At 36.2% G+C, this 144,179-nt stretch overlaps 1 protein-coding gene across 1 annotated transcript; it reads right to left on the bottom strand.

Moving 5' to 3' along the window:
- Positions 1 to 24,249: 24,249 nt before the first annotated feature.
- On the bottom strand, positions 24,250 to 129,128 carry LOC149807243 (E3 ubiquitin-protein ligase HECTD3-like). Its single transcript, XM_089963979.1, has 17 exons — positions 128,747 to 129,128; positions 110,664 to 110,815; positions 108,986 to 109,217; positions 106,803 to 106,918; positions 103,440 to 103,553; positions 97,558 to 97,646; positions 93,579 to 93,738; positions 74,276 to 74,357; positions 73,630 to 73,706; positions 60,206 to 60,533; positions 58,577 to 58,699; positions 56,756 to 56,845; positions 50,353 to 50,556; positions 46,290 to 46,419; positions 39,223 to 39,373; positions 28,868 to 28,936; positions 24,250 to 26,720 (listed from the first exon to the last, which is right to left on the bottom strand). The coding sequence occupies exons 1-17, from the start codon at positions 129,029 to 129,031 to the stop codon at positions 26,636 to 26,638; spliced, it is 2,487 nt and encodes an 828-aa protein (XP_089820105.1). The 5' UTR covers positions 129,032 to 129,128; the 3' UTR covers positions 24,250 to 26,635.
- Positions 129,129 to 144,179: the final 15,051 nt, after the last annotated feature.

Here is a 144,179-nt window from a genome sequence, read left to right as displayed (position 1 = left end):
AAATTATAAAATCTGATTTTCATGATTTTAAGTATAATTTACCTGAAATCTGAACGAGAATCAGTATAAAAAATAAATGATGTTATGATATATGTATTTGTTCCTTGACTTTGCCAAGGATGAAACTATTATTATTATTATGTAATGTTTTAATATATTCTGTTTTCGATGACACTTTTATTATTATTTTAAGTATCATTTTACCCCATCAATGTGATGAAATTGTTCGATAATATGAAAAATTATGGGTAATATACCCATCAATTTGATGAAATTATTTGATAAACTGAAATAATATTAATAACGATAAAATCAATAATAAAATTATTGAACATAAAATTGTTAATAAAATTGACTAATAATCGGAAACATTATGGGTAGAATACCCATGAATTTGATGAAATTGTTTGATAATCTGAAAACGTTTGGGTAAGATACCCATAAATTTGATGAAATCTAACCGATGATCATTAAAATAAAAATTATTTTATAATATATTTATATTTTTTGACAAAGTCAAGGACGAAATTATTATTATGCAATGTTTATTTCATTTTTTGTTTTTTAAGGAGATTTTTATTCTTTTTGAGTATTATTTTAACCCATCAATTATTAAATCTGACAGATTTTTATTATTTTGAGTAACATTTTGCCTGAAATCTGAACGAAAATCACTATAAAAAAGATCCTTTAATATATATTTTATTTCCACTGATTATGAACCAGGATTGAAAATCAATCACTAACGTGAAGATATATGATCTTATATACAGATTGAAATTCAACAGTTCATTTCGTAAATCAAGTAAACGTCCGGATTGGTATGTACCCTTGATAATAGCGGATTATGACATTGCAAATAGACCAGATTAATGGGTTCTTGTACAATCAAATATCCAGGAGGTACTTGGGATGTAAATTTGTAAAAGATATATCCTTGTTGGGCTTGTCTGGATTTTTCAAGATCTACTTGATAGCTGTCATCAGTTGCATCAAATACAAAATTGACTGCGATCGTTGATGTTATATTAACAACACCTGGTGAAATATGATGGCCGTCACCGTGCATATCATTGTTATGTTTGAGAATACCTGCCGGTGGGGCTAATTTTATCCATGCTTCAAGTAATTTGGGAAAGTTTTCATTGATAAGGTCGTTGACTGATTATTTAGTTCGTCGATTTTAAATTCTGGCATTATAAATTTCAGCAAATATGCTTCGGTTATTTTATAATGATCGAGAAATATTTTTTAGTGTAGTATTGAGTTTAATACCGCTTGGGGTTACTCCGCGTAATTTTTCATCCAAGACCACCTCTTCAACAATAAGCCAGTTGACATATTCAAGATCTGATGTAACTTGATTTAGATGTTGTATTGTTTCGATGATTTGTTGCTCTGCATCGTGATTATAGTATTGCGTTATATTAGAAAATACATTTCGTATGTCACCAAGTACATGCGTTTTTTAAAGTTTAAAATCGTTAGAAAAAATCTGAAAAGCTGTCTTCCTCGATAACTAGAAGAAAGGTTTCGTCTTCAAAATCATATATTGTTCTTGCTAAATTAGGAAGTTATTTTATCATCAGATGTAGTAAAATAATTTTCAGGAAAAAATGGATCTCCTCTTCTTCTTCCTATCAAAATACATGGGTATTCTTTTCGATATTCTGGAAGTTTTATAAATATTTTCTTATATGTGAGGAAATTATGTAACTTTGGTTCTGGCGGTCCATGATAAACAGGTGGAATTTCTGGTCATCCTAACACACTTCGGATCGATGATTGATATATATCTACAGCATAATCTAGAGAGTTTATTTCTATCGCAGCTGATAATGTTGGTTCGTGAATGGTGAAGGCAATTTTGGATTCTTTAATCGTAATCGATTGACTTCTGCGCTGGAATTCATCGTTGATTTATTCAATCTGATAATTACCCGTGGGAATTCCAATAACTTGCTAATCGGGAGTTCCATCGGGTTTATTTTTATACAAAAATACCAAAGAACTATTTGCTGGTAATCCACCGAATGAATTTGATCTAATATTTGGCCAACTATGATATACTCGTCATTGTGCTAGTGCTATTTCTTTCGCTGAAATTACAGTTGGAAAGTTGACGATAAATTCAGGATTGGTTGAACTTGCTGATATCATCGTTGATTTTAACGGGGAGTTATATTAGCGATCATCTGCTGTAGTAACTCGTTCGGTGTTGAAATTATTTATAACCCCTTATTTTAAATCAGGATTTTAAATCCCAATTTTCTAAATCGGACGTAGATTCTGACACAGTCATAGCCTCGTGATAAATCTTAAGCATTTATGTGAACTCAGAATCTGACAATATTCCATCACTAAGACCTGATGATATCAACGAAGATTATTTGGAGTATGCTAGCATCGCTGCATGCTACTTTAGTTTACAATCATCTAGTTTTGTATTTGCAAACGTAGATATTTTTTTGCGATGATATTAGGAATACCGGCAATTGTTGTTTCAGCTGAAACACAGATTGTTATAATTGCTGGTGATGTGTCATTGTTATTGATAGGAATACGCCTGTTCCAGAGATAACAATTATGTCAACGACAACTACACGTCTTTGATATTTTTTATTTTTAATGTATATTCGTCAACGATATTGTTTAGTTTTGTTTGCCATTTGCGTGATTGATTCTATCTACAATGCTGAACGTCGATTATGGAGCTCATTATATTTTAAGCAGGTGGTAGTTTATCGACTAATTCAAGACACCAATAATGCAACACGGGTTTGCCTTCTTCTTCAGGTTCAAGCAAGAATGTTCCCTCATCGTTTGGATCCAACATAACTAACACACATCGAGTAAACTCGTTAATTGGATAACACCGTAGTGTTGAGATGGACATCATACATGTTTTAGTACCAAGTACTGATAATCTGTATAACCCGGTAACCTTAGAGCGATGTTTAATGGATTTATTAAGTGGTGACCATAATGTTGATCTAGATGCTACCGTATATACTACACTGTCGGTAATTGTTTTTATGTCAGCGAGTTTAATGTCGATGACTGGTGGACTTCCACAAAAATGCGTTATTGGCTCTATTTATGTTTCTACGAAAATTTAAAAACGTTTGCACATGATTAGAATATTCAGATCTAAATGTGGTCATTTCATCGTTGATTGTCATTAACGAGTACATCATCCGAATGTTACTATCATCGACATATTTCTTCATTGCAGCGTCATTGCTTGATTCTGGTCCTCCAAGATCAGTACAAAATTTTAATTATTAGTCATATTGAGAGAACCAGTCATTGTATCACCTGCGGTTAAATAAACGATCATTGATCCCAGTTCTGATTGTGTTGTTGTTGTTGTCTACATATCTTTTTGTACCACATCATCATCTGATTTTGTTCTCTCACATTAATAATTGTAATTTTACTCATATTGAAATCGCCATGCATAATATCCCCAATTCTTTTGATGCGTCCAGCAATTTCTTCCAAAGACTGAGAGAAATGATTCCTCTGATTTTTTTAAAATTTTACCGTTTTTATTAAACACCACTAAGTTACCTTCGGTCGTTTCTGGAACCCGCAGAACAATATTTGTCAACGGCATATTACTTTTCTTTAATCGTCCTTCTTTATCCGAAAAACAACGACTTCATTTTGGTTCACATTTTCAAGACTCAAAAAATATTAGCAAGTTCATCCTTCACCTCGTAAAGGGTTGCATATTTAGATAAATCGCCTTGATGAGCCTTACTTAGGCGAGAAGAGCTTCCATAAATATATACCACTGTATATTAAGATCTGTTTAAAATGTTGGCCAACGTGGTATACTCGTGCACGACTTGATGAGGCGGTAGTAGGGATTTTGACACAGCATCGAGTACAGTAATTACTTCACGTCCACATATTGACTGATGTGTTTTTGTCTGTGTTGGTAATATTGAATACCAGACTGGAGTGTTTATCGTGCATATATATTTAAAAATTCGTTTTGTGGAGCCAGTCTATACGAATCAAAATAAAAAATTTCACGTGGATCAATCGTGTATGCAACATACTGAGAACCTGGACCAGAACTTTTATCAAGATGAACGATACCAGTTTCAATACTGTTTGGTTGTTTCGGTAATTGATCACGCATAAAAACACCTCTGAAAGTGTTATATTTAATTTTTTTAGCAGCATCAAGTTAATCAAAATTTGAAATAGGAAGAATCAGCGAAGTGTTCCTGGAATTCCCAGACCTTTTCCGTACCAAATGATGGGTTCCTGCTAATCTTAGATCCCTTCCCTTCTTTTTTGAAGTCTTTATTCCTTTTCCTGTTGCTTTTTTTAATGCCATTCCAGCAGCAGTTCTAATGGCACCAAGTGCAGCTGATTTTGGAACAGCTGGAGCCTCAGCGGCTATTAACGCTGGTATAGGTGCAAGAAGTGGAAATATACCGCCAGTCTTGACTGAATCGTTAATGGCGCTCGCAGAAAGATTAAGATTAGCGCATGTTTTTGATTGTTTGGCGTCATTGAATTGCCTGAGTTGACGTTCTGATAATGATAATTTTTAGCACCTGTGATCTTTTTTAGTGATATTTTTATTCCACAGTTCTTTGCTGATTTTGATTGAAGCTTTTTAATCCGACCAGGAGTCAGACGGAAACTAACATGATGATATACATTATAAATATCACGAGGAATTTAATCACATGTTTTCTACTGGGACATTAATAACCCTCATTCGTTCACCAGTACTTTCAGGTAGCATTGTTTTATCTGAGAGTATAACAGTGGTTGCTCTGTAATTAACACCACCACCTGTGTTTACGCGAACTCGGAAATGTATATTAACGACAGATTGTCTAATCAAATACAGATGTTCCTATGAAAAGTAATAAATCGGATACATTGTTGCAAAATCCAGCTGTGATATTTGTAGACCGGAATCAACATTTTGATCACGTCCCATGAATGTCATCAAACGATGATATACCAATGCATCATGATTATTCTCAAAATTTAATAAAACTTCTTCAGATGGCTCTTGATGTCCCTTTATTCTTAGGGAAGCTTCACTAACTTCATTGGACTGTGTTCTTGAGAATTTAGTCGTGTAACATTTTGAAAGGCAATAAATATTTGTCTTGGTGCAGAAACTTCTTGCTGTGACGCTATATGCCATATAAATAAACCGTCAACTACGCTTTGAACACTATATGTTGTCATCGTCAACCATTATCATAATGATTTACCACCTGAATCCATAAAAGACAGTGATTCTTGTACTTCAGCAAGCGATGGAGTCATTACCGGCATCCACAACGAAAATTACATAATATCACTTTACCAGCATCAGCATCACCATCGCGCCAGATAGCATCATTATCATCACCCTTTGGTACAAGTACACTTATATACTTGGCTCCGAAAATGACCTTTCTGACTTCTCTGCAAAATCCAAATATATGTGATAATGGAATTACACACAAAAATATTTTACGATCACCTTTCAGTATTAATCGACACGTTGCGAATCCTAAGTTGCTATATGTGTTAGTTTCTTTCAATATCGGGTCTGTCTATTCCAGCTGGTTGGGGATCAGTCGATGTATTTCGTGTCACTTGTACCTTAAGATGTGGTCTGGCAAACATCATTGACGGACCAGCTGATCTTGTATAATCATCTAAATATCTTGCTAGACCCAATATCGTTGCGGCAACGTCAACATTATCTTGAATCGATTGAATCTCTTTTCCAGCAATCAATCAATCATATATATCACTTCTGAATAACGCCATGATGCCATTATTAACAAAACCAACTGTGACATCAGCTCGGTATGCTGTATTTGTGACGACGTCTGTTACAAGTTCTCCTTCTATTTTAATAAATGCTTCAGCGGGTAAGAAATATCTGCTCTTATCCTGAATTTGCGGATCAAGTGGACCACGTTGATTTGGATGTCTTGCGTCATAAGAATAATACTGATAATGGCGCACACATTCAGCTTTGAGAACCGGTGCGTCCATGTCATTCAGGGATGGGATAAACGTTTAAACATTTTATTATGATTGCTAATGTCTAACACGAAGACCACTTCATGCTATCAGACTTGTATTTATATTTTGTTTTCTTTTTGTTATAGTGGTACACCAGCCGACTCTACTAGTATTTGATTTGCAGCTTGATTGATTATTTTACTAACATTTGCAGGAAAATTTGTCTCTAATGTTATTTCTCTCTGTTGACAGAAGTTGTGGTTGAGCTTCGGGTTGTGGTTAAAGAGGTTGCAGGGGTTGAACTGCTTGAAAACGGCCAGCAATATTAACAGGCAATGTTTCAAGAGCTTTTTGAACTGCCTCAGTTGCTATAAGAAATTTCTTTGTTGGTTCGACAATTGGTTTAAATATATGTTCTGCACCTTCTGCAAATTCCACCTGAGACACCTGATGTGTTTGTAATTTTTGTCTGACAGAATCACGGACTGTAATATATTTTTTAATTGTTTCTAATCGCTCTCGAGCTAATCTAGCTGTGCGAGATTCCATTATTGATATAATAATGATTTAATTACTCAAACATTCCAGCAGCAGGGAGGGTGCGACCACAAATGAGTGTCCGACAACAACAAAAACACGAATACAAATTTGAAAACACGAACGACAAAGGTAAAGTAACAAAAATGAGCTAACCATATTAGAGAAACTCTCGGTTTTGGTTAGATGCTTCGGTTTGACGTTATTACGCTTGTATTATTCAATGTTGTTGTTGTATGAAGTTTTATTTTTCATAAATGGACTTTCAAGCAAGTGGTCTGTTCACCCTCCCTGCTGCTGCGATAGATAACATTGACATGATCAAATATGTCAGTCTTGTAGGTCAAATTTCATCTCACATCTCAACATTTAGAATCAAATAATATTGACACATAAAATGGACAATGTTGGTACATGCAAAACACCATTCACAATACCATTAAGATATTACAATATAGTTAACCGCATCATGTTTCTCGGACTATGTTTTATGCTTTTACATAATTATTATTATTATTATTATTATTATTATTATTATTATTATTGGAAAAGGAATTTAGTTCTTAATAGGGCCTAATATTTTTTTATATAATAACAAAATATTAATAAAACAGTTTATCTCTATTTATTCATAAAGATCCGATATAGTTATCAGTGGAAATAGAGGTATCTTTAAGATCCAGTGCTATATATTAGTATGTATTCAAATGTCATTTATCACTATAAATTTTTACGTTAAAGATAAAAACAATTATGTATGGTAACACTTTACGGTAAGACATCATCTTATGTCATGTTGTTCATATCATTAAACATAAACGGAATGTATTTAATGACATAAACATGGATTAAGATAAAATATATATATATATATATATGTGTGTGTGTGTGTGTGTGTGTGTACTGCCGCAACTCTGTGGTCTTAAATTAAGTAACAGAGAAGAGAAACTAACCAAACAAGTTTAGGATACAAATAATAATAAATAAATGTATTTCTCTAACTTACACATTAAAAATTTAAGAGGAACTAATAAAAGTTTGCAGTAGATCCCAAATAATCCTACAAGTTCTAGCACATGTTGAAAAGCATAGTATTCCGAATGAAATCTAATTATTGAAGGTGCCGATTCACCAATGGTCTTGAATAGGCTGAGGTGCAAACAATCTTGATGTATCCCATTGATATAATCCAGAATATTTGTTTGTGTTTTTCTTGTTTTATATATTTTTTGTTATCGTTTTTTGTTTAACGTCATTTCTCAGCGCAAGAGCGGCCAGCATAACTGGTGGAGGAAGAACTCGTGAAAACCCCGTTAAGTACTATTGACCCACGGTAACCTATTTTCAGCTTTCTCACTAATCCAGATTGTCTTTGAAATTCGCAATAATAACAAAATAGTGATTTAGTCTAAAACATCAGTAAGCACGTTGTATTTCCAATCAATGATTTTTAAATGTATTACTCCTTTGAAATGATATCTGAGCACAACTGAAAATGATTCCAGAGACTGATCTTAAGTTAGGAATTAAAGATATTGTCAACAGCCTTATATCAAAGCCTAAGACATAATAACATGACCAGGATGTAGGTCAGACGTTCAGTATATCACTAAACAACGTTTTACAAAATGATAAAAGTCAGGTAGGTCACAACTACTCTATCCTCATTCACGAACAAAGGTTCACAAACAAAGGATAATCACACAAATCAATGATATATATACAGAACAGCAGTACCCATCTTAAAACCTGTCTTGTCTCAAGGATTGCATGTTTTGAAAAGATGCCTATTTGACGCCCGCAAAATAATTTCTTCTAAACGTCCTTATCGACAAATGAAATCCAAATGAATTTTTCATGAGAGCAGGAAAAATTGTTTTGCATCAAACAGAAAAAGCCGGTTTGGGCCGCCAAGACATCCCTAAACATTCGCTTCATGCTTCTGACGAAGGCATTATTTCCGCAACGACGCAACAAGGACAAGGCGGAAAAAGACATCGAAAACTCTTCAGACATCATAGACACGCTCACAAAAAAGGAAAAGAAAACCAAGTGACAGAGAATTGTGTTCTTCTAATTACTAGCCTAAAAAGACAAAGGCCTATCTTGCCTTGGCATCCGTCCGTCTACGGGAGACGATGGCGTAGCTCCAAAGTAATCTTTTGTCTATCCTTCTTTCTAGCTCTCTTTTCAGCTTGTTTTATTCTTCTCTCTTCCTCTGCGTTTTGAACTCCTGCCTGACAGCTAGGCGCCAGCTGGAACGGTTGTTTGCACAGCTCTCCCAGTCGTTGACATTGATGTTTGCCGTCTTCATATCCTTCTTGCAAACATCTTTGTAGCGCAGATGTGGTCGTCCAGATGGTCGTGCACCTTCTGCTAACTCCCCATATAACAGGTCCTTGGGAATGCAACCTGGGTCCATTCTTTTGACATGGCCAAGCCAGCGAAGGCGCCTCTCGCTGAGAATGGAGAACATGCTGTTCATGTTGGCGCGTTCTAGAACCTCTGTGTTGGGTACTTTGTCCTGCCACTGGATGTGCAGAATGCGCCACAGACATCTCAGGTGGAAACTGTTGAGTTTCCTCTAGTGTCTTGCATAGGTGGTCCATGTTTCGCTGCTGTAGAGAAGTGAGCTGAGTACGCAGGCTTGGTAGACACGCAGTTTGGTCTTCTCTGTGAGGTTGGGGTTGTTCCAGACTCTCTGGTTAAGTCTGGCCATCACTGCTGCTGCCTTGGCAATCCTGCCGTTCACCTCAGAATCAATGGAGAGTGAGCTAGAGATGTTAGACCCGAGGTATGTGAAGTTCTCGACAACTTCCAAGTTGTACCCATCGATGGTGACAGAGGGAGGGGAATCTGCGTCCTGCGCCATGACGTTCGTTTTCTTCAAACTGATGGTCAGTCCAAATTCCTTACAAGCATGGGAGAGGCGGCATACCAGCTGCTGCAGTCCATCTTCCGTGTGTGATGTCAAGGCTGCATCGTCGGCGAAGAGCAATTCACGGATGAGTACCTCTGTGGCTTTAGTCTTAGCACGGAGACGGGCGATGTTGAACAACTTGCCGTCAGCCCTGGTATGGATGTACACTCCCTCGCTGCAGTCCTTGCATGCGTACTGGAGAAGCATGGAGAAGAAGATGGCAAAGAGCGTCGGCGCAAGGACACAGCCTTGTTTGACTCCGCTGATGACTGGGAATGCTTCAGATGTTGCGCCATTGAAGCACACTGTGCTGTGCATGTTCTCGTGGAACGACATGATGACAGCAAGCAGACGTGGGGGGCAGCCGATCTTCTGCAGGAGTCTGAAGAGTCCACTCCGACTAACCAGGTCAAACGCCTTCGTCAGGTCTATGAAGGCAATGTAGAGGGGCATCTGCTGCTCGCGACACTTCTCCTGCAGCTGACGTAGTGAGAAGATCATGTCTACAGTTGACCTGCCGGCTCGAAATCCACACTGGGACTCTGGGTAGACGCGGGAGGCTAGGATTTGCAAACGCGCCAAGGCAACACGGGCGAAAGCCTTTCCAACGATGCTGAGAAGGGAGATGCCCCGATAGTTGTTGCAGTCGCTACGGTCTCCTTTGTTTTTGTACAAAGTGACGATGTTGGCGTCACGCATGTCCTGTGGGATGTATCCCTGTTCCCAGCAAAGGCAGAGGAGTGTGTGTAGGGGCTGGAGCAGTGCTGGTTTTCCGTTCTTGAGGACTTCAGGAGGAATGCCGTCGCTTCCAGGAGCCTTCCCACAGTCAAGGCAATCGATGGCTTTTCCGAGCTCTTCCAGGGTGGGCTGTGTGTCTAGCTCCTCCATGACAGGCAGGTCTTGAATGGCGTCCAGGGCAGTTCCAGTGACATTGTTTTGGGTTGTATATAGCTCGAGATAGTGCTCAACCCATCGCTGCAGTTGTTTCCCCTGGTCTGTGATGACTTCGCCCGTCTTGGACTTGAGGGGGGCGGTCTTGTAGCTGTGGGGGCCTGTCGCCTTTTTGATACCCTCATACCTTCCTCTTGTATTCCCGGTGTCAGCAGCTGTCTGTATACTGTTGCAAAGGTTCAGCCAGTAGGTGTTGGCACAGCGGCGGGCAGTCTTCTGGGCGTTGTTCCTTGCAATCCTGGGGGCTTGCAGTTTTCTGGGGCTAGGTGCAGCCTTGTATGCCAGGAGGGCTTTCCTCTTTGCCTCAGTCACGGGCTCAATCTCCTCCCAGTTTGCCTCATACCAGTCGACATTCTTTCGCTCCCTCTTCCCATAAGCTGTGATGGCTGAATTGTACACAGAGTCACGGATATGGGACCACTTGGAGTCAATGGTGTCATCAGGTGTCACTTTGGTGAGAGCTTCCTTCAGTTTGCTGATGAACTGCTGTGTTTTCTCTGGTTGCTTGCACAGCAGGTGTTGATGCGTGGGTGACCCTTCTTCTTGGCGTGGTGCAGCTTCTTGGGTAATATTCGCACCTTGCTGGCCACGAGGGAATGGTCCGTGTCACAATCGGCACTGTGGTAGCTGCGGGTGAGGAGGACACTGGCCAGTTCTGCACGCCTGGTGATGACGAGGTCTAGCTGGTGCCAGTGGCGTGAACGTGGGTGTCTCCACGACACCTGGTGGATCTCCTTGCATTTGAAGAAAGTGTTGGTCACACATAGGCTGTGGGAGCAGCACATCTTCAGCAGTCGCTGACCATTCTCGTTGATCTTGCCCCTTCCGTAAAAGCCGAGACAGGTGGACCAGGCTTCATGGTCAGCTCCCACTCTAGCATTGAAGTCTCCTAGTAAGAAAAGGCTTTCATTGTTGGGGATACTGGATATTGCCTGATCCAGAGCCTCATAAAACTTGTCTTTCTCCTCGTAGGTGGAGCAGAGGGTTGGGGCGTACACGCTGAAGATGTTGACTGGGCCTAAGGATGTTGACAGCCGGAGGGCAAGGATTCTCTCAGTACCTGATGATGGAGGTTCAATTAAGGCGATTAGAGTGTTCTTTACGGCAAAGCCTACACCATGCTGTCTAGGTTCATCCGAGGGCTTCCCCTGCCAAAAGAACGTGTAATTGGCTTCCCTGATGGTGCCGCTGTCAGCCAGTCGGGTCTCCTGGAGGCAGGCAATGTCAATGTTCAGTCGGGAGAGTTCTCTGTCAATGACGGCAGTCTTCCGTGCATCGTCGATCTGCTGTAGGTCAGCGGCCAATCCAGGACACATGGTCCTGATGTTCCAGGTTGCAAAACGAAGAGTTGGAGTCTTCTTATTTCTTCTTTTAGTCTTTCCTGGTGCGGAGTTTTGTGGCCCACTTGTCGAGATGGTTCTCTAAGCTCCACGCACCCAGTGAAGCAGGTAGGCCATGGCGGGTAGCACCTTACTGACTGGGGGCTGCCCAGCTTGAGGCGGGCGGTAGCTGTCCAGTGAGACCTGGTGATCTCTCCCACCTCAGAAGTAACCCCTGGCGCCAAGCTCTACGCCAATCGAGCTTTGACTTAGAACCGGTAAACTGCTACTTCTCGTGTTGTACCGACGCCGTACGACGACGCTGGAGTGTCCTCTCCAGTGGAGCTATGAAGCCTGGGCAGGGTGGTATGGAGAATCAGCTGTTGTCCATGCAGCAGATCCCCCCCTCTCCACCCAGCTGGTGTGCCCAAGGGAACGACGAATGCCGATACAGCTTGGCACCAACAGCGTCGCAGGAGTTGCCGGAATGACATTGAAGTCAATGTCAGACCGCCTTAGGGACTCCATCTCCGGATTTTCTGTCGGGGTTTACTCCCTTAGCCTTTCCAATGAGTGGGTATAGCCACAAGGCAGCAGAGGTTTGGAATCGGAGTTTTCCTTCTCCTAGATGAGCTACATCCAAGGTTTACGAGTCCCATCTACCCGAAGCAACTGGTTTTAAGGCGCCAGTGGGCCGCCTTCACCCCTTCTCCTGTTAGTAGAAAACATGGTCTGCCGGGCTTCAAATCTAAGCCACTCGCGAAGGCCAGGAGCTGGATTTTAGTTGACAGAGGCAGTCAGAGACGCAAGCCGCATGGGGCATTTTTTGGAGGATTGGGGCGCTTGTCTTCCACTCCCACCCCGGGCAATGTCAACCTTAGACCACAAAAAGACAAAAGTAATGCGCGAAGATTCTTGTTATGCTCTAATTGAGAATTCGATCTATTTTGCCATGTCACCTACGATGATGATAATGCAAGAATCCCATTTTTCATCCTGTGGCGTCGTTGACTACCGCAGCCACAAATCAATCGACAATTAGAAGAATACATCTGAATAGCAGTCACATGTTCTTGAAAGTCAAAGTTCTCAAAGTAGACAACACCAATCCAGGTGCCTATGCTATAGTAGCTACAATCAACAATTTCGTGCCTTCATAGTTCAGAGAAGAGGATTTGTACTCGAATGCTAAGCTATTCGGTAGCAGCATGGAAGCATTACCTTACATACATTACCTGGAAAATCACTTGACGTATCGAAAGCAAGCAAAGAACACACCTGGATGTCACTGTGGCAAGGAAACCTGAAATTTTGGATGTATTCAGGGACACAGACTTGACAAAAGGTGACGATTCTCATAATGTTGGATTAACGATCGTCGAAAGAAATCAAACAAGCTCGAAGTTTAGAACTGATGGATTGCTTGCATTTAGAATTTGGTCATGTGGTTGCAAGACAGTGTTTGTTGAATGAAGTGTACGTACGTCTGGTACTGAATAGCAGTAGTACTTGTTCCATTTTATGGCCAATCCGAACGATTACTAAACCATCATCGAGGAAGCCACACAGGGCTATGTTGAAGTTTTACCTAAAATGGGAAACGACGCTCGTCAAACTTTAAGCAGAACTAATCAATTATTCACTATGACGAGTGGCAGTTAAAACCTTCGGCATTGCATCTGGACTTTGATCCAAGAGCGAAGATACTGTTTTCCAAGGACAGCTACTCAAACGTTTGTTTATTGGCATCTTTAGCAATAAGAACCTCAACGGAGTCATGGATCAAAATCATTTCGTGTTCCAACACTATAATGTACCCAAGATAGAAGTTACTCGAGATGACCAAACATTGTGTATCGGGCCCTTTGAACATAACTTTGTCCAGAAAAATTGTTTGAGATAGTACTTAACACTGTTGGATGCCACATGACAGTTAGGTACCAACATTCTAGACTAAGGCAGAGTCGAAGGACATTTCCAACCTATAAAATCATGCCAACATCGTGCAGAACTTCATTTTTCAGTAGCTCTGGCTAACATAATCAATGTCGTTTTGTACACAGAATCTCACAATACCCTGGAAATAAAATGCTCGAGAGAAGTAATCCTAGACTATTAGAACAGATGGAACACGAAGAACCTATGAGATAGCGGATGTGGATATTTTTGATCAAGAACAAAAAGATAAAAATACAGCCACGATGCTAGAACAAAAACAACATTTAGTCTGCTGTTTATTAGAGCCTTGGCTGAAAAATTTATCCAACCAGAGAACATTGTCATGGGTGTCAAATCGATCATCCTAGTCAGAAATAACACGACAAATATATTATGATGAATCAAGAAGATATATTGAAAGGGTATATAGAGAAGGCGTGGATTCGTATTTATGAACTGAAGATTCTGAGAAAATTGTATAAAGATTTGCGTTACCATTGTTTACATCCATTGCTTTTTTTGGAGATCAAAGACATCGAAGCTCTATTACATATACTGCTAGTTGTTTATGGATTTACTTTAGAACTTTTCAAGAAAAAGGTCAGGTGTGAATTAATGACTTATCTTTAACAGTGAAAACAATAAAGAAAAAATGGATACCTGGGAACTTCATCACATTCCGATCCATAGTTCGCATACAGCTACCTGGAATCTCCTCGTAGGTGCTAAAGATGAACTTCCTCGTCGGAAACCTAAAGATGCTCAAGTTTATGTCATCAACACAGATGACAGTCATCGTCCAGGAACCCATTATGCAACCGCTTACTTTTCCATTGATAACAGTGTAGAATATTTTGATTCATACGGACTGACATCGCTGGAAGATGGCATCATTGACTTTATGAGAAGAAATGCTGTATCGACTCCATTCATAATGTGCAATTACAAAGATTAGATTATATGGTGCATGGACAATATTGTGTGTATTTTATTAATAGAGGTGGTCATTCATTTCCGTTTGATTTATTGACTTGTTTTGATCGTAAGTACTCTAGAATTGACGATAAAACAGAACATGCTTCTATGAACATTATGGACATCTCTTTTCTTTAGCTCAGAAACGAAAAGTGTATCGAAAACAAAATGACAGTGCTTTAGCGCACGGAGTTTTGTTTGATTTCACAACGTTGTCAACCTTGTAAATTCAGCATGTTACTGGTTTTGGTAATTGTATACATCTTTGAGTTAGTGATGCGTCTTCTTATTATTAGACATTTCGATTTTGAAAAAGATAATGTTGTCTTGTTTTCTTATACATTAAATTTATTTATAAATATGCTCATTTGCCTTCTTTATCGATCTTTGCAAAAGAGCAATGTTTTCTTTCACGTCCGCGTACAAATTAGAGGTGTGTTTCTTCAAATCCGCGTACAAAACATAAGCTTTCGTTTGTTATGATAGTTTGTGTGATGCTTGTGTGATTCATACCTCTTGTTTCACACTATACCCTTTTCGTTGGATAGTAGATTTAAGTTTTATTTGCACTAAACAATGCGTTTTTAATAGCATGCATGAGGTGTTCGATAGTAATCAAAACGTTGGTAAACAAAAAGTGGTGATCAATAGTAAGGGTGTGTGTTGGATTGTAACCAAAAAGCGGGTGCTGGATAGTATATGAAAAAGCGTGTGTGTATGTTCGTTTGATTTTATCCTTCTTACATCATATCCTTTTCGCTGAATCGTATCCAGATTGGAAACTGTCTAAATGGTAAACTACCGGGGACTTGTGCTAGCTTATGCGAATGAAATATAAATTTAAAGAAATGATTCAGTGCAGGACCGTTTTATTTTTGACTGTATGAAATTGTACCAAAATAATTAATAAAAGGAAAATACTATTAAGCCTTGCATGTGATTACTTTCATAACCTAAGTCTTGTCATACAGCAGGAAATGGATAGCCTACAGTGTCAGCATTCTATAAGTTAGCATTAAATACTTGGTGTGGCGGGAGATAGCTGCTTATATTTAGTATGGCGCAATATTACTTTTGCATTAAACATAAACCATTAGCAGTGAATCAAGTTTGACTGAATTGAATTTATTCTGATTATTATACTATATCTGTGATTTCGGTCTATTTTAATCATAAAGAAATAAAAATTCATTGACTTTTATGTTTTTTTTTTATAACTATCTATTAGTTTCTTGTTGTGATATAGTAACTACCTGAAAACAATAATTTGATTGATTTGTATGTGTGAACGTTGGTGGAGAGTGGTATCTATGGACGCTATTATTATTGACAGCTATCTACCGATCTTCGAATTTTGCTCCTCTTTCTACTCATCGGCAAATAGTCGTGTGAAGTAATTCTGACTAATCATTGCTTATCCGGGACGCCGAATACATCGGCTCGTGCTGAAGAGATACTCTACAATCAGTGACACAATCTGAGGGTTATCATACAATGTAATTAGCATTACTTGTCCATTTACACTCAACAAGTAGCAAATATATAGTCATGTATTGTATTATGTCATTTCCGTCAACCATCACAGCCTTTTAAGTGGCAACCAAATATGCTAAGCAAGTGTGAAAAGTAAATAAGTACCAATGAATGCTGACAAATGAAAATACGCTGACTAGCATAAACATGAAGAATACAATATTACAAGTTCAAAATATATCATACTCGTATTTGTCCAATCAAGATGACACCAGGAACACTATCAAAGCATTCATTGGGACTCCTGTTCTAATCAATAAAAATAAATATACTAAGGTCTGGACTCTTAAAATCTTATAATGACAAGTTAATCGTTCTTAATAGTTTCAGTATCTTCTGTCAAATGAAACTAAACAGAAATAGGTTTATGGCACTCCTTTTGTTCGTGTGTATGCCATTGTTAAAGAGGCTAAGATTTATGCAGTTTTGTATATCTGGAAAGGGCCCTTAGATCTCTGCACTTTTCTTATTAAGGGAACGGAGTATCATGTAAGTTGACTCCAAACTGATTTCTTTTGGCATTGGCTTTCCTTTGAGAGTGGCTGCGTGATGCAGTTGTTGAGGCTTGCCTGTAGGAAAGTCATGGTGATTCCAATATAGCTTGCATTCTCTGATGGGTCATCGTTTTGACATACAGTAGCTTTTGCAAGCGTAGAAGTGATATTCTGAATGTTCATAACCAAGTGTCTCTTATAAGAGTAACATCATTGTATAATCTCATTTCTGTTAATAGATCAGTTACAGCTACTCCATATACCGATGCACCGTGTTCTGTCTTAACTTTATGTTCGGTAACTCTATCCATGCTTTCCTCACAGTATGGCAGATTGACTTTACAGAGTTTACAAAATCTTTAAATTGTTCAGTAAAGTTCGACGCATACACACTTTTACATTTATTCACATCAAATACGTAATTTTTTGTTCTCAGGATTGATGCGACGTAGTTTAATGCTATCATCTTTAGAAGTAGTTCAAGCATCTTGACCTTTTCAGAAACGTTGGATCATACATTTTTATGTTTTGAAATGAATAAATGTACACTTTTATTCTCTGAATGGTATACTTTAACATAACTAAATTTGACCAAACTTTTATCCTATCCAAACATGTAAAAAAATAGACCAGTCTTTTATCCCATCCAAGCGTATAAGCATACATACATTTGTTCTCCTGTTAAACATAAGAACTATTCGTATAACCTCTCTGACAATTGTTGAACGTAATACAGTGTAGATTCCTCCCATTATTTATTTAAGATATAAAAGGGATACTCGAGTTCACTCTGCATATTGATTTGCATATGCCCTGCAGAAGCGTAAACTAAAATGACATCGGTATCTTTTTCGCTTTATTCAGATTTGGCGATTTTATCGTCTCCATTTATTTTAGTAAAGTTTTAAATAGCATAATAAATGCAAAATGAAACACGCCAGTCCATCCATTTGCATGATATCTTATGAGTTACGTAGCTCAACTCGATATAACGCAAAGTTTTACTGTTTTCTAAAGCAAATTTTGAAAATCAGTTGGTACTGTTTAAATACACAGTTAATGACGAAACAATGCCTATAGCATCCACATTGATTAATCAACCACTCTGTCCGGGGTGTGAATTTTGAGAACTCCATCGAGACCAAATTTGCAGTGGAAGCATCTTAGGAAGTAGTCTATAACAAACACAGTCCGGTTTGCTGCATTTATTTAACAATTGATATCGGGTTCTAATTTCAGTACCCATAATGCCACAATTGGAGTGCATCTGGAAATGAACGGGCACTAACACAGGGTCACTCAGACCTACTATTCGGGGTTTATTCAACGTTCCTTAAAAATACTGACATATACCACGTATATTCCATCTCACTACCAATTATTCGTACCTTTATAATATTCTTTGCGCTTTTGAAAAGAAATTTCTAAATGTAATCATATCCATGTCTCCGCTACACCAAGTCGAATGTTTCGCAGAGTATGTGTATCAACTTCATTAATCACAACAAAAATATTACAGTCATCTCTGATCACTTTAGGTATTTGTGTATAACGCTGAGTAACATAAATCACATCTGTATTTTTATGCCTGCCTCGTGAAAATATTCTAGCTGTATTTGATTGTTTGTTCAATTTCACATCATCATACACTACTAAAGTATTAATAAATCCATCAAGATCATCTACAGGTGGAGCTTCATCAATATCGGTGATAAAATCAATAATATTGTCGCCATTTTCATCCAATAATTTGGCATTTTCATTAAATCTTTTAGCACCTCGTAGCATCGTTAATCATATACAGAAGGTGCCACTAAATATAATTTATCCCACTTGAGCCATGTCATTATCAGATTAAGCAACAATTTCGTCTTACCAGACCTAGATGGACCAATGATAATTGATCTGATAGAATTTGGTAGCGCTGGATGATGTTTTACGGGCTCTTGCTTTCGTGTCACTGTGAAATCAATGATATCCATGTTGTAGAAATATAATAAAGAATATGAATTTATATTGTGTTGGATATAAAACATTCACACCAACTAGTGGATAAACAACATTAATAACAAAAAATAAAAAGCATACACTTACTGTTAAGTGTGTAAAATGTAGAACAAGCAAACAAAACTTTATCTCTGGATACAAAGTGTTTGGTGTGGTGGTGATACCGCTGCTTCACTGGAAAATTACCATGAGCTCCAAGGGCTAAGTATCCAGGACAAAAAACTTCATGGATATAATTATCATGGTCCCGGAACCCCGACTTGATATCGGAATTGACGAGCTAGATCAGCCAAAACCTGGAGAGTATCCAATAAATGATATTGATCAAGCATGTCACGTTCATGATGTAGCGTACAAAAACAAAGATTTACAACAACGACATATTGCTGTTGTAAAGTTGATTCACTCGTTAAATTCCATAAAAATAAATCTCTCTGAGAAAAACTTACTATCTTCCTGGTAAAATATGCTACGAAAAGTAAAGTAGTATTAAGGGCTGGTAATTAATTAACCAATTATTATTATTATTATTATTATTATAATAATGGAATCAATTTACTATAGCCCAAGAGGACATTGGAAAGGTTGAGCAGCGATTAGTAAACTTGCTGTTGCAGCAAACGCTACACGTTCCGTTGCTGAAAACTGGCTAGCACGACAGGCAATATCATAAATTTATTTACCTCCACCTAAACAAATTCAGTACGCACAATTTGATATCAGCAATCCAAAAGAAGTTCATCAAGCAGGTATTTTATTTTTACCACACGATACTGTTAAAATTAGTAGACGTCAATCAATCGCACATACAAATGCACATTGCCTGTCGTTGATGTTGCAAATAGATATAAAGAAGCAGAACCACTATCAACTAAAACAGTAGCTGAAGTTGTAACTGCTCTTGAACGAATTTATCAACGAGGATCCGGGCCACACAGTGGTCTACGATTGCAGCATCTACTACAGGTTTATCCTGGCAAGGAATTTCTTGGTGCAGTATCATCTCTGATGGAAAAAAATAACGTCGAAATTAGACGAGGACATACTGCAATTCATCGTGATCAAGCATTTGTTGAATGATTAAATCGAACACTTACTTCACGCATTATTTCACACTGAATTTCATTCGGTTGTAGATGATTAATTGTTTAAGCTCTCTTAATTCTGACTCAAGCACTCTATGATCATCAGTTATTTCTTCGTAATAATCAACAAAATGTTTCAGCCATCCATGCGAAGACAATCCAACAAAAGGTGGCGGTTGACCATGATCGCCACACATTATTACAGCAGTATTTTTTTGTCAGCAACCAATCTAGAATTATTTTTAACATATCCAAGGATACCATGCATATTTCATCCCAGATAATAATCTTGGGAATGTATTTCTCACCCATTCATTCAAGAATCCATGTATCTCTCTTCAAACTCTGACGAAATAATTCAACTGTACGTGTTGTCTTTCCTGTTCCTCTGGTCCATTTAAATAAACAGTCTTATGTCTGAACACAGGATCATATACTGATGGTGCAGATCACAATCCTGGTATCTGATTATTTTTGTAATAAATATCCTTAATTTCAACATCAGCAGATTCCGAATAACTAAGTATCTTTTCTGGTTTTATTCTCCATTCGCCCCATGATGCATCAGCGCCAATAAGTAGTTGTTCAGGCAATAATGTATTTTTTATTAATATAAAATGAATCTGTGTCGACTCTAACTGAAGCATCATAAAATCTGTTCACCATCGATAATAAATGTGTCGAAACGTACGCGAGCATTGAAGATCTTAAAATCAGTAAACGCTGTGACTCACCATCAGTGTAACTCACACTTGTACCTAATTTAGTTTCGTCCGATAAATTAGCATTACTTCGATCTATGAACATATTGTTCTTGGTTGTATCATCAAGTATTAAATCTAACTCAGCAGCGTCTGTAATTAATCTATTACAATGACGTTAATGATCATATGGTCCTCATTGGGTAAATTTACCAATAATTTTTCTGCTAAGATCTTTTGCAATTTTGTTCTCAAAATCAGTTATCAGAATATTTCTTTTGCTGTGGTAACCAAGCTTTATTCTGTGGACGATATGATATAATTGCTTCACTTACAACAGTATCAATATTTTTACATCACGCATGTATCATAATAAAACTACTGTTGCACACATTTGTTCTGAAAAGTGCTTGCCAAACGAGACATAACAAATCATAAGGAGATCTTAGTCAAACTTAAATGATTTAATTTGTGCAAATCCAATCAATTCAAACTCTGGTAATGGTCTGTTTATCGATACTCTAGTCATCTCGCGTGTTGGATGTCCAAATCGCTCAAAATATTTCAAACACTCTCCCATTCCAAGCAAACTTCGAGGATAACATGCAATCATATCAGCCCAGATAACACCCTTATAATCATATATTATATTCCACAATCCACCGTGTCTGTATTCCACACAACTGCATTTTATTTCTTCAAGAAAATCCAATTATGTTCGTTTCCATTAATATTACTTCTGAGCAAAATGAGCAGCAACCAATGGAACAGTAAAACAATTACTCATTAATTGTTCAGTATCTTTTTGCGTATATTTTGATGAATATCACAGCATAATATTTTTTATTTCTTCATGGAGGGTTTCTGTATAATAAATATCTCCACTAGACCATACAAAGTGATCACAGTTTCCATTATCTGAACTTTGCAACTACCACATGGATACAAAATCCTTTTTACTAATATTTCTGATGAAATCAAACATATCACCGTTATAGAACTTATCAGTTCGATTTCGTGGAAATATTATTATAACATTAGTACATGCATGGACATTACGATAAATTATATTTATCAGGGCTCCTTTCGACAAATATTTTGGCTTGTATAACACGTTATTGTTTTCATTATTATTGGGAATTTTAGCATTGTTCCTAGTTCAGCAACATCATTTATTGTAGCTCCTTTATCCTTGACCGATTCAGCCCATTGGTTTATTTTTTCAGGTCATAGATCCGTTAGTTTATTTCCATGTATCACATTTGTAAAATGTTCCATTACTCATTTGGCAACACAGTTTATTTTCGAAACTTTCATTGGTGCTAGATTATGAACACTGGGTTTATCATTCAGTGGATAATCAAAGTATCGTCTTCCGCAGTATCTACCACTACAATAAATTTTACTCTGGAAAACTATGTTCGATCATCGAGATAATTGATACATTTTTCTGCACATCGATCATTCATTGTAGCATCGATTACATCTTTGGTGTTGTGCATAATTCTAAATACTGACCACACATGAGATTCACCATTGTCGCAAAATTCTTTCTTGGAGTCATGAATACTTTTAATCAGAGTTTTCGTCAGATCAGAGCTTTCCTCGATAAGTCAGGGGTTCTTCTGTCAAGATCAAATCTGCGCTTTAGAAGGTTCAATTGTAGATAACCTCTCAAATTTTCCATGTTATAATTAAGGCAAATAATTAAATTAAATATAATTATATATAATGATTGAAGCAAAGAATAAATGTAGTTGGCTAATGATAGGCTCTACAACTCCGTGTAACAAAGCCTGCATAATGAATTATGTTGACTACACTTACAAAGTGTATGAAGTGGGTGTTTAGCACCAAAACCGTGTTTGAAGTGTGGTTTTGGGGTTAGAGGAGAAATGCAGTTGTGTGTGCAACGTGATGGTAAAAAATAGAGCTGAAAAGATATTATGATAAAAATATAACACCAACAATAATTACAAAGGTCACAAAAAAAGCTGAGGACTATCTCGCCCTATTTTCAAAATAATTATTTAGACAAATAATATTATATAAAATGAAGCGAAAAAGTTTGTAAAACATCCTATCATCAAGAATTATGAAGCATCTTGTGATGGTATCATCAGGAACTGTTGACTAAAAAACCAGTCTGAATTGTCATCAATACTGGTTATCTTAGATTTTTTGCTGGGGAATTTTTTTTATCTCTCTCATAAATTTGTCAATGAATGTTTCCATGGACTAATCATGAAGCATCTTGTGATGGTATCACCAGGAACTGTGGACTAAAAAACCAGTCGGAATTGTCATCAATACTGGTTAACTTAAGATTTTCTGCTGGGGAAGAAAAATTATCTCTCTCATAAATTTGCCAATGAATGTCTCCATGGACTAATCAAAGATGGTCTTGTGATTAATGAAATTAATGGTCAAAAACTTAATAATTCCTCAAGTTATTTACGAGCTATTACACAGTCAGAATTACAAATTTGGTGGTACAGTAGTCCCCCTCTTGAATAGTGCCCCTGACCAGCGGCCACCCGCTCCTTATGGCTAGAATCTGTTGGCACCAACGAGTTTGTGTTCAAAAGTACCCCTCGCGAATGGCCACCCAGCTAACGCGACCAGCATATTAGTGCAATAATATAAAATTTACCCCTCACAAGCGGCCGCATTTTATCTGAATATGTATCCAGAACCAGTATTTTATTCATAACGTGTGTTAAGTAATCCGATTTCTGTTTCTCGATGTCAGGTTTTCGTTACTGAAAGAAGTGTTGAGTAAAGTACATGTACCACTAACGTTAATATTATATCATTTATGCCTCAAGAGAAGCCAAATTTATTCCATAAAAACCAAGAAAGACTCAAATTTTAATCCATACAAAAGGGTAAGTACATGTAATCCAATTAGCCCTACTGCTGTGTTATCATAAGATGTCCGGTTTAGTCACTCTGATAATTGTTAATATTACAATTATTGAACAGTAGTAACAACTGAAAAGTGGCAGTATTGATGTACAATACCCAAGTCAGCAGGAAAATGGTTTGATAGCCTTTATGGCTTCCCTGTGTAAGATGTTGAGCTTGTTCACTTTGATAATTAGTGGCAATACTACTGACAATAATTGTCAAAATTGCAAATCACAACGGCCGCGATGTCAAATCTATGTAATGTTAATGGTACATATCGAAGTCGTTTTGGCTTCTCTCACTTGGTGTAAATAAATATATAAAAACAATAGGTTATCAGACTGCGACTAATGAATCACGTGACAAGATCACTTCCTTTAAAAACACATGGCAATTTGTTTAGATGCATACAAAATTGTTTTATCAGTATTGTAGTTGGCAACATGAATAACTTACTGCAAAAAGAACATGTCATCAAGGAATTTTTTTTTTATCAGTTTAGAAGAGGAAGTGAAAATAATTCAACTGATGGGGGCTGGGTGTCGAGGATCCTTGCAGAAAACTAATGCCGGGAAGACTCAGATAAATAATATTGTGAAAGATAATGAAACAATTTTGTAGAAGTGGGAAGGTGAAATGGATGGAGAAAGGAAGATTGTTTGAGCCAGGAGACGTTTGTATCCTGATTTGAATGACAAGAAAAAGCAACAATTTTGGCAGTTGAATTGGGATATGACTTTACCACAAGTAATGGATGGTTGCACAGATTTCAAGTGCAACACAATATTAAGTGTTTTGTCCTTAGTGGAGAATCAGCTGATGTTAATAATTAAGTTGTCTTGTCAAAGATTGGAACAAAAGACTAAACGATATATGCAAGGGATATGACAGCAAGGATATTTTTAATTGTGACAAGACAGGTTTGTTTTTTAGACTTTACCAACAAAGTGACAGATGATGTGATCTGTAACATAATTATAAAGTTTTAAAACTGTATCAATGGTTATTCATAGCATTCTTTTGAAAATGATGACACAGTTTGTTTTACATTTATTTCACAACGTACATGTGATTTTTAATGAAAATATTAAATGTTTCAGAATTAAATGTACTTGTGACTTTCTTCATATGTATTTACTATTCACATTTGTCATCCCCCTCTAGAAAGGCCACCCTCATTATAAGGCCACTTCCCTGATGCATTGGGGTGGCCTTATAAGAGGGGGACTACTGTACTGGTAAATATAAACTAACTGCAAAAGGGCAGTTAAATCTGCAGATACAGAGACTGGTGAAGATATAATATTTCAATCAATGAATGCAGCAGGAAAATATTTTGATATTTCAATATGTTCTGCACAAAATGTCACAGATAATATTGCTAGATCAGTGTTTTCAAAGAAATATAAACAAAAAACTAACATTTCAGTATTGCATATCACAAGAATTATGACGGAAGATGACTGTCAAGGATATGTAGAGCAGTTGAAGAGTATCCTCGCTTGTCTTGTACAATATTCTCTTAGAAATTTATTTTTTTTTTTTTTTCGTTTCCTCCTTTGGTACAACAAACCAAATCAGCATTACAAACAACTAATAAATAATTAAAACTTCAGCCCTGAAGTCAAATAAGAAACACTCCTATCATAAGTCAGAGTAATTTATCGTTTTATGACTACATTGATGACATGATCCTTGACAGCTTCCTGATATAGTCAGGGGGAATAACTGTCAGATAAGGGTTGAGCAAGTAATCATATAAATATTTTTTATTTATTTATAATTGTTTTTTTGTTGTTTAAGAAACATTATCCTTATTTTCTGAATCTGTCAGGTTTCTAGCTGTTTTCAACAATACTAAGAAAAACAAATGGCAAATAATCCACGCCAATTGCGTGAGCTACTTTTAGAACTCTCTGTTATACATATATATATATATATATATATATATATATATATATATATATATATATATATATATATATATGATGATTTCTGGATATGAAAATAAATCCACACTGCAGCTAGTATAATGATCTTTAGCAATCCAGCATAGGTAACTTTATAATAATTTATAAAACATATATCTGTAAAATGTGTCCATAGTGCAGTGCTAGCGTGTTGGAATCTCATACTCGAGGCCTGGCATTCTAATCCCATGACTGACAAATCTGTCGATGGTGGCCAATAATCCCAATACTTCATTAATAGGTGGAGAAACAAAAAAGATTAATAGCGCATGCATTAGACAATTAAGATCGATTATGTCTGCAAGTAACTCTGTTACTTGCGAAACTGAAAATGAAAGTGCTGTCATCAGCGAAAATGACAGTAGTGAAAATATCACTAGTGACAAAATCACGAAAGGGGATTGTGAAAGTTATGGCAACTGCGAGTGTTTCAGCTTTGTCTATTAATGGACAGTGACAAAGTTACTAGTGATTATAAATGCGTTATCATTCAGTTTATTCTCATTCAGTACAATAATTATTAATTTTAGTATCATTTACCCCAACAAATTTGATAATCAGTGAAGAATAAGATCTTCTTTTTTATTCTGATAATATTTATTCTGATTCTGAAAATAATATTTTTTTATTCTGATACTAATATCTGTTACATAATTTTCTGTTTTTAGTAGAATTTTTTAGTACCATCAATAAATTATAAAATCAGTCCTTTAAATGTTACTTAAGCACTATTTATCCTATCAGATTATAAACAACATAAACCATAATCTGCAGGCATAATATGCTACAGCAGATGATGATATTTGCTGTTTCCAGTTTGACTCAACTTATAAGTGGATACAGACAGTATAGATCTCACTCATCTGAACTTGTCAAATATACTGATAATATAAACCTATATTTTAAGTTTGAACAAATCTCAATAAAGATATTGATTCCATAATGGTAACAAGCAAATGCTGACAGATTGCAGATGACTGACAAAAGATGATGGACACAACCATGTACAGCCAGATGAGCTAAAAAATGAATATGTATTACAGACCTTGAACTGATATGATGGATAAAAGATGGATAACTGGCAACCAACAAGACTGCTACTGCTGTGTTTATGTAATACTTACAAAGGTTGACAAAAATGGTCATGCAAAGCTTTCAAAAGATTCAACATTATTGCAGTATGTGCATAACAAGGTTAACAGATTTCAGAGTTTATTTTTTATATAGCACTGAAATATAAGTAAGTGAATGACATCAATATAAAATGCAAATCTCTAGCTGCTCTTCAAAGATTAGTCTTCCCATAGATTCATGTCTGTATCATTATCCATGCAATTGTAGGCAGCATAGCGTATCTTCTCCTCTGCAACTTTGGCACTGGGAATAAAAATAAGCACAAACATAACAATAATGATAGCAATGGAATATTCTGATGTGAAGCTCTCGTGAAGAAAAAAAACACAGGTTGAATCTAGGATTTAGCAATCTGAGAGACTAATCCACTCCTTAAAAATGAAAAAGGGATCCCAGTCTGGTCATAGCTGGGCCTCATAATAGGGTATCAAAAAAGTAACTAAAACCAACAGAGGAACAAGAGAACATATACAGCTTTCTTCAATATCTCTGAATCAACACTGTTGCAATGCAGTCCTGAAAAAATGCATTTTACCCAAAACAAATCTGATGAAAAGTATACATGTTATGACTGTTTCATTATAAAGTTAGGACACAGTTTATGACCATAAAATATTTTTAAAAATTTACCCATACCTAGTCAGATGAAGTTATGATGTATGCACACAAAAAATACATGCAATGTGATGACAACGGACCTACCATTTCATTTTCTGGAGGAGATAAGTGAGGGGAGCGACTATCTATTATATTTGTGGAAACAAGAGACCCTAAAAAGTTGGGGTTTTGTGGCTTAATGGCCTTTTTCAGCACATGATAGGCTATATATGGTGGCCAGTATAATGGGTGGAGGAAGAACCCAGGAAAACTCCAAGAATAACCACTGATCCACTTAGCCTGAGACTTGAACCAATGTGGACAGAGGAGATTTGGCAGTGATTGGTGGAGATGAGTGCCTTAGACCACTTGTCCACTGAAAGACATCACCCCTTGATGGGAGTGATATTCCACTGTTTAAACTGAATTCCAGGAATTCAAAATAAGTCATTTCTTCTTTTTATCTTCTGAGAGCTGAAACTATCTTTGAAATTTTTGGAGTAATAAGAGTTTCAAATTAGTTGCTGTGGTTGCTGTGGTGGCCATATTAGAAGTAAAATCTGCAACATTTTCATTAGGATACACTAAACTCCATTAGAAGACATTTGTTGAAAACCCCAGGCAATATATGATCATCCATGCAGAAAAATAAGTTGTAGGTTGTTCAGTCAGTTCATTGTAGCAGTCATACTGGACATCTGAGGAGCTACATTTTCATTTAGGACCAACTAAATATTGTAAGAAATTTTGTGGTGAAAACCTTATGACAATATGACCATCAATTCTAGAGTAGCAATAACAAGATTTTCAAGACAGTTGCCACTGTGGCCATATTGGCTCTTAGGCTGGCACCTTATTTAACTGATGACCAACCTGACAACTAAAAAAGTTCTTGTGAGAACTAGATGACATGACTTTCTGTTTAAGAGAAATACTGACAAGATTTTCAAAATGGCTGCCATGGTTACCATACTAAATGTCAGATCAACATCATAGGACATCTTCTGGTCAAAATACCATAAGAATGTACTTTCCATTTAGGAGAGGCAGCAACAACAGCATGTTGGCTACTGTTGTGGCCAAAAAGGACCAACTAGACGTCACAAGCCATTTAGTGAAAACCCCATGTTGAAAAGACTATCCAAGAGGTCCTCGGTCAAAATTAGTACTTCCAGGTCAGTACCCATGAATGTAATCCCAATTTATTCTATAATGTGTTTTTCTCTCTTTATCTGATGATCATTCTTGGCTCAGATATAGGCATTCTTGGTATTGATTTAAAAGAAAATATCAATAGCAAGATTTTTAAGATGGCCACTGTGGCAGCACCATTTTTATTTAGGACCAACTTAGACCATGGGATGAATGTATAAAGTTTCATGACAATCCTCATCAAACAACAATACTATCCTAATGGAAAAATGGATGATGGGTAAAGGATGACTGAAAACAGGCCTTCCCATAAGATCTTCTGATCTATCACAGGACCAGCTAATGCTAACAAATAATATTCTTGAGATCACATTAAGAATGCACTAAATCTAATTTTTAGTCAATTCCCTTTTCTCCTTCACTGGAATAGGAATAAGTAAACAATTGTTCTTTATTATAATATTTGTCACTTTAATTTTGAAAAAATGTGGAGAGACTGAAAGTCTGGTGACTCAGTTTTATACTATTTTATTGTATTGACACCATTTTTCAGTACATGATAGCTTACACATTTATACAGACATGTATGATAAAACGTTTACAGTATAAACTCTAAATAGCAACAGATTTCAGTTCCTTACCTTGAGAAATTGGGTAAATATAAAATATTAGCACATGCTGAAGACTCTGGCAAGCGGTCTATCATATCACTGCAATAGAAAAAATTTGTGGACTATTACTCTTTGTCTTTGCTTTGCTTAAAGTCTCCAAAAAAAATACTGCAAATTTTCTGAAACTTTGTGAGTGTATGGCTGAGCAGAGCAAAGTGACAATCTATACACCACAAGAACTAAGTATATATTGTTAGTAACCATGGTAGCAAAACATCTGCTAACTGTAAACTTGTCATTCTTACATCTAATTATAAGAAAGCTTTTCAAAGACCTTACTGATGCAAACCAACCTGGGGGAGTAGGAAGGAGGTAAAAATCTCAGATATACAGACATCAGATCACCCCTTGAGAGAAACATGAATTTATATCATACAACGATAATCTCTTAAGTTGTTTGTTTATGTCTGTACAGCAAGATGAACCATATACAGCCCTTAGGATATTGATTTCTGTACATCTGTAGAGCAGGATGAACCATATACAGCCCTTAGGATATTGATTTCTGTACATCTGTAGAGCAGGATGAACCAATATACAGCAGATACTGATACATTCAAGCTATCATAGGCAAGGTCAGAATTGATCAGGCCTTATGAAATTATCAACTCAACAATAATACATTCAAGCTATCATAGACAAGGTCAGAATTGATCAGGCCTTATGAAGTCATCAACTCAACAATAATACATTCAAGCTATCACAGGCGAGGTCAGAATTGATCAGGCCTTATGAAATTATCAACTCAACAATAATACATTCAAGCTATTATAGGCAAGGTCAGAATTGATCAGGCCTTATGAAATTATCAACTCAACAATAATGCACTCAAGCTATCATAGGCAAGGTCAGAACTGATCAGGCCTTATGAAATTATCAACTCAACAATAATACATTCAAGCTATCATAGGCAAGGTCAGAAGGGATCAGACCTTATGAAATTATGAACTCAAAAATGATACACTCAAGCTATCATATGCGAGGTCAGAAATGATCAGACCTTATGATATTTTAAACTCAATAATGATACACTCAAGCTATCATAGGCAAGGTCAGAAGGGATCAGACCATTTGAAATTTTGAACTCAACAATAATACACTCAAGCTATCATAGGCAAGGTTGGAATTGATCAGACCTTGTGAAATTATGAACTCAATAATGATACACTCAAGCTATCATAGGCGAGGTCAGAAGGGATAAGACCATACGAAATTTTGAACTCAACAATAATACATTCAAGCTATCATAGGCAAGGTTGGAATAGATAAGACCTTATGAAATTATGAACTCAATAATGATATACTCAAGTTATCATAAGCAAGGTCAGAACTGATCAGACCTTGTGAAATTATGAACTCAATAATGATACACTCAAGCTATTATAGGCAAGGTCAGAATTGACCAGACCTTATGTAATTATGAAATCAATATTGATACATTCAAGCTATCACAGACAAGGTCAGAAGGCATCAGACCTTAGGAAATTATGAACTCAATATTGATACACTCAAGCTATCATAGGCAAGGTCAGAATGGATCAGACCTTGTGAAATTATGAACTCAATACTGATACATTCAAGCTATCATAGACAAGGTCAGAATTGATCAGGCCTTATGAAATTATTAACTCAATAATGATACACTCAAGCTATCATAGGCAAGGTCAGAAGGGATCAGGTCTTATGAAATTATTAACTCAATACTGATTCATTCAAGCTATCATAGACAAGGTCAGAATTGATCAGGCCTTATGAAATTATTAACTCAATAATGATACACTCAAGCTATCATAGGCAAGGTCAGAAGGGATCAGGTCTTATGAAATTATGAACTCAATAATGGTACACTCAGGCTATCATAGGCAAGGTCAGAATTGTTCAGACCTTATGAAATTATGAAATCAATATTGATACACTCGTGCTATCATAGGCAAGGTCAGAATTGATCGGTCCATATGAAATTATTAACTTAATAATGATACACTCAAGCTATGATAAACATGGTCAGAATGGATCAGACTTTATGAAATGAAGAACCCAACATAAGATATTCCCTATATATGCCTAAATATATTTAATTTGATGAAAAATCAACTGAAGCCCCAAATAACATTAAAGTGAGTTAGAAGATATACATGTATTTCATAATAATTAATGACAAAAGAAAGAAACCAATTCTTCTTTTAGAGTAAATTATGTTTCTTTGATAATGCTTACCTGATCATAATGCCTTAGAATATCCACTACCTTACAAATCCTGCTGTGGTTATTTTAGGAACATAAGTGCAAAGAGTTATCTGCATGGCAAGGTGAAAGTGGGATAAGCACACTCTTCCAGAGATGTACATGTCTGGGAATGGTGGTGGTGGTGGTGGTAGTTTACTGTAATGGTAAGTGTCTCTGAAGAAATATTTCACTCAAAAAATTAGTATCAATCCTAGATATATTAAACTATCATAATATATTAGGCAAATAGATAAATGCAGGAGGGAACTTCATCTTTCTTACCCTGGAAATGTCTCTGTCTCTTGTCTCCTAATGTATGTGAAGCAGTCTTGAGTCTTGTGTGAGATATAAGACCGTGTTAGCACATGGTATATGCATGATGCAGGAGAAAAATGTTTACTCACAAAAATCCAAAGGAAGTTGAGTACCTGCAACATTATGAAGCTGCTGAACAACCCTGGAAGGTAGGTTTTTGTGCTGCTGATAATGGCCCCATCAAGTCAAATTCTGCCCTTTGGGATGAAATGTCTTTGAGACCAAGGATAGAAAATGTCATCTCTCACCTCCATCTCATGCCTTGAATGCTCTCAGTTAGGGAGAAGTTGCACTCAGATACTACGATGGTGGCAAATACCTTAACTATACTGAGCTGGTATGTGCCATGCATTATTTGGTTTTGGGTTCCTTATAAGCAAAGACATAACCCATCATATCCATAACAACAGAGCTTGAGTAGAAATACTGTCCCTTTCTTTTTGAAGTGGTAAGAACAAGTGAGATCTCCATCTTCTGATCAGTTCAATTTGTTTTAGGTAACACTTCAGAGCCCTTACTGGGTCATGTACACTCCACTGGAGTGAAGAGCATTAGCAACAAAGAGGTGTCATGACAAAGAACTGACTCCCCACTGGGAAAAACCAGATCTTGTAAATGAAAGCAGGGGTCCTGAGTGAATCTGAACCTTGGTGGCCTAACTGCATATAGTTCACAATGACTGAAATGGAGGGAGGTATCTCACTGATTCTATCCACAGTAGCTAGGAAGCAAGTTTTGGATAAATAAGAGGCAAATCAAGAATGCTCTAAACATTGGTTCAAAACATGTTTTATTCAACCGCATCAGAGCACATGGAAGATTTCATTTTAAACAAAGACTTTGGTCAAGACATGTCAATGTTCACAAAAACAGTCCAAGAGGTATTCAATCTGGCTTGTATTCTCCCTTCTTCAATGTTGAAATACGCCTGAGACTGTGGAGCAGTAGCCCTAAACAGTGACAGGAACTTATTCTAAAAGACCCCGAAAAGTAAGTAGGCAAACTAAGGCATTTAAAGAGATAAGCTGCATTCATAAGTGTCTGAACAGGTAGGGTAGAAGGCAGGATTTTCTAGGAATCTCTCCTGCAAAGTTCAATAAATCATCAATCCATGATTTTTCACACTTGCGGGAAGCAATCTGGATTAAACAGCAGTTCAAATCCCTTGATTTTTGCAAGAACTAGAAATCGGAGGGGTTTGGTGGAAAGTGCAGTTCAGGAAAAGGGCACTGACTGCCAAGGCCTTTGATCTGGGGCTGAAGATACAAAGGGTGTGAGCTTTGTGCTCCACTACATCAGAAGTTAACCCCAATGGATGTAGAATTTGATTGAAGGCAGAGAGTAGACAGAACCATTTGCTATGATTTAGATGAATCTATAGGAACAAGGAGTCCACTGGGCCTTTCTGGAATGTGAGAGTCTTTAGAAAATCCTAACCAGGAAGCAGAGATCATGTGACTTGTTTCCCCCTAGTTTTTTAATGTAATTGAAGATGCTGTTATGTGTATGTAATTTAATTATTTGTTTGTTAGTTTTAAAATTTTGTTAATTTAAGTTTTTTATAAGGTAACTTTGTCTGCTGGATTTGAATTTTTGTTGTTGTTGTAGGGTTTAACGCCATTTTTCAACACACGATAGGCTATACATGGCGGCCAGTATTAATGGTGGAGGAAGAATCTGGGAAAACCCCGGAAAGAAACACCGACCCAATTTTTGTACAGAAATTCAGTTCAGTTCTATTTGACTGGACTGTTATAATATTGTTGTTGTTGTGGGGTTTAACGCCATTTTTCAGCACACGACAGGCTATACATGGCAGCCAATATTAATGGTGGAGGAAGAACCTGGGACTGTTATAATATAGAAACACTGTACCTAGTTGCTGACCTTGATTCAGAACCAGTAAGTGTTCTGGCAAACAGCTTTTCTAAAAAAAATGTATTTATAATTCTTTCCCAGAGTAAGAATCATTGATTTCAGTTAAAGCCATACTGGGAGTACATGACGTTAGGCATGTAAAAAGCTTCTATTTTGTTCTGGAAGAGTGACCATGTGACCCTCATTTAGGAATCTGTTTTGCATCTTAAATTAGTGTATAATGTTTTCTGGATAGAATTTGGGCATTCAGGCTCTAACCATTGACACTTAAAGGTGTTTTGCTGTGACCAGTTTGAGTTGAAATTTTATTTTATGGAATACAAGTTATTCTTTTTCCTGGAAATATATAAGTGCTCATACAGAATTCTTAGACAAAGATATTCATTGAAATTAATTCGGAATTCAAAACTGGATAAATTTTTTCTGTCATTCAACAAGGAACTGATGACACAACAACACTCTGAAGGTTCCAACATATATCATCACCTTCTATTTTGTATTTCATTGGGACTCAAACTCGGATTCATTTAGGACTTTTTAATAATAGGACTTCTATTTTTTAATTCTTGGATTAATTTTGGATTTGATTCGCAAAACCTTACATTCTTTTTCTCATTTTTACCTTACTTTTCCAGGGAAATAAATTATTTGTTAAATTTTACAAAGCTTGTTGTCTTCACTCTATTCTGTTATGTTTTGCAAGAGCCTAAACACGTGACAATATATGATTGGATTCAATGAGAATATCCTTCCCAGACAGCATCTCCTGCCATGATTCAAAGGCATGCACCATTGCATTCATCTCTGCAACGTAATGTGCAATGAGCGCTCCTAACCAAACTCTCTTCTAGGAAGGAGGGCAGAAAGTTTGTATACAAGCCTGTTATGCTGATGTCTGAACAGATCTTGTCTTCCACTAGCTGCTTCTGCAGTGGGATGTTTGCCACAAGGCAAATGTAAAGTCCTCCTGTTTGGTGAAATTCATACCGTATGTAACCCACTGGGACAGAAGGATCATCTGCATGGGTCTTATGAACAAGAAGCTCAAAAAGAAAGGATCCATTGTCTTATTGATGATACAACATGATGTGAAGAAATTCCTATAATGAAATTTGATTTTCAAGCAAATAATAGACCACATGTCATCATTAAACAAATTACTGACCATGTGATTTTGTAGAATTCTCACCATTTAGCATGATGATTAGGACATAGAGCTTGTTAAAAAGTGACATGACTGTCCATAACTGTCATGAGGCCCCAGGACTAATATTTAGACCAAGCCAAGTGTCTTGAACTAATAAACAGTCCCCATACATGAACCTTAAGAATTCTGGGAAGACCTGTGAATGGATATGAGATGGTATGCATCTTGATGGTCTATACTGACTCAGAAAGAACTAATCTTAGCATGTCAATTCTGAACATTCTGCCTGAAATGAGTGGAAAAGAGAGTTTAAATCCACTTTCAAACAAACCTTACCTTACCACTAGCTATCCAATTAAGAAAATTAAATAAGATCCTGGCAAGTTTTCACTGAAAACAAAATCAACTGTCCTTTTCAAAAAGAAAGCATCAATTCTTGCTTCAGAGCATGTTTTGTGTGGGTCTCTTGTACATAATATCTGTAGTGAAAGGAGTCCTTGGTAATGGGCAAGAGTCAAAGAATGTGGTCTGGAGGCTTTCTAAAACAAACTGTAACACCCAAGGGTCAGTTGGGTTATGTCTCTCTATTCCATGGAAAAGCTATGAATTCTTCCTCCTGTAGGGATGTCAAAGGTAGTCTAAGTATGGCATTACTTTTGCTAAGAGCTGATGGGCAGAGAACTGAAAAGAAATTGGTCCTCGTTTCCCCTGTGCTTAGTCATTTGTAGCATGCAGAAACCAGTTCCCCATCAAGAGAATTGGAATAGAAGGCATGCTTTAAAGGGATCCTTCCTATTTCTCTGATCTCTCCTAGGGCATGAGGGCAGAGCTCTGGGTTCCTGTATTTGCCAGGTCTGCCTCTTTGGTGACTTTATGCAATTTAAAATGACTTTGTGATCGTTTTTCCACAACAGAGGATGAGAAGAGAGATAAATCTCTGTCTACCAACTGAAGACTAATGGATACAGCTATGTCAGTGGGTAAGTGAGTGTTGAAATGTTTCGTTAGCATACATGTCATACCTTAGCGTGAGTGCTGGTGAGGTTCTTACCAAATGGGTTTAGTCTAAGTTCAGATTGCTGAAAAGTTAGCCATTTAAATCAAGTCAAACATGGACCCCATTAATACATTTCAAAAGAGTTGTAGCATGTTGAGGAAGGACTTTCAGTTTACATGTAAAGAAGGCTTGGCAGTCCCAGGCCCACAATACCTCTATTGACAGCTGAGATGGCAGGTTGAAATTGCTTAAGGTCATCGCTGCAAAAGGAAAGGCCTTTTGACACCTGGTCTTAAAATGGTGTTTCAAAGCAACAAAGTATATCACTAACTTAGGCACAATGTGATAGTTGCTGGAGGGACAGATGGTCTATTTTGACTAAGAGAAGAATGGATGCAAGAATTTGCTAAAAGGCCACATGTGACTTAGATGGCAAAAGCCAGAAAACCTTATCAATCTATATGCTGAAGGCTGAGTATTCTCTGGACATCATCAGATTGAAAAAGGAAGATCATGACTGTGAGCATGAATCTTTGCAAACAGAAGAGTGGGGTGATAGGAAAGCCTCCTGTGCACATTTCAACTATACAGGCAAACCAGGCTGCAAGACAGTGAACAAAGGCTGGAAGTCTGTCCAGGTTAAGATACAGTTATTTCAAAGCATTCAATATGTGTATGACCTATGGTTCAGAACAGGAAATAAGCATCTGGCTATGGAGTGTGACTAAAGCTGGTATCTGGTCATGATAGGGCTGGTACCATGCAAAGGCAGGCCACTAAACTTCCATGGATCTCATACAGGTAGTGTTACAGTTCATTGCATGCTATACTATGCATCCAGATTCAAGCCAGTGCTGGAAATGTCATGGCTAGGTGTCTGTCTTGAAGCTGGGACTGGGTATATCAAGAAAGACAAGCACTGGATTTGATTTTGTTGTCAGACATACTTGATATAATTCACTTCCACGTCAAATCTAGTGCTGGAACTGTCATGGTCACATGCCAAACACATTCCATTTTTGAAGTTAGGACTAGGAATGATGGGAAAATCGATCATGCCACCTGGTCCTAGGAGCTGAAAGTATAGATATAGGGTGAGACATTGCCAGAGCTGTTGTCATCTTAAGCCCGGTTACATCTGGTGACCAATTCCAGCAGTAGATAACCAAAGAAAGATCATTGTAGCCATTAGTTGGTTTACCTGTGTTGCTGCATATCTACTATTTATCTGGATGGGCCATCATTTGGATTTGATTTTTGCGAGCCCAGAGAAAGAGAAAGCTTCTAAGTATGAATGAAAGTAGTAACTGATGAACTGACACAATTCCTCTATCCAAGGACAGAGCACTGTCATCTGACTTCCACATTAGCAAGCAGACAACTTTTTTGCATTTCTATTTCAAATACAAGGAAAGGCAGGATTTGTGAGATAGTGGATGTACTCTGAACGTATTAGGATTGGTAACATCTATTTGAAAAAGAAATGATCGTATCTGCCACTGATAATAAGTCAAAGACTGCCTGGAAATATAAATAAGGAAAAGTAAGTGGTTAAGATATTTTCCCTCTCACTGTTTCACAATTACAGGAAAACATGTCCAAATATGAATCCCTGTGAACTCCCAAAATGTCAGGTACATGTACTAGGCTATATCCATAAAATGCTACATTTCAAACAATGCTTAAATTCATTTCATCCATGTTGGAACTGACTATTTTACTGAATTTTATCCATGCTTGTGCTGTGATTTACTGTATTTTATCCATGTGTGTGCTGACTGTGTTTTACTGAATTTTATTTGTGTTGGTGCAGACTGTATTGTACAATATTATATCCATGTTGGTGCCGTGTTTTACTGTATTTTATTCATGTTGGTGCAGACTGTGTTTAACTGTATTTTATCCATATTGGTGCTGACTGTGTTTAACTGCATTTTATTCATTTTGGTGCAGACTATATTTTACAGTTTTATTCATGTTTGTGCAGACTGTATTGTACTGTATTTTATTCATGTTGGTGTTGTGTTTTACTGTATTTTATTCACGTTGGTGCAGACTGTATTGTATTGTATTTTATCCATATTGGTGCTGACTGTGTTTTACTGTATTTTATCCATACTGGTGCTATGTTTTACTGTATTTTATTCATGTTGGTGCAGACCGTGTTTAACTGCATTTTCATGATGGTGCTGACTATAGTTTACTGTTTTATTCATGTTTGTGCAGACTATATTGTACTTTATTTTATTCATGTTGGTGCTGACTGTGTTTTACTGCATTTTATTCTTGTAGGTGCAAACTGTATTGTACTGTATTATATCCATGTTGGTGCTGTGTTTTACTGTATTTTATCCATATTGGTGCTGTGTTTTAATGTATTTTATCCATATTGGTGCAAACTGTAATGTACTGTATTTTATCCATACTGGTGCTGTGTTTTACTGTATTTTATTGATGTTGGTGCTGACTGTGTTTTACTGTATTTTATCCATATTGGTGCTGTATTTTACTGTATTTTATTCATGTTGATGCAGACTGTGTTTAACTGCATTTTTTCACATTGGTGCAGACTATAGGTTACTGTTTTATTCATGTTTGTGCAGACTATATTGTACTGTATTTTATCCATATTGGTGCTGTGTTTTATTCATGTTGGTGCAGACTGTGTTTAACTGTATTTTATCCATGTTAGTGCAGACTGTGTTTAACTGTATTTTATCCATATTGGTGCTGACTGCATTTTACTGTATTTTATTCATGTTGGTGCTGTAGTTTACTGTATTTTATTCATGTTGGTGCAGACTGTGTTTAACTGTATTTTATCCATGTTAGTACAGACTGTGTTTAACTGTATTTCATCCATATTGGTGCTGTGTTTTACTGTATTTTATTCATGTTGGTCCAGACTGTATTGTACTGTATTTTATCCATACTGGTGCTGACTGTGTTTTACTGTATTTTATCCATAATTGTGCTGTGTTTTACTGTATTTTATTCATGTTGGTGCAGACCGTGTTTAACTGCATTTTATTCACGTTGGTGCAGACTATAGTTTACTATTTTATTCATGTTTGTGCAGACTATATTGTACTGTATTTTATTCATGTTGGTGCTGTGTTTTACTGTATTTTATCTATACTGTTTGTGCAGACTATATTGTATTGTATTTTTTATTCATGTTGGTGCAGACTGTGTTTTACTGTATTTTATTCATGTTGGTGCAGACCGTGTTTAACTGCATTTTATTCACGTTGGTGCAGACTATAGTTTCCTGTTTTATTCATGTTTGTGCAGACTATATTGCACTGTATTTTATCCATACTGGTGCTGACTGTGTTATACTGTATTTTATCCATATTGGTGCTGTGTTTAACTGCATTTTATTATGTTGGTGCAGACTATAGTTTACTGTTTTCCTGTTTGTGCTGACTGTATTGTACTGTATTTTATCCATATTGGTGCTGTATTTTACTGTATTTTATCTATACTGATGCTGTGTTTTACTGTATTTTATCCATATTGGTGCTGACTGTGTTTTACTGTATTTTATCCATATTGGTGCTGACTGTTTTACTGTATTTTATCCATTTTGGTGCTGTATTTTACTATATTTTATTCATGTTGGTGCAGACTGTGTTTAAATGCATTTATTCATGGTGGTGCAGACTATAGTTTGCTGTGTTTTATTCATGTTTGTGCAGACTGTATTGAACTGTATTTTATCCATGTTGGTGCTGTGTTTTATTGGAAATGTTTACATACCCTTTTCCAGTGGATATATACAAAGGAGCAGGCAGTCTTCTGCGACCAGTCACAAAGCGAAGAAAATGACTCCTATCATCATTAGAGAAATTTTTCAGGGCCTCCCACAAGTATTTCACTCTTGCATCTTTCTCGTCCACATCACAGATAGCTGTAGATTAGATACGTTTAAAAATGCATCTTAAATGTACATATAACTGGTCTAATGAGTCGCGCATATTTAAAACTTTTTTATAATACTATTCTTTTTTCAGCCTTTTTGAAACTCTATTATTGTAAGAATGAGTAGATTGCAAATGTCCTTGAAGTGACAACAATATAATTTATTCTTCTTTATCATACACAAATATATTGCCACCAAAATGTATTTACCATGCATACTCAATTATAAGTCAACTCAAACTGAGAAACAAACTGCAAACAACAAAGATCCTAATCTGCCTTAGCATAATGCACCTGCAGATTAGGGTCTATGTTGTTTGTTATACTGATTACTCATATCAAACTGCACAGACCCAGAACTGCTTGTGCATTATGCGGGTCTGTGCAGCTTGCAGTTGTACTCATCTTATAAGTGAGTAGAGATTGTAATAAAGGTCAATATTAGATAAATGGATTCAGTTAATAAACAACATATAATTCAGAATTTATTTCAGTTTGTGGAGACATACATAAGTGAATTTGCGTAAATACCTGCCATATAAATGAGACAAGACTTCAAGCCAATAACTGTACTATGAGATAACCAATAACTGCACTATGATATAGCCAATAACTGCACTATGAGATAGCAAATTTTTAAATAAACAATGTTTCTCTGAAAATATCTATTAGCCTGCTACCTCGCAAATTTACCAAAGCTGAAAATAGTCTTTTTCTATTTTAATTGACAAAGCGCAATGATACATGCCCATTACATCCCCTTGGCACCACCAGGTGTCGCTAGCCTTAGCTCAGTAAAATACTAACCAGTATGCTTGCATGGTGGAGTAGATGGGAGGGTTTTTAAGAAATGTGATTGGGTAAGTATTCTCAGAAACTGAATTTACTTAAAAATTTGTTTTCTTCTTTGAATACATTCCCCAATCATATTACATTGAAGAATACATAATAGGAGGAGGGGATGCTGATTGTCATGGAATAAGGCAAGAAAATAATTTGGCAATGCTTTAGAACAAATTTGGTAATTGGTTTCTTAGATGCATACAGCATTACCTAGGGTAGTTTATATTTTTTTCTTGTTTTTTGTGTGTTTGACTGGGCAATACATACATCTGGCCATAGGTTGCTCCCAGTGAGATACCTATATAGCATGATGTGAACATGTACTATATATATATATATATATATATATATATATATATATATATATATATATATATATATATATATATATATATATTAAATGTCTCCCTCCAATATAGTTTATTCACCATTCTTTGGATTTAAAACACTATGAAATTGTTTGTCTGTTACAATTTATCACTATCATTTATCATTTTGACACAAAACAATGTGGTTGCATGTCTATGGATTTCCTCTCTGCATTTAGTTTATTTATTATGACCAGCTTGGTATCTTTATAGCTGGGTGGATGGATGTATGGATGGATGGATGGGCTGGAAGAATGAGAATGGTGAGGGCATGACCTGCAGTGTGGCAGCAAAGCCATTGTATTACATTCAACTAACAGTGTATCTGTTACATGACCGGAATTGGAACTTGTCTCTGTGTATTAAAGTAATGCTTGAGCATGTGAACAGGACCTTGCATAGCTGCTGTTCTCAACCTGTCTATGGAATAAAGCGAGTGAATGATGACTCTTTGGTTACCAACAGATGGTAACCTATTTTTGGCTACAAAGACTGGTTGTGTCAAGAGAACCACCGAATGCTCCAATCTAAACTGGAGAGTTCGGGTCAACATAGAAAGCAAGCAGCATGCTTTTCCTGCATGTGGAAGCTAATTTAAGCTATCAGAAAACATGATGTGGATGCTAATGACTTTAGCGAAGTGTGGGTTAGAGGTTCGAATGGATTCAGATTGAGCCATGTTAAAACCCAGCATTGGTTCAATTTGGAAACAGAGTGAGGGATTTTGGATGATTAAGTCCAAAAAGGACTAAAACAATCCAACAGGTCTATATCACACCTAAAATCATGTCTGCCATGATGCCGGAATGTATCCAATGTCATGGGGCAAGAGCCTTTGACAGAGATTGGGGCCAACTGTTTCTCCTTAAATTGCTGAGAAAAAGTCATCCAGCTGAGGGATTGAGGTATGCAGAGGGACAACATTGTTGGTATGGCACCTATCCCAACAAAACGTGCCACTTTCCCTCTTAAGCCTTCAAAGTGAAGAGCTTTCTTGCTCTCAAAGATTCACTCTACAATTAAAGGTTTGAAATGTTTGTCTTGCAAGGCTGTCCTGATAATAGCCAAGCATATAGAAGAGGACATTCCAGATATGGAAGGACCATCCGTGACTGTGGTTACTGGGAAAGATTCATGCTGCCTGGAATCTTCCTGGACAGATCTATCATTACAATGAGTAGGTAAGTGACCCAGGACTAGTACCATGTGAGAAGCTATCATAATCATCTTGCCATTCTGACCCTGTAACTTCTGGATTATTTTTGGTCTTAGCACCATGGGAGGGGAGATAAATGCCCATAACCCCTCACAAAAGATTGGCAGTGCATCCATGGCCCAAGCTTTTGGCTCTGGAACTGAAGACACAAAGGTGGGTCTCTTGTGATTCCACCTTGTTGCAAAGAGGTCAACCATTGAGACATGGTGTGACAATCTAAGTGATGACTGATAGATGGTAAGACTATTCTATGTGAAGGATTTTACCTCTTTTGAATAGACATTGAGTCTGACGGGAATGTGTCATACTTGTACATTGAGATGGAGATTGTTGCACCAACACAGAAACTGCCAAATCATAACACACAGGTCAGGTGATTTGACGCCTCAGTGTCTGAGGAGATAGGTCACCACCACAGAGTTGTTGAACCTAATGAGAACCTTTTTAAATCTGGCCTCAGAATAGAACTTTTCAGAAGTGAAAGGCACTGATGACAGACTTCATTTCTAGGACGCTGATGTGTAGAGGCCGTTCCCCCTGCTCCCATGTGTGTCTGCTGGTAGTGAAGGTTGGCAACAGGTGGACATCCCAACAGTACATGCTGGCATTGGTACCTACCATTATTTCTGCTTGGGGATTTTCCAGTATGATTCCCAAGGTCAGCCAACCAGGGCTGCACCACTGATGCAGGAATGATCAAATCTCAAACTTGTACATTGAGATGAAGATTGTTGTTGAGACCGAATACTGTCTTTCAACTTACTAAACTTGTGTGTCTTTGATCTCATCAGACTGTTGAAAGGATGGTGATAACCTGTTACCCTATTGTTTAACATTTCTAAAATCTATGTTTAATCACCAGTAGGCCTGCAGTTTATTTAGTTTACATTTTGTTTTTAAAGAGTGTACTACATTATATTAAAAAAAGAATAACATAATTAAAAAGAACAACAGTTTAAACCAGATAAAGGTTATAACAATTACCCAATATTTCATTTGAGATAACAATATTTAATACCAGTTGCCCACAAGAGAGTTATCTCTTTGCAGATAAAAATGGAATGAGGATGCAGGTCACAAAATCCTTTTTGTACTGATATTATTTTTGAAAGAAGCGTCCACACTCGTATTTATTGCAACATCAGATTTCTTAAACACCCCCTCCCCCCTTGTAACACTTCATCACAAAATTTTGACCCCCATTCCCCCCATCACTGCCTGACATCATATATGACCCCTAAAACTAAGAAAAGAAAGTAATCTAACCCATGCTAATCTAGGGCTGCGGCTACTCCAACAAAAAAAACCCCAAAAAACTTGCTTTCAAAAAGCAAGCTCACCCAGCTGACTATTGGTGTGGCTTTATATGTCCAGGGCAGAAGACCTGACACATCTTCACAAGCCAATCATAAAATAGATTACAAAAAAACACAAGGGGACCATGAATATAAAGGAAAACTTCCAAGAGAACACCATACCAAAAAGCAAATAAGTCCAGTTAACAGTTTTAAAATTTAGACTTTATAAGAGTAGCAGCAAACCTAAAAATAAAAAGGGGCCCCGAGTGGCCTAGTGGTCTAATGCGCTCTCCGTTACGGATCACTGCCATCTCACCTCTGTCTGCGTGGGCTCAAGTCTCGGATTCAGCTAATGTGGGTTTGTGAGAAAGCTTGCCAGTAGCTTCTCGTAGGTTGCTGGTTCTAACCGGGGTAATCCCAGGTTCTTCCTCCACCATTAATACTGGCCACCATGTATAGCCTATCGTGTGCTGTAAACTGGCATTAAACCCTACAACAACAACAGCAAACCTAAATAGACACAGGTCAAAGACTAGAAGTTTAAGGATACTGTTTGAGTTGAGTCAAGTTAATGTTATGTTAATCAAGTTGCACAACAATCATTAACTAGCCTATTCCAGCAACAGAGTCTATAATTTCTTCAATCTATAGATATGCCTGAATTGGATAGAAATTTTGAGGCAAAAAATAAGGCTAACTGAAATATGTAGACAAAAATTATTTTTTCAAAGCAGAGATATACATTTCTATTGTTAGAAAAAAATCTGAATGTTAAATTGAATTAAATTCAACTGTTAATAAATTTTAAATGAAGAACAAGCTCAATTTTTTAACAAAAAAAATATTCCTCCCCCAAACCTTTTTTGTTTCACAATTTACTTTTGTTTTAAACTAGTGTCTTTACTCAATGAGCTAAAAACCCATTTTTGATGCTCATAAACTTAGGCCAAATAAAATAATTCCCAATAAAACTCAGAAAACACTGGGATGGAGGTGGGCAAAGATCAACCTCTGTTTTCCTTTTTGGAGCCAATCAAATAACAACAGTCTGCAATGTCAATAATATAAAACTAAAATTTTTGAGGTCTATATAGCACACTATTTTAATGTCTTTTATGTACATACTGTTTCCAAAAAAGAAATGCTTACATCAAGAAGAAAATGTCTGTGATGTTCAAATTGTCATAACCACATATTTAAGGTCAGACTGTTAAAGTCTGTGATGTTCATGTTGTCATGACTACCTCTTTAAGATCAGACTGTTAATGCCTATGATGTTCATGTTGTCACGACTACATGTTAAAGAACAAACTGTTAATGTCTGTGATGTTCATGCTGTTATGACTACATGTTTAAGATCAGACTGATAATGTCTATGATGTTCATGTTGTCATGACTACATGTTTAAGATCAGACTGTTAATGTCTGTGATGTTCATGTTGTCATGACTACAGTGTTTCAGATTAGACTGTTTCAGTATAATTGGTGAGTTGAACACATGTCCAAGACTACTGAAACCTTTATTCCATTATTCAAGAAATATTGCATCCTTTATTCAAATTTTCTCAGAAAAAGTCCCAGGTATAGTACACAATGTAGTGCACTGCTGTTATTATGCAGACTGAACAATTAGCCAATCAGGGATTGCTGATATCATGCAGACTTAACAATTAGCCAATCAGGGCTTGCTGTTATCATACAAACTGACTGAATTAGCCAATCAGGGTTTGCTGTTATCATACAAACTGAACAATTAGCCAATCAGGGATTGCTGTTATCATGCAGATTGACCAATTAGCCAATCAGGGCTTGCTATTATCATACAGACGGACTGATTAGGCAATCAGGGTTTGCTGTTATCATACAGACTGAACAATTAGCTAATCAGGGTTTGCTTGGTAATGTACAACTGATAAAAGTGACACACAGTGTCAACATAAGGTACATATATTACTGTAGTTGTTACTGAAGTTCCTTCATCTTTTGTTTTAATGTTAAAGATAAAACAGCTTCAACTAACAAATACTGAAAGACAACATTTTTATCATTTGTAAAACTTGGATATAAAGTACAATGAAACAGTTCTGCATTTTCTTCAATGAGAAGGTTTCATTTAGTCTCTGTTCTCTTCATACAATGCACAGATGACCAAACAATCACTGTAGACAGTTTCTTAAGAATATCTTTCTTTAGTATATCCTGCTGGAATCCAGCCCTTGATATCTTAACTGGATGATAAATAAGCTGATTGGCTTCATGATCGTTTAAGTAGAATTCAATAATTGCTATCAATGACGTTATGAATAAAGAATTCACAGGGCCAAAATCTATTCAATCTATGGACTATTTATGACATGTTAATTGACTAGCTATTGTGAATGAAGAGTTCACAGGGCTATAACCTATTCAAACACGGGACTGTTCACAAACCCACAATATATTCAAACAATGAACTGTTTACACCATGTGAATTGACTAGCTATTGTGAATAAAGAGTTCACAGAATTCCAACTATGGACTGTTTACAGGATCTGCAACAACTTGCTCTGTGAGTATGCAAGCTTAAAGAAGGCAGGAAGTGTTCTTGTTTCTTATCCCAACTAACAGCTGAGAATAATCTAACATCACTAAACAGACTGCGATGTCAATTAAATGAAATAATCAAGCTGCATTATTTGTTATCCCTGAGTTTTCTCGCATTAATGGTAGTAATCAGTTTTGACCTGTCTTCAATAGAGTGTTGTGTAGTCAAGACTAATTCAGCATATGATAAAAAGACAAGTTTTGCTTCAGTTACAAAATATTGCTAGATGCCATAGCTCAAATTAAAACTTTTTTGTGCCAAAAAATTTCAACTTTCCTCCTGGACAATACTGCATAATTTTATGTACACACAAATAACCCAATATATGGTACTTTAAGTTTTTGCTGATAATATCATAAATGCATAGTATGGGAAATTACTCTGGTTCAAATTTTGTTTTTATTGAGGAACAGATATTGTGAGCAAATACATGAACTCAAAATGCTGATTAGGATATTATAGCCATATCAGATGTAAAAGAAACCAATACATTTTCATGAATTAATTTAATGTATAAAATGTGGCAGCACAAAATCCAGTTTTGTCACTAAATTCTAGAAAATGGTTTCTTACAAATATTTTCTGTTAATACATACCAACTTTCCTGAGGGCCTCAACAGTGATCTCTGGATTACCACAGATCCGGTGTTCCAGTTCCTGCCAAGTCAATAAATCCAGTACAGCCTGTGGCACTACTTTCAGAAGACCCCGACGGATGGCATTTATCTGGGAGAAATCATGTTATTCAAGTTAACAATATGCAGCATAGATGCATCATATCAGTATTCCTGCTCATTAGCTCAACTGCTGGAAACCACCACATCCCTATTCCAAAATCACTCCTCCTCCCTCCCACAAACACACACAGCGTTTGGTTAAAAATCCAATGCTGACAAGTCCAACAATACAAGAGGAGTAGCCATATAATGATTTTCAAGATAGCAGTTAAGGCACCTATTCTTGAGGTTAGATCAGATTCATTGCTATAAAAAAGTGTCTTTTTGTGTTTCTTTATTGTCAAAACAACCATCCCTTCAAAAGGAATAGTGACTGAAAAAATGTCAAGATGGTCATCATTGATCAAGACAGCCATGCTGTATGTCTAACTGGTACCTTTTCATTGAAAAACAATGACAAATTTGTGTAGTCTTTGAGTGAAAAGTCCATATTGCTACAACTGTCAACTTTGAAGAAGTAGTGATAAGCAGATTTAACAATGTCACCAAACCAAAGCCATCAAACTGGAGGTGATAACCATCCTTTCCATGAAGGATCAACAAGAAATAATATGAAGTCTAACAAAGAAGTCTAACCATTTGACAAGTGTGACAAGATCTACAGTATTCAGAAACATCACTTGAAAGTTCTGGACAACAAAAATTGTTCAAGATCTTGTGATAAGTCTACTAACTCCTAAATAACCAGCCAAAGGAGTTTCATGGACCAGACTAAGAATTTCCTGTCTATATGACCTCAGAACTGCAACCTTAAAAAGTGTCAAAAGTGTGTACCTCAGGTGGTTTAAGTAAAAAATGACTGTTCTCCCAATCAGACCACAATGTTAATCCCTACTGGCTGTAGAATATGTAATTGGTTGTTGTTGTTGTTGTAGGGTTTAACACCATTTTTCAGCACATGATAAGCTATACATGGCAGCCAGTATTAATGGTGGAGGAAGAACCCAGGAAAGAACCACCGACCCATGAGAAGCTACTGGCAAGCTTTCTCACATACCCACATTGGCTGAATCTGAGACTCAGACTGGCACAGACAGGTATGTAATTGGTATATCCAATAAGTTCTTTATCTTTACTACACCAGCAACTGAGGGGTATATAAACCTCAGGTGGTTTCCATTTTCTCACAAGGACCTCAGTTTTCAAGAAGTAACAAACTGAAACTAGTGTGGCTTCAGTTACACTAATAGGCCTCTGAAATAAACAGGAGATCTCAGGATTTTGTTCCTGTTCAACCATTAGTAATTGCATTTTGTCACCCTTATTAGAATAGAGAAATAAAAATTGGATCACTGTGATCAATACCTATGCTTGATCAATAACAGGCACAAATGTGACCTCATTAAAAATGACCAGTAAGTGTGTCTGCTAAGGGAATAATTTTCTGATCAACATTATTCTCAAGAGCTCTATTTGTTATAGCTCTGGTAACTGCATTAACAGGATTCAAATCAGTGATTTTCACTCTCAACAGAATCAATTTTTAAAAATCAAAATAAGACTTGTCAGGTACTGGTGGATTAACCAATAACCTTATCTCCAGCTAGGTCACTGCTTAATAATAAATGGATACCTTTTATAGGTAAAGAAACACTGATCCAACAGTCATGGGTACAGAAACTAAGTCTAATGCCAAACTGACATAACATTGAGGAACATTAAACAAAGCCATGCTCTATTCATTGAATATGAACACTTTCACTAGAAGACTTCTCAGACAAAGGCAGTGTATTTGATAACAAAAGACTATGAGAGGCTCCTATGTCCATTAATATTTTAATAGGGACAGGCTTGTCAAAATCATCAATAAGTGATAATTTTCTGCCATTAATGATACATAAATCTTCAAAATAGAAACAAACCAAGCCTTCTTTTACGATACAAATGTAGTGCTTTCAACAGAAGACTGACCCTGATTTCTGTGAAATAAGAGCATTTGGAATAGCCCTGCATTATTTGGGGCCTAAGGTGGCCAAATGGTCCAAAGTGCTTGCCTTTATCACTGTCATTTCACCTGTATCATCATGGGTTTGAGTCTCTCGGGGTCGAGCATGTGGTTATGTCATAAAGCTTGCCAGTAGTTTCATGTCATGGGTCAGTGGTTCTTACTGGGGTTTTCCAAGTTCTCCCTTCACCAGTTATACTGGCCACCATGTATAGCCTATCATATGCTGAAAAACTGCATTGAACCCACAACAAATGTCTTTATTCTGTTGCTTATATTCCAACATGTATCAATCAAGAAACAAATACCCTTTCTTTTCACAATAAGTCCACAGAGGAAGAGCTTAGGATTTCTGATCAGTCTTATCAGATTCTCATTTTCTAAAAATTGTTAAGGACTGAAATTTGGAAGTACTCATATGAGACTAAGATGATTTTTTACCAAACAAACTGCTCAGAGGAAGATTTATCAATAAATTAAACTTTGTGTGTCAAGGAATAATCATTAGCTGTGCAAGCAGCATCTTCCAATGTTTCCATGTTTTACTTATTATGATAGGTCTTGACATCACTATGGATGCAATTCTTGAATCAATATATTAGCTGTTTGAGGTCATCATAATCTTAGTCAACATTCTTGGCTGAGCATCAATCACCTATCAAACAGTTGTTCTTTTCTCCTGCAAATTTGACATGGGTTTATCAAGTTTCTTTTCTACAATTCCTAAACCTTTGACAATACACCTCAGGAACCAACTCATAACCCTTCAAGATATACTACTTAAAAACATCATAATCAGTACCCTGTTGTACGGGGGCCCCGAGTGGCCGAGTGGTCTAAAGCGCTCTCCATTATGGATCACTGCCATCTCACCTCTGTCTGCGTGGGTTCGAGTCTCGGATTTGGCTAATGTGGGTATGTGAGAAAGCCTGCCAGTAGCTTCTCATGGGTCGGTGGTTCTTTCTGGATTTTTTCCGGGTTCTTCCTCCACCATTAATACTGGCCGCCATGTATAGCCTATCGTGTGCTGAAAAATGGCATTAAACCCTACAACAACAACAACCCTGTTGTACTGATAGTGAATCACAGACTTCAGAAGATTTATCAGTAAATACACTTTCAAGGCCACTGCACATTTTCAGTAATTTTCTCAAGTGATGAAAGTATTTACCTATTTCTTTTTCCTGAAATAGGGTGTATTAACCTAATATGTCTGGTAACATAAAAAACCTGAACTTGTGGGTAAAGGATGGGGGGGGGGGAGAGAGAGTGATCCACCTACCAGTTCTAATTCTTTTAATCATTATTGCATTTCCCTTTCTTCTATCTACATCTGCATTTGAATTTGCATTTGTAAATACTCCCTGGTTTCACTAAAGATCTCTCAAATGTGTGAATTTAAAATCTTCACCTGGAACATTTTGAGAACCAAAACAAAGTCAATTTAAAAATTAAACACAATTTTTAATATCTCTGAAATGTTTTAAAGAAACACAGATTCTGGATGAGCCCTTAATTTCTGTTACAACTCTGGCTATTAAATAACTTAACAGAAAGAAAGTGAAACCAACAATTTAAGTAAAATCAACAAACACTTTCTCTACAACACAAACTGACAAATTGAATTCAAAAGACAGTACTGTGACTTCAATTCCAAATAATTATGAATTAAAAATGCATGCTGAAGCTCTACACAAAATATGGCAAACAATGTCTCAAAGATATTAGAAATGATAATAAGAAAAGTTAATTTTGACAAAGACAAGAACAAATAAACAATATTAACATGTTCCTATTCAAAATGACAGTAGCATAAAAAGTCTACACCCTGAAAACAAAACCGTATGAACAAACAAAAGAATTTCTGAGGTAGATAGTGAATTGTGATGTAAATGTAAATCTAATGACAGCTTTGTATTGGCACAGAAAAAGAATAGCAGAAAACAAAAAACTGTAACTGTAATTCTGAAAACCTACTTGATCATCAAACTCTATCATCCTAATTTTCCTGACTTCAGCAGCATATTTCTCTCTGTCCTCATACTTCAGTAACATGGGATTACAGTCGTCATCCATCTTGATCACAGTGACACTGCCATCACAAAGCGTCATGCTCCATGTCCGCTCAGCTGCCTTGAATATTTCAATGTCCATTGCACCCAAACTATCCACCATCTTTACCTGTAATATATTACATGAGGTTAATTAAATGTTTGAAGCTTACAAGTGAGTCATACGGCCACTGGTTCTCCTGGTTTCTTGGGCTTGAAGTAGTTGTGATCGCCTCCTCCTCTCTGCATAGAATGGAACTCATTCACAGCACATGAGCACATAATAAGGCATAATTTATGACTTCGAAGTCATATGCCATAGTGCTGAACGTCATATCTGGAAATCAGCAAATTCTGCGCTTAAGTCTAAGACTGAATTTTTATTGTTAGCACATCAGAAACAAGCCTATAAAACTAGTGTTTTTATTAAAAAATTTGAATGGAATGAAGTAAAGGCAAACATTGCTAGGGTAAATAGGAAAATAAGTGGTGAGAACAGAAATAAGTAGTGCTAAAAATGGGAAGGAGGAAGTTACATTTATAAGACTTAGCTCATGTGAGTTCAAATGCAAGTGGTCAGGTATGAGGACAAGTAAAATACCATACACTATAAGATAAGCAATGACATGCAAAGTGTATGTAAAGTAGCCAAAACAACACTGCAAAATTAGTATAAATGGCATGCAAAGTGTATGTAAACAAGCAAAACAAACCAACTGCAAAATTAGTATAAATGGCATGCAAAGTGTATGTAAACAAGCAAAAAACCAACTGCAAAATTAGTATAAATGGCATGCAAAGTGTATGTAAACAAGCAAAAAACCAACTGCAAAATTAGTATAAATGGCATGCAAAGTGTATGTAAACAAGCAAAAAACCAACTGCAAAATTAGTATAAATGGCATGCAAAGTGTATGTAAACAAGCAAAAACCAACTGCAAAATTAGTATAAATGGCATGCAAAGTGTATGTAAACAAGCAAAAAACCAACTGCAAAATTAGTATAAATGGCATGCAAAGTGTATGTAAACAAGCAAAACAAACCAACTGCAAAATTAGTATAAATGGCATGCAAAGTGTATGTAAACAAGCAAAAAACCAACTGCAAAATTAGTATAAATGGCATGCAAAGTGTATGTAAACAAGCAAAAAACCAACTGCAAAATTAGTATAAATGGCATGCAAAGTGTATGTAAACAAGCAAAAACCAACTGCAAAATTAGTATAAATGGCATGCAAAGTGTATGTAAACAAGCAAAAACCAACTGCAAAATTAGTATAAATGGCATGCAAAGTGTATGTAAACAAGCAAAACAAACCAACTGCAAAATCAGTATAAATGGCATGCAAAGTGTATGTAAACAAGCAAAACAAACCAACTGCAAAATTAGTATAAATGGCATGCAAAGTGTATGTAAACAAGCAAAACAAACCAACTGCAAAATTAGTATAAATGGCATGCAAAGTGTACGTAAACAAGCAAAACAAACCAACTGCAAAATTAGCATAAATGACATGCAAAGTGTATGTAAACAAGCAAAAACCCAACTGCAAAATTAGTATAAATGGCATGCAAAGTGTATGTAAACAGGCAAAAAATGCAACTGCAAAATTAGTATAAATGACATGCAAAGTGTATGTAAACAAGCAAAAAATGCAACTGCAAAATTAGTATAAATGGCATGCAAAGTGTATGTAAACAGGCAAAAAATGCAACTGCAAAATTAGTATAAATGGCATGCAAAGTGTATGTAAACAAGCAAAAACCCAACTGCGAAAATAGCATAAATGGCATGCAAAGTGTATGTAAACTAGCAAAAACCCAACTGCGAAAATAGCATAAATGGCATGCAAAGTGTATGTAAACTAGCTAAAACCCAACTGCGAAAATAGCATAAATGGCATGCAAAGTGTATGTAAACAAGCAAAAACCCAACTGCGAAAATAGCATAAATGGCATGCAAAGTGTATGTAAACTAGCAAAAACCCAACTGCAAAAATAGTATAAATGACATGCAAAGTGTATGTAAACTATCCAAAAAAACACTTCATAATTCTTATAAATGATGCAAAGTGTATGCAAACCAAAACACTGCATAACTGTTCTAAATGGCATGCAAAGAGTATGCAAACTAGCCAAAATCACTGCATAATTGTTAAAAATGACAAGTGTATATAAAATAGTTTCAAAAATCCCACTGCATAATTACTGGGAGTGAACAGCTTTGCAAACACTGTTAATTTAGTTGCAATGTTACCGGATAATTTGTTCCACTAAATTCTTGATAGATCAAGAAGGTGGAAACAAATATTCTCAGAAATAGTCTTCAAAGTCTACACATAAAGATAAGAGCTCACCACTGCCACATGATGTGGTTTAAGTGAAGAAGAGCATCAAAAAGCATCTTGTCTCACCAGGTCCAGATTGCATGGAATCACCTGATTGTTGGCCATTGTACTGCTCTGTTAATGACCTTGGCTATGTGGTTAGCATAGTCACTACTTTTCTTTTCTGGCAGAAAATGGTCATGGACACCAAGTGAAGCAGTGCCAACACTGTAACACCGACCTGACAACCCTGACAAGTCAGTCTCAGTAAGGCAGTTGATTTTTTCCATAAGACTGACCTGTTTTCAGTAAGGTGTAACAAGATATCAATAACTGCTCTTGTAAAGCTGGAAAATGTAATTAAAAGTTTGACGCATTGACGATAAACATTATGTTCAACTGAAAAGTTTGTAAAGTACATGTAGACTTTGTTTACCACCAGTACAGCTGCACAAACTCTAGTTCCAAACTCTATGCAGCTCAATGGCTTGTTGCTATCTCTCAACTTGACATAATTCTTGGAAATTCTTTTCCATTTCATATGACAATGGCAATCATATCTCCTGCCATGAGACATACTCAAATTGACACATGATATCCAATAAACGTAACTGTGTCCTTTCCAGTTTTTATTCACAAGAATCTGAATACTCCTTTTATTCTTCTGTGTTGATTATTAACACTTTTCTAGAAGCTTATTTTCCCTTTCGTATTAAACATACATCGCTTGCTGGATGCCATTGTTAAATATTCTATAATCAACAGTTTGATCATGCACATGCTTTGCATGAACAAATACATGCATTTTAAAGTGTCTCAGGTGCTGCTGTAAAGTCAGTCTGGTTCCCTGACTAATTTCACAAATTCTAATATGAAACCCGGATCCAAATAAAATATGGATGAACCAATTATCCGGATTTTTCGGCAATGATCATTTTTCCATAGTTTTTGACAGTATGCCGTAAGTCATATTTTAAGGGTAATTTTCGTAAGACATGCAGCAAAATCATAAGAGTTAGCAGGTCTGTGTAACAATGTTCCTGATCAGTTATGAAGTGGCATTAAAAACAAACTGATCAATTTTGAAGAACAGAGGGGCAGACATATTTATTGCTGTTATGTATTTTACTAAGCTCAGAACATTGATAGGGCAAGTATCCAAGTGGGATCAATATCAGTGCAGTAAAATTATGCTTCATCTGGCTCACCAAAAAGAATACTTTCTCATTATGATTCATGTCTGAAAGATGCGTGTTTCAGCAATTTATGGGGACTGTGGAAAAAGCCTGAAAGCCGGGGGGGTTCATCTTCTTTGCTGGTAATGAAAGACGCTTTATCATACTTCTGCTTCAATGCTGGTTGTGGTGGTGGTAGGGGGCACTTGGCTGTTGATATATGATATATTACCTCAATCACATCCTTGAAAATTTTCGTTTCATTGTCAGATTGGAGTGTGATAGCAAGTTGAGATTGTCCTGACAAAGTCCAAGTCCCTGACTGTATCAGGTTGATGATTTACAGGTTGATCCCTGCCATAGTCATGTTTAGAGCTTACTAATGACCTGTATAATCAAAGCAAGACCATCCAATCTTCTCCTTAATTGGTGTTTGCCACAAAACTCTTTTTAAATCCAGGACTTTTTATATTTGTCCCCGATATATCAAATAAGCAGAAGGAATGTTTGTTTATGGTTGGAAATAAGCCCACCCCAAAACTGGTCTTCCCCATAACAGGAAAAAGATAACTACCAAGACAGAACTTTGGGTTATCACAGATAAAATCTAATCGGCTGAAGTGCATACATGAAGTTTTAGATCTCTTCTGTCCATTTTTGAACCCCATTTAAGCTTATCTGTATCTGACATTCAATAGTATGCATACTCTTTAATCTACAGCAGATCCAAGAGTTGTTAAACTATAATGAACAGTTAGTTCCTGGATTAGGACATTTAACTAATGCATACCCTAACTTTGTTTGAATCTGATGCATTAAAATGTGTTCTTCAAAATTTGTAAGCCTATCATGTGGGATCAATATTTAAATATTAATTGTTGTCTTTATCAAACTCAATTTGATTTACAGTTGTAAACTATGCTATTGTATCTGGGTGTTCTCAGTGTATCCAGTGTTTCCCTTTATGCACATTTGTGCGTCAGGGACGCATGCTGGAGAAAATTGACGCACACATTTTGTTGCTGTGCGTTTTTTTGACGCAAAGGATTTTCATAATGTGTTCAGGATTTATTTAATACCTAATGCACTGGACGATGGACAGCATCATATATGCTTCGAGCATATGTATTGACTGGTTCCCCGCTTTGTTTGTTCCATACCTTGCGCTCCTCTATTCGTATAGCAGAGTGCACCGCAGGGAATATTCGAAACAATGAACCAGACTAGCATAGGCAATATTATGACGGAGTAGCTTCCCCTAATCTCGCAAGCTCTGACGCAATTTCCATCGAGCTCAGCAAGCTGTCATCTAGATGTTTAATCTTGATGCATGTTGCACTAGAAAGTGATCTCCAGATTAAAATGTCGTGCACTAAAAATCATTAGCGAAGAAAGTGAAAGAAGCAGAACACAAAAGAGTAACTGTGGATCTAACTTTAATGAAAAATGGAGAAAACAATGCCCTTGACTGGAATATGGTATTCATACATTAGGATTACCGGTGTGACTTATGATCGTGTGATTGCGAAGACTGCAAAAGTGGATAATCCTTTCTTGACAGGATTTTAGAATTTTAAAAAATCTGCCCTCGTTCGCCACAAGATATCTGGAGAACACATCATAACGCAAGACATTCTTTCACAACAAAGAAATCAGTAAACTTGCAGAGACAAATGCGCTATTTGGATTACAAAGTCAGCAGGTCATTGCAGATTTTGTTGGTTTTTAACTTTGCTGCAATAAAAGAAAGATCTTAAAGTTTAAGTGTAACTTATTAGAAAAAAGATGAATCATGTTCTAGGACGAAGTAAAATGAAACTGATGATAGTACACATTTTATGAAAGGCAGTAATTTGATTGCCATTTTGTTAAAAAGATTTATTTGGCTTTTTTAATTGGCTTGTATGTACATTGTTGGGCTATAACATTGCTTCATATTGAATATAATGAGACTGTTAAAAGTACGACTTTAAAAGAAAAATGAACTAATAAAATTATTCTTTGAATGAACAATGCATTTGTTTGTTAATTGTGCATGTTGATTTATTTGTATGTTTAGAGAGAGAGAGACTGTATGTTGTGCAAGTTGCAATATCCTATTTCAAGCCGAAAAAGTATGAGTCATATGAAAATTTGTCAGTACATTTTTGACCCCCACATTTTTTATTTGACCCCCAGTTCTTACCCTCAATTTTACACCCCTGGGGGATACACTGGTGTATCACAAAGCAGATCACTCATTAGACCAAGTCTTTGTGAGGAAGGAAGTTTTATTACAAAGGAAAGTAATATCTGCCTTTCAAGTTGATGTCTATATGCAAGGATGGATACAATGACAATCTTTTGCACAGTCTTACATCAGTTAAAAAAAGTCTACCACAAGCTTAACAGTTAGACTGTGTCAAACAGCCTTGCATACACTAATGACACTAGTTTATGACATTTCCCTATCAACATTTACAAAATCCCTCTATTTTTTTTAATGGGAGGGGATTTTTCCCACCCCACCCCCAAATTTAACTCTATACAGAACACCCAAAACAGTATCTGAAAGCAAAATTGCAGGATATCTGTGGAAATAATGCCTTGAAGAAAGCACAAGTTTTTTGGAAATTCATTCCCCTTCTGGAATTGCATATTGTTTGGTTTTCAACTGAATTGTTTTATAATATGCAGTAATTTATCTTGTTCTATATAAATTAATGAGAACACAAAAGATACTGATGAATTTGTATGCTTGATGAATGACAATTATGCAAGATAAGCTTGTTATGAATGACTTCCCCATCAGGCCAACTATGTATTATTGTATATAAGGATTTTTACCTGTGCTGCATCCACAGTGTGGTAATCCCTGTTCCAGGTCACTCTCTCCCCAACCAACTTTTTCCAGACAAAGAATGATAATGTCAAAACCTGAAATAGGATGAAGAAATTATTTAATTATGTTCTATCTATTATATACAACAAGAGGACCAAGATACAATCAATCCTGTCCCAATGATAACCATTACTCAGCAGTCACCTGTTCACAACATCCATTCTAATTCCCCATGGCAAATTTCCTACATAACTGTCCTGCATATAGAAGTTACCCACCTTCCACAGGGAGCAGCCAGGTGTTTCCTAGTCAAACAGTGGCTTCTCACTGCCTTAAGCAGTCAATGATGCATATTGTACAGTGACTGCTCAGTCTGTGGAAACTAAATTTTACCATCATGAGGAAAGTGATGTTTAGAAAAAAGAATATCATGTGAATTGAAATGCAGATATTTCTCTTAGCTCACTTGTACTCCTGTGTAACTGAAATGCATCAATATGTCAAATTCGGAAGTGATGCAGTTTTTATCATCAGGGCAGAGGAGCAAAGCAATTCACTTGCTGGATGGTGGGAAAAGTAGCTGTGTTATTGCAGCATAAATAGAGGTTGCCTTTTGTGCACATGTGACAGGTATAGTTCGATATCGTCATTTATTTGCCTGTCAATTAAAACTATTTCTGAAGAAAAAAGTTTGTTTTTGAGAAGAAATATATTATATCTCTTTTTATTAGGGGAAGGGATCATTTGATATTTAAGACTTGTCTTAAGACAAGCAAATGTGTTGTTCATGGGACACAATAAAATAGCTATAGCTTCTTCTGATATCCTATTCATCACATGTTCTTCACTGTCTTTACTTCAAGTGAGCTAAGCCACTCGCTTTTCCAGGTATTATTTTTAAAACAAAAACAGCCATTTCCAAACGAATCTTGTACAAGCTGGCTAACCAAAGAATCAGTCCTCTATTTTACAGTCACATATAAGCTGTCAATCAGTAGAGAAATAATTGTTTTATCTGGAGCAAAAAAACAAAGATAGTTGATTATTTAAAGTCCATGGTGATTTAATTTCTTGGATTGATTAAAGTGAGCAGGATATAGTAATCTCATGTGGAACATAAATTTGGGACAGAACATATACGCATATTTATGATTTTGTTGAATAGTACACAAAAAACAATCTTGATAAAATAATAATAATAATAATAATAATAATTGGTGCATTGTCTTTGTTCAAAAACTGATTTTAAAAGATGAACCTGTGTACACAGGTCACCTTTATAAAAAGTCCAGTCTTGATTTTTTTAATTGAAATTTATGCATTTCATGTATACTTCATGCTTTAATACTTGATAAATGTGAGCATTTTTACTATTTTTATTTTTTTATATTTTTCTTCCATTCTTGATTTTACAATAGTTTGATTATCCTGAGGGCATCAGGGGAAAATAGTTTATTGTAATATCTGAGTTACCCTTGTCAAATAAAGTATTTATTCTTATGATTATTATTACTGGTATTAGAGTTATGCTCTGCAAAATAAATGTTTACAAGACAGACTATGGACAGAGAGACTGATGGCCATAACAATAGCTATATCTCACTGTATTATATACTCTGGTGGAAAATAATTATAATGTAACTGATTAGAATGGATTAAGGATTGTAAATGGTTTATAGTGTTTAAAATGTTTGCTGGAATGCTACCCTGCCCCAACAGGCTTTACATCAGGGTATGAAATATAACCTTATTTTAAAGTAAATTTCTGAACTTTGCCAACTGAATCTTCATGTAATCTGGATAAAAACAGACATTCATTTGCTTACCAAATTTTCCCTTCCCCGCATACACGCACCCATTAGCTGACCTATCCATTCATACTTAGAGAAATCTTTGCATGAAGGATTTGGAATGTACACATCTCTACTGATGTTAGAGTCTTCACAAAACTGCAAAACAAGGAGGGTGTACATTACATATTTTTCATACAGACTATATACTGTATATGATCAAACTGTTGAATGCATGTATACAAATAACTAATTAGCAAAATATACATCTGACTGTACATTATTCTCTACAATAAGTCTAAACTTAGTATAGTACCAAACAATTGTCCACATTTGAAACTGACATCGTAATGAGGTTGGCAGAATATGGAGTTCTTAGCTAATCAAACATTCAGAACATGGTTAGATAGATACATTAAATGCTTGGAATAACAAAACACACATAATTTTAAAAAATAATTTGGAATTAATGCTTAACAATTTCAAGCACTATGTAATTAAAGATTGTGCAAATTAACCATGAGCAAAATACACAGTATCCCAAATTATAAATTACATATCGATGGTATAATACCAAAATTAAATGTCAGTAAACATTTCTGGACTATTTAAAGTTAAAGTTGTGTCCCAAATGCTTGTAGGCAATTAAGTTATTCCATATTTGAATGAAACAAAACTGTTTTTCACAGAGAAGGTTATGATGGTTTCCTGCTAATTTTCTGATAGACCCTAGGCCTTGATTGCTGTCTATTGTACTTGCAATGATGTAACCTTCTGATAGACCCTTGGCCTTGATTGCTGTCTATTTGTACTTGTAATGATATACCCTTCTGATAAACCCTTGGCCTTGATTGCTGTCTATTTGTACTTGTAATGATGTATTCTTCTGACAGACCCAAGGCCTTGATTGCTGTTTATTGTACTGGTAATGATGTACCCTTCTGACAGACCCTTGGCCTTGATTGCCGTCTATTGTACACGTAATGATGTAACCTTCTGATAGACCCTTGGCCTTGGTTGCTGTTTATTTTAAACTTAATGACATACCCTTCTGATAGACTTTGGCCTTGATTGTTGTCTATTGTACACTTAATGATGTACCCTTCTGATAGACCCATCACCTTGACTGCTGCCTATTGTACTTGTGATGAAGTGCCCTTCTGGAAGACTCTTGGTCTTGAAATTCATCTATCATACTTGTAATGATTTGCCCCTCTGTCAGACCCTTGCCCTTAATCACTGTCCATTGAATTTGTAATCATTTGCCTTCTGGTAGACCCTTGGCCTTTATACTCAGAAATGTTAGCTCTTAATTTAACTATGATCCAAAAAACCAGCTCTAAGCTGCTTGAAGCTATCAGAACTGAGAAGAGCAATAGGATTCAAGTGATACTACTAATCTTAGGAAGACTTAGTTTAACTAGGTAATACAAACTTCAGAAATATAGTAACACTGTATAATAGTTTCATTTGAATGCAACCAATGAAGATGCTATGTTACTTTCAGTACTTTAACACAAGACCTTAATACTAATGCCATCAGCACCATAAAAGTTCATACCTTTGTCTCAACATACACAGTGTAACCAAAACGAAGATATAACATGAATGCAAGTCGTTTGATGAAGATAAATCTAACAAAGACAACCTGCTAACAGTACTCACCTGGTTAGGTGATCGGATAAAAAAAGGCAATGGCACTGGTCCTTCTGTTGAAGAAGGGCAGAGTTCCTCAGCTAAATCTGACAGACTATCTCCAAATCCCCCTCCCTGGTGAATGCCCCCCTCCAACAAAAATTTACACTCCCACCACTGATCATAACGAAAAGACCATCTATAATTCAAAGGTTTTGAGTTTCTGTCTCTTGGTTTCAGTCCTTCATAGATTTGCATGAATACAGAATTTTTACACTCAGGATCTTTTTTAGGATCACATCTATGTTCCATGGCAGCCCATCTATTTATGTACAGCTCAGGCAGCATTTCTGGTGGTCTAATGAAACAAAGGGCAGGTGAAGAAACAATTTATTGACACAAATTATATATATATATATATACATATATATATATATATATATATACACACACACACACACACACACACACATATATATATGCACAGTAACATGGCATGCAATGAATCAGTTTCATATAGGGTGAATAAATTATTAACTGAACCTAAACAGTTGTCCCAAAAAGAAATTTTATAAAAAAATTGTTTCTCTAATGTGATGTGATTTGGATTCTTAATGTAGCTTTAACAATTTTTCTGTCATATCGCTACAATGTCTGCAGTGTGGCAGTTTATAGTGATGTCTAGCACTGGTCATCATGCCACAGACATGTAGCATGATGTCCCACCCTACAAGGCAGCTGTTAGTACCATTTTTGTAAGTCTTTGGTATGACTTGGCCGGGGATTGAACCCATGACCTCTCGCATCCGAGGTACACACTATCCACTAGGCTACTGGAGCGGTTGTTTCTCTGAGAATACTTACTCATCATATTAAAGGTGAAGTTGACTGTTTACATAATCTATATCATATGAGCTCCTTGGGCGGTAAATGTTTTTTTTCTTCATGATATGGTGCGAGTCATTAAACAATACAGCCAATACAACATGTTTTTACACAATACTTTACATGGCTGAATTAAGAGTTTTCATTTAATTCCAGTGCACAGAACATGTGTGACATCACTGGTGCCAAAATGGTTTTTTATTTTACTGCAGCCTGCATTGCTATTAATGGAGGTCAGCATGCTTCAGAGTATGCACTGCTATAATGGAGGTCAGCATGGTCCAGATTATGCATTGCTAAAATAGAAGTCAGCATGGTCCAGAATATTCATTGCTATAATGGAGGTCAGCATGGTCCAGAGTATGCACCACTATAATGGAGGTCAGTCTGGTCCAGATTATGCACTTCTACAATGGTGGTCAGGATGGTCCAGAGTGTGCATTGCTATAAAGATGTTAGCATGGTCTAAAATATTCATTGTTATAATGGAGGACAGCATGGTCCAGATTATGCATTATTAAATGGAGGTCAGCATGGTCCAGAGTATGCACTGCTATAATGGAGATCAGCAGTCCAGAGTATGTATTACTATAATGGAGGTCAGCCTGGTCCAGAGTATGCACTGCTATAATGGTCAGGAAAAATATTGAGAGAGAAACAAAGAGAGAGAAGCATTTATTAAAAATTTACTTTTGAAATGACAGTTTCTTGTTCTCTAATTCCCTTGTATACATTTTTTACAAAATATTCTTCATCAATCCATGGATGAAGTTTCAATTTGATTAACACTATGGGCATTAGGTTTTTTTTGATAACTGATTTTTCTTTCATTATTAGACTGTCAATAATGATATAATTAACTCAATGATTTCACCAGTCATCCTTAAATTAATGTCATTAATGACATAATTAACTCAATCCAAATTTCACCAGTCATCCTTTAATTAATGTCATTAATAATATAACTAACTCAGTCTGTGATTTCACCAGTCAGCCTTTGATTAATATGTATTTAAGAAAGGGAATGTACAAACAAATGAAGAAAAAGTAGTAAGAGCTGAGTAGTATAAGAATGACTGAATAACGAATAAATGAATGTACAAGGAGAGAGACGTATAAAATACAGAATTTATAATGCACAAACAAGAATAACTAAAAAGATCAAGAACTTAACATATCAAATAAAAAAGTTACTCACTTTCATTCACAAAGAGACACTTCATTTGTCATGTGGATATTGGAACTATAGTCAGACCAGACTTTATGTACATTTACAGCTGATACAAATTACAAGAATGATGGATGTTAATTCTGTATAATGGTTTAGTGTTTTGATCTGATAAGGAATAAAGCAATTATCTACATGTAAATTACAAGAATGATGGCTGTTAATTCTGTATAATGGTTTAGTGTTTCCATTTGATAAGGAATAAAGCAATTATCTACATGTAAATTACAAGAATGATGATGTTAATTCTGTATAATGGTTTAGTGTTTGATTTGATAAGGAATAAAGCAAATTATCTACAAGTAAATTACAAGAATGATGATGTTAATTCTATATAATGGTTTAGTGTTTTGATTTGATAAGGAATAAAGCAATTATCTACATGTAAATTACAAGAATGATGATGTTAATTCTGTATAATGGTTTAGTGTTTTGATTTGATAAGGAATAAAGCAATTATCTACATGTAAATTACAAGAATGATAGCTGTTAATTCTGTATAATGGTTTAGTGTTGTGATTTGAAAAGAAATAAAGCAATTATCTACATGCACATTAATAATAATAATAATGAGGACTTTGTGTAGCACCTAATCTTTAGAAACTCTAAGCGCTTTACAACATTAGACAACACCTATAAGATAAAAAAGATATATAATGATATGATTACTAAAACAAAACCATGAAATTAGAAAACATATAAAAAAACATGCTGAGAATATTTAAGGTAGGAAATATTATTAGGTCTTTAAGTTTGTTCTTGCAGTCGAAATAACTGAGTTTTGAGAACACTCTTGAATTAGATCACTGTGTCTTTGTCTAAGTTCAGTGGGCAATTCATTCCACGTTGCTGGGCCCTGGTATGCAAAAGAACGCTGTCCATATGACTTTGTTTTCATAGTGGGATTAGTCAGTATACGACTGTCAGAAGAGGAGCTAAGTATCTTGCTGGTGTGTACACATGGGTGAGGTCGGATAGGTATGTTGGACTAGAGTCTGACAGTGAAACGTAACACAGAGAACAAATTTTGTGTTTGATTCTGGATCGAAAGGATAGCCAGTGTAGGGTACAGAGCAGTGGGGAGGTGTGCTCTGATTGTGGTACTCTAAGTATGATCCGAGTAGCTGTGTTTTGAACTTTTTGAAGTTTCTGGAGCAGATATTGAGATGAACCGGACAGAATTGAGTTACAATAGTCGAGTCTTGAAAGTACTAAGGAACACACATGTTTTAGTGGCATCAACTGAAAGATATTTGTGAATGGAGCTGATGCGTCTCATCTCAAGATATGCAGCCTTGCATATGTTCATGACATGTTGGTTTGGTGCAGTGTGAGAGTACTGTCCAAGAGTAACACCTAGGTTTCGTACTGATGGTGTGAATTTAATGTTGGTGTTGCTGATATTTATTGTTTGAGGTAAAGGATGTGAATGAGAAAGTCTTTGTGTTGTGATCAGAATGGCCTCAGTTTTATCATCATTCATCTGCAGCTTGTTACAAGTCATCCATGATTTCACATCAGAAATGCACCTCTCTACACCTGGATCATGATAGCATCAACTTCAGTTGGGTGGCTAGATTTATATATTTGGACGTCATCAGCGTACAATTGGTGAGACACTGGATGATGATCTATGACACTTGAGAGTGAATGAGTGTATAGATTGAAGGGAACAGGTCCAAGAACAAACCCCTGTGGAACACCACAACATAGATCAACTGGGCTGGAGTGTATTCCATTTGCAGATACAAGTTGTGCCCTGTTGACCAAGTAGGACTTGAACCACAGCAAGGCTCTATCATGAATGCCAAATACATGCTGGAGACGGTGAAGTAACATATCATGGTCTATTGTGTCAAATGCTGCAGACAAATCAAGGAGGGTGAGGACTGTAATCTTTCTGCTATCCAATGCAGAGAGAATGTCATTAACTACTTTTAGAAGAGTAGTTTCAGTACTGTACAAGGGCAATATGCAGGTTGTACATTGCTAAAAAGACTGTTTGAATTCAGATGAGATAACAAGCTGGGATAGAACAACCTTTTCTAAGATTTTTGATATGAATGGGAGTTTAGAAACTGGGCGGTAGTTCTTTAAATCGTTATGGTCTAGTGTTGGTTTCTTCTGCAGAGGCTTTACAATGGCAGTTCTGAAATATGATGGGAATTCCCCGGATGAGAGACAGGTATTAATAACATCAACTAGTGAAGGCAATACTGGACCTAAGCACTCAAGCAGCAGTGATGTTGGAATTGGATCAAGTTCACATGACTTTGGTGCACTCTTCATCAGGATTGTACGTACGAAATCCATAGAGACAGGTTCAAATGCTGCTAATGGTTGCCGCTCAAATTCTGTATCCCAACTGTATGGTGACGACGAGTCAATTGAAATTGTGGTGTCAAGCTTATCTCTAATGGTTTGTACAAGAATGACATGTTAATTTTGTATAATGGTTTTAAATTAGTGTTTTCATTTGATAAGGAATAAAACAATTATCTACAAGAAAGATGGATGTTAATTCTGTATAATGGTTTAGTGTTTCCATTTGATAAGGAATAAAGCAATTATCTACATTTAAATTACAAGAATGATGATGTTAATTTTCTATAATGGTTAAGTGTTTCCATTTGATAAGGAATAAAGCAATTATCTCCATGTAAATTACAAGAATAATGGATGTTAATTTTGTATATTGGTTTAGTTTCCATCTGATAAGGAATAAAACAATTATCTACATGTAAATTACAAGAATGATGGATGTTAATTTTGTTTAATGGTTTAGTGTTTCCATTTGATAAGGAATAAAGCAATTATCTTCTTACAATATCACCCCTGGGTGCACAAAATAAACTTTGAACATAGCTGGCAAGCCACTAATTAGAGATAATGAGACAATAAAACATTTTTTATTAATCTTCAACACCTGGTTTGCCTTAACCTGCCACATATGATGTTTATTTTATCCCTGTGTCTTTTTATACACATTGCAATTTTAAATAGTGAAAGGATGGACTTAGTGTGGATATGATCTAAATCAAATTTGCTTATTTATAGTAAACTGACAATAAATAGCTACCTAGATCTATTCCAGGCAAGCTGAAAATTGCTTGGAACAAAAAGGTTGGATTTAATTTATTTTTTCTAAAGTAAATGGCAAGGGTGAAATGAGTGCAAGCACCCAGATTTGAAAGTATATACAATTGTAGTCTTCTATTTAGAACCGAAGTCCTGAAAGTAAGTTGACATTAAGAATATTACCATCAGTTGGGATAATCAGTGATAAGATTAACAGTGATAACTGCTAAATGAATAGTAGCACCAATGATGTAATGCTAAGAACTATAACTCTGCTCGTCCTTACTGAAACTTAGTTGCGTTTCCCCCATGGGTTATTCAGTCACCATTTAAAATCATAATTAAATCAGTATTTTATTTTCAGTGAACTAAATGGAGAAGTTTAATAAAATACTTCCAACAGTATTTCAATGCAAACTTTTCTTCCTAAAATGTGACATAACTTGATCTTTAACATTTATAAGTAAACACTGCCACCTCTCAAATCCACTCCTTAAGGAAAGACCCAAAAATGTCTTTCCCAATGAAATATCATACAGACTAATAGCATGCATGAATAAATGTTACCAAGATCATATAATTACTTCCATCTGAAACCACTTGGTGGCTACACATATAATGGATGTCATTTAGTTTAAGCAAAATATCAATGAGTATACTCATACTTGCAAAGAGAAGAATTAAGGGCAATAGTAGTGTGATCAGGTAAGCTGTCTGAGAAACATATTATCTTTTTCTGTCAAATACATTATGCAATCAAACTGACATTCAAAGAATACCTTATATGAAGAGCAAATACATTAGTATAACAAGCTCAACAACACAAATGAGGGTCAGGTAAACTGAGAAAAAGAATGGCATTTCCTAACCAAGAAAAAATTTGGGATGAATCCAGCAAAAGCTCACAATCCAAGGCCCATGACGAGGTTGAGTTATTGTTAATTGGGTTTCGTGATCACCTGGGCAGCACCCACTCGTCCCATGAGATTATGTTCTCATCTCTGCGGTGCTAGATTAAAAGCTTGAAAGGTCAATTGCACATGACAGCCAAAAGCATCTATGATGTCTCAGACCAAAATATTGAATTTGAAAGTAAGGTGCATAGATGACTTGAATTTCATGTGCAAAACTTATCATGGGGCACTGTCTAATTTTATGAAATGTCAGAATATTCTGATTGTACAGCCACTAAAGTCGTGATGTCATGGTTTGATGAGTTGCATCTTGCTTCATTTGCTTTAAACAGCAAAAGATTCATCATCAGGCCCCATGAATGCTTTCAGTTCATTTACTATAGCACTTGTCACCATACATCAGCTCCTGCATCGTTGCCTCTCTTAAAGTAACAAACATGGAAAGCCAATGGAGTCACTTTTTGATTATATTTAGACAGCAACCTGTTCTTAACTACAAAGCCTGGTTGTGTCATTACAGTGACAGAACATCTAAATAACGTTCTGGTCTAAAGAGAGGGCATACAATTCATTCACTGAGCTAGGATTATTAAAACACATGCCTTGTATGATAGTAGCTCCAGTGACATTCCAGACATGAATTCTGAACAATCAGAATTGAGTCATGTAAAAACACAAGAGAGATCAATCTGGATAGCAGGAAAAGTGACTGGGGCCAAATCAGGTCAAATTGAACAGCATGCCTGCGAGGCCTTGTCAAGGCCAAGATTCCCTCTCCAACAATGTCTAAATGTGCCAGGATTCATGGAATGATAACCTCTGATCATAACAGAAGAAATCTTTTTCCCCTTCAAGAGACAGAGAAGTCTACAAACAGAAAAGTGTGGCTTGCAAGGCAAGAAAGTTGTTGTCTATCAAACTGAAGGTTCTTCTAGCCTGAACCATCCTTTTTCATGACTAAGGGGCTGATTTTCTTTCTGCACAAAGTTCTCCCAACAAGAGCCAGACATTAAGAAAGCAAATTTTTAAGTGATTTGCGTTCTTTGAATATGTTCCCCAATCACATTACGTTAGGAATATTAGCCTGCTACCTCATGATTCCAGCCCTATTAAAAGATGAAAATTGTCTTAACCTATTTTAAATAGACAAAGGGCAGTAACGTTTGCCAATTACCTTCCCCTGACACCACCAGTTGTTTCTAGCTTTTAGCTGAGTGAGATGCTAATGAGGATGCTCACATGACATGGTGATTGGGAGGATTTTAAGTAAGGTGATTAGGTAAATATTCTCAGCAAAACATAATCTATTTAAAAATTTAAATGCTGAGCATCCAACCTCTACCTCGGGTATCCTTCTGGGGAAGAAATCTGGATTCTCCATGTCAATCATAACCTGTTCTCCTAAGTACATAATCAATAGTGCCCTGCTCCCCATGACCTCTGACTTTTATCTTTGGTTACAAAGATGATGTTGAAATCTTCTTACCTACAGAATTTCAGCTAACAGGCTGTACTAATCAATTTAGTTGGGTCTGGTGTCCGTCTGGGCTGCTGCCACCAGCCTGACCAGATCCAAGGTTTGCCTCTGCAATGCTAAATCTCTGAGATAGACACTAAAAGAAGGTTGACTCTGCATGCCAGCCAACAGCTTCCACTATATCTCGAATCAAAACATTACATTTGAATGTGAGGCTTGCAGAGATGACTTGAATCTCATGAGCTGTAATCTTCATGAGATGGGTCTAGTCTTGTGAGACCTCAGAATATATGGAGCATATAACCCACTTCAGCCAAGAAGCAAGGGCTTGAGGGGTGATATCCTGTTTCCCAGCTTTCACTGGAAGGAAGAGGCATTTGCTGTTACATGTAAATTACAAATTATTTGGCAATGTCACTAACTCTCCCTTGATGCTAGTCAGTGAGTAATCAAAAGTCCAACATAGCCAGCAATGCTGGCTGGTGTGATCTGTGTGTGGTTGGCCTGGATGCTAGCGGCATATAAGATGGTCCGGCAATCACTGGTACCGGCCACTCTGAAGGCCTGGCTTAATATACAGATTTCTCACTGAAATCTCTGGTACAGTAGGGATAAGACATCGGTGGCATGGCTAGACAGATGGATCTATCACTAAGATCCCCATATGAACGTTTTGGTGGGACCACTTCAACGACAAGGTCCCCATGCTGGCAAGGCACATCTTATGTGTCATCTGCAAATCTGAATTGTTTTAATTTTTTGCATTTAGTCAGCAGTGACTATCTGAAGAAGAAAAAAACCCAATGAAAACAAAAACTAATCAACACAGAATAACAAACAAAAAGGTGCCAGCTCAGACAATACACATATATAAAACAGTGACTGTTAAACCACCCAAATAAAAACAGTATCAAAAATACCATGTACAACTACAATGTCAGAGACAAAGTTTATCAAAGGCAAGATACATGCCAGATTACTACTGAAAAATACAAAATACAGCTACCCAATGCTTTACAATGATATATGGAAATCATAGATAGATGGATGAAATTAAAGTTAAAATCCAGTGGATGCATGAGGCAACTGCAATATGATGTTGAATATATTGTATTGAAAGCTGAAGAACATTTAGCATATTGGTAGCCAACCAGCAGTAGCTTTGTATGGTATCTTTGAAGAGTTTTTTCCCACAGATGTTATTTTCACAGTCTGTATGATATACAGATGTTATATACAGATGAGAAAGACAAATATTTTATATCTATCCATGAGGACTGGATTTTGAGAGGTGAGCCGAGTTGAATTCCTAATGTTCATGTAATTTGGTAATTTACTCGACAGAGAAATATTAATTGTTGATGCTTTAAACTGGATAAAAAAGAATCATGCAACCATCTTAATTCCTTGTCTTACAGGCCATAATGCATTAATGCAAGACAGTTATCACTGAACTTTTGAAGCTATGAATTACAAGAAAACTCCCATTCACACAAAAATACTCTTCCTTGTATGTAATTATGCAGCTATATATGCATTCTGAATTACAAATGCTTATTTTATACACAACAAAAATACAGATCCAGTTAAGTTTTTATTTATAATTATACTGTTTGCCAAAGGAGGTCTATCAGCTGCTACTTATGAAACTGTTTTGTTCATTCTGTCAGTGAGTGGTTCAGCAGCTACTGAATGGCACAACGTGGTTGTACAGAGGTCACAGCTGTCTGTGAATCTCCCTGACAGAATGTTATGGATAACCCTTGAGTAAAGTTTCTTCAGCGGAAACTGAAGGAGCCCAGCGAAGACTGGGCTGTCCAACGAAGGTTGGGATGACAGAAGCAACTGTGTGGACTTCACTCAATGGTTTAGTCTGAATACACCATATATTGCTGACATTAGATTCTTGGGTGAATAAACGGAATGGAATGAAGTGAATGCCCTAAGGCGACTGCTTATTTAGGGTAAACAACATGCAGCAGCAGACACTCCCATGTCCATTGAACACTGTAGGCATTGAGGTGGGGATGGCGGCGGGTTTCGACCGAAATATGCGTGCTGTCACTATCAGCTCCAAACAAGAACAGTTGAAACAAAGGACGCTGCACGTGACAGCTGGGACTGTTTTGATTGGCTGGCATGTGATGTATTAATACATCTCATGCATGTTAATGCAGACTATTTGCAAGAATGGTAGTGAGTGGGTCACCTATTGCTGTGTATAAACTACGCTTAAGTAAGCACTTAAGTGACAATTTATACACAATAAAAACACAGATCCAGTTAAATTTTTATTTATAATTATACTGTTTGCCAAAGGAGGACTATCGGCTGCTACTTATGAATCTGTTTTGTTCATTCTGTCAGTGAGTGATTCAGCGGCTATTGAATGGTACAACGTGGTTGTACAGAGGTCACAGCTGGTCTGTGAAACTCCCTGACAGAATGTTATGGATAACCCTTGAGTAAAGTTTCTTCAGCGGAAACTGAAGGAGCCCAGCAAAGACTGGGCTGTCCAACAAAGGTTGGGATGACAGCGGCAAGTGTGTGAACTTCACTCAATGGTTTAGTTTGAATACACCATATCGTGCTGACATTAGATTCTTGGGTGAATAAATGAAATGGAATGAAGTGAATGCCCAAAGAAAACGTATGTGCAGCAGATGTTGTCCCCCAAGAATTAATAGTTGGGAAGCCTTTAGTGTTCAATGAAGAAAAAGAGGGGAAAAAAATATGTTTATACAACATCCGCATATCAACAATAATGTAAAAGAAAGGTATACAAGCATATAGCAATCAGTCTATGAATTATGATAAAATGTCAAGAATGTCCCGGAATGGTTCCATGCATGTCTTGGAATAAGGCAAAGATGAACTATGGGAATTTGAGAATGGAAATGACTAAGTTACCACATTCAATTCAGAGAGAAACATGATGATCACATCCATGAAATGGGTAGAAGAATTCCATGAGAATGCAAAAACACCTCCAGGAATAAAGAAACTGAATGCATGTATGGCTATGAAAAATATGGATATGCACAAGTGCCACACAAAGAACACTGGTATCACACGCGTGCAGAACTCCCAACAGAATGAATACAGAAACACAATGAACTACTATGGAAACTGGAACCCCAGCAATTACATCACATGGTACAGTAGCGACGAACTGAATCCAGAAACACAGCCAGGATGGAAAAAACAGTGTCAATGTGAGACCTTCTATCCCTGTAGGTTGAATGCAGCATGATCATGGTCACTGTGTATTATTCTCCGCATCTGTTGCCATTGCCCTCTGCACTGCCCAAATAGTACCCAGGGGTGTGTGAATGTATCCTGTGTAACAATCTGAAGGCCACCGACCCAGAACTTTGATTATATGGTCTTCCAGCCGTGCTGCTGCTGCTGAAGTAGCTGCGCCTGTACGGAATAAATGGCCACTATACTGGGAAGTGTCCAGTCCCATCTTACAGTACTCAAGTCACATATGGTTAAGGAAAACAACTCTTGATAACGCTTGACCTGTAGTCGTAATGAAAAGTGGGGCATATAGCTGAGGTGATGAACGTCTCCTGAATTGCATGAAAGTCTTCAGAGCAGAATATGGACATATAGCACAACCCGTAAAATGTAACTGAATGGTCACACTCCTTTGGAAAGGGTCAGTTTTTGATGATTTTAACTTCAGGAAAGCAGTTTCTAGGTGGAAGTGCACATCGCCCACACAGAGATGAATAAGCGACAATATATGTCACTTAAAATATGATACAATGTTGGGTATGTTTGTTACATGTGTAAAAGTACATGCATGCCTATGATGTGTGTGCAAATAAATGCACGTGTATGATATGTGTTTACGAGTGAATACATGTCTGATGTGTACAAGTGTATGTCTATAATATATATATGAGTGTATGCCTATGATATATATGTACAAGTGTATGCCTGTCTATGATATACTTGCAAATATGCCTGTTTCTTTTTATTTTTACATGGCCCATTTCTGCATATTTGTACATGTATACAACAGAACTTGAGAAAATCAGTCCCTTCTGAGACTTTAGACCAGCTAATATTTGATGTGTAGTGGTATTTTTTGGCACAAAAAAGTATTTTGGACAAAAGAGAATGTTGGCTGAGACAAAAGACAGTTTGGGGGGAATTCTTGTCAACATTTTCTCTCATGCTCTTATCTGTATATATATATATACATATATAGGGCTGCATTGTTTACTCATGTTAATGGTTTTGTTTAAATTATGTAAATATTTACAAAAATCAGTAAATATAAAAAAACATGTTTCTGTTAATGCTTATATCCAGTTGCATTTTATCAGTTTTTTGATATTGTGTGTGCATGTCTACATGTACAGGTATATATACATACATACATGTGTGTGCATGTTTATACTATATGTATACATATGTGTTAGTTATGCATGTCTGATGCCTGTGCATGTGCACATGTTTATATGTGTACAAGTATATGCAAGTCTGATAATATACATGTCAATGATACATGTGTACATGCATATGCATCTTTATATGTACAGAAGTATATGCATGTCAATATGAGTACAAATTTATGCATGTCTATGATAGATGTGTACGAGTCTATGCATGAGACTCATATACGTCTATGTCTATGATAGATGTGTACAAGTCTATGCATGTCTGTGATATGAGTATGAGTCTATTTCATCTATGATATGTGTATGAGTCTATGCATGTCTATGATATGTATACGAGTCTATGCATGTCTGAGTCTATGCATGCCTATGATATGTGTATGAGTCTATGCATGTCTCTGATATGTGTATGAGTCTATGGATGTCTATATGTGTATGAGTGTAAACATGTCTATGATATACAAGTATGAATATGTTTACTTGGCCTTTAGTTCCCATTTCCTCAGCAAGATACAACCAATAACATGTTAAACATGCCATTTAAACCAACAAAATATCAAAAGACAACTCTCTCTTATAAAAGCTGCAATATTTACCAAAATGCCCAAATGTGTACATGAAATACAATAATCAGTACCATGCCATTAAATCTAACCAATTCAAAACTAAAACTTTCCCCTGAGCTGCACTTTGGCCTAACTGCTGAATTTATAAGTAACCCATTGACAATATTCATACCATACCTATCTCATTATGCAAATGTTTTATTTACCATATGTCTTTTACTTCTTATTATTACATTTTCTGACAATTTAGTTGTTGTTGTTGTTGTTGTAGGGTTTAACACCATTTTTCAGCACACGATAGGCTATACATGGCAGCCAGTATTAATGGCGGAGGAAGAAACCAGGAAATCCCCGGAAAGAACCACCGACCCTCGAGAAGCTACTGGCAAGCTTTCTCACATATCCACATTGGCCGTCTGACAATTTAGATAAAACATCATAGTGATATTGTTTCATAATGCTACATATATGTACTGCTGAAAAAAACTGATAAAATGCAACTGGATATAAACATTAACAGAAGCATGTTCTTTTATATTTACTGATTTTTTGTAAATATTTACATAATTTAAACAAAACCATTAACATGAGTAAACATTGCAGCCCTATATATGTATATATCTACAGATAACAGCATGAGAGAAAATGTTAAGAAAACAAGAATTCCCCCCCCCCCAAACTGTCTTTTGTCTCAGCCGACATTCTCTCTCGTCCAAAATACCTTTTTGTGCCAAAAAATACCACTACACATCAAGTATTAGCTGGTCTAAAGTCTCAGAAGGGACTGATTTTCTCAAGTTCTGTTGTATACATGTACAAATAGGCAGAAATGGGCCATGTACAAATAAAAAGAAACAGGCATATTTATAACTACAAAACAGAAAGAATACTTACTCAGATAAAGTTTCTTTTAAAAATGTTTCTATCAATGTTAATCTCTTCTTGGAAAGTGGAAGAAGCTGTCTAACATACTAAAATAAAAAAATATCACATAATTTTTAAAAGATAGACTGACCAACTGAACAGAATGAAAAATGATTTGAAATGCTTAAGGTATAGTACTTCAACAGATTGCTGTCAAGAAAGGTCTGTAACTCTAAAAAACTCAATGCTCCACATCTGGTACAAATGTAAGCTGAATGCGAAAACGTAGAAAGGATTGATGTTATTTGATAAATTAGCTCTCATAGACCCTCCTTAGGGAGTAGATACCTTGAAAGTAGCTCTCTTAGCCCCTCCCTAGGGAGTAGGTGCACTGAAGTTTGCTCTCTAAGCCCTTCTCCTGGGAACCTATTTCAAAATGTATTTTAGGACCTGAAAGCATACAAGTTTTTTTTTTATCAATGCCTACACTTTTACATTTGTAGGCATGGATTAAAACAGATGCCCACAGTAGTTCAGTACCCTTTGCAGCTTTGCTGATCCATGGTAAAAAATATTATCAGAAAAATAACATCCATATCTTGCATATGCTTTATAAGTAAAACACACACACACACACATGTGCATGCACATGCACATACACACAGAGTAAACTTACTTCTAATGAACTATAAGATCCCGTTGAGTATTCCCATGTAGGTACAACATACTGTAATACACTATCCACAATTGTCATAAATCTGCAATGAGAAATAATAGCAATGTTAGGGTAAACTACACAGTATAAGGATACAATCTAACAGATTATTTTCTGAACATAATTATTAAAGAATGATTATATAAAGCTAACAGATAAATAATCAATATTAATGTTAATTACTTATATCAACCACTGAAGAAAGTCAGGATATCCAGAGAAAATCACTGGCGAATTACTGGGTGACCACTTACCAATGATAGGTGAGCAATGGCCAATGATGGGTGACCACAGACCCTTGTAAAGTAGAGAATGGATAAAATATTTTATATTCCAAAGGCTTTTTTAAAATGCTCCTTTGTTAAAATGTTTAATAAGCTACATCATTTCGTTTGTGTGGTCTGTCTGAGAATATTAGCTCAGTTATGATATTTATATCACCTGATGTGCAGAGGCCAAGTAAACATTGGTTATTCTTTAAATAACAAAGGTATATAATCTAATATCACACATCATTCATAATTGATCATTTCAAAATTTGGGGTTGCAAGTTCCAAGTAAATATGGCATGAAAAGAAATATTTTGTTTTGTTCTTTTCTGACCAAATAAATGAAAGAATATCCTTTAACTACCATTGTATACCATAACGTATGTTGATCAATTTAGTTCAACTCAGACAGACACACCTGATATTCTTCATCAGCATTCACATGTCATTGAAAAATATATCCACAAATAATCTCAGATTAATATTTAAAAAAAACAGATGACTATTGGTAATTGTTTCCATCCAAATGAACAAAGGACTAATTTACTAGTCAGTAACTTATTGAGATATTTTCACATAAAAGTGATATTTATGATTCACCAGCTGGTACATGTACATGAAAGTCAACACTTTCTGTGAATGTTAAATATTACATTTTTTCATAACATGTATTTAAAAACATATATGCCATTTGAAAATATATACAGTCTGAAAACTGAATTCCTAGTATTTCAAATAAAATTTTCGAACAGTAATTGTGTTAGTATAAATTCTTAGCTACATGTATGCCCAAGATCAATATGCACATCAACATGTATATCAACATGGGCATCAACATGTATATCAACATGTATATCAACATGGGCATCAACATGTATATCAACATGTATATCAACATGGGCATCAACATGTATATCAACATGGGCATCAACATGCACATCACAATATCAACTTGTACATGAACCCTTGCATCAACATGTAATCTACTTGTACATCAACATAGGCATGAACATAAATTCACAGATCGATCAATCTGAAGATAAAAGAATTAAGGTTACATCTTGAAACCTGAATGTTTGATTCTTGGTGATTTTAACATAAAAATTTAGTCCATCTTGTAATATGATAGAAACATATAATCTTTGCCAGACTATGAAAACAGCAACAAATTGTACCTCATCAATTACTGACCATGTAACATACTGTTACTCACCCTAAGTGACCACTAACCAGATTTTCTTACTCACAAGACTGGTTCACATATATACAAAGAAAGGAAAAAACAGTTTGTCTTACATATGAAGATTGGTTCAAATACTCCAAAGAAAGGAAAATCCAGATTGTCTTACAAGATTGGTTCACACACCCCAGAGAAAGGAAAAGCCAGCTTGTCTTACTCATGAAGACTGGTTTATATACTCTAAAAAAAAAAGAAAACCAGAGTGTCTTCATCACAAATGCTGGTTTACATACCACCCAAAATAGGAAAAACCAGTTTGTGTCACTCACAAAGATTGGCTCACATATCCCAAAGAAAGGAAAAAAAGAGTTTTTCTTGCACATCAAGACTGAGTCATATACTCCAAAGAAAGGAAAAAACAGTTTGTCTTGCACATGATGATTGGTTCATATACTCCAAAGAAAGGAAAACCCAGTTTATCTTGCACATGACAATTGGTTCATATACTCCAAAGAAAGGAACAACAGATTGTCCTGTACATGAAGATTGGTTCACATATCTGAAGAGAGTGAAAACCAGTTTGTCTTATTCATGAAGATTGGTCCACATCCTCCAAAGAAGGGAAAGCATTTAGAAGTGACATACATATCATAAACAATTGAATGAGCATAATTTTCTACTAGATTTAGTTAATGTATCAATTTAAAAAAGTTTGGAATTTTGTGATATTCTCCATAAACATATAAAAGAATAAAAACTGACAGCTCTTTGATATTATAAAGAAATCCACACTGCTAGAAAGCTATGAGATCAATATCACAAACAATGGGACGAGGGAAAGTGGAGATTATAGCAAAACAAAACAGTATCTCTTAGTCTTATCAGTTAATACTCCAAAGAACTCTTTAGAAACATATTAATGAATTACATCCCAAATAAAATCATGTTTTTCCAACTCAAATGAAAACTGGCAGTAAATCCTCTCTGACATCAAAGATATAGTATAATATCTAAACAACAATCTCTTCAATTGTGCTCATGATATCAAAACAAAAATGACCCAATACCTGACTATACCAAATTCTAAGATTATGTTGGCTACGAAAATGATCAACACTTGACTATACAAATTCTAAGATTATGTTGGCTATGAAAATGATCAACACTTGACATTACAAATTCTAAGATTATGTTGGCTACGAAAATAATAAACACTTGACTATACAAATTCTAAGATTATGTTGGCTACGAAAATGATCAACACTTGACTATACAAATTCTAAGATTATGTTGGCTATGAAAATAATCAACACTTGACTAGACAAATTCTAAGATTATCTTGGCTACGAAAATGATCAACACTTGACTAGACAAATTCTAAGATTATCTTGGCTACGAAAATGATCAACACTTGACTATACAAATTCTAAGATTATGTTGGCTACGAAAATGATCAACACTTGACTATACAAATTCTAAGATTATGCTGGCTACGAAAATGATCAACACTTGACTATACAAATTCTAAGATTATGTTGACTACGAAAATGATCAACACTTGACTATACAAATTCTAAGATTATGTTGGCTACGAAAATGATCAACACTTGACTATACAAATTCTAAGATTATGTTGACTACGAAAATGATCAACACTTGACTATACAAATTCTAAGATTATGTTCGCTACGAAAATGATCAACACTTGACTATACAAATTCTAAGATTATGCTGGCTACGAAAATGATCAACACTTGACTATACAAATTCTAAGATTATGTTGACTACGAAAATGACCAACACTTGACTATACAAATTCTAAGATTATGCTGACTCCGAACTTCAGAACCTTGAAAATGAACTAGAAACAATGGAAATAACCAAAGAAGATGTATGGCACAATCAAAATCCTTAATACTTAAAAAATGTGCTGGGGTATATATTACAGGCCCTAAATTGGTAAACTATGTGCTAATACAATATACAAATCAATTGCACACACTATAAAGTCTAAAATGTAATGCATTTATTTAAACCTTACAGAGGGCAAAGAATAACACCATTACACAAATAGAAAGATTACTGACCCATTTCTGTCATTTCCAAACCAACTGGTACTTTCTTACAAACAAATGACCTCTTATATCAAACCACTCATGTCATACTGCACAAATAAAGATAGGGGCCCCGAATGGCCGAGTGGTCTAAAGCGCTCTCCGTTATGGATCACTGTCATCTCACCTCTGTCTGCATGGGTTCAAGTCTAGGATTCGGCCAATGTGGGTATGTGAGAAAGCTTGCCAGTAGCTTCTCGTGGGTCGGTGGTTCTTCCTGGGATTTTCCTGGGTTCTTCCTCCACCATTAATACTGGCCGCCATGCATAGCCTATCGTGTGCTGAAAAATGGTGTTAAATCCCACAACAACAACAACAACAACAAATAAAGATAACTGATAAATGGCTTGAAGACATGCATTGGGTAAAAACAGCAACACAATCATAGAACAGCTGCAGCACGATCTTAGTCATGTCGGTAAATGGTGTCAAAACAACAGAAGTTATATAAATATCAAAATGACCAGTGCAATAATAGTAGAAACATCAAACAGATTATAAACACAAAACCACAACTGAGTGCCTGCGAATGATGAATATACATTTAATGTAGAATGTCAGAAACTTCTAGGAGTATATGTTGATGATAAACTAATTTGGAATCATTATATAGATCAGGTCTGTAACAAAATAGCCTGAGGAAATATCTACCAGAACATGCAATGAAATTATTAAACTTACATATTACCTATTATCACACAGTAGGTACAGTATGCGCAGTCTCATATTTTTTATATTACCACATTTTAAAACATCACTTTATGTGATCATGATTGTCAAAATAAGCCCATGAAATTATTATCCAGTATTCTCTTTATTGATTGGCTGCAATTGTGTGAAAACTTGTTTAATTTCACCTTCTGGAATTCTTTGTTTTTAATGAATATTTTTGTCTGCCATTTTTCAAATCAACGCGAAAAAAGGAATTGGGGGAAAATGGTCTCATCTGCTTCATTATGGCTAATTTACCCCCACAGGGTTTTGTTATGTCATGTATAACATATTATAACATGAAAAATGGCTAAAACCACAAGATAAAAATAATACTAACAACAAGCAAAACTAAGGATATTTACTTGTGTGGGCTAGGGGTTGAGGAAGGCGGTAAATATGTAGCGTGGAATCGACATTATATGCAAGCATGGTTTAAATATTAACTTACTGAAGCAAAAAATCTCACCTCTGTTCACAAAAGAATATGGACATAAATCGGTCTCCCAGCCGACAGAAGTTTGTCCAACCAATGCATATTTATGCAGTATATATATAATGCAATTCCAAGTCAAAATGAAATTTGTTTGCATATTCTGTAGGCTACTGTTCCAAATCAAACATTGCAAATATCCAGTTACAAATACATTACAGCAAATATGGGAATTTCTGCATCCAGTTAACCTTCTTTCACATGAATATCACAATATCAATGTAATGTTTATTTGTGAAAGTGACACTTTAAGGTTATGTAAACATGGATAGTCAACTGTAAGGGTAGTTCATCAAACAATAGATGGGTCATTCTGTTGAAAAATAACTTTGTCTGTGTAAAATGTTCTGTTTATTCAGGACACTTGTTCTTTGATTTATTGGTTCTTGTTGTTGTGGGGTTTAATGCTATTTTTCAGCACACGATATGCTATACATGGCAGCCAGTATTAATGGTGGAGGAAGAACCCGGGAAATCCCGGAAAGAACCACTGACCCACGAGAAGCTACTGGCAAGCTTTCTCACATACCCACATTGGCTGAATCCAAGACTCGAACCCACACAGCCAGAGCTGAGATGGCAGTAATCCATAACGGAGAGCACTTTAGATCACTCAGCCACTCGGGGCCCCCTTTGATTTATAGTTTGTAAGAAAAGTATAATCTAGTTTTAAACGTCAATACTAGTTCAGCTTTGGTTGGGACTATTTTTTATTTACAACAAATGAAATGTGCAACATCTGTCAGAATGAACGAAATTATTTATTCTTCTTTCCATCTAAATAGTTTCCACTGAAATAAACATCAAGACTCGCAACAGCTGAACGTTATTCAACTTGTTTCATAAATTCAATATTAAATCATTACCCATTTGAGATTCTCTCTTTGTAGACTGCTGTCGAACAGCAAAAACTAATATTAAGCATGTGGCTAGAATTATAACAGATGTTAATCTAATGACACCATATCTTGTAATGTTTTATTCTTTAAAATGGCTTCCTGGCCAAAGTACTTTGTATCATTAATGTATTTTGGTTTATTAATCCTTCAAAATTTCCAAGCTCTTTGCCTGAAAGATATGCATGTCCAAACCACAATAATGCCTCTGTGTACTCAATAAGATCAGCACCAAACTATGTGTTTAAATTGCCAAGACCAAGAACTAATGCACTGAAAAGTCATTTACATATGCAGGATCTTCTGAATGGAATTGGTTACCACTTGAACTAAAACAAGCTGACAATCCTGAAGTGCATTATGCAGTGACAGATCTGGCCTGAATTTTGCCAATATAAGCCTAAAGTAAAATACAGAGGGCTATTTTAACCAAAGACTTTACTTGTTTGCTTAGTCAATATAAATCTGTCATTGAATTGTCACACTCACCAGGCTCCATAACTAAACAGCTTGATCACTGAATTGTCACTCTCACTAGGCCCCATAGGCAAAAGAGCTTTATCAATGAATTGTCAGTCCTACTAGGCCCCATAGCTAAATAGAGCTTGATCAATGAATTGTCACTCTCAAAAGGCCCATAGCTAAACTGGACTAAATCACTGAATTGTCACTTTCACTAGACCCCATAAACAAAAGAGCTTTATTAATGAATTGTCACTCTCACTAGGCCACATAGACAAAAGAGCTTTATCAATGAATTGTCACTCTTACTAGGCCCCATAGCTAAACTGGGCTTGATCACTGAATTGTCACTCTTACTAGGCCCATAGTTAAACTGGGCTAAATCACTGAATTGTCACTTTCACTAGGCCCCATAGACAAAAGAGCTTTATTAATGAATTGTCACTCTCACTAGGCCACATAGACAAAAGAGCTTTATCAATGAATTGTCACTCTTACTAGGCCCCATAGCTGAACTGGGCTTGATCACTGAATTGTCACTCTCACTAGGCCACATAGACAAAAGAGCTTTATCAATGAATTGTCACTCTCACTAGACCTCATAGACAAAAGAGCTTTATCAATGAATTGTCACTCTTACTAGGCCCCATAGCTGAACTGGGCTTGATCACTGAATTGTCACTCTCACTAGGCCACATAGACAAAAGAGCTTTATCAATGAATTGTCACTCTCACTAGGCCACATAGACAAAAGAGCTTTATCAATGAATTGTCACTTTTACTAGGCCCCATAGCTAAACTGGGCTTGATCACTGAATTGTCACTCTCACTAGGCCACACAGACAAAAGAGCTTTATCAATGAATTGTCACTCTTACTAGGCCACATGGGCAGCAGAGATTATTACTTAATTATCTCTCTCACCAGGTGGCATGGCTAAACAGAGCTTTCTTACTGAATTGTCACTCTCACCAGGAACCCTAGTCAACACATCTTTATCACTGAATTGTCACTTTCACCAGGAACTTGTTGTTGTAGGGTTTAACACCATTTTTCAGCACACAATAGGCTATACATGGTGGCTAGCATTAATGGTGGAAGAAGAACCAGGGAAAATCCTGGAAAGAACCATTTACCCACGAGAAGCTACTGGCAAGATTTCTCACATACCCACATTAGCCAAATCCAAGACTCGAACCCACGCAGAGGTGAAATGGCAGTGATCCGTAACAGAGAGCGCTTTAGACCACTCGGCCACTCGAGGCCCCTCACCAGGAACTATAAACATCACAGTTTAATCAATGAATTGTCACTAGGCCCCAAGTCAACAGAGTTTTATCACTGAATTGTCACTATCACTAGGCCCTACAGTCAACAGAACTTTATCACTGAATTGTCACTCTCACTAGGCCCAATAGCTAAACAGGGCTTGATCACTGAATTGTCACTCTCACCAGGCTGCATAGTCAAGAAAAGGGTGGAGCACAAAACTTAACATGCTTTCAAAACACTGACCTGCAAATGTTACTTAAACAGTCTCAGTATCAAAGAAATTTGGCTTGTAAAAGATTTCATAACTCAGAACAGGAAAGACTCTTATTTGGATCTCGTATTGCTCCAATATTTTTTATTCAACCTAAAAATTCTAATGCTCAAGCATCAGCACATTAATAGGATAGTTTTACCATAAATTATTAGCTGAGAGAATAATTACCCAATTGCCACAACATCATCAATCAGATTTTGCTACTTTCTGATTCCAGCCCTTTCATGAAAACACGATAAAATGGGACTTTCCCATCTATTTTAGCAAAACATGGTAACTGTGAAACCTTTAAGAAAAAAGAGTAAATAGAAATTATGACATTTCCTTACTAAAGAAAAACTACAGTGAATCCAGTGAAAACTGCCACCAGACCTACCATATTCAGTTCCTTTATCTGTGAGGATAAACCATGAAGATAAAAGCTAGAGAAAGCTGACTGTGTACCAGTCTTGATAATGATTCTTATTAACTGTTTTGCATTGGAATGCAAGGCTTTGTCTAGCAAGCACAGGGAGTAAATAAACACCTTCAGATTACCCATGGATGGCAAATGGCATGAATTCTGATGCAACATTATTAATGCTGATTAGAGCAGAACTGAAAAGAGTTGGGTCAACTGAAACAGCCTACAATTCTCTCTGCCTGAAAGAGGATATCAGGAATTATGTCTTAATAGTAGCTTCAGTCATGTTCTAGTCAGAGGATCAAACTTATAAGAACCCAGAAAAGATTCCATTTGAGTCACACCATGAATGATCAGGCACAAGTTAGGCCCAGTCAGAAATCTACCCATTCTGTGTGAATGTGCCTTGCTGAAATCCAACCCCTTTTGGAGATCAATGCATGTTAGATAATCTGTTCACGGCATCTGGATGAAAAGGGAGAGGCCTGCTGCTGTTGAGATAGATCTTAAGTGACAGATTATGCAGTCTACTGTCATGGAGAACAAATACAGACTGAAGATATCTGGATAATTATATGTTAGAGTCTTAGTATATCAAATTTTTTATTTTACCAATCAATGGTATGTCATTCGTACATTACAGAAAGTCGTTACATAAGGAAATATGTCAGGTGTGTTGATATTGATTCATTTGAAACACTCAGACGTTATTAACTTGAATGATAAGCAGAAAACATTATTTGGAAAGCTGTTTTCTCGTATTCAGTTAAATAGACGTGGATAACTGGGTGCGGGCTGACTAGATGTAGCTAGCGGCCACTGTAGTAGTGATGAATGACTGCAAGAAGTGCAAATGGGTGTATGCATGGAAGGCCTGGGTGGTTAAAGTGACCGAGCCAAGAAAATGGGTCAAGAGCATCATATGAAGTGTCAAGTAAACATTGGTCATATGTATGAGAAACATCATTATAGTGTTTGACTGTATGGAGAAATGTCGTTATAGTGTTTGACTATAGGGAGAAATGTCATTATAGTGTTTGACTATAAGAGGAATGTCATTATAGGGTTTAACTATAAAGAGAAATGTCAGTATATTGGTTGACTATAGGGAGAAATGTCATTATAGTGTTTGACTATAAAGAGAAATGTCAGTCTAGTGGTTGACTATAGAGACAAGAGGCACAGTAGTGTTTGACTAAGACAACGTCATAGTTATCAAATATTCCAAATAATCATCTATTTGTTCTTCATCACTGTTTTCCATTTGATCCATACTATTAACCTTTGTATTTATTTCATTGTCCTGTTTCTCTATTTTACAATCATTAGTGCAAGAGGATAATACATTCTTTTTCATTGTCACTCATATACACATGTACGTGTTTATTTCTTAAATCCCATTTAGTTTAAAAGAGTGTTACCTCAGTTACAAGAGGATATTTTATTTCTTTGTACATGGTTTCTGTTCTTTGTCTTTAGTCTGAAATTAGGTCAATACAATTTGGTTCTCCAAATGCATAACATACATTTACATATATCAGCCCACCTTTGATTATTATGGTAATACTTTTCCTATTATGATGCCAATAAAAAAAGACAAGTATTTTGTATATTACTCTTCATCTTACTTTTCCCCTCCTTATAATTTCTGTCTTAGTATCTTGAAGAACATTTACATCAAACATTTCATTTACTACTTCTCCATATAATTGTACACATGGCTTCCATACTTTAGTCTTTTGCCTGGAATTAGGTCAAAGCAATTTTTTTTCCATTTACATAACATGTATTACATGTGCTGCCCAACCTTTGATTATTTTTAATAGAATTTTGTTATTTGACCAATAAAAAAATACAGACATGTAGCTTACACATTTTCAAGTTTTATATCTAATTTTGTTAAAAAAAATTACAGTTCTTTATTTTTAAGAATAGTATTGTCATTCAAACATAGTTCCAATTTTTTTTCTTTCAGCATGTTCATGTGTGATTTGTATTTTTAATGTAGCTTCAAACATTGTGAAACTGTTCTGTAACTGTACCATATATAGTGTGACCCCACTACAACGTGCTCCGTTATAACACAAATTCAAATATAACATGGTTGCTGTGTGGCTCTCGAATTTTCATATACATGTATTTTTCTAATACATGGAAATAAATTCTTTCTTAAAAGTACGAAAAAACGTAAAAAGTTTATCATCATTTTGGGGAAGAGATCGCATATGAATAATGCAAGCAGATCATGACATGGCTCCTAAAATTTTATATGTATTTTTCTCATACATGAAAAAGTAGTTTTTTTCTTCTTAAAAGTAAGAAAAATAACATGTAAAAAGTTTATTCTGGGATCACATAGGGCCTCGCCAATGTGGTAAACTTGGATTGTTTTTCCTCAGTAGTGGTAAAATATACAATCTGGCGATTTTTTTTATTGGCGACATTGTTTGCTGTTTAAACTTATATATACAACCATTGGTTTGGATGACGAAATTCAGAGGCCCCATGAGCGGAGGCTGCAAACTGGATATAAAATGCACTGAAATTTATCTATTGCTACATAAACAAATTCTTTGTCCATACTGAAAACCATCTAAGGGCTGTTCCAGTAAAACATATACCCCCAGGCAGAAGGCACTTTCAAATTCAACCAACCCACAACAATTAAAAATTATGATTCACCGTCAGATATGTTTTAATTGAAAAGCACTGCCCCCTACAGAAGCATATTTTTTTAACATAATTTCTGGCTATGGGTTAGTGGGCAGTAGAAGCGATTTTAATATTGGGTTGGGGACAGAAGCGATTTAAATGACAGCTGGCTGGAAGTAATCAACTGAATTCTTATAGATCATATAATCTACTGCATATTTTTATTTGTATTCATTCATTATAATCAATCTTTTGTCCTTTTGTTTGTTTGTCTGTCAGCCATGTACGTCTCTGATACTGTGAAATCACAAATTTTCATGGTGGCTTATTATTTGTACATGTCACTGATCAGACCTGTAATATCTACTAACTGAACATCCATGAATACAGATTTTATAATAGGGATTTCTATTTTAATACAGACTTCATGAATTTGTATCCTTACTAAACTGTGTGTTTACTAAAGTGATCACTATGTTTTGCTATTTTTCTTTGTTCTCAAGCATGCTGCTCTTAATTAGAATAATGGTAAGATCTTGTATTGCTTTAAATGTGTGGTCAGATATATCATTCCTTGTTATTATTTTTTTCAATAAATGTTTTGGTAAACTTATCATACATGATTTGTCCAAACAAAAACCCACTAATGCCTGTGGAAGTGAAGTTGCATTATTTCTGCCTACTTTTAGACTATATCATTTCTTGTAAGAACATATAGTTCAGCTACCGATGTCTTATTTTTATGCTTGTTGCAAGACTAACATAAAGTTATAAAAAAAACAAAAGAAATATAGCAAGTCAAACATTTTTATACCATTAATTAGATTTTAGAAAATGGATGAAAGTCAAGGAATTATTTTTCCCAGAGTACTTGTAAAATCAATGTCACTGCAGTTAACTGTATTGTCAACATCATCAACATCATCACCGATGGCCTAGCAGTAACATTCTGCACTTTCAATCCAGTTGTCACAGGTTCTATCTTCCACTTCTAGTCTTTCATATAAGACTTATACATATGGCCTGAGAGGCTTTCATGGCAGAGTGCTATAAGATATTTGTCTTGTCATACAGATCTGAGGGGCTTCCATGGCCGAGTGGTACAAGATGCTCGTAATGTGATTACTTGCCTCCAATGTGTAAATGAGAATGTTGTCAGCTACTTGTGGAAGGTCAGTAGTTCTACATAAGTGGTGTTTGGTGTCTCAAAAGTACTTAGATTTTCTTCAGCAGTAAAAGTGGCTGCCATTTATAGTCATCTGAAAATGGTGTAAAGGCCATAATAATCTGCTGAAACCTGAGATCTCATGTCTAAATGACTTTGGCTGTTGAAGATAACCATCAAATCAACAGAAGCTCCATGTGCCCAAGTGTACTAAGGTGTTTGCTTTTACATCACTTGCACATCTCACAGGGTGAGTTTTTGTCACAAATCAACCAATTTGGGTTAGTGGTCTTTCGGGGTTCTTCCTCCACCTAATCTATTGTTACCCCCCCCCCCAACAAAAACCCAGACCAATCTAAACCAACCAATTAATCCACTGTGGCAACAGCAGCAAAGGTACTAGTCCATCATTTTTGCCACAGCTGTACGAGTTTATAAATTTTGACTCTAGTAATTTTTGTCGACCTTTGAATATCATCAATTATGCCTTTCTGACAGTTACCAAAAAGTCATCATCAGTTGGTACAAATGGATTTTTCATAGTCAGCATATTAGATGGAGAAGTCTTAAGCAATCTGCATCACATGCTGCCTAAAAGTTTACATTTTAGCTCACTTAAAGTTTCTCTAACAATGTCCATTGTTCCAACTTGAACTGTTATAACATATTCAAGCTATATTCACCAATATCTGGAAATATGCATCTGTAAAAAATATTTTTAACAAAGTATGAGAATGCATCAATGTTTTCAGTGATGCGTTTGAATTGAGCAACAACCAGAATCAACAAACCAAGAAATAAAATTATTCACATCTCTCAGGCAGAAGTACAGTGTATACTGGTAATCATAATCTACCAAATATTTTTCCAACCATACTGATTCAGTGGACATAATCACCAGAACAGACAGAAACAGACCAGAACAGATATAACCAGAAGGTCAAAATCGATTTGATACATCTTTTAAGTAGCTAAATTCACATTAGTTTAGTTAACTGTACACCCATTATTGTCTTCCCTTTGATGTAAATTCTTACTGAAGCTGAGAAAATAATGTTGCACACACAAAAAAGAGGCACACTTCTACTCATATTGTTTTTATTATACTTCTCCATTCCAGCCTATTCTTATGATCTTGTCCCCCACCCACATACTTGTCTTGTTTATGATATGTATCTAAATTTGTCACTTACTTTTCCTATTACTATACTAATTGTCTGTGAATATGCATATCAATGTGAAATGCAATGGGGCAACTAAATCCAAAATTGAAAATATCTACATTTCTGGATGTATTCTGCTTGATTCCATGTTTCTGCACAAAACTTAAGAATTCAGGACTCGCTGTACTAATTCAGTTCCCACTGTAAACCATGATATTAAAATTCAAGAACTTAAAATGTTGAGTGCTCATGATCAAATTTGTATCAGTATAGTGACAGACATGACAACAGCTTTTGTGATAAGAAAACCATAACACCATTTTCTGGACCTACACAAATTTGAAATGTGTGCTTTCCATACTGCACCAAAGAATCAGGTGCTGATTTCAAATTCAGTAAAGAGTCTTCCAAACTCAGGTCTGTAAAGGGATGGAAATTATGTTAATAAAACAATGTCCCTCCCTTTTTTCAGTTACAAGTAGGACAATCTCTGAAAAGATTCTTTTTACTAAAAAAGATCTTACTTTCATTATCAACCAATCAGGGACAGTCAAACCCATATATACTCTATTTTATCCTCACTGATTTATAGTATGGTTCTCGTTCTTACATATCTTTAGTGAGTCCTTCAACGACTCTCAATGGTTGTAAGCCTTTTTCGACCATGCCGACTGGACACACTGTAAGATAATGTTCAAGTAACAGAAATACCATGGGATAACCAGAGACCAATAAAATCAAATAAAATAGTCAAGTTATCTCCCCTGCAGGGATGGGATGCTGCCATGATTCCAGGATTTACTCCAAGTTTTGTGTGTGTGTGATCTCCAATGACGGAGCGGTGGCAGGAGGAATAGTCATTGTTAAATATCTCCCTAACACTTAAATATCTGTCACTCTTTCTTACTGTTCCACTCTGTTAAGGCTCTACTGAAATCAAAATACTCAAAGAGATGTCATCTCAAGTTGTATAGCGATTATTACTGTGATATCATCGGGCATTGTCACGTGGTTGTGGATGGCAGAAAGACCATAAGCTTACTCCATATTTGACAGCTAATTACAATGTTGTCAAAAGAATTAAAAAATTTCTAACAATTCAATTGAACTTGGATTATATACTTGATTCATAGTCACTGATCAGGTTCTAAAATTGATGTGTTTACTTTGGAGCCATGTTCCTCCATCAATTCAAGATTTGAATATACCAAAGGTGAAATTAGTACAGTTGCTTCCTAAATTACTATCATGCTACTTCAAATGTTATTTAATGTGAGACTTTAATGCCAGAATTCATAGCTTCTGTGAATTTTGGGTTTAAATATGAATCTGTTCTCAAACAACTCCATTTGGTGCAGATTACATTGTTTTTTAATGATACTGACAGGATTCTTGGTGTGTAAAAATTGCACAAGAAACGAACAAAATCAGATCAGAAAATCAATACCACTGGGAAAATAATGATAGGAATATGTAGAAATTATGAAATTATTATTTAAAAGGAATATGCGATGACAATGTAAGTGCTGGTTCTACAACTTTGCAAAATACATCTTGTACACCTATTCTGTTGTTTCTAACAACGCTGTAATATGACAATAATTTCTGCACATATGAAGTTGACCCACTTTTTACTTCAGTCCCTTGCTAATTAACAGTTTTAGATTTGATTTTACAAAAAATCTAGGGGCCCCGAGTGGCCAAGTGGTCTAAAGCGCTCTGCATTACGGATCACTGCCATCTCACCTCTGTCTGCGTGGGTTCGAGTCTCGGATTCGGCTAATGTGAGTATGTGAGAAAGATTGCTAGTAGCTTCCCGTCAGTCGGTGGTTCTTTCCGGGCTTTTCCCGGGTTCTTCCTCCACCAGTAATACTGGCCACCATGTATAGCCTATCGTGTGCTGAAAAATGGCGTTAAACCCTACAACAACAACAACAACAAATCTAAGCACATTTTACCTTTCTACAATAATGCATGATTACAAATATTTAGATTGCAAGAAAATAGAAGTTACAATTTTATTAAAAGTACTGGTTTTAGTAAAACTAAAGGAGATGGTAAAAAAGAATCAGGATGAATAGATTAGTAGTGTAGTAAAGAATCCATATATCAGGATGACATCAAGTATTTTTTCATCAATGTCATCATTAGTTAATGACACTGCTTCAAAATGTGTACCAGATAATAGTAATCCAATTTGTAATACAAATACCAAATGATGGCTTGGAACTAAGTGCCAAAAGGTCAGCAGAAAATATCACCATGATCAAAATATAAATAGGAAGAACCAAACACAAACAGGACAAATTTTATCCATCTTGCCTTGAGTTTACACAAATCAGTCATTCTCTTATGTTTAATGTCATTTCATTTTTGCACACAGAGAGCATATACTTCATTTGGTAATACATCTGCATGATACGAAAGTTTGTCTCGTTATTCTTTTGTTGCCAAAGTGGTTCTGCCAACTAGAGATCATTACACACGCGTAATTATGTTATATGGGGATTCTCTGATGTTCCCTATGATCATTAATTGTTTCTGAATTTAATATGATCCTCCTCCTCTGTGTATGAATAATATTCTGTGCTGGGAACTCCTTTCATTGCCTGCTGTCTGAAGTGCATATGCATAACTAGCTTGAACAAGTTACTGTTCTTTATGGTTGTGCAATCTCACCGGTATGGCCCCATGGGTATTCTCTCTTGGATATCTCTGTTCCAAAAAGAAAGGTTTTCCAGATGTCTCGCAAGGATTTTAAAACTAGGAATCCAGGACTCAAATTTTGGTAAAAATAAGAGTCCCACCAGCAAATATTGCAGTCCCCTCCCAGAGAACTATGCAAATTATAAGAACTATTGGCTGCCACTGAGTTTAATTTCTACATTCTTTATAATACTGACATAGCACTTGTTTGTCCATCAGAGTGAGTCTGAAATTTGTCAATCCAAGGAAGGTCCTATTCAAAGCACTAAGCTAGGCATCACAGACTTTCTTACACTTGGCTACTGTTCCATCCAAACTATCAGTTCTAGCAACTTTAGCACTCTCCTGAATCTTGTTAAAATCTTCATCAGTTTGCCGTTGAACCCTAAAATACTCATTCAAGTCTAAGTCTCAACATGTTATGATTCCGAGGTCACATGCACCACTTATTCCGCTACACTCAGAAATGAACACAATAATGAAAGCTCAAGTTGATTATTTGATGTACTATTAAAAATGACCACATGTACATCTCTGGGTCTTTCTGCCTCTGAATTCAAGCACTGTAAATATCAAAAGATTTTCCAACCCAGCTGCCAGTCAGCACCTTTTATCTTGCCACCCAGCTACTTCAGCACGTTCTTTTGATGTACTCTTATAATGGAGACATGGACATGGGGTGAGGGGGCTTTCAGCCACTAAATTCTGTCACTGTAAATATTAGCACAGCTAATTGATCAACACATTTTCCCACTAAGCAGGTGGCTGAAGCAGGACTGGCAAGTCTCTTAATTTTGCTGCCCACCTATTACATACATAAAGAGGACTCTCACCTAAGTGATTTTCTACATCCCCAATAAAAAAAATTGACACCCAAATACGTGTGATTAAGCATTTCCAAGACCTATGAGTTTTCACTAACATGAACTCTGCCATGGAATCACTTCCTTGAATCAGTGCTTTGCTGCCTTTTATTCCAGATTTTTTCTCTTCCATAATGCTGTTTTAGGGTTTTAAGTCCAACATTCCCATAGTCAGCTTGTTCAGGCATAGGTATCTTAAATAAATATAACCGGCATATTGTCCATCCAACACGTACAACAGACTCGCACTCAACATCAATTGTGGGCTCTAAATCACACACTGGTAATTCCAGTGACATATTCCCAATGTCCAACAGACCAATATACATGAAATTCATCGTCATCATATCTATCACCAGCCAGTATTTGCCAACTGAAAACGTTGTCTGAAGACAAACCCTGTTCTGATTCAGCCATTTTGGTTTCCTGTGTGGCCATTATTTGAAACATGCATTTATAAAACTTCCATGATGAAAACAAGCTTAAAACTACCATAAAATGCTTGTTCCAGGGCCAATAAACCAATCAAATTTAGTTTGACAGCCATTCATGTTGAACCAAAGTATCCAGCTATCTGGATGTTGCATCAAGCGCTGCAAGACCACTACCGGCAGTGCGAATTACTTGCAAAATCCATGTTTAAAGTTAAAAGTTTAATAAAAATTGCATACTGCGCAAATCATGTTTTATATCTGTGACGTTGACATAATTTGAGGAAGGAGTATCACTGCTTTAAAAGTATGCGAGTTCGTACCAATTATGTGCACTCGAGTGTACTGGCATAATTTTCTAACCCAATGTTTTCTTCACATTAGACCACTAAGATGGGGTTAGAGGAGATTTTAAATATATATTCATTTTGTTGGATTTTTTTCTCACAACCCCACCAGCGAATTCTTATTTTATTAACACAACCCACAACAGAAGTGATTTTTGTAACCAACCTTCCACTGTCAGAATCAAAATAGTTTGAAGCAATCTCAAAACAGAAGTTTATTTTTGAAGTGCAATCCCCGGGGAAGATAAATGATTTTGAACAGTCTGAAACAGTGCAGTGTTATATCATAATCTGCTTATCTTGACATCTAGCATGAGTACTGTATGCTGTGAGATATCCCCTTTTTTGTTGCTGACATTTCTGGTAACAGAGATCAAAGGGACGAGGCACTATCTTGTAATCTATCTTTCATCAGATTTTTGGCCACTCGCTAGTAATTAATACATTTACAAAGACTGACATTTGTATGTGGATGGTAAGTGAAAATCCTCTTGTTTTCATTCAGAATTAAATCCTTCAGAACACCCCTTTGTTAAATTTCTGACACATGCATGGAAGGTAACATCTTGCTGCTACCATAAAAAAGAAAAGAAAAACCACATCATACTTATTGATTTATTCCATAGGCAGGGAGGAATAGTAACTAGAATAGACCAAACAATGACCAAATTCCTTTTTTAAAAAAAAAAACCAGATCCAGTTAAATTAGTTTGCTGAAATCTCAAAGGAAACTGATCACCTTTGAAGCATCGATTGTTATGAAAAAGTACTCAGCAAATGGAAAAAAAGTCAGTCTCAATCAGGCAATTCAATTATTTGATGTTGCCACCACAATAACAAACCACCATTTACTTGGTTCTCCAAAGCTGTCCTTTTACAATGACTTCAATAACGCATGCACCCTTCATCAAAGAAAGCTGATACAATCTTCAATAAAAAAAGAACTTTTCTTCAAAAGAAGCCAGTACCAAACTTAAATAAAAGAATTGGAATCTGATGGGATTTTGCATTTTCCAACCTGACTGGAAAACGTTTACTGTGCTGTGAAAGTTTCCTTTTAGCAGGGAAAATGTTTATGCTTATGAATGCTACCAACAGCAGCTTAAAATGCAAACTTTTACCAATTTGGGACGTACTGAAAAGTAAACGTGCTTCATCATTCATTATATGATTGTGCTATGTTTTTCCACTGAATTCAGACCAATATGACCTGTGACAAAATTATTGAATATTTTAATTTAAAATTTAAATGTGTGTGTGTGTGTGTGTGTGTGCATATTTTCGATGAAATCACTTGTATTGTAGATTCAATGTATATGATGAGATTTGGTGGTGAGTATTGATACTCTATTCAAGCTATACATTAGACATGTATATATAAACAGGATTCACATATATGTACCAATTTGTGGTTCTTTAAATAAAATAAAATATTAAATATGCCTTCTTTGTTTCCACTGCAGGAGTATTTTTCATTTAATATGCATCGATTTAAGATGGTAACTGTGCCAATGAAGTACGTATTTTACTGCCCGCATTTATAACCTACCCCCCCCCCCCCCGCATTTCTGGGGGGGGTTACATGCAACATTTTCTTCAGCTAACTGACCTGGTTGCTTATAACACATTTTGGTCTATAACACGGTCAGGTTCTATGGCTCCCAACTACCATGTTATAGTGGGGTCACACTGTACATATATATATATATATATATATATATATATATATATATATATATATATATATATATATATATATATATATATATATATATAACACAATCATGATAATATACAATGATAATATATATCTATCCTTTTGTAACATTATAGTCATGATAATATTACTATAATTTTCTATCACCTTTGTAAAACTGTGGATCTTCTATACAGTTCATCTGGTGAATAGGTCTCTAGTTTTGGGTAGCATATCATCTTATCTCCCTTGAAAAAATCAACCCCATGGGCTCTCTCTTCTGTGGATGCAATTTTTATCCCACGAATTCGAGTGTCTATACCGCCTGCTGTAAAGAAAATATTAAAAGTATCTGATGGTAAATAATGCTTCCAAACATACTGGATGCGTTTACATTAAAGATAGCAAAACAATGAATATTTTCATCTTAAAGTGTACGTACCAAATTAACCAAACCAAAGTTGTATTTTTCTCAAATACACTATTGCACCTCAGTTAATTAAGACGTTAATTCTGAAACAGATTCCAAGACACAAAACAATGATTAGGGTTCTGAGAATGTCTGCTTAGAAATGAAACTCTTTTAACACCTTTAATTATACAAAAGAGGATGCCAATAAAGTTCCATATACTGATGTTAGGTTACACCTGTGCTAACAAGATACAACATACAAGAACTCTATTTAATGTTGATAGTTTGGACAGCATAAAAACACCAGCTGTGAACAAGCTTTTAACCAATGTGAAATAAAACAAATATGACATATTTCCTGAGGCACACAGATAGTACATACTTCAGTAGAAAGGCACACAGTACATATTTCAATAGAAAGACACATAGATGGTATATATTTCAATATATAGGTGCACATATAGTAAACATTTTAATAGAAAGGTACAGATATTTACAATAAAACAATACAGATCAAAAACACTACAATGCCAATAGTAACATTAGTATAAAGACAAATTATAAACCATGTTGATATCTATTTTAAAATGAATGTTCACATATGACAAATCACACAATAAATACATTTTGATTAAAAATATTGACAAGATTTGTATAAAAAGGCATGTACAAATGCCATATTTATTAAGATATAAGGCAATTTAAAAACCTAAGTAATAAACAATTTAAACAAGCAGTAAATGAACAGTTAACTCAGTACAAGTCAAATGACAACATGCCATCCCATAAGCTCCTTGGTCTATGACCAGTAGGGTCAAATAATGATATTGATATTCATGAAGGTTTTGCAAGTACTGATTGATTTATTTAATATTATCAAAAAGCAAGCTTAAAAGAAACTAACTGCATCCTATACAAAAGCACAGGCTTTTTTATAAGATGAATGGTACATGCAAACTTTGGCTTTTCCAAATGATGCACCTGAAAATTTGAATTTTCAATTGGGGGTATTGAATGACTTTTGCATTTTTTTACAGGTTTTATTCAAAGTTAACTCATATAATTTGATCAACAGTTTATAGGAAGCTTCCCACTAATCAAATGAGTTCTTATCTTTGGCATGACAAATAGCTTACCTTTTTGAAGAAATGTCTTTAATGTCAAGGACTTAATCTTTTCTGAAGTCTCTTAGCCTGTGTCAACAGATATTTATCTACATCTGTGGAAGTATAAGCATTATCAGGTAGATATTGCAGCATATTTCCCTTCTGTTAACAAAAAATATCATAACAAGGATGGAAATATTCCTTGTCCTGCAGTCTTGTAATCCAGGGCTTGAAGGTTTGATACCAATCCAGACCAAGAAGGATCCGAAGCCTCATTGTGTTCTTCAAATAAGTACTTAGCTCCCATTTCCTTAGTTTGATATAGACACATAAGATGTTGAAAGTGACATTAAAAACTATACAACATTGCTTTGCAGTCAGTACCAGTTTAAAAGTGACATTAAAAACTATACAACATTGCCTTGCAGTCAGTACCAGTTTATAAGTGACATTAAAAACTATACAACATTGCCTTGCAGTCAGTACCAGTTTATAAGTGACATTAAAAACTATACAACATTGCCTTGCAGTCAGTACCAGTTTATAAGTGACATTAAAAACTATACAACACTGCCTTGCAGTCAGTACCAGTTTATAAGTGACATTAAAAACTATACAACACTGCCTTGCAGTCAGTACCAGTTTATAAGTGACATTAAAAACTATACAACACTGCCTTGCAGTCAGTACCAGTTTATAAGTGACATTAAAAAATATATAACACTGCCATGCAATCAGTACCAGTTTATAAGTGACATTAAAAACTATACAACATTGCCTTGCAGTCAGTACCAGTTTATAAGTGATATTAAAAACTAGACAACACTGCTTTGCAGTCAGTACCAGTTTATAAGTGACATTAAAAAATATACAACACTGCCTTGCAGTCAGTACCAGTTTATAAGTGACATTAAAAACTATACAACATTGCCTTGCAGTCAGTACCAGTTCATAAGTGATATTAAAAACTAGACAACACTGCTTTGCAGTCAGTACCAGTTTAAAAGTGACATTAAAATCCATTCAACCATTGCCTTGCAGTCAGTACCAGTTTATAAGTGACATTAAAATCCATGCAACCATTGCCCTGCAATCAGTACCAGTTTAAAAGTGACATTAAAAACTATACAACACTGCCTTGCAGTCAGTACCAGTTTATAAGTGATATTAAAAACTAGACAACACTGCTTTGCAGTCAGTACCAGTTTATAAGTGACATTAAAAACTATACAACACTGCCTTGCAGTCAGTACCAGTTTATAAGTGACATTAAAAACTATATAACACTGCCATGCAATCAGTACCAGTTTATAAGTGACATTAAAAACTATACAACATTGCCTTGCAGTCAGTACCAGTTCATAAGTGATATTAAAAACTAGACAACACTGCTTTGCAGTCAGTACCAGTTTAAAAGTGACATTAAAATCCATTCAACCATTGCCTTGCAGTCAGTACCAGTTTAAAAGTGACATTAAATTCCATGCAACCATTGCCCTGCAATCAGTACCAGTTTAAAGTGACATTAAAAACTATACAACACTGCCTTGCAGTCAGTACCAGTTTATAAGTGACATTAAAAACTATACAACACTGCCTTGCAGTCAGTACCAGTTTAAAAGTGACATTAAAAACTATAAAACATTGCCTTGCAGTCAGTACCGGTTTAAAAGTGACATTAAAGACTACACAACACTGCCTTGCAAATCAGTACCAGTTTATAAGTGACATTAAAAACTATACAACATTGCCTTGCAGTCAGTACCAGTTTAAAAGTGACATTAAAAACTATACAAACACTGCTTGCAGTCAGTACCAGTTTAAAAGTGACATTAAAATCCGTGCAGCTATTGTCTTGCAGTCAGTACCAGTTTAAAAGTGACATTAAAATCCATGCAACCATTGCCCTGCAATCAGTACCAGTTTAAAAGTGACATTAAAAACTATACAACACTGTCTTGCAGTCAGTACCAGTTTAAAAGTGAATTAAAAACTATACAACATTGCCTTGCAGTCAGTACCAGTTTAAAAGTGACATTAAAAACTATACAACATTGCCTTGCAGTCAGTACCAGTTTAAAAGTGATATTAAAAACTACACAACACTGCCTTGCAATCAGTACCAGTTTAAAAGTGACATTAAAAACTATACAACCTTGCCTTGCAGTCAGTACCAGTTTAAAAGTGACATTAAAAACTATACAACACTGCCTTGCAGTCAATAACAGTTTAAAAGTGACATTAAAATCCATGCAACCATTGTCTTGCAGTCAGTACCAGTTTAAAAGTGACATTAAAATCCATGCAACCATTGTCTTGTAGTCAGTACCAGTTTAAAAGTAATTTTAAAAACATAAAACATTGTCCGACAGTGAGTACCAGTTTACAAACACCATTAAAAACCATGCAAAACTGCCCTGCAGTCAGTACCAGTTTTAAAGCACTGTTAAAAATTTTGCAACATTGCCATACATTGTAATATGTTAGGCATGTTTAGTCTCACCTCCTTGGCCATAAAATTTATATTATACTATGATGAAACAAATTTGATATTTGGGGGAGGGGGAAATATTGTTTAAATTGCAATTCTTGTAAAAGCGAATCCATGCAGATATACAGATTCTCAAACCTTTGCATTCTTTAATGTGGATGGTAACAACAGGAAAGTGTTCTGTCATATTCTCCAATACCATAATATCAGTAGTGTCATGGATCTCCCTGTAAGGAGAACAATATGGTTTGAAATAGTGTACAGTGCAACCCCGCTATAACGCACCCCGCTATAATGCGAATTCGGATATAGCGCAGTTGTGGAGTGGTTCCTGAAATTTTGTATATACATTTGCAGATGAAAAAATATTTTTTGTTCAATGTACATGAAATAGTGTATAAAACAATTATTATCATTATGGGGAAGAGAATGTATATCAATTTGAATTTAATATGATTGTGGCGTGGTTCCTGAAATTTTAAACACATGTATGTGTATTTTTCTCGTTCCTAGAAATAATTTTTTTTTTAAGTACCAGAAATAGTGTGTAAAATATTTATAATCATTTTGGGGAAGAGTTGATGTCTGAATTTTAATATAATACGATCGTGGCTTAGCTTCTGAAATTTAATAATATCATTAGGTTCTAAGTGTTATGCCAAAATAAACATTACCAAAAATGTTACTTATTACTGGTCCATGAGTAAAGCCAGTAAGACATCTTTGTCACTGTCTTCAATTAATTCTGTATACAATTGTTGTTCAAACAAGTGTTTCTTCTTTAACTGCATGCACAACCAAGCAGCAGACAATGCAGTGGTTGATAAAAGATTCTCACAGTTTAATAAACTTCAAAAACAAAAGCCGGCAAGATGTTTGCTGGGCTTGGCGGTGTTATTAGACACAACCAGTTGACCATTAAATAATGTCTGCTTTATTAGCTGGAAACTGGAAAGGTATGAAACCGTACATGCGTTCAACTGTTAAGAATTTTATAAAAGTGACTTGTGACCATTGCAGGCATACTGCATTTAGTTCTCAGGTTTTACATGTGTATGGGGTTTGCTTATGAACTCATTATTAATTTCCTATTTTTTTAAAAAATATTTTACCGTTATGGAAAAGCAAGTTCACATACACAATTCATTCTCTGCACTTTGCACAAAAAAATGTATTATTATTTTGTGGAAGAGATCATGAATGAATTTGAATATGATATATAATATGATCGTGGCATGGTTCCTGAAATTTTAAATACATGTGTATTTTCCTCGTACCTGGAAAAATACTTTTTATTAAAGTACGAGAAATAGTGTGTAAAATGCTTATTTATTATCATTTTGGGGAAGAGTTCACGTATGAATTCAAATCTAATATGATCGTGGCTTGGCTTCTGAAATTTAGCAATTTTACCAGGTTCTTGAAGTGTTATGCCAAAATAAACATTATCGGAAATGTTACTTATTACTGGTCCATGAGTAAAGCCAGTAAGTCGTCTTCGTGATTGTCTTCAGTTAATTCTGTATACAACCGTTGCTCAAACAATAGCCAACATGTCTTTCTTCTTTAACTGCATGCACAACCAAACAGCAGACAATGCGGTGGTTGATAAAAGAATCTCACAATTTAATAAACATCAAAAAATGAAAGCCACCAAGATGTTTGCTGAGCTTGGCGGTGTTATTCAATGCAATCAGTTGACCTGTAAATAATGTCCATTTTATAAGCTGGAAATTTAAAGGGTATGAAATAGTATATGCATTCAGCTTAAATTTTTTTTATAGAAGTGACGTGACCATTGCAGGCATACTGCACTTAGTTCTCTGGTTTTACATGGGTATAGTGTTTGTTTATGAACTCGTTATTAATTTCCTAATTTCTATAAATATATTTTACCATTATGGAAAATCAAGTTCACAAATGCAAGTCATTCTTGCACATTGTGCAATGATTAGTATAGTAGTTTTCACACGTTTCTTTCAATATGCACGCAGAAAGCATATGTTGATTGTTAATTATTCTTGCTGTATTCGTCCAAACAAATAGGCGTAAAAGCGTTAATTATTGGAAATTTGCGATGGATAAATGTACATGGAAACGCATAAGAGAAAATTTAAGCAGTATGAAATTTGTAGAGATACTGTTCATAAACCCTGGAACGTAATGAACTGTACACGTGCTTCGTCTTTCTTAACCTAATTTTGCTGTTAATTTTTCCCATTCAATTCAGACACAAAATGATATGTGACAAAATTATTGAATAGTTTAAATATGTATGCAATTTTTGCAATGGAATTACACACACACATATATGGATTAATTGCAAGCCCCGACAGTACGATATCAGACGGCAAGTAAACGATGTTGATACTCTGTTCATGCTGTATATTAGACGCTGAATTCAGACAAAATACTGTGTAAAAAAAATGACTGAATATTGTAAATCTGTGCAATTTTTCAATGAAATTACATGCATTATAGATGAACTGCATGCCACGACGGCACGATAGTAAAAGGTGTTGACACCCTATTCATCATATACATCAGACATGAATACACGTATATGTGCCAATGAGTTGTTCTCTAAAAAAAAGTAAAATACGTAAAACCCCGCATTAATGCGACCCCGATATCAATGTAATCCAATTATTTATCACGGTATTGTGGGGTTCCTCTGTATATACTTGTTTGTAAGATAAGACCAACTGCAAACTTCACAGACCCAGACCTTCCATCACATAATGCCCTGGCAGATCTGGATCTGTGTAGTTTGTTAAAAAGTAATCATTACAACAAGCAACACAGACCTTGATCTGCAGGCATATTACACAATAGCAGCTCTCGATCTTTGTTGTTTGCAGTTTGACTTGACTTACAATAAGTGAGTATGTAAGGTTTAATACCGAAACTTGAATCAATTTTATTTGCTAACTGACACTTTATAGAGCCATGTAATAACTTTAAAGTACAACCTAGATAACAGTGATCACTTTCAGAGATTGGTAGTTCATACAAATAATTACTGACCCTCTGCTGATAGACTGAGCCACAAACATGTTATATTATTAGACATTTGGCTGAAGTCAGAAAAATGTCATAAATACAGATCATCTGTTAGTAGTTAAAGAAGGAAATGTGTTATATAATTATAATCTGCTGGTAGTCTGAGTAAGAACATAACATTAAACCATTGACATTTTTTTTACTCCTTGTTCAAGTCAAAAACATGTAATAATTATTGACATTCTGCTATTAGTTTGTCTCAGAAACATGACATGAAATTATAACCATTCTACTGGTAGTACAGTGGTCCCCCTCATGAACGCCACCCCCCATGACCAGTGGCCACCTACTCTTTACGGCCAGAATCCTTTGGAACTGATGAGTTTGTGTTCAAAAGTACCCCTCAAGAAAGGCCACTCATCTAAGATGACCAAGGCCAGCATATTAGTGCACAAATGTGAAATTAACCCCTCACAAGGAGCCACATTTTATTAATAATGTATGTCCATAACCAATATTTAATTGTAGTAAGGTAAGTAATTCAATTATCTTTCCTGATGTTGGTTTCTGGATGTCAGGTTTTTGTTATTGAAAGAAGTGTCGGCTAAAGTACATGTACCACTAAGGTTATTATTATATCATTAACACTGACGTTTGCAGGAAATGGGATCAGCAATGTTCTGATAGAACTTTGGGATTCACACAGTGGATTTTTCTATTATATATTTTTTTTAAATTGACGATTACAACTGACATAATTGTCAAGATCACAGTGTGGTCAGATAGGCTAAAAATAGATTTTGTGGATTAATACATATACACAGAAATAATCCATTTAGAACAAAATAGGGTATCAGGCAAAGACTGAAAAATCATGTGACAGTACATGCATCACTTACTTTATCAAAAGGTTTCTCATGTACAAAACTTTCATCTGCAAAATTAAATTGCAGTACTGTACAATTAGCAACATAGGAATAAATCATTAGAAAACTTTAGCATGTCATCATGTAAATGAAGAAATAATATTTAGAACAAAAAGTAACAGTTATTTGACTTGCCAACAATGGGGAGACTTCACTTGCCGAAAGATTTTATGATAGGAAGACTGAAATAAACAAGATCCTAAAAGATAAGGAGAATATTCTCTAGCAGTGGGAAAATGGAGTAAATGGGACAAGAATAATTTTAAATATGAAACAACGTATTATCAAGATTTAAATAATGTTTTTCATTTGGTTTTGTAATGCACATGCCAACAATATCCCACTTGCATGTCACGCCTAAGAATAAGAACTATTAATTTCTGTTACTTGAAATAACTGTTTTTAGGACAAGAAGAACATTTTAATAACTAATGCTACTTTCAAATGAAGATATTAGCTGCTTTAAGTTATATGTAGCTTTCCTACTATATACACATATCCATACACATCTCACAAACAAATTCCCCCCTCTGGACAGGCCACCCGAGGGAGACCACTGAATATCATATTCATTTGTTTTATAAAGTTACAGGGGGCTTTTAACCAATCCTATTCTTAAAACACAAATTGCTATTTACATACTGATGTATAAGTTTTGAAACACAAGTCTGGCTGTTTTCATCATAAACTTGTGGATATCAAGCAGTGATAGTTGCTAACTTGGGAAAAGGTTAACAGTCAACAAGCTATCAACACACATGCATGCCAATGTGCAAGAATTTGTTTGCTGGTGCAAATGATGTCAACACCAGCTATCTGATACATGCCATACATTCTGCCTGGAGCTACAACTCAGAATTATCTGGCTAGGGGGAGGGAGCATCTAAAATGTCTTAAACTACTGTCATTTAATGTACATCTAAAACATCATAAGGTTAAGTCATTTTCACTTTCCTAAGAGAAGGCAAAGTTTACATATTTTAGGCAAGTTTGTCATCCACTTCAATTATAAAGGTTCAAAAATTTGTACACCAAAAATCTACAAAGTTATACTGATCAAATTATCTATGTAAGAAAGTTGTAATGCATTTGTTATGTTCTGTCATTCAACACTTTCTTTACCCTCAACGAGTCTTTATAAACTGCACCTACAGTTGAAAAAAACCCAAAAGATAATGTTCCAAAAAATACCACAAAAAAGCAATCAAACAGAAATACTGTGTACACTAAAAAGGAAGATTAATCTAAAACAAAAAAAAAATAATATTTTTGTCCCCAACATATATTAAGGCAGCAGCATATAGTGTTACTCATGTTCAATACTATTCCATTCCATCCGTCACAAATTTAGTTTCTGCGATGTAACCTTTGATAGAAATTAAGAACTGAAACCTAACTTTGTATGGAGCTTTCCTGTATCAAGATCCGTGCCACATTCAAGCTTCACCCAAAATCTGATTGACTTATGGTCCTTGTATGACCGGAAAGTTGGCCCTTCCATAATCAATTCCATTTTTACTCAATACTTTTGACAGCCTTCAAATTTAACATAGGGTCTCATATTGACAGAACTTAAATCAAGTTTGATTTAATCTATTTGTCAAATTTTTAATAAATTGTGACCTTTTTTAACTTAATTTTCCCTTCTGTTTCTGATCAATAATATTTGAAAGACTACATGGACTGATAGCAAATGTAGCACAAGTCTTTCCATGAACAAAACTTAGATCAAGTTTGATTTTATTCTATTTATGGCACTTGTTTGTAAAACAAGTTCTATTGACTAATAACTTTTAAAAGCCCTCACATATTGAAACAAAATTTGATACTGACCTTTGGTATATTGTTGAGATCTGGGAACAAGTAAATTTATCACTTAATTCTATAAAAATGTGAGAAATTAACTGCTCTATTTGACTTAAAAAATATGACACTGCATCTGAGACATTTAAATACACCATAGTGGCAGAGGAACTGTGTCTGCTAAGCACATTTCTAGTTCATTCATATATGTCTGGTATAGCTGTAAATTCCTTCTTCTTAATATGTATCTTGACATGACAGTTAATACACTAGATATTAGATTCTTACCAGTCCACACTAATTGTGTTAAGGGTTTTCAGATTGTCTGCCTCCCCACCTTGAATTACAAGTCTGGAAGGTAGGTAGCTGTCATCAGAACCTTCAACTGTTATCTGCAGCTTCCTTCAAAATTAACACAAGAGTCACTGAAGGGAGTGACACTCTACTGGGTGAAAAGAATTTCCAGGAATTCAAGATAAGACCATTTCTTCCTTTTAAATGATGATTATTGAAACTATTTCTAATATTATTCTGTGATTTTGAAATTAGCAAATTCGCTGCTGTAGTGAACATATTTTTTCTCAGATTAGTACCATTTTCATTAGCAAAAAAAGGCATCATTAGAAGTCTTTGGTGAAAACACCATATCATAATGATCATCCACTAATTGAGAGTAGTGACAAGTTCATCACAACAGCCATCATTGCAGCCACATTGGATGTATGACTGGCATCATTTTCATTTAGGACCAACTAGGAATCACAAAAAGTCTACTAGCCCTGTTGATGTAGCCATCCATTTGGGAACAGAGGTGGTCATATTGAGGGTCATACATTTTCATTTGGGACCAAATGGATACCGTAAGAACTCTTCTGATGAAAACAAATGTCAAAATGACTATATATTCCCTGAAGAAAAGCAGCTGAGACAAGATTTTTACAATGGCCACACAGCGGATATCAAATCAGCACTATTTTCATTTAAGCAAAACATTCTGAGAAGTATTTTAGTGACAACCCCATGATAATATGACCATTCATTCAGGACTAGTGATAACAAGATATTCAAGTGGCCACTTTGGCAGCCAAATTAGACCTTGATAAGCACAATTTTCATTTAGGACAAAGGAGACATCATAAGAAATCTTGTGGTGAAAACCCCACATCAATGTAAGTTTCTCTTCCAGAGGAGTTGTGATCAGAAGATTTTCAAGATGGAGGCTGTAATAGCTTTACTGGACATCAGATTGGCACCAAGTTTATAAAGGACCATCAAGATGCCATACAAAATCTTTTAGTGAAAAACCCATTTAATATTCCATCCATCTAGGAGTAGTGATAACAAGCTTTTGAAAATGGCTGTTGTGGTGGCCATATTGGACATCAGATAAATACTATTTTCATTTAGGACCAACTAGACATCACAAACAGTCTTTTACTTCAAATCACATGATGATTGATATGACCATCCATGTAGTATGAGGAGTGATAAAAGTTTCAAAATGTCTGCTGTGGGTGCCATATTTGACCCCAGATCAGCACTATTTCCATTTTGAACTAACTAGACATCATAACAAGTCTTTGAATTAAAACTCCATACTGATATAATCATCCATTCAAAGTAGCAATTACAAGATTTTAAAGATAACTACTAGTGTGGCCATATTGGACCTCAGATCTGCACCACTGTCATTCAGGACCAACTAGACATTAAGTCTTTTAGTGAAAACGCTATGCTGATATGACCATCCATGCAGGAGTAGTGACAACAAGATTTACAAGATGGATGCCATGGCAGCCATATTGTACCTTGGATCGGCATCATTTTATTTAGGACCAACTACACATCATAAGCAAAACCCCATCCACTCTAAATGATTAGTGATAACATATTGGACTGCAACAGCACTTTGATCTAGGACCAACTAGATCATGGGATGAATGTGCGTGCAAAGTTTCATGGCATTCCTCCAAGTAGTTTTGGAAGGGTAGCAATAACAAATTTGTGCTAACAGATGGATGGACATTGGACAACAGACCAGTCTTAAGCTCTTCTATTTTATCACCAGAAGAGCTAATAAAAAGATGCAACAAAAGAAACAACAAACAATATAAGATCATATGTCAAAAACATGTATTCAACTGAGTAACTGTATTGAATAGACATACTTATTGTGTTGTAATCAAGTACTTTTTAGTAACCAGTGTGGCAATCAAAACTAAACTGCTGCAATTATAAAAAAAGAAGGTTCTTTAGACGAAGTCTTTGTGAATACAAGATCAAACTCAAAAACGTTTCAGTTACAACCCGATCAAAACTGATATGCTGTTTGGTTATGGTTTTAAAAAAATCTTTTGAAAAAAATACAATAATAAAGGAGCTAAAAATTAATTTTATTATAATGTGTATTACTTTACATCTACTCAGAAAAAAGAGTCAACATTTAAAATATATTTACATGAGTTGGTTAAAGTATGGTAATACTTTATCTAAGCTAAATTCCCAGCCAGTATGTATCAACAATTTGATGACTTTCAAGAGAAAAGCACACATATAGACTATTATTATTTGTACAATATATTATCAAGAAAGGCAGTTAAAGTATCTCATTTTATTCATTCATCACTATATGTCCTTTTTAAGAGCTACAACATCAAAACATTTTCAGAATCAATTCTCACCTTGATATTCTTGCTGGTAAACTGCAATATGATGAAGTAGACTTCCAGGATGATCATTATCCCAATATGGTTATTATCCCAACATGATACAGCAGATTACCAGGCACACTATTATCGCAATCTAATAAAGCAGATCACCTGGAACAATATTATCCCAATCTGATCATTATCCCAACATGATACAGTAGATTACCAGGCACAACAGCATCCCAATCTGATCAGTATCCCAATATGAAGCAGCAGATTACCAGGCACAACAGTATCCCAATCGATTAGTATCCAAACATGATACATGTCCCAATATGAAGCAGCAGAATACGAGGCACAACAGCATCCCAACATGATACAGCAGATTACCAGGCACAACAGCATCCCAATCTGATCAGTATCCCAACATGGTACAGCAGATTACCAGGCACAACAGTATCCCAATCTGATCAGTATAGATTACCAGACACAACAGCATCCCACTGATAAGTATCCCAATATAATACAGCAGATTACCAGGCACAACAGCATCCGAATCTGATCAGTATCCCAACATGATACAGTAGATTACCAGGCACAACAGCATCCCAATCTGATCAATATCCAAGCAAGATATAGTAGGTTACTAGGCACAACAGTATCCCAGTCTGATCAGTACCACAATATTATGTAGTAGATTACCAGATACAACATCACCCATAAGTAAATATGAATCAATATATCTGTACACCTTAAATGCTTGCCACACAAAGAATAACCCATCAAAACCTTAAGTCAATAAAGAAAGTATAACAACTTATCTGTGTGTCAAAGGAAGACTACTGGATCACTTGGACTAATATCAACTCTACAGGTACAAATGGAACCATGTAAATGTTAAAGAGATGGCTGAAAAGACTGAGAAGATTGAACTTAAGATGGGAAAATAACAGTTCCCAACAATTCTAATGAAACTTCAAATGTATTCAGTACCAATACATACTTGATAATAGTTCCTTTCTTCATTCTAAGCTGGATCCAATGTTGTCCCTCATTACTATTACTCTGCCAGTAAGTATCTGGATCTCCATCTGTCAGCGAACTGGGACCAAACTTCTCCTGCAAGAGATAAGAGCACTTATATGCAGCTACCTATTTTAGGCTTGATCAATATTAATTGTAAGATTTAATATTTTTCTTTCTGAGAAATGTTTTCCTTATAAAAACTCAAGATCTAATGAATTTCATTTTATGAAATTTTACTACAAATTTATTATTGTTTTAAGATGTGTGTTTTAATAACAATATATTTATTACAAAGCCTGTAATATCCAAGAAAGGGCAAAGCTTATTTAACTATCATTATTGTTTAAAGCTATGGGACTATTATTATTAAAAGCTCAGGGATTATTATTTAAAGCTCAGGGATTATTATTGTTTAAAGCTCAGGGATTATTACTGTTTAAAGCTCAGGGTTTATTATTGTTTAAAGGTATGGGATTATTATTATTAAAAGCTCAGGGATTATTATTGTTTAAAGCTCAGGGATTATTACTGTTTAAAGCTCAGGGATTATTACTTTTGAAGGTTCAGAATTATAATTGATTAAACCTTCAGGATTATTATTGCTCAAAGCTCAGGGATTATTATTATTTAAATCTCAGGGATCACACTAGGGACAATTCGGATGCAACTGTCCATCCCATTCATGAAACTTCGCTTAACAAGTCAGGAATGTGAAGTCGACTTTGATGTGCCATAAACTGGTGCACACCAACACTCTTCTCCAATTGAAGTCCTGATAGTTTTTATAACTAATGTTTACAGTACACATAATTTAAAATCTACCGTCTTGCTTATTTTGTAGTTTCTTGTGCCCTCAAATAATGACAGAATTACAATTTTACTCCCAAACATAACAATGTGAAACTATAGAAGCAGAGCTTTATCTAACCTGAAAACCTAACACTATTGTTAAAAAAATTTGGAAACCAAAGCTATGAAGAAATTAATGGATTCAACCACTTGTTCATCTGAAAATATATTGGGACAAGATAATTTTCCTATAAAAAATATCAGTCATCTATTTACAGGAACAGTCTTACGTATTTTTCAGGTGACCTTCCAATTTCTAATTCTATTAACAAGTTTATCAAGTAGTTTCAGTTTGAGCTGTAAAGTTTTTAATATTTTCATAAAGTCAGATGGGTATTTTGTGCATTTTAATATAATTTAATTTGCACAGACAATACAACACCAGTTGTTAAAAAATTTTGCCCTTACAAAATTTGACCATTAACTCACATCTATTTTTCCATATATGAACCCTATTTAAACCTGAGGAAGACATTAGTGAGAAAACACTTATCCAACATGCTATCTACCATGACTCAGAAAGATCTATATTTATAGCAAATCATTTACTATGAAAAATATTAAATTTGGTATTTTCTAAAAGTCAATGGCCATGGAGCTTTAAATCAAACCTTTATTTATAATTCAGACAGGTTGTTAGCATACCATATAAGAAAATACATCCAAACGTCAAGAGACATTAACTTTATTCCAAGCCTGTAATAATAATTTTGACAGGTTGTCAGCAAACCATATAGGAAGATAAAGTTAAATGACATGGAACTTTATTGCAAATCTATATTGATAATTTTGACAGGTTGTTAGCATACCATATAAGATGCATCTAAATGTCTTGAGTGTGTGTGTGTGATTAGGATTTTTAATGTAGCATCCTCATTTTTTCAGTCATATCGCTATGATGTCTGCAGTGTGGCAGTTTATAGTGATGCCTACCACTGGGACATCATACCGCAGATGTAGCATGATGTCCCACTAAGTCACATTATCCTGACACTAGGTCGACCAGTCCTAACACTAACCTCTTAATGCTGAGCGCCTAGCGAGGCAGCTGTTAGTACCATTTTTGTAAGACTCTGGTATGACTCAGCCGGGGTTCGAACCCTCGACCTCCAGCTCCCAAGGCAGATGCTCTAAACATTAGGCCACCGGTGCGGTTCTAAATGTCTCAAGACATGGAACTTTATTCCATGCCTGTAATAATAATTTTGACAGGTTGTTAGCATACCATATAGGAAGATACATGTAAAAGTTAAATGACATGGAACTTTATTTCAAGACTATATTGATAATTTAGACAAGTTGTTAGCATACCACATAGGAAGAGACATCTAGTGACTCAACATAGTTCCTGATGGTTCCTAGTTGGTCATTCTCTGGGGATATGTGATGTAACATCAGTCGGACAAGAGCCTCATCATGTTCCATTGTCCAGTTGACAGGAATATCACGCAGTTTCTTAACAGCACCCTCATCAGGAGGAACAATCTCCTGAGATTTGTTTGGAAAAGCCACTGAAAATGTATGCTCTACAACTTCTTCCCAACTAAAATGAAGACACAAGTCATATGAAAGTTAAGGTCCATGCCTCAAGAAAGACCGTACAAATAGAATACGAGTTTTCCGAGGATTTGGCGTGGAAAAAAAAATTTCCAACTTGAAATAAAAGTGAATTAAAGTTTTTTTAAATATAAAATATATATAATAAATACTGAATACAAACTGTTGATTTATCCAATGTGAAAAAGAAAAATATACACAACAGAATAATATAATAATAATAATAATAATAATAATGAAGACTTTGTACAGCGCCTAATCTTTAGAAGCACTAAGCGCTTTACAACATTAGACATCACCTATAACATAAAAAACCATTTATAATGATATGATTACAGAAAACAAACACCATGAAATTAGAAAACATAAAAACATGCTGTAAATATTTAAGGTAGGGAACATTATTAAGTCTTTAAGTTTGTTCATGCAGTCGAAATAAGTGAGTTTTAAGAGCACTCTTGAATGGGATCACTGTGTCTTTGTGTATAAGTTCAGTGGGCAATTCATTCCATGCTTCTAGGCCCTGGTATGCAAAACAACGTTGTCCATATGACTTCATTTTTGAAGTGGGAATAATGAGTATATGATTGTCAGAAGAGGAGTGTATTATCTTGCTGGTGTGTACACATGGGTGAGGTCGGATAGGTATGTTGGACAAGAGTCAGTCAGTGAAACGTTGCACGGTGAACAAATTTTGTATTTGATTTAGGATCGCCAGTGTAGGGTACAGAGCAGCGGGGAAGTGTGCTCTGATCGTGGTACTCTAAGTATGATCCGAGCAGCTGTGTTTTTAACTTTTTGAAGTTTCTGAAGTAGATATTGAGATGAACCAGGAAGAATTGAGTTACAATAGTCCAGTCTTGAAAGTACTAATGAACATACAAGTGTTTTAGTGGCATCAACTGAAAGATATTTGCAAATGGAGCTGATGTGTCTCAGTTCAAGATATGCAGCCTTACACATGTTCATGACATGCTGGTGCGATGTGAGAGAACCAACACAAGACTCCTACTTCCTCTGCATCTGTCTGCTTCCCATCTCTTACGAACAAGGCATAAAAGGTCAAAAGGTGCATTTTATTGTTAAGTTAATTCATAATGTTGATGCAGTTAGGTAATGTATTCAATGAAGAAAAAGCTCAAAGGGTAACTGAATATAGTACTTGTATCTAAGAAAAAAATATATTCGCATTTTGACATTTTAAAGACAAATTCTCTTGATATTTGAAGCATTTACCGACTATAAACAATAGCATTTTATGCACTCTGGAAATTTGTTATGCATAAACTGTCAATAATAACATCTGTCCTCGTTAAATCTTGGCATATTAAGTAGATAAAAAGCATTCGTTACAATTTTCAGTCTTTTGAAATTAGTTAAAATTTTATTCCTGTAAAATTTAGTGAATTACAATATTTATAGCAAAACATACTTATTGATCTTGTTTGGTTCATAAAATGGCTTTTTAATGGAATCTGTAGGAACAACTGTTGGGGATTCATCTGTGGTGCTTTTCCCTCCACACAATAGGATCCATACATCTGAATCAAATTCTTCTGGATCACTGGTCTGGGTTGGCTTAAACTAAATGTTAATGATAAAATAAAGTCATCACTGAGGGCAATACAGACATAAAATAGTATTGTTCTAACCTACTTCATCTTAAAAATAAAAGTATCATAATTCTTGATAAAATCATTGTAAAAAAAATTACACATATATGTACAATACTGTACAAATTCATAAATGCTATAAAATCAGATCTATTCTTAATGTATTCTCAGCACTAGATCTGTAGCATATTGGTGCTTTTTCCACATAACAATTGACCCAAAACACAGAACATTTTTAATACATGTACAATTAAATAATGCAAAACAATCTAATTTTTAACATTTCAAAGATGCCAAAGTGAGGCTCATACTTTAATCAGAGTTCGCTCTCTTTTATGGTGCAATCACTCCGTATAAACTACAGGGGCAAGTTCCGGATGTTTTGTTCCGATTTGAAATGATAGTACTTGATCACTCTGAGAAGAATCAGACTAATATATCCGTAAAGACCATGAATATGATACTTTTTTATTCACTTTAAAAGGCATGATTTATGTCTTAATGACACTCTGTTATAATTCATTTCTGCACTGTTCACAAAATACCCTATCAATTCTTAAAGCTGCATTTAGTTCCCAACCATTATGTAAAATATCCAAGATTTTATATTTATCTACAGCTGTGAATATTATTTGCCTGTACTGTCATCACACAGAACAGTGATACGTCACAACCTTTGTAAATACAAACATAACTACATCTAATAACCATTCAACATGTATAATATTATAATATAGTATTACCTTTTTAATAACTACATCTGATAACCATTCAACATGTATAATAACATAGCGTCTTATTTTGCTGCTCTCTTTCCCACTCTGGGTCAATTATATTTTTGTCTTATACTAAAGCATTTTCTTATAATGTAGTCCCTGTCAATGAAGCTCTACTTTCAATAATGGCCAAAGGTTTACAGCTAACATATTATACAAGTGTTAAGGTTGTATGAAGGTAAGATCCATTACACACATGGAAAATGCATGAATTAGCAGTGATACAGGTTTATATAGGTCAACAACAAGCACTATGCAAAATTCTGATCATGGAAAACAGCAATTTCACTTCAAACACAAAACCCAATATTTAAGAAACACAGGGTTCATACTAATGGGAAATTCAGGCACAGTAGAATCATCCAAATATTTGGGTAAGGGCAAAGTCAACTTTGTCTTTTCTCAAGTCCACAATCCTCTCCCAACTGTTAGGTGACTAAAACCTTGTGCATATTGATTACAATATCAGTTGTAGGGGTGAAACAATTCCATGACATATCGATAAATCAATACATTTGCTGAAATGATACACATATCAATACAAGAGATGGAGAATCTGTACAAAGCAATACTTACCATATGCATGTTATTTTAGTCTTCAGCAGTCATGAATAATTATTATTAGTTGCGTTGTTATTCTGTAAAACTATAAACCATCTGAACATCGTTTGCAGTCACAGGCACTCATGTTTATTAGTAAAAACAAAAAGAATTATTTGAGAACACCAACTTGCCATACACAAGTTAACACAAAGTGATATGACTTGTAATCTGCACCCCCCACCCATTTCATACTAATTATCTTAACACAGAAGTATGTTCAGCATATACTATATATTTCAAGTGTGTTCGACATGTTTAATAAAGTGCTTTACTCATCATTTAATAACCACTTTCACATGAAATAGAATTGTATTTTGACTCCTTTGGTCAATTTAAAACCTACTCTACCGGTGTGTTGCACACTTAAATATGTTAAAATGAATTCTCATTTGTGGTTATTGCTTGTTCCGCTCCAGATTAAAAAATAACAAACAATCAGAAATCAATGTAGCTTATTCTCTGCATGACAAACAGGAAGTATTGGCAGAGCAACAGAGAGACCGTGTGGGAAAGTCATTAAATAGGTCAAGTACTTAAGTGGAGATGCTGTCAGGGTATAGCATTACATGAATCGTGCAAAAATTTTGCACAAATTTGTGCACTTGGAGAACAGTGAAACAAGAGAACTCCCACAAATTTGTTGAAAGTTCCATATTTATAAACTTCCTTTACTAAATCAGTATGATTCAATAAAGGAAGTTTATATTAGTTGAAAGTAAATGTGCTCAATGAAGAATACAATTTTTATTCAACCATTCTTGTCGTAGCATCTGTTTTTGAATTCGGATAGCAACTGTTCCACATCTGGGCTCTTCAAGTATGGCATGAATGGTTGTAAAACTAAATTTGATTTGAACAACATGCCCAGGAATAAAAATTATGGCGTAGTTTTAACCATTCATGAAGAAAGTTTTACAAATGCATGTTTAAAATAAAGGCTACCTGGAAACCTCAAAATGTCTGATTCCCGGCATGGTTTATGATGATTTCGTTAGGCAAATACTTGCTGATGATTACGATAACGACAATAATTTTGAAAGTTATGAAGTATATCAGATTACTGGCGCTGGGAAAGTGTTAATAGAGATACCAGTGAGCAATTTTGAGCCCATAAATGGTGTTAAATACAAGTCAGATGTACATTGTGCATGGGTAAAAAATAGACAGCATGAACCTTCAATGGAATTTTGAAATTAAATGTACAAAGCACAGAATACTGAGCCTAATTAAAATACAGACAATTTAAAAGTATAATGCAAGTTTCATTTTTTAATTAATCAAATTCACCCTGTGGATCATATGCTACAATACAATATACATGTATCCATATCAGGGCTGAAATAAATTAATAAAATAAGGGTTACAAAATGCAATTAAGAAGTAAAGATATTTATTTTAATACCTCTGTCTGCACAAGCATTGATGGACTAAATACTCTTATACAGCATTATAGAACAGATAAGAAATTTAGCATAATTGTCAGTAAACTGATGATTAATAAAGGAAGTTTAGTGAAAAATCCTATTTTGGAGCAGATATATCCAAAAGATAATATGTCATCTCTGGAAAATTGTACATTACAGTCACAAAGATCAGTTTCCCAATATATTCATGCTGACAAAGCTAGCTATGTATATGCCCCTTCAGAAAGAAGCACAGAACAATACTGATATAAAGAAAACGAACAGAGTATGCTCAGAATTAATTACAAGATTAATGCTTATACAACGAGAGGTGACATTTGTCAAAGATGTTGATTTCAGATAAGCTGTAAGAATTGGAGCAGGAAGAAAGAGATGTTGACGTTTATATAAATATTGACCTATAACCATTTCTTCTTCCCCTCCTTTTGTCTTTGATAAATGGGAAAGTCTCCCTTAAGATAAAATTCTGTCATCATTTCTCCTTAAATTGTACACAGGAAACAAATCTGGAACTTTTCTTTTTTATGCAGAGATATTTAACCAATGAATGAAGGTGCTGATGAAATAAATGAAATTGGCATAGCCTGAGTGATGGTGCATATTTCAAACACTTAAATTTATCACCTTGTGCAAGTTTAAAAACAATTGTAGAATAGGAATGGGTGTAGTCAGTTAACTTTTCCTTCTTCACTAATAAATTCAAGTACCTGTGGTTGCAGTAGTCTTTTGCATCTGCAGGAAATAAAGTGTGATAGATTTTGCTGGTATTCAACCTTAATTCCCATGCCCAGATTTGTTCTAGATGAGATAACATTGAAATGTTTTCCAAATGTAACTGAGACACAAAATTGGTAATAATGATGTTTTCAAATCATTCATGTTGTACAAACAAAGGGAGTTAAATGAGCCACCACTAAATGGCCTAAAGCGTTGAATAAAACTCACTGCAACCAACAGGTAGTCTGTGTGAAAGTATTGCTGTTATATCTCATCAATGAGAATTGCATATAAATATATGATACCTATATGCTAATCTGCAGTCCACATAATGGAAATAGGAATACAATGACAACATACATGAAAGAGCACCACCTACCTTCCAAAGATGGAAAGACCATCAAGTTCTTATGTGTATCAATATGTATTGCATTGCAGGCTGCATATCATGAATTGTATCGATATGCAGCACATGTGTATCATTTCACCCCTAATCAGTTGTGAACTTTTTATGTTCAATCGGCAACAAAAACCTCTTTAAACATACTGTCTTCAACTTATTTTATCAATATTGCATTAATTTAATGATTATATATGTCCACAATTATATTGTACACAATCAGCTACATGTATCTGCCAAAACTTGACGTACAAATCTTAATTAAGTGCAAGACATTCCATGCATTTGTAGCCCAATCACAAAAAAATATTACTCTGTAGCAGTTTTTAGGCTCATTGCTAGTTTTATGAAGTAAATCTGAAATAATCCTAAAATTTCTAACACAAAGTCCAAAAGTACCGAATAGTTCCAATGAATTCCAATAACGAATGTGCTGATCTACCAATAGCCTTGTATGAGTTTGAATGATCACAGTGATGTAATCCATATGTTCTGAATGACTGAACTTAAAGGAGGAATGAATAATTTTGATAACAAACATATAAAAACCTAAGCCACAATAAAATGACTAGGATGTGGGACAAAAGTTTGCTTCAAGAACATTCTAAGATTTTTTTTAAAACAAGGCTACACCTTGAACTTAATTATCAGTAAACAACATTTTTAAAAATTATAAAAAACAAGTAGATTATGTCTATTTATACCCTCAATATGGGAGAAAAGTCAGGCACACAAAATAAATTAAATATGCATAACAGTTAGACTAGACACCTTGCTATCATACACTGATAAACTTTCACTGTTTATCTTACTGTCATGCACTGATAAACACTGATTGGGTACTTTACTATCATCCACTGATAAACTTTCACTGGTTATCTTACTGTCATCCACTGATAAACTTTGAGTGGATAATTTACTGTCATGGACTGATTGATTTTGATCTGATATCTTACTGTCAAGCATTGATAAACTTTGATTGGATATCTTACTGTCATGCACTAATAAACTTTAATTGGATATCTTACTGTCATGTACTGATAAGCTTTGATAGGATATCTTACTGTCATGCACTGATAAACTTTAATTGGATATCTTACTGTCATGTACTGATAAGCTTTGATAGGATATCTTACTGTCATGCACTGATGAACTTTTATTAGATATCTTACTGTCAGGGACTGATTGATTTTGATTTGATATCTTACTGTCAAGCATTGATAAACTTTGATTGAATATATTACTGTCAAGCATTGATAAACTTTGACTGGATATCTTACTGTCATGCACTGATGAACTTTGATTAGATATCTTACTGTCATGGACTGATCGATTTTGATTTGATATCTTACTGTCATGCATTGATAAACTTTGATTGGATATCTTACTGTCACACATTGATAAACTTTGATTGGATATCATCTTACTGTCACACATTGATAAACTTTGGATATCATCTTACTGTCAGGCACTGATAAACTTTGGATATCTGTCATGCACTTATAAATTTTGGATATCTTACTGTCACGCACTGATTAACTTTGATTAGATATCTTACTGTCATGGACTGATAAACCTTGATTGGATATCATGCTCTCACGCATTGATAAACTTTGATTGGATATCATACTGTCAAGCATTCATAAACTTTGGATATCATACTGTCACGCACTGATAAACTTTGACTGGATATCATACTGTCATGGACTGATCGATTTTGATCTGATATCTTAATGTCTAGCGATGATAAACTTTGACTGGATATCTTACTGTCACACACTGATGAACTCTGATTAGAGATCTTACTGTTTTGCACTAATAAACTTTCATAGTTTCATAAACTGACACAATACTTGTGAAACTCGTTGAAAGTGAGCTAAGACTTTCATGACACTTTTTGACCATAAGGTTTGTAACCAGTAATCTCACTAGAAGATAGAAACAACTATAGTACAAGTCACATGAGTCATATATGGACATTTACTCATTTTAAATTAAATATAAATTGTTCTTTTAATATTTCACACTAATTTTCTGTCATCAAAGTCTATTCAATGCAGATTACTGAATGCACAGCACCTTAACTGTCACCAAGAAACTACCAGACAAAAATTATTTATCGCAATGGACTTTTACAATGTTGGCCATGTATGAAACTTGGGTCAACATAAGAGCACATCGATTAGAATTGTCACAATCGAGGGTAGTATGAATTTGTTTTTCAATATGCATAACTTTCATTGTGACATCACAGCACACGGCATTCAATCAGGGTTTCTTCATGTGAATTCCTGTCACATTGGGATTAAATCCTTTGCTGCACTGAATTATCTGAGGATTTGCAAGAACTTACAATGAAATCCCAGCCCTGCTGGAAATGGATCCTACGATTTCAAAAATCTTTATGACATGGTCACGAGAGAGAATATAGAAGATTGAGATTGGTTATAAACTTCCTGCCCAGGAGGACAAAACACTAGGTAGAGTGATGATCAGATTTTTCCCAAATTCATGAGAAAACCAAAATTCAAAATAGATAGGAAATTGTTTGTGCCCTTGAGGAGAATAGAAGTTATCATATCTTTTTGGAGGAGATATTAGATATGTTGCCACTGCCCAGAGAAAGATGAATGGACAGGGTGCTGACACATGGTACTAGAGATTGATATTTAGACCCAAGAGAAGCACTCTAAATTGCTAAACTTTGTCATGGTCAGAAAACTGATAAACTTTTGTGATGCTGGTGGAATAGGGACATGCAAATAGGCATCTACAAAAATGAGACTGATGGCATACTCATCCCTTCAGATGAAGTCGCATAGATATTGCTGTGAAAATGTTGAATTTCAGTGGAAGAATGAATTTGTTGAGGTGACTCAAGTCTATGATCAGCCTCAACTTACTGTTCACCCTGTAGGTAAGAAACGGCTGTGAAAAGCACCCTGGAGATTGTGGTTTTCATGTAATCTCCATCGAACATTTGTCTATGAATGACTATTTCCTGCTGAAGAATATTGTCTTCTGATCCAATGGCACATCTGTTGCAACTGAATAAAGAAAGACCAGGGGTTTGGATAAATGAAATCAAAGCACCTCCAAAAAGATCTGGATCACCCATTCATTTTGTGGAAATAGATCTATCCAATATGATTGGAACTGAAGCAGTCTGGTGTCCAATGGTAGCCTGTCTGCATTCATAGGGTGTGTTAAGTCAGCAACACAAGATAGGAGGCAAGGAGGTGGAGAAACGTGATTTCTTAACTCCACTTTAAGGTTGCCTCCTAGACTGGTTAAGCAACTGTCTGCTGGCATAAGATTGAGAGTTGGGCAGCATATAGAACATAAAAGATCCCTTTTACTTGGATTACCTTTTATCCCTCTCTGGTGGTAGGGATTGCTAGGTTTTAAAACAAGTATACTGTTGAACATTCTTGAGCTGCATGCCTCTGAACTTCTTCAAATATGCCCCCCCCCCCCACAGTAATGACAAGCCAAATGGAATCATCCTAAATGCCAAAGCACGATGTAGACTGAAGAATTAGGCGTGCAAGCATGAATCATATTATCAAGACAAGACTACAGAGGAGTCAAGACATTTGCCACTGAATGGTGAGCTACTCTGTTTATGACAGGTACAACTCAGGTGTGTTGAATGGGTGATTTTTCTATAAATCAGATAATCATGAAGGAATCCAAATCTAAGATTAAAGACATGTGACAATGTTCCAAACCTGCTTCAATATGCCAACAAGCATATTTTTATCCACTTTTCAAAAAAGATGGGCAGACCTGTTAACCACCACAATTTTTTTTATCTAATGCTGAGAGTTCAATATGGTAGGCGGTGGAATGTGTCTTGTACCAACACAATAAAAATGTCACTGGTACTTGGCTCTCAGAAAAGAAAGCTTCAGCATTCTACAGGTCACAGAAACATCTGTACAGCCTATCATTAACTTCCTTGATTTCTGTTTACTTGGGAAGCAGCCAAAAGGATGAAGACTTCTTCACTGTCAAGGTCAACCAATGCTTTGACTTTATAATCATGAGTGGAAGTAGTGGTGGAGGACATTCCAAAGTTGGCAACACCTAGTATATCCCCCTGATGGCAACCTTAAAACTAAACTACACCCTCTCCATGGTCAGATCAGAGTAAGGCTGTTGCTCGAGTTTCTTCACAAAAACTGTGTAAAGTCTCCGGTTCACAGCCTGCTTCCATTTCTAGATAAACCATTCCCTGTGGCAACGATGATGCAACATCATCATCTCTAATTCACAGTCAATACCAGAGAGTAAGCAGTGAATATAGGGCAAGCCAGCTCTGCCAGACAATTTTGTTGTACTGTTATGTAGGGCTGATTTACCAGGTATATGTTCCTTACAGCAACCGGCTGTGCTGAAGGCTGTCTGATTGGTACTGATACCAATCATGCCATCGGCATTATTGGACAGAGAGACCTATAACTATTATCCCCAACAAAATATATTTGTTTAGCCTTATGATGGATCTATCACTAAGATTCCAATAATTATAACTGAATGTCACCATTCGGCAGGCATGTTGGGATGGACAGATCTATTAAGATCTCAGTAATGTTAGAAGATGAAGCCATAGAAATGGCAAGATGCATGGATCTTCCAGTAAAATCCTGAAATGGAAAGACTGGATGGACAGACAGTGCAGATGTTGAATGATCATGGACATTCATGGAAAGTGATATAGTAGTATGGGATGGATCCATTAAAAACCCAATGTGCCCAGATTTGAAAGCCCAAAGGCCATACTTGTACATGCAAGGGCACTAAACTACCTGGACTGCCTAAAAATGGGGGAAACACTCCACCACTGTACCATAACTATTTGTAGAAATATAAAAGTAGCATTATCATCCTCTTTCTGTGCCTTGGTTGACTTTTACAAACATGCAGACCATACATTTTTGGAACAAACTGCCACACACATTGCATGGTACTGACAAAATACATTTTGTATATGCAAGGCATGACTCACATGTGTCTTTCTTGGCTTTGAACTCATTGCCTGTTTTGCTGTTGGGTGGTTTCAATGAAACAATAACATAACACAAAACACAACAAAAATGTGTAACTTAACAGTGCAGCATGTTAATAAGTTGCTAAAAACACCTCATTCAGTAGGTGAGCAATTGGCAGTGTGTGTGAAACCATGAAAAACAACATGCATCAACAACAGTGTTGTACCACGTGGTCTAAATTTGACCAAGTCCAAGAAAGTGGAACATTTTACAAAATATTCATAAAATTCTAAAGTAATACAGGTATTTATCACCGGTTTAGGAATGGTTTGGTGCCTTACTGCACACCAACAAGTAGATTATTTAGTGCTAAGGCAACTGGAGAAAAGTGACTTGCCCAAGGACGCACCATGGTAGCTGAGGCAGGTCGGTCTGATGGCACCTGTACCCTTTTGGTCACGAGTCTGGCATGCCAACCACTGAGCCACCATGGTTCCCTTCAAACTTAACAGATCTGGCTTGAATTGACAGGAAGTACTTGTATGTTGTTTAACTAACCCAGAACGTAAATACTGTTGAGAGCATGAGGTGACAAGGGAAGGTAATGGAAAGAGTTATTGCCTTTAGTCTATATGATATAGACAGAAAGACAAACTTCATCTTTTAGTAAGATTGGATCTGGGAGAATGTAGACTTGTATCCCTAATGTTAATGTAACTGGGTAGTGTATTCAAAAGAGATACAATTATGTTAATTAATGAGCAGTCTGTGTTTGCATTTAAGCTACACAATGTATATTATACTCACTTTACTACTAACTTATTTTGTGGAGGGATAAAACATCAGGTTGCAATTTAGTCTGAAGGAACTATTTCTCCAAAGAGACGAGTGCCAGATTCTGAAACAGCAAAAATGTTAAATGTAAGACAAAGGAACTTTGAGACACACTGAGTTTATAATTACCCATGGCTTCAATGAACTAGCTCTGAAGGAAAGATGTTTTGCATTTATTGTATATAATATCCCAAATTGGCACTGGTTAGAATTTGGACCAGTCCTTTTGCAAGGCCTTCCATTAGATTTAAAGTTTGAATGATGAGTTGCCAAAGTAGGAACTGGCGGGGGGAGGAGGAACCTCCATGAACAGGGACACAGGTTTTTTTTGTGAAAGTTGCTTTGTGTAAAGTAAAAGTAACCAGGTAAATCATCCAGCTCCTATCTGATAATGAAAGCCCTGTTCTGGATTTAATCAAGCAAGTCTCAGGAAAGTTTGGGACCTCAAGCCTGGGTAGCACAGTAATGTATTACACTAATCTGCATGTGCAGAAAATCTCTGAAGTTAGAGTCACTAACACAATACAAAGACATGCAATTTTAAAATTAAATGAGAATGAGCTGAAAAAGAGTAAATAATATGAGACTTAAAAACAGCCTACATGCTAGCCCAATATGGAAAACCATCTTCTGATATGGAAATGCTGTGTGCACTCCAGGAGAAGAATGGTGTTAAATTTGATGATAATCATAAGAACATAGTGTAACAGACAATTGTCACATTGTGTGAGAAAATTGGCTAACAAATGTTTATACATGTCTTCTGATAGAATTCGTAATTCAAAGAACTTCAGGTAATCTCAATACGTGTTATATAATATTATAACTTTAGAATGATTCTGAAACAAAGAAACTACCTTAGCCATTGTGTTACAGCCAAATTTGTGGTTACTTCCTTTGAAGAATTTTGCCACAATAGTGAAAAACTGTTTTTCCATCAGCAGTGATGTCACCTGTCGGCTTAGGCTTAGAGACCGGAAACCTGACATGTGAACAAAATAATGATACAACCCCAGAAAGTTTTTAAAGAGACCACTGGTATCCAATCAGAACTAAGATAGTCAAATTTGGGGAAGGTTTTTCATGCAGCCAGACCTTATTCGGTTATATCCACGGTGAACAGATCAGTGCATGTTTGGACATTGGTAAGAGGAGATCATAGGGAAGTTGGAGACAGCAGACAGCACTCCGAGTGCAAAAGTTGTGCACTTGTTAAATAGGCAGGAAGGGAGTTCTAGGAACTTCAGACAAAATTTGGAACAAAGGCTTCTGAGGTAAAATATCTTCGCCTGAATCTGTCTCGCTTTTCTAACCTAATGTTATAAGATTTATATATTATGTGCATTTAATTCAGTAGAATTTTAATCTTCTATGTATAGCTGAATTATCAACATGTCGTAATGTAGCATATAACAAATATGCAATATTCAAGATTAATGTATGTAGTTGTTAGGATAGCATCAAAGTGGATGGTGTAATCTGCTATGATGCTGCAGAACTGAATTTAATAGTGTGTAGTGTTAGGACTTGTACTTGTTTGTATTTGAATATATAGTGTGGATTATGCAGAGTTAGGCATTGATGGCCTTGTGCACATATAATTAGGCATTTTTATATTTGTATATGTCTTTTATAATTTGTAAGGTAGAACATGCATAGGAATATTGCTGATGTTGATAGATTACTATTTCAAGAAATAAGGCTATGCATGTATGTATCAGAAGTCATGATGTTGTTGTTATAGCCTTTATTATACAACAAGCATGTATGGAATATTTAGATTAAGTGCATGAGTTGACCTAATGATTTAATTGCCATTATGCTGATTAAAGGTCTATAAGGGTGTGTTAATTCTCCTCTGTTTGCATAAGGAGGCAAAACTGTACATCCCTTCTAATCCACAATTAGCTTTCCAGGTGGGATAGGATGCCACCCAAAGATTAGAGAGAAGGAGATGAGGACAGCAAGTGGAATTAGGCAGGTGTGCTATGGCGCAGAGCTTGGAAATGGAACAAGGGAAGCAGAAGTACCAACAAGGGAATACAAGCAGAAGTTACAGATGAATAACATAGAAGGGACACAGAAATGAAACACTCTCACCTTTAATTTCATGTGATGAAATAATTGCCAATTTGGATAGGTCTTGTATTGATTGGAAGCAATTGCTTTGAAAAACTGTCCTGTAATTGTTGAATACTGAGATACAGTACATGTATATTAAATTGTTATACCTATCTCCTTATTATTTTGATTATATTTTATACACATGGATCGTAGGCTTTGCTGACTAGGGGCTTGGAGCTATTTAATTTTTTAATTGTCCACCCTTCTCCAGAGTTAGTAATAATTCTGTTAGGGGCATGTGACAACTATGTTATTTCAATTGGTCAAGTCTTGAGTCTTAATTCCAGTTAATTTCTTTCCATTCTTGCTAATGGAAGTACTGATGCCATGGGGTTGGAGCAAGAAACAGAGGTTTCAGAAATGCTTAATCATACGTATTTGGATGCAACTTTTCAATCTGGGATGCACACAATCACTTACGCAGGAGTCCTCTGTATGCAAGCACTAATTGGGCAGCAAATTCAAAAGCTTGCTTCAGATACTGGCTGAGTGTGGAAAAGTGTTGATCAATTTATCATTTTAGCTGTGCTGATATTTACAATGACAGAATTCTGTGGCTAAAAGGCTCCCAGATGTGCATGTTATCATTACAAGAGTACATCAAAAGAACATGACGCAACAGCTGTGTGGCAAGTTCAAAGACTTCAACTAGCTACTGAGTGGTGGCAAAAATGTGCCAATATTTACAATGACTCAATTTAGAGGCAGAAAGATCCAGAGATGTACACGTCATTATAAAAGTGCACCAAATGAACAACTTAGCTTTCATTATTGTGTTCATTTCCTGAGGGTGGCTGAATAAGTAGTACATGTGACCTTGAAATCAAGACACTTGGGACTTAACCATCATATTTGCAAATTTGGATAAGTAATTTGGGGATTAAACAGCAAACTGACATTGACTGTAATGAGATTTAGAAGAGTTTCTAGAACTGATAATTCAGAAAGAACAGTAGTCAAGTGTAAGAATGACTGATGAATGCGCTTAGTGTTTGAAATAAGACCCTTCATTGGAAAAATTCAGTCCTGAGTTGACTTCCTTCAGAAATTGGACAAACAGGAGCTCTATGTCATTGGTGAAAAGACTTTGGAAACTTAAATTCAGTGGCAACCACTGATTCTTTTCATCTTGACATTTAGCCACTTCAGGTATACACAATATGCTTCTGAGAGGGGACTGCAATGTTTGCTGGACTCCTAGGTTTTTAATCCTAGTGAGACCTCTCAGAAATAGTGTATAAAAGATACTTTGACAATAGAATTTTGTTTAAAAATTGTGCCTGTTGAACAAAAACTATATTGTACATAATTTCTCTTGTTTATTTCTACAGAGTAAAATGCATACATTTCATTGAAAGACAAGTGGTTAGAAGAAAAAATATTCTATCAGTTAAGATGTATACATATCACATTTTACAGTTTTCACTAACTTTTACATTGAATTCTATTTTACATGTATTAGGAAGATAATTAGATCAATGTGTACAAAGTTTTAATTGATTAGAAGTTGTTGTTTGCTGCAGAAAAAAAAAGATTCTTGCAGCACTGAAAACCAACAACACCATGCCAATATTGTCAACTATCCTAAGCAAGTACTTGATTTATGCACCATGTTTCTCACAACCTCATGTTCTTGTTTAAATCTTGATGACATCAAATGGGTCTCGTCAATGGTGAGAATAAGTGTTGAGAAATAATGGATAACCTGAGTTTTAAATATGCACTAAAACTCAATCAAAGAAAGCAACAACCAAAAAAATGAAAAAGTCTAATTTTAACCAGTGTTATATCAGCCTCAAATTTGTGGCCTTGGAGCAACCATTAGCTTGGCAAAGACAATGTAAAAGCTTGGTTACTACCACATGTTCATTTTACATCATGTTAGAAAAAAATCTACTGAAATACTGGACAAAATTAAAATTTCAATTGGAATATTTTATCATAAGGAAAAAATCTTTGTTGCAAAAAGCCTAAAACAATCTTAAAAAAATTCACAATTAAATGTGATAATCTTACCATAAAAGCTTCACATTTTCTTTTACAAAATGCATATTTTTTTTCTTCTAAGTTTTTGTCATCATTAGTTATGTGTGTTTATTGCAGTCAATATGTGCATGAAAGCAATGAGATATATTACAAATGCAAATATTAATAATACCAAAAACGATCAACTTATACACCTTGAGCTAACTGTAACTATCCAATCTTATATCACAGGGCCTTCATTTTAGCAGCACAAACTATGGTTAAACATTTGGAAATGGACATTCTGACACACTTGGAAAAAAAACTTTAGCTCACAAAGAATTTAGCAAGTTCATATATATATATATATATATATATATATATATATATATATATATATATATATATATATATATATATATATATATATATATATATATATATATATGTGTGTGTGTGTGTGTGTGTGTACACCCACACACACACACAGTGTGACCCTGCTATAACACGGTTGTTGGGAGCCTTAGAAACCGAGCATGTTGTGCACTAAACCATGTTATAAGCAATCAGGTCATTTAGCTAAACAAAATGATGCACATACCCCAAAATTATTTGTGGGATGGGTTAGGTAATAAATGCGGGCACAAAAATACATGCTTCATTGGCATAGATACCATCTTAAATTGATGCATATTAAATGAGAAATACACCTGTAGTGAAAACAAAGAAGGCATATATAATATTTTACTTTATTCAGAAAACTATGCATTGGAAAAGATATGTGTATACTGTTTATATGTACAGTATGAATAGATTATCAACACTATGTATTCACCTGCGAATCTCATCACGTACATTGAATCCACAATACAAGTAATTCCATTAAAAATATGCACAAAACAGATTCAATATATTCAATAACTTTGTTGCAGGTCATACTGGCCTGAATTCAGTGGAAACAAAAATAGCACAATCACATAATGATGATAATGCACATTTACTTTTCAGTACATCCCAAATTGTTAAAAGTTAGTTTGCGTTTTAAGCCACCAATGGTCCATTGGTAGCGTTCATAAGCATAAACTTTTTTCCTGCAAAAGGGAAACTTTCACGGCACAGTAAACGTGTTCCAGTCACAATGGAAAATAAAACAATCCATCAGGTTCCATTGCTTTTATTTAAAATTGGTACTGACTTCTTTTAAAGAAAGGTTCTTTGTTTTGATTGAAGATTGTAGTTGGCTTTCTTTGATAAAGGGTGCATGCGTTATTGAAGTCACTGCTAAAGGACAGCTTTGGAAAACCAAACAAATGGCAGTTTTTTATTGTCACAGCAACATCAAATAATTGTACTGCATGATAGAAACTAAAAAAAATTCTCCACTTGCTAAGTACATTTTCCTAATAATCGGTGCTTCAAAGGTAATCGGTTATGTTTGAAATTTCAGAAAACTATTTTGTCTCAGTATATTTTAAAATAAAGGAATTAGCTGTCATTTGGTTGTCTGTTGTTAATGTTTCTCCCTGCCTACTGAATAGACCAACAAGATCTTGTTTTTTTGCTTGGTTTTGTTTTTATATTTGTAGTAGCGGAGTGATGCTGCCTTCACGCATGAATCAGAAATTTAAAAAAGGGTCAATGTCTGATAGAGTCACAGGTGCTCTGGTCTGATGACAGGGATTACTACAGACAATCTGAGTGTTGTGAAAGATTTAATTCTGAGTGAAAAGAGGAATTTTACTTACCATCCACATACAAATGTCAGTCTATGTAAATATACTGATTACAAGTGAGCAGCCAAAAATCCAATGAAAGATAGATTATGAGATAATGCCTCGTCCAGTTGATCTCTGCTACCAGAATTGTCAACAAAAAAACAAAACAAAAAAATGGATATCTCACAACATACAGTACTCCTGACAGATGTCAACATAATCGGATTATGATATAACAATGCACAGTTACAATGGTTTGCCAATATGGACATAGAATTTCTTCTGGTAACAATAGATATACATGTATTTTGGTGCATTTTACGTCAAGTTTGTGACTTCCTTTCATGGGGCCTCTGAATTTCTCCACTCCAAACTAATATTTGTATATACAAGTTTAAACAGCCAACAATGTCGCCAATGAAATAAAAATCACTAGATGGTATATTTTGCTGCCAATAAGGGAACAAACTGCAATTTTAAGACAATGGCAAAGCCCTGCAGGATCTCTGAATTAACTTTTTACAGGTTATTTGTCATACTTTTAAGAAAAAAACTATTTTTTCTTCGATGAGAAAAATACATATAAAATTTCAGAAGCTACGCCATGATCGTCTTGTATTATTCATATGCAATCTCTTCCCCAAAATGATACCCTTTTTATTTTATTTTTCGTTATTTTAAGACAGATTTGTTTTGTGTACAAGAAAAATACATGTACATAAAATTTCAGGAGCCACATCATGACAGTGTTATATCTGAATTCATGTTATAATGGAACATGCTATAGCGGGCTCACACTATATGTACATGTGTGTATATGTGTGTGTGTGTGTGTATATATATATATATATATATATATATATATATATATATATATAATCAATGATGACTTTTTAATTAAATATTGTTGAACATGTTCTATAAGGATTTTAAAAGTTTCTCATGATATTATGCGAGCAACTGATTACATATTTTGGACACAAACCAAGGCAAGTCAAGGATACAAAAGCAGGTTGTCCAGACTTGCACTAAAATAAAAGTATGATGATACACATTACCATAAGGAACTTGCATTGCTGCAGGTAGGATTTTCAGCCCTAATCATTTCTAATATCCTAACTTTAACTAGATAATTCTATTCAGAAAATTCACATAAAATTATTGTATGATACAATCTGAAATAAAAGCCAAGTTAACATTTTATTTTGTGAAATTACTCTCAAAGTGTTATTCATCCTGTGGCAGGGGGCCTCAAGTGGCCGAGTGGTCTAAAGCTCTCTCTGTTACAGATCACTGCCATCTCACCCCTGTCTGCGTGGGTTCGAGTCTTGGATTCGGCCAATGTTGGTATTTGAGAAAGCTTGCCAGAACATTGACCGAAAGGTAAGATCCGAACAAACTCGAGTGCGCAGTTGAGCTCTAAATATGAGCAGACGATAGCAAAGAAAGAAATGGACAATTTTATTGTGCCACGGTAAAATTAGAATAGTAGCGTAGATACTGCTAATTATCTAAATGTAAAATTGTGTTCAATATTTTATACACACTCGAGTTTGTTCAGATCTTACCTTTCGGTCAATGGTGAAATCCAAGACCGAATGCAAAATTGCACTTCTAGTCAGGCTGTTGTCCAGACATCAAGATCGGTGAACAATTATTGCATTTTCTCCATCATATCACAAATTGAACGAAGTGTGTCAAGCTGTTTTGAAAACTGAACTCTTCTTGATTACGACTGACCTAAGTTGGAAATTAGCAGACGCAATTAGGATAAACTAGCAGTGATGGAACTACCGAGGGGTGCGGACCGGTGTCTTCCTGTGTGTTATATTATTACAGGTTAGAACCCCCATCCCTTGATTTTCTTTGTAACCAGCCCCTGTGGTTAGGATCACACTCGCACTCCTCGTGTTAATTTATAGTACTGATAAGGTGATTTCATGTTGTCAGAAATTTCATCGAACTTTATTGATAAAACATCAGACTCAAGTGTTCTGTGTAATATCAACCCCCCTATTGTTAGCTCCTTTCCTTTTAAATAAGACATACCATTCATCTCATCGTGCTTTTAGTCTTATTTTTGTCATCCTAACGTGTGGTTGTTTAGTTACCTGAATACTATATTCAATTTTAATTACTGTCTTTTCAAAATACTTTGCTTGCATTTTGAAGTCATGCGTTTTTTTAATATCCAATTGTATTCGTCTTAAACTGTTTGTATGTCTTGCAAATCATGTTTATTTTTCGTCTTGATTGCTTTTTCATGTCATATCAGAAAAAAAAGCTCATTAGAGCTTATGCTAACTGTTGCTTGAAATCTTAAAATACAGTGACGCTTGCATGATTTTACCTTTTTAATTTTGAGCCATTTATCAGATGAATTGCAGTGCTCTTCTCCACTTGCATATATCCTCGAGTTTGATGTACATACAAGATCGCATATTTTCTTGCTATTTTGCTTTGGTTCCCCATATACTTTTATAACAGTTTTGCCTGTGCAACAATATTCCACCTCAGGCTCAGATGGGACATAACACAGGCTTTCAGGAAACTTCTTCTGCTCCCTGAAGCATTGTATGCACTCTTGCAAACATCGAATTCTTGCAAGCCGACGTCTAGAAGCTGGTATGCTCATTATTTATATATTACTTTTGTTATTTTGTGTCAGAAAAAGTCACGGATGTTAAAAATAAATGCAGAAAACACCTACTCGCATTTTTTCCGGAAGTATTGTGACTAGCATGTAAAGTTAGTTTTTAAGACTGATTCGTATTCGGGTTGAACTTAATTTTCTTACCGAACTATACTACCTCAAATCTGTGTTCCGGTGCTATGCCAGAGATTTAAACAGGTTCTATATTATAGTTATTTATATATGCATTTTTAAAAATTATTATTCAGCGAGTGAGTGATTTGATGAGGCGTCTTTACATGAGTGGGTGCGTGTATAATAAACCAGTTAGTTGTCCGCAGCTCGGTCTCGCTAAACACTTAGCAAAAGACATGTAAGAACATGGCTAAGACGGGCATTGAAACAGCTTGGCAAAAACACGCAAAGACGAGCAAAGACAGTGTAAAGACGGTGCAGGGACATTTAACATTTACGGTACTGGAAAATATTTACTGTTAATTCAAAATTTAAAAATACAAATAAAAGTCACAATTAGAAAGGTTTGCTCTCTCTCTCTCCCTCTCTCTCTCTCTCTCTCTCTCTCTCTCTCTCTGTATTGATCGTTCTTGATTTTAAAACATATACCCACCATGTCGGACAATTCTGCGCGTCAGGTAATTCTGCGCAACAATACAACATTCCTGTAAACATTGGATCACATGTTGGTTCTGGCTGAAAATCCAATTCGTATCAAGAAAGAACGATCGTCCTTTAATTAAGGAAAGTGTTTTTCATAAAGTGTACAAAAATATCCAACAATTCTACCCATAACGCATATGAAAATGTGATTTCTAAATGACAACATGAAGACCCACTCGATGACCTTTTTGAACTTTTAACCCAGAAAATCCTATTTACTATATATCTTTTAAAATCATACAAATAAATACATTAGATAAAAGATGGAAATATATACCTTAAAACGAAACTGCATTTGAATCCAAGTTTCCAAATTTGCAAGCAGTTGTTCCACATATACCTCTCTTTTATCTGGGGAATTCCCATCATTTTTCAAAACTGCCATTGTAAAGCCTCTGCTAAAGAAACCAACACTAGACCATAACGATTTAAAGAACTACCGCCCAGTTTCTAACCTCCCATTCATTTAAAAAATCTTAGAAAAGGTTGTTCTATCCCAGCCTGTATCTCATCTAAATTCAAATAGTCTTTTTAGCAATGTACAATCTGAATATCGCCCTTGCCACAGTACTGAAACTACTCTTCTAAAAGTAGTTAATGACATTCTCTCTGCTTTGGATAGCGGAAAAATTACAGTCCTCACCCTCCTTGATTTGTCTGCAGCATTTGACACAATAGACCATGATAATTACTTCACCGTCTCCAGCATGTATTTGGCATTCATGATACAGCCTTACTGTGGTTCAAGTCCTACTTGGTCAACAGGACACAACTTGTATCTGCAAATGGAGTACACTCCAGCCAAGTTGATCTATGAGCAGCAGAGGGGGCGAATCGGACATTTTGTCCAATCGTTATTTGGCTTAATTATTACTTTCTGCACTCAACGATCTAGTGTCGTCAGCGCCTGGTAAAAAAAAAACGACGACGTCGTTGGGGGATCGTCGCGTCGTCATTTGGTTTAATTAACACCTTCTGCGCGCCGATCCCCAGTGTCGTCAGCGTCCGGTAAGCACATCGACGACCGCGTCGATGTCATCGCCCCCTCTGCTGCTAAGTGGTTATTTACAATGAAAATTATTTACAACTAACCGAATATTTGGTCAAGTCCGATACGATATCGTGTCCGAGGATCATGTAAATTTATCGTTATGAATCCATGTGGGGTCGACTGAGCATGACTAAAAAAGTTTCGAAAAACATTAAAGTCCATGTCACCGCCGCACCATGTCTGCCAAATATTTCGTAGCGTGTGTGTATCAACGCCGTTGAATACAGCAAGAATATTGCAGTTATCTCTGATTACTTTTGGAATCTGAGTGTATCGTTGAGTGACATATATCACGTCAGTGTTTTTATGCCTGCCTCTGGAAAATATCCTAGCTGGGTTCTTTTGATTGTCTAACATAACATCATCGTACACGACTAGATTGTTAACGTCGCCATCAATATCATCAATACCCGGTGCATCATTGATATCCGTAATAAACTCAATAACATTCTTTTTAGCGATCGCTGATGCATTCTCGTTGAAATCTTTCAACACCTCGTAGCATCGTTGATCATCTACGCTAGGAGCAACCAAATACAACTTATCCCACTTCATCCATCTCATTATTAAATTGAGTAACAATTGTGTCTTGCCGGATCCAGATGGTCCGATGATAATCATCCGGATCGAGTTTGGTAACGCTGCAACATGCTTAACTGGTTCTCTTGTTTTAGTCGCCGAAAAATCAATTATATTCATATCTCTATACATAAATTATGGATCTATATTGTGTGAAGTGTAGAGTGCGTACTGGCACAAATGATATGACAACCGTTACGACAAGAAATAACAGATCGGCGCTTACTGGTAAGTGTGTACAATGCGGTACAAAGAAATTTAGATTTATTTCTATTAGACCCGGAGATGTTTTAAAAAAAAGCGAGGAGGTGACATCGCAGCCAAATTGGCAAAACTCCCCGGAACACCGTGGGCAAAGTATCCAGGAGAAAAACACCTCCCAGGATATAACTACTGTGGCCCCGGAACACGATTAGATATTAGACTCGATGATCAAAATCAGCCCAAACCCGGTGAGTATCCAATAAACGCTATCGATAAGGCGTGTCATGCTCATGATGTTGCTTACAAAAGTAGCGATCTGCAACAGCGTCATATCGCGGATGTAAAATTAATTCACGCGCTAAATGCTATTCCTGATAAATCCGTCAAAGAAAAATTGGCCTCATGGTTGGTAAAATCGGCTATGAAAGGTAAATTAATGATTGGCGCTGGTAATTAATAACAATCATCCAAGAAAAACGATGGATTCCATCTATTATTCTCCGAGAGGATACTGGAAGGGGAAGGCCGCAATTGGTAAGCTTGCAAGCGCTGCAAAGGTAACAAAGACCACTGCGGCTAATTGGTTATCCAAACAGGCTATATGGCAAATCTATCTACCACCGCCTAAACAAATCAACTTCTCGCGCTTTGATGTCAGCGTACCTAATGAAGTTCATCAGGCTGATATACTATTTCTGCCGCATGACAACGGTTACAAATACGCGCTAACCGTAGTTGATGTTGCGAGTCGATACAAACAAGCGGAACCATTGAAAACAAAGTCAGCAACTGAAGTAGCCGATGCGTTTGAGCGGATTTATCGAAGAGGTCCTCTGCGCTGGCCAAATCTATTACAAGTTGATCCTGGTAGTGAATTTCGCGGCGCTGTTTTATCAACGCTGAAACATCATAGCGTCGCGATACGACGAGGTCATACTGCGCTACATCGTGATCAGGCAATTGTTGAACGATTCAATCGGACTCTCGCTGAACGGTTATTTGGATATCAATACGCGAAGGAATTCATCCAAGAAAAACGATCTCGTGAATGGGTTAAAAGGTTGCCAGGTGTAATTGCAGCGTTAAATAACGAGATTACCCGAGTAATCAACATGAAGCCCAGCGACGCGATTAAATACGAGTATATACCCGGAAAATTAAAAATAAATAGCGTTTCTAAGCCGATTCTTGGCGATGTCACTGTTAGATATCTATATGAACCAGGAGAGCTTGAAGGCGGTAAAAAAAGGGCTACCGATCCTATTTGGAGTGTTACCACACATAACATATCAACGATAACACGATCAACTGGTAGACCACCGATCTATAGACTGGATTCAACTGCTCCTCAGCGCGGATTTACACGCGAGCAACTACAAGTGATACCTAACGATACTCAATTACCCCCGCGTGGTCTTAACTAGCGCCGTTGCGTCTATTACACTCAAGACAGGTCAACCTCACATTGTTTTTGACATGACCGAGACTGTTATCGATCCTATCCACGGTAAATTGGCGAGTGTCTTTATCCGAATAACGCCAACTCATTATACAATTGCAACTCGCGCAGTGATTATTCTGTTGTTGTCGTAGCGAGATTATTAATTCGGCATCAATATCAAAACGCCGCTGTTTTTTTTTATCCTGTTGGCGGTAACCCGAGAGTTTTCTATCAATGACGCTTGCATCGATGGTGACTTTGTCGCCGGCTTCGTCGGTGGCTTCGTCAATAACAATTCTTCGAAGCTGATTTATCCTTCGTACTCTGGACACTGCAAGATAGACTAGATTCGACCATTCGATGCGATTATCAACTATCCAAACAATTGTGTCCGTGATGGTTAGTCCCTGCGAGGAATGTATTGTTGTTGCGTATCCTAGCGTCCACGGGGATTTATCAGCACGTAGCGCGTCCTCGACGACGCTGATATCAACGAGCACGATATCATTCAGCACGAGAATTTGTTTTTCTGTCCGGCCTGGAATTTCAACTTCAATGTTCTGCCGCCGTGTGTCCGCGGGTCTATAACATAACGGCACTGGACGCGTTGGAAACTTTTCCTTATGCAACGTAAACAACTTCCGCTGAAGTGTGTCTCTGACTATCTTTCTACTCGCTACAATCAAATCGTTTGGTCTCCATGTTTCCCAGAATTCATTTAACGGCGTTTCCGGAATCACCTCGCGAATTATTTCACATTGAATTCTATCCGGCTGTAATCTGATTAATTTCTTAACCTCGCGCAGTTGTTCATCAAGTGCTCGGTAATCAGTATCGGTTTCTTCATAATAGTCCACAAAACCCCTTAACCAATCATGTGGACCCTCGCCGACAAATGGTGGTGGTTGGCCATGATCCCCACACATGATTACCGCTGTATTCGCGCGCAGCAACCACTCAAGAAACATTTGTAAAGTATCTAACGAAACAGTACATATCTCATCCCAGATGATAATGTCGGGAATAAATTTTTCACCCATTCGATCAGGAGTCCACTCACCGCCGCTGTATCGAAAGAAGCTGTGATAAGTAACGGCGTCAACATTTCGTTGTTTTATCTCTCGCGCTAGTCTATGAGTCGGTGTAAGCACGATTATACTTGCCCGCGTTCGAAATAATTCAATTGCCCGAGTCGTCTTTCCTGACCCGCCACAGCCGCTTAAATAAACCGTCTTGTGTCTACAAATTGGATCAGAACACGATGGTGCATTAGACCATTCTGATAATTTATCACCGCGTAAGTAATTGTTTTCAACGGTGACATCTGCTGACGGGGAATAATCGCGTCGTATTTCATTTTTAATTCTCCATGTACCCCAACTCTCGTCCGGACTAGTAAACTCGGCTACGTTTCCCTTATACGCTACGTCAACATAAAACGAATCAACGGCTACTCTAACCGCGGTATCGGGGAATCTATTTATCATCGAGAATAAATTGATAGCGGTATATCCCAGCATAGACGCCCTCAAATGTGGATATGCCGGGCTGTCTCCATCGCTGTAGGTAACAACTGTACCCAACTTTGTTCCATTGGACAAGAAAGCTGTTTTGCAGTTCACGTATCTATTTTTTGCCACTGCGTCCTTGATTACGAAATCATATTCTGCGTCATCTATAATCAGCCGTGAGCAATATCGTTTGTAGTCGCAGTTTTTTCCACCTTGTGTGAACTTACCAATTATTCTTCTACCGAGATCTTTTGCCTCGCGGTTTCGTTGGTTAAATATCCTCCTGGACCATTCGATGATATATTCCTCGTCGGCATCAATGTTTTTTCTGGACTCGTCAATTATGCTATCTAGACGCTCCGGTTCTGGTAACCAGACTTCAGTCTGCGCCCGGTATGATATAATCGCGTCACTGACAATCAACGAAACTAGCATGCTACAATCAATCATATACCGTAGCAGCGCTATTGGCAGCCACTTCTTTTCAGCCATGTGTCTACCGATCCAAATATAGCAACAGCGATGGAGTCCTGCCGCGAATTCAAATGATACTATGCGAGCGAATCCGGTTAAATCAAAATCAGGCAGTGGTCCATTAATAGCAACACGAGTCATTTCATGACTGGGGTGTCCAAATCGTCTAAAGTACTCAGCGGCGGATCCATACCCGAGAAAACTCGCTGGATAACAGGCAACCATATCAACCGAGATCATAGCGTCGCGGTTGTATTCAGTGTTCCATAGTCCACCGTGATAGTATTCCAAACAACTGGATTGTACATCCGGTAGAAATTCCCTGCGCGTTGGTCTCCACGCATTTTTCCTTGCTGCAACATGAGCTACAACCGATGGAATCGTAAAACAATTTGTTAGCAGTTGTTCATCATGCTCCTCAAATTCTATGGCGGTTTTTTTCATCCTGTTGTGAAATGCTTCAGTGCGATATAATTCACCGTTTGGTCTTACAAACTGATCAAAGGTATCCGCATCGTTTTCAGCGCTGCGAAGTAACCACATTGATACAGGGTCGTTTTTACACAAGTAGGCAATAGCATCAAATAGTTTCCTCTCCGCGAGAAAACCGTCCTTGGAGAATTGTTCTCCCAGGAATTCTTCGGGTATATACTTTACTGTTCTATCCCGTGGAAATATTGTGATCACGGGCGTCCATGCGTGTTCGTTATGATCAATAATTTTGATTGGGGCTCCCTTCGATTTATACTTCGATTCGTATAATACTTCACCGGTTATTGTTGTAACGGTTATTGGAAATCTCAGCGATGTTTCTAATCTCGCTATGTCGCTGATGGTTGCTCCTCGCTCGCGCACTGTCTTCTCCCATTGGTTTATTTTACTACGTCGTAAATCAGTCAATTTGTTTCCTCGACATGCATTTGTAAAATGCTCTATTATTCGTTCTGCTACACAATTTATCCCAGTTGACTGTTTCATCGGTTTCAGTTTTCCGATATCAGGTTTCTTATTTAACGGGTATATTCCATAAACAACTGCTGTTTCAGGATACGCTCGTTCATAGTATGGTTTGTCAATTCCGGTTAACAACCCCGGCTTGGAGTCGCGGCTGACAGTGACTGTTTTCTTGTCGCTGAGAACTGGTTCAAATTTATCACGCATGATCCAATCGCCTGATTCCACCCGGACAATGAATTTTACTCTGAAGAAATACCTTTTACCGTCAAGTTGTGATATTATCATTGCTGCGCGGTTGTCGTTCATGGTAGCATCAACAATGCCATCAATTCGAAATGTTGACCAACTGTGAGATGCGCCATCACGCTTGAATTCATTGATACAATCGCGTATTTTACTCAACAGGGTTTTATCGTTTATTAACGCTTTTGGTGTGTCCTTGAGGACTCTATCGAGATTAAACCTAATATTTTTCCGGGGTTTAATTGCTGCCAATCTCTCGAACTCATCCATATAATTAAAACAAGTATTTAAATGAAAGAATATAGTATAATGAATCACTGCAAATGGTTGATGATTGGGTCGACAACCCCGTGCAATAAATCATGTAGAGGTGAATTCTGCGGGTATCATTTACAAAGCGTTCGTAATGGTTCTCTTGGCCCCCTCCCGTGCTTGGTTTGCCACGTCGGTGTAAGAGGAAAATCACAGTTGTGTATCAATTGTGGCGGAAAGCGATACAGGGAACTAAAACGCTATTATGACAAGCGAATTAAAAACGCCGTCATCAACCCCACCGCCGACTTCGTCATCAAAACCCCCCAAGACTACGTTGAAAGATTCATAATTAAACCAAATAATAAATTAGACAAGTAGTATTATTATACAAATGGACCAAGAATTTCAGCCGCATCCCCTGCTCGTCAATTACGAGGCATCTCGCGACGGCATTGTTAGAAATCGTAGACTGAAGAAGCCGGTTGGATGGAAAAACAATCACGGATATTTGATGTTTACTGCTGGAGGGAAAAAATATCTCTGTCACAGAATCATCTATGAATGTTTCCACGGATTGATCAAAGATAGTCTCGTTATTGATCACATTGATTCTAATTATCAAAATAATAGACTGTGTAATCTGCAAGCCATCTCTCAGAGTGAAAATAGTAAAAAAGGCCAAACTGGTAAATACTCAAAGAAAGCAAAACCCGTAAAGTCATTTGATACAACAACTCACGAGGAAAAAATATTTCAGTCGATGAATGAGGCAGGAAAATATTTTGACATTTGTATCGCCTCAATACAATTTGTTGCAGAACGAATATATCAAACAGCGATCTCAAAAAAGACGGGTCATAGAATTCGATTTTCATATATAACATCAAAGGGAGATAACTCGTTTTGTGATAGCGTCGCATGACAAGAGTTACGTCCCTTGAAGTCTAATTAATGTTGCGTCCCTTGAAGTCCAATTAATGTTGCGATTAATTAATCATTTTACGATGAAAACTAATGAAATACACGCTATTATCTAACAGCTGTATTCTTTTTTTTAATGTTTTATTTGAGTATTTGGTTTCATTTAAATGCCGTGAAACACCATTAATAAGTATTTAAGGATTCAAACGATTCAAGGGAATTCAAATTAACACACACCTTGTGACTGACGCCGCTGTATTAGTCACTTTATATATAAGATGACTCGTTATAAGCCTGGGGCTTTCGAAAGCCAATTCAACTAATCAAAACTAACCCACGCTCTTGACCCGGGCGTGTGGTTGTCTTTTGTTCACAATCATGCAACCGGGTTAATTTAATTGGGTTGCTTTTGATTGGTTGAATTGGCCGTAGAGTTCCGCCCCGCCGTTTTATGTTTGTGCTGTCTTGTGCCGTCCCATCATCCATCAATCATTTCATTGTAAATATATTCATCCTTAATTAAGTACATGTAGTGATGTCCCCCAAGCATATCTTCTGGGCGGTCTACGATGACGTTTGTCACCCTAGGCCTCCCTCCCGGAGATGTATGCTTTGGGGTTCCAAGATGTGAATGTCCTTAATTAAGTATATGTATATGCCTGTAATCTGCCACAACACTCGAGTGGAGATCTACGGCATTGTACTGTCCATGTATGCCTGCAATCTGCCACAACACTCGAGTGGAGATCTACGGCATTGTACTGTCCATACAAAAAACGGGGTCAAAAATGACCCCAATAATTTTATTAAAATTTTTGATATTAGAAATAAGATGTTTTATAAGAATAATGAATATCGAAGACATCAATAATATATTAACCGAGATTTCAAAATTAAAAAATCAAGGAATTGAATTATCTGATGGTCTCGACAGTGAAAAAATATTATCCGATTATGAGATTATTAACGAACAGTCGAAACGGGGGCGTTTTACCCTGGCCCGCGAGTACTTTTTTATAAAACGATTACAACATACGATTAATGAGAACCTGTACCACAATGACGCAAATGCATTCATTGGACTATTTACTGCCGTTGAAATAATACGAAAAAAACTCGGACGTGTTTATGAACGACGCCGGGAGATTTCTAGTAAGATCAAAAACATTAGAAGGATTATAGACGAAAACTCCGTGGAGCTCCCGATGGTACACTCGGCGGAAAATTAGAAAATTGCGGATCAATTTACAATAATGGTAGGTGAATCACTTACTACTCGGCTAGCCAGAGAGCGGCTAGCAGCGCTTAAAATGTTTATACCGTTACGAGACAGAGTGAGAGAGAAACTTCAAACGCGACAACAAATGCAAACCGATTTTACTGTTGGAAGCGAACAACTCTTTGCCCCGGTAACTAAAGCGACTAAGGATGTTACAGCGGCAACTGTACCCGTTCTTGGTGCGCTTGAAAAGATAGCGGCAGAGACAAAACAAACAAAAAGGTCTTTAGAAACACTCCCTGCAAAAATAGCGGCTGCTACAACACGGAGGCCACCACCACTCGCTATAACCGAACCACAAGAACCTTATGTTACAATGGCCGACGAGGAAGAATTAGGTGCTACTGCGAAAGAACCAGAAGAAGAAATACCCGAAGAAACACCCGAAGAAACATCGAAAGAAAAAAAGAAAGAGGGAAATATACCCCGTAATGTTCTTAAAAAGTCCGCAATAGATCAAATTAGAGACATCGACGACGATGAAGAATTAGTTAATTTTGTTGCTACAACATCAACTAAGAGCATTCGAGATGAGTATATCAATGAAGGTTACAAGAAAAAAATAACCTCGACGGAGAACTGGGCAAGAATAGTGTATTTAGCGAGTAAACATAGAGAAGCATTACCACATCGTGGTGATCCCGATTACGATAAATTCCTCGAGAAAGTTAAGAGTAGAACACCAAAAAAAGGAAAAGGATACCCTGTTGGTAAAGAATCCTACGGCGTTACCTGCCCTAATAGTGTTCTCAGTGATATATCACGGCTGGAAGTACTAATTGGAGGAAAACGAGCCGGAAATAACTCTACGGAAATAATCAATGAGGCTGCTGATATTTGCAAGCGGTTATTTGCAGGCGGTATTATGGACATTAATGCATATCGAACGCTCATAGACGAACTCGTGGATGATTAATTGGAAAACTGGTGTTTTTAATAAGGATGATCATACACTACAACCATGATAAACCAGTACTCGTCTACGTGGTAAACTCGCGATTGCCTGTTTACCGCGCGTACTATGGAGATGGTCTCGGTAGCACCATTGCGGGGTTATTTACAAGAATGGCTCCAAAAGTAGCGCCGTTAGCCAAACAATTAGGAATGAAGGCTATTGATGTTATTCGTGATAAGGGTATTAGTGCCATTGGAGATGTTGCCGGAAGGGCGTTTTCAGCCGCGCGGGACAAACTAATGTCATTGGTGAAATTCAGGAGAAAAAAACAGAAACCACCGGTAATGCCATCAACGACAGTGATGCCTGCAAATGTCAGTAAAGTAATAAATAACGCCGTGGAAGAAAAATTAGAGTCGTTGGCGACTTCGCCATCCGCCGATGCGGCAACCAACGCGCTCATGAACGCGATAGCGGGGAGTGGTTTAAATTTAAAGAATTTACGACGAAAAAATCGCAATTGAAAACATCAACATGATAAATAATAAAATGTTTGCGCGAACCGCTGATCCCGCGTTTGATATGGATGCCCCAGTGCGCAGGGATGATTCTGTCCGTGATTATCAATATTATTCTTATTATGCAGCGCAACCCGACCTACGATCGCGAATTGAACTTCAGGTCCAAGATACCAGTAAATACTTTCTGCCGTGTGAAGCGTTTATCGAAATTGAGGGAGAACTCGTGACAAATGCTGCCGATAATGCACCATACGCAGATGACCATCGTGTTCGAGTTGGTTTCGTCAACAACGGTATCATGGCGTTATTTGAGAGTGCCAGATATCTTATTGACGGGCGAGAAATTGAATCAATAGAACGCGAGGTTGATGTTGCAACGACGATAATTGGGTTGGCGAGATACTCGGATGATTATACAAGATCGGCGGGCCCATCTATGATGTTTGCGAAGGACGCCGCCGATAATGCTGATCACATTCAGTACATCAACGTGCTGGTGGAAAAAGATACTTCAGTTCCTAATCAAGTTGAAGCAGCCAACCCAGACCGCAGAACAAGACCGAATGCTGAGTTCAATATCATAAAAAGTACTAACGATAATTTTAATCTAGGGTTTGCAACACGAATAGGAATGTTGCAAGGACCACGCCGAAAGTTTTCATGCGCGATTCCACTCCATCACATATTTGGATTCTGCAGAAATGTCAGGAAGGTTATCTATGGGGCTAAGCATACAATCGCGCTGACGCGAAGGGGCGATGATAACAATGCAATATGGCGTGCTGCTGGCGTCGCTGCCGGTAAAGTCATTTTAACTAAAATGGCATTGTGGATGCCGGTGCTGACTCCATCAGTTACCACGGAAGCACGATTGTTAGCATTTATGGAACAGGGAGGGAAATCGTTGTTGAGTTGGCTAGCGGTAACAACTGATGCTAAAGAGGATAACGTCGCCGATACGTTTACATGGCACCTAGCATCAAAACAGGGTGTTTCAGCCCCGCGTCATATATTCATAGCGCTACAGAATAGGGAACGATTGGGTAATCAAGAACGCAGCCATATGATATTTGATCGATTAGGAGTCATGGAGGTTTCGCTGAGAATAAACGGACAACAGGAACCATCCGAGGATATACAGCTTAATTACGGTGACAACCATGTCGCACGTGTGTATCATCGATTGCTGTCATATATGGGTCGTGATCAAAACGTCGACACTGGTTTGCAAATATCACAACTTGATTTTAAAAACCTGTATCCGATTTATTATTTTTCGCTGGAACATCTTGATTTAACGAGACAATCCGTCGTTGATATACACTTCCGAGCTCGTATAGCCCCGGGTGGTGTTAATTATAGAGCGGTTGCTGTCATTCTCAGCGATAAATCAATGCTGTTGGAAGGTGTTGGTGGACGAATGAGAATCATTGATGCACCAGTGGAAAACATGTAATTGAAAGCACAAAACGCGTTTACAATAAATGTCGTATAGTGTCGTCAGTGTAGAGTTGACTGATGGTCAAGTCAAGAAATTACGATCAAAGTCGGCTAAACAATGCGGAACCACAATAACGCTGAAGCCGTCGCAGATGGCGGGTGGTAATCATAAGATATCGTTGACGGCGCGTCAAATAAAACATTTCAATGATGCGATGAAGAATAAAAAGGGTGTTCAAATAGATTTTTCGGCCGCAGCAATTAAAAACATGGAAAAGACCGGTGGGATATTTCCGCTGTTAGCTGCGATTCCGGCATTAATTGCCGCGGCCGCACCAGCAGTGGCTAAGGCGGCGGCGTTGGGGGCCGTTGGTACCGCGGCGGGAATGGCATTGAAGAAGGCAACCGGGAAAGGCTACAAAAAAAAACGACCCGTAGCCGGAAAGGGTCTAAGACTACCGGGAACCCCGTATTCATGGTATTCGGGAAAGGGTCTAAGACTACCGGGAACCGTTTATTAACGCAGGAGTCAATGACTCCTGAGTCAATGACTCCCATGTCTAATTTTGATTTAATAGACGCCGCAAACGCGTTAGCGATAAAAAACTTCAGAGGTGTTTTTATGAGGGATCAATTACCGGCGGCCCCAAGGAATATTGAAACCGGTATAATTAACCTCGATGGGTCCTCCGGAGCGGGAACTCATTGGGTTGCATACGCGATTGATCCGCGTGCGATCGTCTATTTTGATTCATACGGGTTAGCTCCACCGAAAGAGTTTATGCGGTATATCCGGGCGTGTTCAGCCCGGGCGTGTTCAGCCCGGGTTTTTTATTCCACGCTGCCAACACAGCAATTGAGTGACCCGCCGATATGTGGCCGTGAGGTATTGAACGTACTCGCGGCGATTTCATCATCGCGAAAACCACCTCATATGGTTGTAAACGAATATACTAGTGGGAAATTTAGAGACAATTACATTAGATAATAATGATTGATATTTGGGGACGACCGGTTTCGGCGCTGAAAGAATCCACGGAAACGGCCGCCGCCGACATAAAAAAACTAATCGAGGATGAAATCGCTGATACGTTGAATTTAACAAGTGTTGACCCAGGTGAAATAGTTGTATTTCAAGACCGCCAGGGTAAATTGAAATCCAGTAATGTGTCGCTGGATGACGTTTTAATACGACATCCTAATGTCGCCAATGGCACTATCGCGTTGTATACCGGCGACGGACGACTCAAACCGGGTAAACATATATCGGAGGTGACGAATGAGATAACATCCGTTCGAGACAGACTTACATCGTTGAATATATCTATGATCGAATTCGACGCGCGGGTGAAAAAATCTGTCACCGATATACAACTCACTACCGCTAGTTTTTTTGGGACCCCGACGGTAACCGAACCAAATCTTGCAACAATAAAGAATACTATTTCGGAGTTTACGACGCTGTCGGGCCAATTTTACACGTTACGAAAAAATGTTAACAGGATCGATGACAACTTTGATAAATTCTTTGGTAAAAAAAATACCAGGCCGGATGAAATCACAATAACTATAAATGATATCATTGCGTATAGACAGGAAATAGAAACAATCAAAACTAATGTTGCAACGAGCAAAGGGAATGTAGACGCGCATGAACGAGAAATAGGAATAATCGGCGCTAATGTTGCAACGATCATAAATAATGTAGACTCGCATGGACGGAAAATAGAAACAATCAGAACTGATGTTACAACGATCATAAATAATATGGACGCGCATACACAGGAAATAGGAACAATCAAAACTGATATTGAAGCGAACAAAAAGGGTGTGGACGCGCATACACAGGAAATAGGAACAATCAAAACCGATATTGAAGCGAACAAAAAAAATGTAGACGCGTATTGGCGGGGAATAGGATTAATCAAAACTGATGTTGCAGCGAACAAAAAAGGTATAGACGTGCATACATATGAAATAGAAACAATCAAACTTGATGTTGCGGCGAACAAAAAAAGTATGACCGAGAATACACGGGAAATAGAAACAATCAAAACTAATGTTGTAACGATCATAAATAATGTAGACGCGCATGGACAGAGAATAGAAACAATTAACACTAATGCTATAGCGAGCAAAAAAAGTATAGACGTGCATGAAGGGGAAATAGAAGTACTCAAAATTAATGTTATAGCGAACAAAAAAAGTATAGACACGCATATACAGGAAATAAATACACTCATTACTAGGGTTGCAGCGAACAAAAAAGATGTGGACACGCATATACAGGAAATAGGAACGATTAAAACTGATGTTGAAGCGATCAAAAACGGACTACCGAGAGTAGCAGAGCAATTCGAAAAAATAAAAATCCCTCATGAGAACATCATCAACACAGTATACACAATTCGGCATGGATCATTCGATTGGACTCCTACACAGAATACAGTAAATATTACCGCAACTGTCAAGGGTATTTATCGATTGACACTGGTTTCAATGATGCAGTTTAATATATTATCGTCGAGTTCATCCGGGTTTAACAATACAATATCAACAATTATAGACAGGAACGCAACTGAACAGTTTACAATTTATGCTGTTGATAGAAATCTAGCCCGGGCAAACATTACATGGTATGTGGAATTTGCAGCGAATCTAAGTAATTAAAAACACTAGCTCTTTTAAAATAAAAATGACCA

The sequence above is a fragment of the Sinohyriopsis cumingii genome, chromosome 1 (assembly GCF_028554795.1).
Source record: "Sinohyriopsis cumingii isolate HCF-2022 chromosome 1, ASM2855479v2, whole genome shotgun sequence".
Lineage (NCBI taxonomy): Eukaryota > Metazoa > Mollusca > Bivalvia > Unionida > Unionidae > Sinohyriopsis > Sinohyriopsis cumingii.
Note: the sequence above shows the minus strand (reverse complement) of the source record. Positions and strands in the feature narration are given on the sequence as shown.

What these genes read in the sequence shown, in the direction of transcription:
- LOC149807243 (XM_089963979.1), bottom strand. Translation starts at nt 129,031, where the DNA reads ATGAGCATACCAGCTTCTAGACGTCGGCTTGCAAGAATTCGATGTTTG. An exon ending in AACACAATTAGTGTGGACTG is followed by an intron (nt 97,647 to 103,439) that starts GTAAGAATCTAA and finishes TTCTCCTTACAG; the next exon opens with GGAGATCCATGACACTACTG. An exon ending in TTATCCGATCACCTAACCAG is followed by an intron (nt 58,700 to 60,205) that starts GTGAGTACTGTT and finishes CTTGTTTTGCAG; the next exon opens with TTTTGTGAAGACTCTAACAT.